Consider the following 136,576-nt stretch of genomic DNA (forward strand, 5'->3'; position numbering starts at 1 on the left):
CATTCCACCGTGGAGGCACACTTGGGTCATGTCCAGCATGGCACCATGATGAGTGAAGCTGGTCTGAACTTTCTTCCATGAGTCTTTCGGTGGGTATCCATTCCTGTTGGCCAGATGCTGGGAACACATCACTCAGTTATTGTGTGTAAGTTCAGCTTTCCTAGGTTTGGCCAAAGAGCTTCCAAAGGGCTCTCCCCGATTTACACGCCCTCCAACTACACATGAAGGTTCTGGTGGTGCCGAGTCCTCGCCAACCCTTGACGTGGTCCAGCTATTTCGTTTTTGTCCCTCCGGTGGTTGCGTCAATTGGAAATCGCTGTCATTTTAATTTGCATTTCCCTGATAACGAAGTTGAGAGCTTTTTCCTATCTTTATGGACTCTTTGGACAGCCTCTTTTGTGAAATGCCTGTTCAAGTTGTTGTCCATTTTCTGGTAGGTTATCTCGTTTCCTCTCATTGATTTGTCACTGAGTCCTCTTTGCAAATATCTTTCCCAGTGTGAGGCTCACCTTTCCTCCACTTATGGCGCTGCAGCCTTTTCTGGACTCTGACATCTCCCAGAGTCGGGTAATGGAAGGGGAAATTCTGTGAGGTGGCTCGGGGCCGAGAAGGTAGCAGATGCTCTCAGTGTGGTAAGGTACAGGATGAAGGCCAGCCGGAGGTTGATCTGGGCAGGTGAAAGGCCTGCAGTCTCTTATGAGCGCCGCTATGGACCAGACCCTGTGAGGGCCTCTGCTCCCCACCCCGCCGAGGACCTGAGGCCCCCCTTCCCCGCCGGGGCAGTTGGAGAACTGGAGAAAGCTGGGAAGGACCAACAGCTCTTGCTGAAGGCTGGATGCTAGAGGAGGCAGGACTTTGGCGGAGAGGAGGAATGAAAAAGAACCAAGATGTGGAGTGGAGGGTGAAGGAAGTGTGCAGTGGGCAGAGGGTCCTAGGAACCGGCTTCCTGCTCCTGTGGATGGAACCAAGTCAACAGACCTCCCTCAACAGACAGGCAACTCGCCAGAGACACTTCCCTCACACTGCCACTGCGCTGGGCCACCAGCGTCTCTTGCTGCATCACTGCACCATCCCTTTAATTGGCCTCCCAGCTTCTGTTCTTGCCACCCCATCCTCAATGACCCATTCTGTGCCAGCAGCCAGAGTATGGAGAGCATTTAAAATGAAAAATAGAATGCATTTCTCTTGTGCTTAAAACCTCCAGTAGCTGGTTGTTGTGCTTAGAATACACTGCCAGCAACTTCCAGGGCCAACCAGGTAAGGCCCATACGATATCTCCCATGACCCTCTGCTCCAGCCACATTGGCCACTTGTTCCTCAGACAACCATGGATTCCGGCCTCAGTGCCTTTGCACCTGCCATCCCCTCCACCTAGAATGACATGCCCCAAGCCCTTTTACAATGGCTTCTTATCATTCAGACCCTATTGCAGTGTTACCTCCCCTGAGGTGTCCTCCCAGAGCCCTCAAATCTGTCCCCTGCCCCTAGTCATTATCCTCTCACTTTGCTTTACTTCTTCATAATGCTGGTCACTCTGAAGTGATCTGCTTTGCTATTAATTGTCTGTAGACTGTGAGACGAGAACTTGTCTGTTAGGTTCCTTGATGGCCCCCAGAGTCCCAGCATGTGCCTGGCACACAGTAGGTACTTGATAATGATCCTCTCCTGAGGACTGTTGGAGTCTGGACTCATGGGAGGTCCTCTGGGGTCCTGGGTGGGCTCCGCCAGCTGAGGGAATGTGTGTTCTGTGGAGGAGGCTAAGAGGCTGATTATTGGGGTTACTACCTGTGTAATTAAAAAATAATTGCGAAAGGAATATTAATTGCCAAAGAGAACTATTGAGCGGGTGAACCATTGGTGTCCTCCACCCTTGCCAACTACGACACGTGCAGGCCCTGAGGGACGGAAGCCCAACTGGCCCCTTGCGAGGGGCGTGGGCTTTAGGCGGGAGCAGGAGGGGGACGGGGCCAATGCATCTTTCAGTTCCAGTCTGAGGCACCCCTCGGGGGCGGAGGGGGGCTTGGGCCAGCCCTGGCTGACTGCCTGCTCAGAGTTGGGGAGCCCGGGGGCCCCAGGAGGAGCGGGAACACTGGCTGCCAGGAGTGGGCCAGGAGGAACAAATATTAGCAAGGTGGTCCCAGGGACAGAGGCAGCCAGAGGGTCTGGCAGGAACGGGAACTCTGTGCCTGGCCCAAGACCATTCACAGTAAAAACAGAACTAAGCAAACACTGAGGCCAGCCTCCGGAGCAGGTATGGAGGGAACCAACGGTGGCCTGATGCTTCGGATGGAAAACCAGAAGATCTGGAGGCGCGGCCTCAGCTGGAAGGGCTCCAAGGTGGAACCTCATTTTGCAGATGGGCAAACTGAGGCCCAGAGTCCTCAGCAGAGCCCAGTGCTCTTTCCTCCAAGCTTTGAATTCTGACAGCCGGTGCTCAAGGGAGGGGATGGTGGAGCTGGAGGGTGGTGTGTGTTGGGGGGGTCTCCATCCCAGCAGGGGAGGTGAGGGGGGCCTGCAGGCCTGCGGGGAGGGGGAGCAGCGGGGGGATGGGTCACCCCCAGCACCGGTCCTGCCAGCGGGGGAGACAACGGAGGGGGCAGGGCCGGGGCATTAGGATTCCAGGCAGCTCCCGACACCCAATTTTCCAGCTGGGCGCCCTAGCCTGCTTTGAGCATCCTGCCAGAGCCGGGTCTAATTGACAGGGAGCGAGAAGGCTGCTGGGGGTGGGGGCGGGGTGAGAGAGGAAAAGGGGAGGAGAGGGACAGAGGAGGAGGAGGAAGAGAGAGGAGGAGGGCGCAGGGAGGTGGGGGGGGAGGGGAGAAGGCTGGGAAGGAGGGGCAGAGGAAGCAGCCGGCCCCACGGGGCAGGCAGGTGGACGGGACACTGGTGGGAGGAGGGTTTGCAGGGTGACACAGCTGGAAGAGGACTGAGAAATACTCCCCCCGATTAAGAGAGGAGGAAACAGGCCCAGAAAGAGGAAGCGACTCATCTGGGCTGCACAGCCAACAGCAGGCAGAGGCGGGATTAGAAGAGTTTCCTGAATCTCAGGCCGTGGGAGGGAGAGAGAATGGGGGTGGGGGTGGGGGTGGGGTGGGGTGGGGGCGGGGGCTTCTTGGCCTCCTCCCAGGGTCCTGGGAAATGCCTGGGCACCTAGAGTGGCGGGAGCAGGGCTCCTAGGCATTCCCGAGGTGGTGGGTAGATGGCTGGGGTGGGCGCCAGAGCCAACCCCCTCCCCCCCCCCAGCCTCCCACGGTGCCAGTGCCTATGGGAGTAATTAGCGCTAATGACAGGACTGGGGACTCTGTTATCATATATACACTCACCTCGCACTGGGGCACAACCGAGGCAGGCCAGGAGGGGGTCGGCAGATGAAGGGCGAGGCCCGAGGTGGGGAGGGCAGAGCAGGGCAGGGAGGGGTGGTGGTCCAGCCCCCTACAGACCCCAAGGGGACCCTGGTCTGCCTCGAAATGCTCCCCAGCCATGTGGGGTCATGTGGGTGGGTGTGGGCTGGACAGCGTCCCCCTGGCAGCGTCCCCCTGGCAGCGTCCCCCTGTCGGGGTGTCATGGGGTCGGTGCTGCCAGGCCCTCTCTGGTGTGGTGTCCTCGGGGCAGCCCTCCCTCTCCCCCGCCCGGGCAGCCCCCACGCCGGGAGTGCCTGAGACTGCCAGGTGCTGCCCCTGGCACCGTGGGGCTCCTCCTGGATCCCAGAATCCTCGGGGGCAGGAGCCCCCAGGCACTTCCCTCTCAACTGCCACTCTCTCCTCCCTCACCCAGAGAGCTTCCTTCTCTCCTCCCACGTCTCAGGAAAGGGGAAACAGGGCTTCCCCAGTGGCCTCGGGGCCCACAGACTGGGCCAGAATTTTCTTCCCGTCAGTGCCGTTCTGACACAAGTTTCAGCTTTTTATTTAGAAACTCAAAACCTGAGCCTTCCCTTCTGTGGGCACAGCCACATCCCGAAGGCAGTGAGCCTGAGCGCTCCGGGCTGGAGAAAGCCGGGAGTGGGAGCTGACCATGAAGTGGGTGTAAGCACAGCCAGGGGGAACACGTGCGCCCTGCAGAGCCCCACATGCGTCGAGCTTCCCCGATGAGGGGGTGAGGATTCTCTAATGAGGAAGGGGAAGGGGCTGAGGGATCTGACACACCCGGGAGGGAGGGGGCTTACCCTCCCTCATGCCTGGCTTACCCTCTGCCAAGCTGGGAGTTGAGTGTGTGCGCCTAGGATGAAGTTGAGGCTGGAGGTGGGGGTGGATGGGGGTGGTTGGGGTCCCTGGGGGCTTCTCAGTAACCTCCAAGCATCCTTGAGTAGAAGTAGGCCGGTCCATCGGCCAAACTGGGGCAGGTGCTGGGAATCCGGGCCGAGGGCCTGCTGGTCCCCAGGGCTGGGCCTCACGTGCTGGCGCCTCTCCACGGCCAGCCTCTGCTGCGGGAGTCCATTGCAGGGCCACCGGGCCACCCACCGGTCAGTCTCTGCCCCTCATGAGCACGCAACTCTTTGCTGACTCCTGGTTCCATCATGAGGAAACTGAGGCCCAAAGAGGCAGAGGAGCCCGGCTCCCACTCCCTGTGGGAGCTGTGGCGGGGCGAGCATCTGCACCCACGTTGCCTTGATGGTGGGCTTGCCCTTTTCCAGGCCATCAAAAGTCTTCGGGGAGCCAGAGACCCAGGACTGCCCATCAGCATCACCAGCCCAGCCCGGGCCAGTGCCTGGCCCACAGCAGGCGCTCCCCGGGCAGCTGCGGACTGACTGACTGCTGTACGCACCCAGCACGTGGTAATACCCAGCTCAACCAGTGAGAAGTGAGCCAGCGGGTGAGCGGGAGAGAGGTGCGGGCAGGTGGCTCCCAGGAGAATGGACACCCCCGGGCAGATCCCCCAGCCATCCAGGCCCACTTCGTACCCCACCTGCTCCAGCCTGAGGGCCAAACACCTCCTACGGAGGCGGGGGTGGGGTGTCTGTGAACTGCCAACCCAAGAAGGTCTGGGAAGTTCCTGCTCTTGGCCAAGGCCTGGAGTGAGGAGGGCACCTCGACTGGTCCTCTGGGGCTGATGGCAACCAGGAGAGGGAGGGCTGGGAGCCCCAGTGGGGAGGCCTGACACCCAGGGTGGGAGAAGCCCAGCGGGCTCAGCATACAGAGGGCCTCCAGCCTTCACAGGAGAGGGGAGTGAGCTCCCCAGCCCTGGAGGTGTGCAAGCACAGCTGAATAGCCACAGGCGGGTACTGCAAAGTGGATTCAAATATCAGAGGGGTCAGACTGGATGGAATTTAGAGTCTGTTCTAGCCCCAGATCCAGGGAATTTGGGGGATTTCTTGCCTTAAAGTATTAGGCATTTTGCTTTTCCCAGGGGCATCTTTTTTTTTTCCCCCTTTTTTTTTTAAATTTTTTTATTGACTTATTGATAGGTTACAATCTTGTGAAATTTCACTTGTACATTATTGTTTGTCAGTCATGTTGTAGGTGCACCACTTCACCCTTTGTGCCCTCCCCCCACCCCACCTTTCCCCTGGTATCCACTAAACTGTTCTTGGTCCATAGTTTTAAATTCCTCATATGAGTGGAGTCATACACAGATTATCTTTCTCTCGCTGGCTTATTTCACTTAACATAATTCTCTCATGGTCCATCCATGTTATTGCAAATGGAATGATTTTGTTCTGTTTTGCAGCTGAGTAGTATTCCATTGTATATATGTACCACATCTTCTTTATCCATTCGGCTGTTGATGGGCACTTAGGTTGCTTCCACGTCTTGGCTATTGTAAACAGTGCTGCAATAAACATTGGGGTGCACAGGACTTTTGGGATTGCTGACTTCAGGCTCTTTGGATAAATACCCAGTAGTGGGATGGCTGGATCGTATGGTAGTTCTACTTTTAGTTTTTTGAGGGATCTCCATACTGTTTTCCATAGTGGCTGCACCAGTTTGCATTGCCACCAGCAGTGTATGAGGGTTCCTTTTTCTCCGCAACCTCTCCAACATTTGTTGCTATTAGTTTTAGATATTTTTGTCATTCTAACGGGTGTAAGGTGATATCTTAGTGTAGTTTTGATTTGCATTTCCCTGATGATCAGTGATGATGAGCATCTTTTCATGTGCCTATTGGCCATCAGTATATCTTCTTTGGAGAAATGTCTGTTCATGTCTCCGGCCCATTTTTTGATTGGGTTGTTTGATGTTTTGTGATTGAGTTGTGAGAGTTCTTTATATATTAAGGATATTAAGCCTTTGTCAGATATATGACTTGCAAATATTTTTTCCCAGTTAGTGGGTTGTTTTTTTGTTTCAATCCTGTTTTCATTTGCCTTGAAGAAGCTCTTTAATCTGATGAAGTCCCATTTGTTTATTCTTTCTATTGTTTCCCTTCTCTGAGAAGGCATGGTGTCCGAAAAGATCCTTTTAATACTGATGTCAAAGAGTGTACTGCCTACGTTTTCTTCCAGAAGCCTTATGGTTTCAGGTCTCACCTTTAGGTCTTTAATCCATTTTGAGTTTATTTTGGTGAATGGTGAAAAAGAATGGTCAATTTTCATTCTTTTACATGTGGCTTTCCAGTTTTCCCAGCACCATTTGTTGAAAAGACTTTCTTTTCTCCATTGTATGCCCTCAGCTCCTTTGTCAAAGATAAGCTGCCCATAGATGTGTGGTTTTATTTCTGGGCTTTCAATTTTGTTCCATTGATCTGTGCACCTGTTTTTGTACCAGTACCATGCTGTTTTGATTACTGTAGCTTTGTAGTATGTTTTGAAGTCAGGGATTGTGATGCCTCCCGTTTTGTTTTTTTTTCTCAGGATTGCTTTAGCAATTCGGGGTCTTTTGTTGCCTCCCAGGGGCATCTTCATCTTCATAGAGAACCCTTGGAAATCTTCCAGATGCGAATGAATGGACTGATAATGGTAGATTGGAGGCCCAGTGACTAGCTTGTGTGTGTGTGTGAACTGCCACCTACCAGCTGTGCAACCTTGGGTGAGTCCCTCCACCTCTCTGAGCTCAGTGTGTTCATCCACGATGTGGAGGCTGCTGTCCCAGGCACAGCTGCAGCAACGGCCGGTGTGTTGGGGCGGCCGGGATATCGAGTGCGGATGAACTTCGGCAGCAGGAGGTGAGGACTGTTACGTCCGTGGTTTTGGTTATGATCCTTGCCCAGCCGGGCAATAGGGAGCCCGTGGAAGTTAACAAACAAGGCAGGGATGTCCGATTATGAATGTCTGCAGCTTCGGGTCTGGAATCGAGCTTCGGAACAGGTGTGGAAGCCGACCCCTCCCAGAAATAGTGAAGGTAAGGTGGGCCTCAGAGCAGGAGGCAGCGGAGCCGGGGGCAGATGCAGCCCCGCCACGCCCCCGTCCTGCACTGCTGAGGGGGCTGCAGGCAGGTGTGGGGATCCCTGAGGAGTGGGGCAGGCCGCTCACCGAGCGGGGGCTGTGTGCGTGTGCACACGTGTGCATGCCCTGTGCGTGTGTGTCTGTTGTGGGTACATGTGAGCACGTGGCACATGTGTGTGTCGGGACCCGTGCCTTCCTGTGCGCCCTTGTTTTCCGCTGTCACAATGAGAGATGCGCACAGGCCTGGCGGTCTCTGGCCCGGGGCAGAGGAATTCTTTATTTCCATGGCCTTCCACGGTGATTAAGTCTCCAAACTTTCCCTTAACCATCATTTCTTCAAAATGAAAAACCAAATTGCATCTCCAAGCAGCTTGGAAATCGATTTCTTTCAAAATGAAGTTTTGGAGAAGCGATTCCAAAGAGAAATAAGAGGAAGAAGGTGGGAGGGTGCTTGGGGTGGGGACAGAGCAGCTGCCAGGGCCTCTGAGGACCGCAGGGGGTGGGGAGGGGCCCCCACTGGGCTGGTGGCTCCTCCAGCCTCAGCCAGGACAATCTCACCCCACCCCCATGCCCGCTGGCCCCTCGGTGACGACCCTTCACGGGCCTGGTGTGGGGACCCAGGAAGGTGCCCAGCTCATGCACCGGCCTGAGCCCTCTTGGGGGAAGCCGGTCTCAGCAACAAGCCCAGGAATGGCGGCCCCGCCCTGTCGAGCTGGGCCTGGCCAGCGCTTTGCCAGCACTATCTCATTTAATTCTCACGTCAGCCCTGGGGTGGCATCGTCAGCCCAGTTTAGTGATGGGAAACCGTGGCCCAGAGAGGTGAGTGTTTCGAGGAGATGAGGGGAGGATTCGGGGAGAACAGAAGTGAGGGGCCAGGGCTGCACCTGGGGTCTCACTGGGTCAGCGGATGACAGGTCCTGGGGGAAGGAGGAGGACGACTCGTGGACACAAACACTGAACGATGACACAAAACACCCTCCGTGCCCGGGGACAGCCACAGCCAGTGTTCCAGGACGAAAGGAAGGACGTGATGGCCCTTCATGAGGAGTGAGTGAGTGTGTGTGTGAGCTCACTCGTGTGGTCGCGGTGGGTGTGGAGTCGGTGCAGCCAGCCCAGTGTGGGAGGGAGTCTGTCACTCAGTGTGTGGAGGGGGCGGTGGGCCCTGTGCCTGGTGAGTGGAGGGGTGGTGGCTGGTGCCTCTGCCATGTGCGAGCTGCATGTGGCTCTCAGAGCCCCTGGGGCTGCCAGGTGGGCGCGTGGATGGGTGGGGAGCCTTGCTCAGCCCCTCGCCCTTCCCCCACTGTGCTGCACCCCCCCCCCCATTTGACAGGCCTAAGGGATCCAGAGGCCTGGGGGACGAGGGCTAGAGGGGATTGGGGCTGGAGGGAGGAGGGGCCGGGAGATCAGCAGGGTCTGGAGGGGGCTGGGGGTGAGAAAGAGGGTGGGGTGCTGGAGGTTGGTGGGGAGGCGAGGCCCGCTGGGGGGCCCTGGATTTCCCAGTGAGATGAAAAGTGCCCGCGAGGCTCTCTCTGCCGCCTCTGCTCCCTCCCTGGTTGGCAGGGCGTTTTGATCATCTTCACGGCCCTGAGCTGCGGGAGGGGCCGACGGGTGAGCAGCGGTGAGGGAGGAGGAGGAGGCGGGAAGCACAGACAGCGGGCGAGAGGCAGACAGACAGAGAGCTCAGACTGCAGGCGGCGCGGGGGAGAGGCAGCCTCGGTCGCACCTGCTCCCTGCCAGGCACGGCCAGCTAGTCCTCACAGCGGACCAAGAAGTGGTGCCCAGTTGCCCTGGGGAAACTGAGGCCCAGGGTGGGCAGGTTGTCCCTCAACCAACCAGTCTGAGCTGGGATTACAGAGCCCATGGTTTTGTGGGGGGAGAGAGAGGGGAAGGGGTGCAGGGGAGGGGACGTGTGGTCTGGACCTTTAGGCTGAAGACGTGCACTGGCCTGCCAGGTCCCCATTCCTGGGGACTCCCAGACAGAGTATGGGGGCTGGCGGGGGGCAGGAGCCCTCAGTTCCAGGCTCTGCCCCTCGAGGCCTCGCTGTGTGTCCTGGGCGAGTCGCTGCTCTCCTGAGGGCGTCAGTCTCCACCTGTGGAAGGGAGGCGGCCCTGGACAGACCATCGGCCCTATTTCTTTCGGCCTTTGTGACTTGAACCCCATGAGACCCACCTCCCCAGCATTAACGGGGTGCTGAGTGGGTGCAGCTAAGCTCCCTGCCCAGGACTGTCCCTCAGCTGCTGTGGCACCTTGGGCAACTCTCTCAAGCTCTCTATGCCTCAGTTTCCTCCTGCTCCAAAGGGGGCTTGAAACAGACCTGTCTGGCCAGGCCTGGCACGGAGTAGCCAGATGAGCGTGGCCCCCCTTCCCCTCCCCACCCACCGCTCCCGCAGCTCTTGAAGCCTCTGCAGGCCCCACGGGCTCTGATGAAAGGTTCATTTTCCTTTCATTGTGCAGGTGACAAATTCTGCCGCCAAGAATCACTTGTGAAAAATCAACAGTGAAGCCCAGCGGCTCCCAGGCCCGCTGGAGAAATCTGAGTGGATTTCTAGAGGAGCAGGGTGGAAAAAAACCCAGGGGTGGCTGTGGGATCTGGAGGCTGGGGACCAGGGCAGGACAACAGTGTGCTGGCCTGGACAGAGCTGGCACCGCAGGGGGAGGGGCCCTGCCCTTCTCATCATGAAGGGGGCTCGCCCAGGCCTGACCCTCCCTCTCCCCACCCCCATAAGGAGATGGGAGGTGGCCCTCCAGGCAGTGGGAATGGCCTGAGTAAACTAAACTGGGACATACGAGGATGCTGGGGAGGCAGGCCTGGCTAGAGGGGAGGATAGAGAACGGGGAGGGATGCGCGAGGAAGAGAGAAGGAGGCTGGTCCTGTTCTGAAGGGCTTGAAGGGCCTGGCAGCCGGGAGGTCTGGCTCCTTTGGAGGGCAGTGAGGAGCCACAGAAGGTTTTGGAGCAGGAGGTGGACTTGAAGCTCTGCTGCACTGTCCTCTCTGGGCCCCTTCAGGAGGGGCCTTCAGGGGAAGACTCAGTCAGCCTCCCAGGACCCAGGCCTGCATCCTCTCTTGGGGTGGGGCTGGGGAGGGCATGGAGCCATGGGGCAGAGGCAGAGATGCCGGGGAGGCATCACCCACCACAGATGCAGTGCCACCCTTGTGCCACGTTACCTCAGGGCCCCCCCAGGGTGACGGAGGCCGAGAGTGCCAGCCTGGCTTGGTCTAGGGCCATCCGACTACAGAACCACAGGAACAGCACTGGGCAGGGAACTATCCGGGTGGGAGTTCCCCTAACGGTCTCATCGGAGCCTCTTCCTCGTTCCCAGGGAGGGCTCTGAGCTCACCGGCCCATTCACAGAGGAAACCGAGGTTCAGAATTGTCAAAGCTTAGAGGTCACCAAAGAGACCAGGATCTCTGGCTGCCGGCCCAGTGCTTGGCACCTAGAAGGTGCTTAACGAGTAGATGCGAGTCAGGATCTGAACCCGCTCTTTAGACTCCAGAATCGGGGCTCTTCAGACGGCACCAAGGAGCTTTCTCTGAGCTGGCACTGCTGTCAGACGGCATAAAAACCCCAGAAATAGAACCATCTGGGAGATGCTCCACCATCTTGGAAACATGGCCGGGAGAGGGAAAGTGACTCGCCCGAGGCCACACTGTGGCAGAGCAGGGACCAAGACCCAGATCTTCAGAAGTCCCCTTCCCCACCCCGGCCGGGCCCAGGTTGGGCAGGAAGCGAGGGCACCACCTGGCTGGGAGGAGCCCGCCCGGGCTCCAAAGCTGGACCACAGGCCCCAGGCTGGGCAGGGAGGGAGGACAGGCGCCAGGGCAACCAGCCACAGGGGTGGGAGGACAGCAGTTGGGGGGGGGGAGGGCAGAGCCCCCTTCAGCTCCTGGGGGGGGCCCCAGCCACAGCCAGAGCCCTCAGAGGCAGGCCCGGCCCACTCCAGGCCTCCACTCCGTCCTCTCCTCGCAGCCCTATCATCCACTCAGCCCCCAAATGCCATTTATATCACTGCCTCCCTGCTATCTGTCGGAGAGGCCGGTGGGTTTCTCTCAGGCTCCTTCACCTCTCTCCCCATGTGTCTCCATCCTCGCCTTGCTCCCTCCCTCTCTCCATCTATTCTTGTTGCGTTCAGATTTTAGCTTCAGACAGATGCGGTGTCAAGGTCCCAGGCACTCCTGTGCTGTGTGACCTTTGTGGAGCCACAGCCATTTGTCCATTGCCTTGGCCGGCCCCCCCTTTTCTCATCTGTGCGACGGGGTTGACACCTGCGGTGCCGGCCTCTTGCGGTTCACCGTGCCTGCCGAGGATCCAGCAGGCGCTTACTCTGTGGTGGCCACCAGACGGTGATGGGGTTTGTGATAGAATCATTGGACTCCCAGTGCCTTGCCGCCCACCTGCCGCCTGCCACCTGCCACCTGCCGGCCGCTCCCATCACTGCGGGGGAGGCCGGGTAGGCTCCCCACCCCCTGCTATTCTCAGAGCCTTCCAGGAGGTTCCGAGCAGCTTCTCACCGGATATTTGGCTTTTTCTTGGAGCTTGCTCTGCCCCTCCTCTGTGAGGATGTTCTCAGGTGGCCAGGGGTGGAGAAGGGAAGGAGGGCAGACTCTCCAGGCGCTTGCTGACAATTAGACAGAGGAGGGGAGTCCGCCGGTCCAGGCAGGACTCGGCCCGGGCGGTGCCTGTGTCCAGCTCCCCGGTGCTGGGCTGGGCTGAAATGCAGCAGAAGAGGCCTGGGAGTGGGTTGTAGTCCCACCTACCGTAGCCGAGGTCATGTGACTGTGGGGGTCTCTGAGCCTTTGTGGCCTCAGTCTCCTCTCCTGGAAAATGGGCCTGATGGTCCACGGTCTGCCTCCCGAGCAAGGGGAAAGCCTGCGGAGCTGCAGACGGAGATGCAGACGAGGCGGCACTGCCGGGTGGCGGGGCTGGCTGGCAGGACCCCCAGGCTCTCTCGAGCTCCTTGCTGGGCCCTGAGTTCCTCCTGTTCTCCACCCACCCTGAGGCCCGGGCAGGCCCCAGACGTGAGGAGAGGGGCGGATCTGGGCAGCCCCTCCACCAGCCTGGCTCAAGGCAGCCCCACAGTGCTCGTCCCCCACCCGTCCCTGTACCAGCCCCTGGCAGCCCTGCCAGGTAGGGGCCGACCACTTTTTTGGTGGTTGTATTTTAAAAAAAATTGTTGTAAAATATACATAACATAAAATTTACCATCTTAACCATTTTTAAGGGTACAGTTCTGTAGCACTAAGCACATTCACAATGTCGCACAACTGTCACCACCATCCATCTCCAGAACTTTTTCATCTTCCCAAACAGAAACTCTGTGCCTGCTCCCCATCCCCCCGCCCCCTCTGGTAACCGCCATCCTACTTTGTCTCTACGAATTTGCCTCATATAAGTGGAATTAAACATCTGTCCTTTTGTGTCTGGCTTATTTCACTTAGCATAATCGGATGACCTCTTTTAACAGATGAGTAAACTGAGGCACAGAGAGACTACAGGACTTGCCCAGGCTGCGTGCCCTCTCTCACATCCTTTCTGCCTCCTCTCTCCTGTTCCCCACTTCCCTGTGAGTGTCCCCATTCGCCTGTCATGCCCCCATTTCACCGAGGAAGAGAGAGAGGAGCCAGGAGCCCGAGGTCCTGAGGGGCTGAAGGACTCTGAGCGTGGTGCTCATACACTCGGGACCACCCTGCTCTGCCGGGAGTGGGGGGCTGGGCCAGTCCCAGGGCTTGATGGGGAACAGGCCAGGGACCGCCACGCCCCTTGCAGGCCCAGTGACTCTTTTCCAAGGCTGACCTGGTGACCAGACCCTGCGGGTTGCCTCAGGCTGCGCTGACATCACCCCTTCCCGGGGCTCTCTGGGTCAGAGAGGGGACAGGCTGGCAGTTAGCAACATGGCCCGAGGGGTCACCCAGGGCAGAGAAGAGCCTGATCCGCCTCCGGGTGACCCACACAGCCCCGTCCCCCTCCCTGGCCTCCCAGGCTCCGAGTGTGCGTGCTTGGAGAGGGCCAAGGTGCCTGGGAAGCTTTTAGGAATGGGGAAAAACATTTATTGCCTCCCTGCGTGAGCTCAGGGACATAAGCAAGTCAGGTGGCAAGATTTCCTCCGGGCGCCACTCATTTTCTTCATCTAACTCTTAAAGCGTTTTGGGATCCAGAGCAGCCCATGTGTCCACCTGCAAACCCTGCTAACCACTGAGCTTTCTATAGATTCATTCATTCATTCATTTGTTCAGCAAGGATTGACTGAGAATGGCTGTGCGCAGGACAAAGGGGCCCCAGTCGCCTGGAGTCCCTGAGCTTGCCGTCCGACAGCCAAGCCCAACATGCATCAAAGACTCAGATGGTGAGCAACCTCAGGCAGCGCCCAGGGCTCTGAGGGAGGAGTCAGGGCCTCGTGGGGACCACGAAGCAAGCGGATTAAGACTGGGAGATGGAGGGCGGCTTCCCTGAGAGGCCGCTGAGCTGAGGGGTACGGACCAGCCAGGCAGAGAACTCCAGGAAGAGCGTCCCCGGCAGAGGAAACAGCACGTGAAATGGCCCAGAGGCGCGAAAGAACTCAGTGAGCATGGGGACCTGGAGGGGCTCAGGGAGCGGCAGCCGCAGTGAGTGGGGGGCTGGGGGCTGGGGCTGGACGCTCAAGACTCAGCAGAGGGGCTGGTTACACAAGGTGACTAGAGGAGTCAGAGGGGACAAGAGAGGGATTCCCCTGGGCCAGGGGACAGAGGGAGGGGGTGGTAATACTGGAGTCCAAGGACCGTGATGGTGGACCCAGGCCGAGCATTTCCAGTGGAAGCTGGAGCCCGGGAGGGGCAGGAGCCAAGCCCAAGGCAGACGGAGGAGAAATGCCCGGCTTCTCCCTTCCTCCCGCCCTCCCGGCTCCCAGCGGAGCCTCCCATTGGCTGAATCCAGCTGGAGCCCAGGAAACACGGGCCTGGCCCGTGTGGCCTTGGACAAGTCTCTGGGTCCCTCTGAGCCTCAGTTTCTTCATCTGTTAAAGGGCCCATCACACCGACTTTGCAGGTCTGTGTAAAGGCTGGAGTTAAAGGCAGTGGCTGTTCTTCTCCTGGGCCCTAGTGGCCCTGGCAGCCCTGAGTGTGGCCTGGACCCTGCTTGACCCTCTTCTGCTCAAAGTTTGACCTGCAGAGCCTGCTGTCTCTGCCCCTTCAGTGGTCACCCTGGCCCAGGGGTCCTGGAGACTCAGAGATGGGCCAGACTCTGGCCTCTACGTCTTCAGCCCGGGGCGGGGCTATGCTCTACAAAAGGCTGCAGGTTAGCACTTTTAGCCCCCAGAATGGAAGGGGGAGGGCGGGTGGGGCAGCGGGGTGGCATTTCAGAAAGGCCTCCTGGGAGGGGAGGCTGTGCCATCTTGAGCAGGGGACGCATACAGCGCATTGCAGGAACAAGGAATAAGCTGGTTTGTGTGGGGACAGGGACCGTGTAGACAGGACTGCAGATGATGTGAGGGAGCCCAGTGGAGGTGGGTCCGAAGGGCCTTGAATGCCAGGCTGAGTGGTTTGACTTGACCTTCAGGGCTGTGGGAGTCACTGATGGTTCTTGAGAGAGGGAGATGTGCACTGGGAAAGCCCTGTTGAGACCCAGCCCGGTGTCAGGCCCTTTCCCCTGCATTGGGGGCAGTGGCCTGGAAGGAGGGGGCTGGAGACAGGGAGAACAGCGAGGAGGTCTTTCTAGGGGGTCCCAAGACCAAGTCCCCTGGGCTCCCCAGCCAGTCCCACTCCTTACACTGGCTTTCTGGGGGTTAGGGTGACCCCTCCCCTCTGCCCTGGAGCCCTGGGAGATGCTGCTATCTAGATTCTGAAAAGGTTCCTAGTTCTGAGCCAGCTCCCTCCCCGCCCCCCGGCCTGCCCTGAGGCCACACTGGCCACACATCAGACTGGCCCGGGCAAGGATCACCTGTTGCCCTCTCTGGGCACATTCTTGCCCAGGCAGGCCATGGAGAGGAGAGCTGGAGGAGGCTGGGGAGGGGAGGGAGGAGCGAGTCAACGAGAAGAGGGAGGGCGAGGGGCCAGGGCTCTGCAGTGGGCGGCGGGACGGTCCTCGTGATGCTGTGACAGATGTGTGTGTACGCTGGGGGTGTATGTCTTGGAAGGGGTCGTACAGGGCACTCTAGTGGTCCACTGGCGGCTGCACCAGCTGTTGGTACTGTCCCTCCCACCCCTTCATCACCCATCAGAGGTTAAACCGGAACTCCGCAAGCTGGCTGAGGGGAAGATCGCTGTGGTCGGGCTGGGAACCCCCTGCTCAGTGGCATCCTGGGGGCTGGCGGAGGCGCAGCTGCCCGGGTCCCTTCCCAGCTCCTCTGAGGCCACTCCACTGTCACAGGTCCTCGCCACGCTGGGAGGCTGGGAGGCGAGAGGCCGGGGCCAGCGGCAGCAGGGGCTTCAGCACGAGGAGGGGCTACGGGGGTGGGCAGGGGTGGGCGAGGAGAAGTGCGGGAGAAAGGGGGACAGAAGTTGAGAGCTGGCAGCGCCGGGCAAAGCAGGACGCTGACTGAAACTTCCCTGTCAGCTTCACCCGATTATCTCGCTTAATCCTCACAGCGCCTCCTGGTACTGGTATTATTTCTAAAGTTTAGTTTTGTAAATATTTGTGTTTTACTTAATCTATTCGGTGGAATTGCTTATGCCTTTATATATTTCAATATTTAAAAAGTAAGTCTCCTTGTCCCTTCCCCCAGGGACCAGGCTCCCCTCTCTGGAGGCAGCCCGCTTCACCTGCAGCTTGGCTTTCCTTCCAGGGTGTCTGCGGAGAGACAAGCCAACATCTGCATCGGAAAGCAAATAGACGCACACGTTTCCCTCCGTTTAACCCATTAAAGGCCGGCATTCCATCACCTGGGTCTTGTGATTTTTTTCCCACTTAAATCTGTTTTATACGGGAGGCCACTACTAAGGCTCAGAGAGGTTAAGACACTCGATTAGGGTCGCACAGCAGGGATGGAGAGGTGGGCAGCGAACGCGGTAAACCAGTAGGGGCGGATGGGGCCGGATGGGGGCCCGGGGGAGAGGCTCACTTTCTGGGAAGCGAGGCGGGAGGAGGAGAGGAGCTTTCCAGGAGGCGGTAGGCGAGCGGAGGCGCGAGGTGGGGGGAAGGGGGACAGCAGAGCCGGGAGGCGCGAGCCGGGCGGCAGGGGGAAGCGGTGGAGACGCTGGGGCGGGCGAGTCTCTGTCTCCTGCCGCCTCCGCTCCGGCGGGTGCGGTCGGTGCGGGGGGTGCGGGCGCCTTCCTGGATGTCCTCCTCCGCCCCCTTTCAAATTCCCCTCCAGCAGCCGGTCCTCGGCCCCCCACCCGCCCCATCCGCAGCCTCTCAATCAGGTCTGGAAACGGGCGGAGAGCAACTCATTCCAGCTCTGCTCGGCCGTCTGACCTCGGACGAGCCCCCTGTAAAATGGGGGTGTAGTGGGGTGGGGCGCGGGAAGGGGACGAGATGAATAAGGACTTTCGCCCTCGGAGCTTCTGGGGCCGCTCTCTGTGTGGACACCGCCCCGCCGCGATTGGGTGTGGTACCCCCTCCTCGCCCTCGCTCGGTGCGCTCGCGCTCCTCCACCCCCCTGACCTGGAGGAGGGGCGGCCCCTAGCGTGGGGCCCTCCCGACGCCGCCGCGCGCTCCCTCTGTGCACTAGGCTCAGGTCGGGCCCGCAGCCCGGAAGGGGTGAGCCGCCTCCGCGAGCCCGAGCTGTAATGCGGCCCCCGCGGCGCCCCGGAGCCTGTGCACCTCCCGGTCCCAGAGCGTGGCCGCCACTGACCGACTCTGGATTCGAATCCCGACAGAGCCGTTCCTCCCTGCGGGGCCCCTGCGAGAGACAGTTGTCCGAGCCTCACTTCGCTCCTCTATAAGGGGAGCAGGGGAGAGACCAAGAGAGCCTGTCTTAGGACGGCTGAGACAGAAAGGAGTAATCCAGGCCGACTGCTCAGCTCAGTGCCTGGACTTAGGGAATGCTCAATAAAGGGCTGCCAGAATGATGATGATGGAGATGATGATGGGGATGATGATGGGGGGATGATGATGGGGATGATGATGATGGGGATGATGATGATGGGCATGATGATGATGGGCATGATGATGGGGGATGATGGTGGGGATGATGATGGGGGATGATGGAGATGATCATGGAGATGATGGGGGGATGATGAGGATGATGATGGGGATGATGATGATGGGGCTGATGATGGGGGGATGATGGGATGATGATGGGGATGATGGGGAGATGATGAGGATGATGATGAGGATGATGATGGGGATGATGATGATGGGGCTGATGATGGGGGAATGATGGGATGATGATGGGGATGATGGGGGATGATGAGGATGATGATGAGGATGATGATGGGGATGATGATGATGGGGATGACAATGATTGGGATGATGATGGGGGATGATGATGGGGATGATGATGGTGGAGATGATGATGGGGATGATGATGAGGATGATGTGGGGATGATGATGGGGATGATGATGAGGATGATGATGGGGATGATGATGGGGGATGATGAGGGGGATGATGATGATTGGGATGATGATTGGGATGATGATGGGGATGATGATGATGGGGATGATGATGATTGGGATGATGATTGGGATGATGATGGGGATGATGATGATTGGGATGATGATGGGGATGATGATGATGGAGATGATGATGATTGGGATGATGATGGGGATGATGATGATGGGGATGATGATGATGGGGATGACGATGATTGGGATGATGATGGGGGGATGATTATGGGGATGATGATTCCAGCTCGCTTGGCTGGAGGATTCTGGAGCCAGAATGGACTTTGGAGAGACGGCATGCAAATCCTCAGTCCCATTTTTTTACATTCAGGGATGGCAGAGTAACTTGCTCAAGGTCTACAACCAAAGTTGGGGAGGGAATGTAGTTCCCAAGTGGAAATTTGAGGGTTCTTGGCTCTGGACCACTCAGCAAGCCTTCCTCTCCTGACAGTGGGTGCCACACCTGAGCCCCCTTCACTCTTTCTCTTTGCCTTTCCATGAAGTGTCTAAACTGGAAGGGCTGTTTGGTCATTGGGCCTAACTCTCTGGCGGGCTGTGTGACCGTGAGCTACACAGCCACCCTCTCTGGGCCCACATTCGCACCTGTCAACTGAGGGGGCTGGACTAGTCTAGCAGTTCCCAAACCCTAGCAGCATCTTAGAGCTGCAATTGTAGAGCTTTTTAAAAAATGCCACCCCTGGACCCCTTGTCAGACGTGGTAAGCCAGCACCTCCAGGATCTGAGCTGGGGAATCCGCAGCTGCTGAGTCCTGGCCCCAGATCCGTGCCTCAAGGCACAGACCGAAGGGGCCTTGAAGCTCATGGCTCTGAGCCCCTCCTCAGCCCTCTCCTCGGGCAGATCCAGAGAGGGGAGGTCATCTGCCCTCCAGTCTCTTCTCTCGCTGGGCCCCCTGCCCAGCCTTCTGCCCATTTTCTGGATTGAGATAAGCATCTAAGGACCAGACCAACCTGGGGGAAGTGGGGGCCGGCAGCTGCAACCCTCGTGCGGCTGACTGCCCTTGTGCCCTTGTCATCTGCCTTGGCCCCAGCGCTGGGGGCCCCACCTCCCTTTCCTGAGCCCACAGTCATGGGAGTCCCTTGGGTGCTCCTTGGACATTTCAAGCACCCGCAGGGTCCCCTGCCCCGGGGGAACCCAGGAAGGCAGGGGTGGCAGTGGGGTGTGTGGAGGAGACAGGCGTGCAAGAAGCAGGCTCAGGAGCGGCTTGTGTTCTGGTCCCGGCTCCTTGCAGGACGGACGGTTTGGGAGAGGAACTGATTGAAATGTATTTTTCATTTCGGGAAATTGAAGTGCTCGACTTGAGAGCATGGCGGCGATTAGTGTTTAATCAGGGGAGGGTAGAGCCCAGGGAACCGTTCCCAGCGCACAGCACGGGAGGGTGCGCTGATTATCAGCCCCGCTTCCTCCTGGGGGGTGGGGGGGCTCATCCCTCCCCCTCCCAGGACAGATTAAAGATGTAATTTGATGAATCAATTTGTTTTCTGGAGGAGGGAAGAAGGAAGCAGAAAGATGATCATAGCTGGAATCAAGTTGTCCCGTCATGTCTGCAGGAGCCATTAGGAAGGGGACAGGGGGAGGACACAGGTCCAGTAGAGGAGGTCCCAGTGTCCTCCTTCAGGTGTCGCCCCGATGCAGTGGCCGCTGAGGTCTCGCAGACCTGAGTTCAAATCCTGGTCCTGGCGTTTATCAGCTGTGTGACCAAGAGAAATCCACTTAACCTCCCTGGGCCTCCACTGCCTCATCTCCAAGAGGGAGACAGCCCAGCAGGGTGGCTGGGCTAACATTTGTAAATGTGCCTCATGCAGTGTCTGGCGCACAGGAGGTGCTCAGTAAAGGTGACCGGAGGGAGAACGCTGGGTTTGGAGCGGGGCTGGCAGGGAGGAGAAGGAAGCTGGAGTCAGGTTGGGTGGGGCTGAGACAGTTGACCCCTGCTGAGCTGGGCTTGGGTGCTGGGCTGGATGGTTCTCTGTGCAGGATCCTTTGGGTCCCAGCAGACAGGATACAGTAATGGGGGACTTCTAGGCAGAGGGCAAAAGTTCCAACTACGGGCAGCAGGACCAGCTGCGTGGTGCCAGGACCCCATCCTGAGGAGCGAAAATACCCTTTTCCTTCCTCCTGGAGGGCTCCCCATCGCCTGAACCAGGTCGGGTCCCCCAGCACATCTCAACAGCCCCCTGACTCCCCGTCTATAGCCCCGTGGGCGCCGATGGGGCTATATGTGGTGGTGGGCGCCTGGTGTGCCAGAAACACAGCAGGTCCTCGGTCGCTGCTGAGCACTGTGGAGGGCTGGGCAGCGTGGCACAGGGTGACAGGGTCTGGCTGCAGCAGAGAGGGCTCAGGCCTCAATCAGACAGACCTGGGTTCGAGGCCTGCCTCTCCCTCACTGCATCGAGGGGCAGGTTGCTCTAAATCTCATCTCAATTTACATTTTCCTGGGCTGGCGTTAGTAACAGTGGCACTTGCCCCTGCCTCCTCCTAGCGAGGGTGCCCTGAAGGAGCCTTAGCTTGGCTCCGAGGGACGGTTTTAGGCACTGTGAGGGGACAACGGGGATAGAGAGAGGCCTCTCTCTGTTTACCAAGGACGAGCCACATGCCAGGCCCTGTGCCGAGGTCTCCACACCCTTCCTTTGACTCCATCACTCCCCTACAAGACAGTGGTAATTATTCCCATTTTCCAGACAGAGACACTGAGGCTCAGAGAGGTTACCTGACTTGCTCAGGCTCACCAGCAAGGAGCCAGCTGTTGAACTTGGGGCTCTCTGACCGAGTCTGGGCTCTGTCCAATCTGGCTGGCACTGTGGGAGGATGGGGGACCACGGGTGGAGGCTGCAGCCTGGTGTGGGTGGGCAGACCCATTGATCTTGGCTAATGGTCCCTGGTGGGCCTGGCACTGGAAGTGTCAGGTGCAGAAGTAGTGGGAAGGCGGGTGCTGGCTGTGGTGGGGCCAAGAGCTCCTCTGCTGCCCTTTCCTGCTCCCACCCCTCTAGCCAGGAAGGAGCGGGTGGGAGGTGACGGCTCAGGGAGGGCGTATGTGCCCAGCTCCCACCGGCTTTCCAGCTGGGTCTCAGCTTTCCCTTCTGCACAGTGGGCTGATGATTGCCACCTCTCAGGTCTGTCCCGAGCACTGAGGGTGGTAACATATGGGGATAAACCTTGTAAAAATTGGGAGGCCAGCTGGAGTGGCCACTCCCCTCCTCCAAGAAAACGCTCTCTTTGGGGATCCCAGGGTCTTGAGAATGCAGGCAGGTGCTCCCAGATTATGCCAGGCCCCCGCTTCTCTCGCCCAGAGCAGTCCTAGGTGAGGGACCTGCCCAGCCTGGCCTGAGTGGGTGGGTGGCAGCGCTGGCTCAGCCAAGAAGTGCCCGCCTCCGATTGGAGGCTGGTTTCCATGGCGACCGATTGATTGCCCGAGCTGCGGAGACTCAAGGGGAATGAGCAACGGGCCTTTCTCCCACGATGGGCAGCTCAGGCTTGGCCTGGAGACAGCAACGACTCCTCTCAGGGCCGAGGGGCCCCCTGGGAACAGGACGGACCTCAGCTTAGCCCAGGAGCCACTGTGGGGCACCTGCTCTGTGGGCCAGTGCGACGGGAGGAGGGGAGCTCTGCCTTTGGGAAGCACCTCCTAGAGGAGAATGAAGCTACTGGGACTCCAGCCTGGCCCAGCAGAGTCCCAAGCTCACGAGCTTAACCATGAGGCTATGAAGCTTCCCCGTGAAGTTTGTGAGGACCAAGCGCATGTCTGGGGACCCAGCATGTACCCTTGCACCACCAGAATGTGACCCCAGTAGCATCCAGCCCTGAGGGTGAGGGAGGGACGGTCACTGCGGAGGGAGGTCGGAGGTCACTGGGTGCTGAGGGCCGGAAGACACGGACTAGGGGTGAGTTGAGGCTGCGAGGATGAAGTGTTTGGCTTGGGAAAGCAAAGGCATCCCTGATGGGGGCACTGGCTTGAGCGAAGGCAGGGCGGTGGGGTGAGCGGGGCGAGTGGCAGGAGTCAGACCCTCCGCTGGGCTGTGGGCCTGAATAAGCTGAAGGGGATGGCGGTGGTCTCCCTGGGTTGTTAGCCCCAGAGGTCTGTGTCGGCCCCTTCTTACTCCCTTCCCACTCCTCCCTCTGGCCTCCTCTGGGTCTGGAGACAGGCTGGCCCTGGCCACTCCCCTCCCCTTCACCTGGGCCTGCGTGAGTCCCGGCACCCTCTCCCCCACACCTGCCAAAGGAGGAGGTTGGCACAGGTGGGGCTGCCCCTAGGACTGAAGTGGCAGTGGCTCCTGGCTCTCCTCTCCTGGCTCACTCTCCCCTCTTGGATTCCTTCTTTCTCTCTGACTCCTTCTCAGAATGTGTCCCTCTCTTCTCTAGCCTGGGACGACCCCTACCTCTCTCACAGTCTCTTTTCCTGCCCCGCTGTGGTGTGGATTTTGTCCTGATCCCTGCACCAGCCCCACCTCCCTTGTGACCCCAACCCCTGCTCCAGCCTTTATGGTTCCTGCGCCAGCCTGGTCCAGCCCCCACCCTGTGTTTCGCCAGCCCCTGCCCTGCCCTGCTCTGCCCTCTCCAGCCCCTACCCCATCTTCATCCAGAACTCCTACCCCAGCCACTGCCCGTCTGCTGCCCCTGCCTCGGGGCTGCCTGCCCCTTCCAGCCCCATCTTCCTTCTGAGCCCCTGCTTCAGCCTCAGGTTCCCAGATGGGCTCGCTTAGGTCCTGGCCTCATTGTCATTCTGTCCACGGCAGCATCAGCATCAGTCGCTGGCTGCAGGCGCTGTCGGGGGTGAGGGAGAGAGTGAGAGGGAGAGGTGGGGCTACAGGGTGCGGGGCACGCTGGGTCTGCTCCCTGAGCCTCCTCTCTGGGTGGGAAGGCTCCCGCCAGGGCTGGGAAGAGCTGCCCTTTATTACACACATCCTGTGTGCCTGATGCTTTAGACAATGACATCTCCAACCTCCCATAGTCCTATGTGGCAGGTGTTATTCTCCATTTTACTCCAAGAGGTGAAGCCACGTGCCCACAGTAGACATTGGCAGGATTCACCCTGGACCCAGGTCCTCCTGGTCAGAGCCCCTGCTCACTGTCTTTTGCTGTGGGATGGGGGAATGCGGGGGTAGTTGGCCCCTGGGGTCAGGTGCCCCAGGTCTCTGAGGTCTCCACGGACGGTCAGGGATCTCATAGGCACAAATGGAGGTGAGTGAGGAAGGTAGACAGGGAGGCGGAACTGCATAAGCTGACGCTTGGAGGCTTGGAGGTGGGGACTGTTGGGAAAGGGGGAGGGGTGCCGTTTGAGACAAGGCTGGGAGGGGGATCAGAGCCACTTCATACAGGACTTGAAGACTTGAGGGCCGGGTGGCTGGCCTCTATAGAGGAGAGCTGGGGAGCCAATGAAAGTTGTTGAGCAAGGGAGGGACAAGCTCCCATCTGTTTTAATTCCTTCCTTCATTGATTCATTATCAAAAATGTACTAAGTGCCTTCTCTGGGCCATGCCTTTGCTGGGACTGGTGATAGCTGTCACTCCTGTCACACCCAGGGGCTCAGGCTCACCAGGAGAGTCTCACGTATCTTCATAATGGCACTGAAGCCCCGCTGGTGCCAGAATAGCTTTGCAAACTGGGGCGGTGGAGGTGGAGGTATCTGGAAAGGTTTCATAGAGTTGGGCCTGAACTGCATCTGGGGGTCGAGTGGAGGATGCCAGGCCCACTGCACTGGAGATAAGGAAGAAGATTCCAGGCAGAGGGAACAGCCTCAGCAGCCATGTGGACTCGAAGAGCTGCTGGCGGCTTGGGTGTTTGGGAAGACTGAAGAAGGGTGGCGGCTCAGCGCCTTGTCTGCTGCGTGGGGAGCATGACTAGAACGGAGAGGGCCCTGAGGAGCCGGGGGCGGAGGGGGGACGTGACATAGGCAGGCCACCCTGTCTGTAGGATGGGAGAGGAAATGGACGGAGCTCACAGGGACAGCGACACCTGGCAGGAGATGACAAAGGTCAAGGCAGAGGGAACGGAGCAAAGGGAAAGACTGCAAATTATTACCCATCCATCCATCTAGAAATGTTTACTGAGCACCGACTGTGTGCCAGGACCGTGCTGGGTGCCGGAGGGGGACCAGCCAGCCTGGGTCACTGACTGGGTGGGGGGCTGGTGGCTCAGCAGGTGAGCATGGAATGAGGACAGGCAGGATTCGGGGGTGGGTGATGGACACTTCCAGTTGGAGTTGGAGGTGCATTCATCCAGGTGGCTGGGGCTGGGGCAGACAGCAAGGGGCGGGGGCTGGGAGAAGGAAAAGGCACTTCAGTCGGGGAGCAGGAGGGAGCCGACTATGAGAGGTGCTGTGACGGTTTTTTCATTTAATCCTCGTTTAGTAGTATTCCCCTTTGTCCAGATGAGGGAACTGAGGCTCAGAGACTCATGCCTTGTCCCATTAATGCAGGGTGGGCAACCTTCTTCTGGAAGGGGCTTGGTAGTAAATATTTTCAGCTTTGCGGGCCATACCTTGGGGTCGAAACTACTCAACTCTGCTGTTGCAGTGGAAAAGCAGCCAAGACTACCCAAAATTAACGAGTGTAGCTGCATTTTAAGAAAACTGTATGTTTGAACATTGAAATGTGAATTTTGTATCATTTTCACATGTCAGGAAATATTCTTCTTCTTTTGATTTTTTTTTTTTAATATTAAAAAATGTAAAAGCTATGCTTGGCTAAAACGGCTGGTGGACAGGATTGGGCCAGGGCTGTGTTTGCCCGCCCCTGGCCGGGAGGTGGTGGAGCTGGGCTTCAGACTCAGTTCTGCAGGCCCACCGACTGACTGCCAGACCAGAGCAGCTCCAAGTGCTGTGCACAAGCTGGGCCTCCCTCCTGCAGCTGGGAGCCGTCTGGCTCCTTGTCTGTCCCCTGTGGTTCTGCCAGTCATCTCCGGATGCACATGCGGCACCCTGCTCCCAGGCCACCTGCCCTGGGGAGGAGGCAGTGGGGTAGGCCATGGACTCTGCATCAGCCCACTCTAAGAGGGTCCTGCCCAGCCGCTCTCTAGCTGGGAAGACCTGAAACCTCCCTGAGCCTCAGTTTCCCCATCTGTACAATGGAGCTTAGCAGAGAACCCACTTTCAGGGGCGCTGTGAGGCCGCGATGAGAAGGCACCCGGAAACGCACCTCCTCCCTCGGCTGCCTCAGTTTCCCTCCTCCGCTGGTCTACCGTGGACGGCGGCCTCTCCCCGCCTCCTCTCTGGGACGCCTCCCTCCTTAATGGCGAAAATGACTGCCTGAGTGTGTCCCAGCTGCCTCCCGCACCGATGGGTTTGCGAAAGCTTTTGAAAATGAGGCTCCCTCCCGGTGGTGGGGGTGGTCGGCCGCTGGAGCTTCCCGCTGGGCAGCAGCCGATCCAGCCTTTTCGGGCGTCCGTGGCTGATTGTTCTGGAAATCAGGCCCCAGCGGCTTCGGCGGGGAGCGGGGCGGGGCGCACGGGCTCCATCTGCGGCCGGGCGGGGGCGGGGTGTCGCAGCCCCCTCCGCGCTCCTGGCTCGAGTGGTCCCGCCGAGCCCGGGGGCGCTGTCCCCGCCGGGGGCTGAGGGGCTGAGCTGCAGCTGGAGGGTCCGGGGTCGCTCGGAAGCCTGGCCGCGCGACAGCTTCGCTGCGCTGAGGTTCATTTCCGCTGAGACCTGGGGACTTGGGGCCCTGGGGGCTGGGGATTTTCAGTCCAAACAGCGGAAAAGGCTGTGGGGCTCACGCCCCTGTGCTGGGAACAGAAGTGGGCATAATGGCAAGTCCCATTTATTGAGCGTGTACTTGGCACCCAGCGCTGTGTTAAGCTCGCTGTGGCTGTTGATCTATTTAACACTTTCCGTTGACGTGAACATTATCGCTCCCATTTTCTAGATGAGAAAATGGAGGCTCAGGGAGGCAAAGCTCTGAGAGGGCAAACACTCGGGAGACCTGCATGGCAGGCTAGCCTGTGACCGGCTCTTACACCCTGGGTCATCCTGTGTCCAGGTGGGGATGGACCACGTGGTCTACTGGTGGCCCCATTCGACCCTGAACTGCCCCATGTGTCTCTAGCGCAGAGCTGAGGGCGAGTGGTGGTGCCGAGCGGCCCCCGGCCTGATGGTCCCCTGTGCCCTGACCAGGGGATTTGGGGTGAGCCAGGAGAGCACCCCCTCCCCCGCCCCACCCTCAAGGTGCGGGAAATCCCATCATTCAAAACCCAATTCCTTCGTATTTTGACGTTCTGGAGAAAGGAGACAATCGCAGCTTAAAAGTGATAGAGGAAATAAAAATGGGAAAGTCCGGTGGGTTTGGTCCCTCCGTGAGCCAGAAAAATGACTCCGGTAGAAAGGCAAGCAGCAACCTTGGAAATGTTTTTGTAGCAAACGAGACGGCAGTGGGGTCTGTTACCTTTGCTCTGTAACGAGCAGAGGACCCGCAGGTAAACGGGCAAAGGGAAGAGGCGCCGAGTCACCCCAGAAAGGGGCACAGGTGCGCAGCCACCGCGTGGAGACAAGCTGGTTCCCGCTCAGAGAGAGAAGAGGCAGAAGTGGAATAGTGCAGCTCCGCCAAAGGAACAAATATTTTAAAACACCAAGTTATTTAATCTACCGATGAATAACCAAAACTATCTTTAACGGAACTCTGTGACCTCCTTTCAGAGCTCGGCAGCTGTCGGCTGCACTAGTGCTCACAACGGCTCCAGTTCACAGATGTGGAAACTGAGGCCGAGGGGTTAATAACGTAATTTACCCGTGGTTACACAGCAGGTGAGCTGCTGATCGGAGTTGCCTGTCAGACTGCAAAGCAGGGGCGTTTAACCACCGGGCCAGTGGCTCTCAAAGCGTGGTCCCAGACCAGGAGCATCAACATTACCTGGGAAGTTGTTAGAAATGCAAATGATGAGGCCTCACCTGAGACCTGCTGACTCAGAAACAGGGATGGAGCCTGGCCATCTGTGTTTTAACAATCTCTCCAGGGAATTCTGATGCTGAGATTTGAGAATTACTGCTCTGGGCTCGGCATGAGCGTTCAGAAGCAGGCGCTTGCTTGTGCTGTAGAAGGCAAGTCATGTTGGCCCAAGCCTTTTGAAATAAGAATGGATAGCAGGTATCCTGAGGCTGAAAAATGGCCAGTAATTGCACTTCTAAGAAGCCATATGGACAAGGTTTTATTCATGAAGATATTTGAGACAATGTATTTATAAAGGTGTAAAACTGGAAACAATCTGAGTCTCCAACAATAGGGGATTAGGGAGGAAAACCGTGACTCATCCAGTAGACACAGACGGTTGTGCGGTTGTCGAGTGAGCTTGCGAAGCATATATAACATGGTACAGGCAGGGTAAGCCACTTGTCTGGTTTGTGCAGGACGTTCTCAGTTTTAGCTCTGACAGTCCTGCATTCCAGGAAACCCATTGGTCCTGACAAGTGGGGACAATCAGTCACCTGAGATATAGGTCGCATTAGTGCTGCCGTCTGAGTATTTCTGTTCTCCCTTCTCAATGCTCAGGTGGTAGGATGGTGCCTCACTGCCCCCTTGAAGTCAGGTGGCCATGTGACTTGCTTTGGCCCAGGAAATGTGAGTGGAAGTGATGTGTCACAACCAGACAACGCTCCTGGCAGCCTGTGTCAGAATGGTGCTTCCTCAGCCTGGGTCCCGCTGAGCAAACAGTGTGAGCAAGGCATACACTCGTGTGCGTGAAGCCACTGAGTTTTGGGGGTTATTTGTTACCACAGCATCACCTAGCCTGTCCTGACTGGTACACACGGGGAAATAGAGATATCAATTTCACGGTGGTAAAGAAGACACACTTTACACACTTGTACATGCAGTAGCATTGCAGAGATGTTCTGCATAAAGCACACAGGTGTGCAGAAGTAATCTGAAATGTTTATAATACTAGGTAGAAGACTTCTTGATCTAAGTTTTTTCTTCCTGATCATTACGTTTTCCAACTTTCTACCACGAGCACGTTTTATTATTTTTTTTAATAGGGAACATTTTATTCAAAACATAATTTCCTTGGGTCAAAGCTGGGTCCTCTCTGGGCTCTTATTTATTAAATGAAAATCCCTGGGGGGAGGGAGGAAGGGAGGAGAGTTAAGCTGCAGCTTCGAAGGATCAAAGGGACTGGAAAGGTCACGGAGTTAATCCTCCACTTCTGCCGGAAACTCCTTGCTGGTTCCCGGGTCCTCCCGGACTCGTCGACTCAGTGGAAACGGGTTGATCAGATGCCCCTTCCTGGCCGTGTGACTCGGGGCGAGTCACAACCTCATTGAGCCACCACTTGCTCGTCCGTTAAATGGGAATAATCCTGTCTACCTTGTGGGCTAGTGGGAGGGTCAGAGGGGATCAAGGACGCTCAGTAAACGTTGGTGTCTTCTGCCTCTGTCTTCCTCACAGGGCCTCCGCGTCAGGTGACCTAGGATATGTCCCTTAACCTCTATGAGCCTCAGTTTCCTCATGAAGGGCGAGGATGGAGCTTCTGGGCTAGCCACTGTTTTCTGAAACTTCTGGAGTCTTGAAGGAGCCCTCGGGGCTCGGGTGGCCAGGGAGGACTTCCTGTAGGAGGAGGGCTTCAGCTGGTCCTGGAAGGGTGCGATGGGCAGCCCCTGGCACCTGTGGTGGTTCTATCCAGGGCCCTTGCTCTCAGCCCTGCAAGGAGACCCCATCAAAAATAGAGTAGTGGCAGCTTACATCTGTGGGGGGCGTATGGTGGTCCAGGCTCGCTGCATTCATGTTCAGTCCACACGACACCCCTTTGGGGCAGGACCTGGGGGAGCTCATAAAGGGAAGTTGGAATTGGGTCGGGGTAGAGGCCTGGTACCCAGTCTACACTGGAGGAAAGAGCTGCCCTTTGCTTCTCCAGGATTAAGCAACCACGGGCACGTCCCTTCCAGTCCACAGGGCCACCTAGGATGTCCCCACTTCCTTGCTGGACTCTTGTAGATGTGTCCAGTCTCGAGGGTGACCGTGTGTCTTGGGGTGCCCGGGGCCGTCCTGGTTTCCTCCTGTTGTCCCAGCATCCCCTCCAATCTGGCTGTCTCAGAGGAGTCCCGTCTGGGATGATGATTCTGGAGCTCCCCTAAATCGATGCAGGTCTGGGGTCAGACGGCCTTGGCTCCAAGCTGGCCCTGGCCCTTCCTGCTGGACCACGTGCCCGTGAGCCTCAGAGCCCTTACCTGTAAAGCGGGGATAATCGTGCCCACGTTGGAGCATGTCGGGAAGTTGGAAGGCAGCCTGTTGGCAGAGGCCCTGGTGCTAGTGAGTGCTCCATGAGCTAGATAATGCTCCATGAGCTAGTTAGGGCTCCAGGCGCTAGTTAGTGCTCCCTGAGCTAGATAGTGCTCCCTGAGCTAGTTAGTGCTCCATGAGCTAGTTAGTGCTCCCTGACTGGCGCCGTGGCCGTGACATGTTGGTGCCAGGCACGGTGGGGGACAGCGTGACCCGGTCCCATCTGGAGCTCTGGGCTTTGTGGGCTGGCTGTGAGAGTCACTTGCAGCTGAGAACTCATAGGAGAATATAAAGGGACACTCTATAAATATTGCCCCTGGGGACAAGGGTGGCAGAGGCCTCAAGCCCTGCCTGGCACCATGGGCCCAGGAGAAGCCAGGTGGGCTTGGGAGTGGCAGGGACTTCTGTGACCCACGGAAGTTTCCTCCTTCTCTGGTGCCGGCCTGAGGTCCGGGTGGCCCCCTGGGCTTCTGGGGTGAGCGTCCAGCTGGGCCTGGCTCTCTCAGGTCATCCCGGAGACTCTGGGATCCATGACTGCTGGAGGGGAGCCCCCAGCCTCCCGCAGTCAGAGTTGCCACCCACAGCTTCGAGTTGGGGAACCCAGGTCCAGAGATAGTGGGGTATCAGGCCCAGAGCCACACAGCCGGCCTTGGGGCAGCCGGGATTCGAACTGAGGTCTGCAGGCAGGCCAGGGCCTGCATGCTGGTAAGTACTGACAGGGGCTACGCCCTTGGCTGGGACTGGATGACCAGGAAGGCGGCGGAGCCCAGGCTCAGGGCACCAGCAAGGCGGGAGAGGGCAGAGGGAGAGGGAAACAGGGTGGGAGGGCAGGGAAGGTCAAGTGGGGGGGGGGGTGAGGAGGAGAGACGAGAGGGTGCAGAAGGGGGACATGGGGAGGGCTTTGTCCTGAGCCCCTGGAGCTCTGACAGGCCCCTGCGACTCAGGGTGACCCCACCACCTGCCCCTCCCCCACACCTTCAAGCCCACCTGCCCTTTGCTGAGAGGTTGGGGGGCTGCGCTCACCCTCCCACGAGCCTCAGCCCTGGGGGCCCCTCCAGCCTCTTCCCTCCTCCTCCCCGTCAGGCCCATCCTGTCCTGTTCCTTACTGGCTTCCTCCAGCCCCCGCCCCCCAACTGTGCCTCCTTAATCCGGGCCACAAGCAGCTGGAGGGCCCACCACGTACAGCCTCCAGCCCTGTCTGTCTCCTGCTGTGAGCCCTTCCCCAGCTCCCGGGTGGTCCAGATAGAGTCTAACCGTGCGCGGGGGCCAGTCTGGTCCCGGTTTCTGTTCAGTAAGTCTTGCTGTTCCAGGCCAGGCCCCCTCCACGCCCACTCCCAGTTCACTCCATGCATTTTGCGGTCCCTCCCATCAGGACGGTCTCCCCCACTGCCTGGCGGCTGTCCCCCCACAGCCCCTCCTCCCAGGCCCCCAGGTCCCCCCTCCCACGCCCCTACCGCAGCCCTCAGCGCTTTGCCCCATGAGGAAGTCATTTCTTCCTCTGTCTGCCCTGCCTCCCTCAGACTCTGATTCATCCCTGTTTCACCAGAGCCCGGCGCCGTCGGCCTGGAACCCGGTGCCGGAAGAGCGTGTTCTCCCCAACGAGGCCCTGTGGAATCTGGCTTTTCTCCTGGAGGGAAGTCGGTGGATTTTAGGCAGAGGAGGCTGTGCTCACAGCTGTCTGGAAGATGCCGAATGAGGTGGGAACCACACCACCAGACAGGGAAGGGGAGAAAGGATCCCCACTCGGCTCGTGGGGTCCATCCTTTCTGGTGAATGTGGGTCCAGAGAGGGTCAGCCACTTGTCCAAGATCACACAGCAATATGGGGCAAGGCCAGGACTTGGGCCCAAATGCATCTCACTCCGAGGCTTCCCTCTTCAGCCATTCAGGGAGGTCTGGCAGGGCCGGGGGTATGCAGGTGGGAGTGGCTGGGTCTCGCTGCCCCTCAGAGGCCAGGCTGTCAGGACACTCCAGGTGGTCCTTTCATCTTGTGGAAGGAGGGGCTCAGGCTGCCGGGTGGGGGCAGGCCTGCCTTTGATTCTTTGATGCTCACACTTTGCGGACCCCTGGGGACGCCTGAGTCATCGCTGAGCCGGCAAACATATTTAGCTCCTTTCACCGTCCCTAATAAATCCATTTCTCCAGGTCTCCACACCTGCCACTCCCCAGCTCCTGCCCCCTGGCGTCTGGGCGCAGGGCCCCCGTGCCGGCTCGGGGTCACCAGGCCAGAAGTGCTCCCACTCCCCAGGCACGGGGTGGGGGGCCCTTTGCCTTCTTAGAGCCCCCTGCCTTCTCCTGCTCCATCCCAGGGCATCGTGCGCCAAGCTTGTCCTCCCCAGTTCTGTGATGGCCTCTGTTCAGTAGCCTTGTTACTGGATCCCAGTCAGAGCGTTGTGACAGGGCATGGCGGCCTGAGAGACTCAAGAGGTTACAGCATTGTGCACGCAGCTCAGCCCCTGCCGGGGCCCAGCCTCCCTCAACCTTGCATCCTCTTGGCCTGCTGGGGCTTGTGTTTGGGGCCTGAGGGAGTCCCTGAAATATCTTGCCTTGTCATGCATCCTTGTCTTGGCTCCTCCGGGGCCCCCTGGCTGGAAGAGCCAGGCCTCCACCGAGCTTATCTTTCATGGGCACCTCTTCCAAGAAGCCTTCCCAGATCTTCACCTCCCCTGCTGTGAATCTTTCCTCCTCCAATGGCCCAGCCTGTTTTATGTCTCTGTGAAAGCACGTATACAGTTCGCCTTGTAATAATCATAAGAGCAGGTAACATGACCTTGACTGGGTGCTCAACACCGTTCTAAGTATTTTGCATATGTTTAATTGTTCCCATTTTATCGATGGGAAATCTGAGGCTCAGAGAGCTGAGGAAACTTGCTTAAGACGCAGGGTAGAGTTGGGCCTTGAACCCAGGCCCTCTCCCTACCGCCCCCTGTGCCTTTCGCAGTAAGTGGCTTTTGTGGCACCTTTTCAGTTGTCACCCACCCTTGCCGCCCACAACATTCTCAGTTCCTCCCAGGGCAGGGGTGAACTGTATCCGTGCTTTCACAGAGACATAAAACAGGCTGGGCCATTGGAGGAGGAAAGATTCACAGCAGGGGAAGTGAAGATCTGGGAAGGCTTCTTGGAAGAGGTGCCCATGAAAGATAAGCTCGGTGGAGGCCTGGCTCTTCCAGCCAGGGGGCCCCAGAGGAGCCAAGACAAGGATGCATGACAAGGCAAAATATTTCAGGGACTCCCTCAGGCCCCAAACACAAGCCCCAGCAGGCCAAGAGGATGCAAGGTTGAGGGAGGCTGGGCCCCGGCAGGGGCTGCGCTGGCCCACGTCCGAGAGCCCCTTGCACAGGCAGGTCCCTGTTAAAGGTCTGCATCAGGGAACTGGCATGCCCAGCCCTTCAGGGTGGGGGAACATGTCCTGGGGAGAAAGCTGCTAGGTCAGGGCCCCACAGCCAGACGGCGAGAGCCGGGTACCCGACTCCAAGGCTGAGCAGGGCGACTGTGCCCACCGTGAGGGGGAGGGGAGGCCGCGCTCGTCTGTGCCCGTGGGCGTCCGTTGGGCTCCTCAAGCCAGCAGGTCCCAGTCGACCAGTGCCTCCCGTTCCAGGACGCCCAGGCCGATGCTCTCCTCTGGGCAGGGGTCTCGTCCCTGCACGGGGCAGCCGGTCAGCTCTCCAGTCTGGCTGCATCGCCGAACTCTCATCCACGCGTGGTGGGAGCCCCCTGCTGGCCGGATCCAGGAGTGGCAGGATGCTGGGAGGGTGGCGGAGGCCGCTGGGGAAACTGCAAGGGGGCCTGGGCCAGCAAGCCCACTGCCCCCCTCGATTGGGATGCGGCCCTGCCCACCTCTTTGGCCGTTCCCCCCCACCCCCAGCAGCACCAGCATTCTCACGGTGCCCTTTGCCCCAAGACATTTGCACCTGCTCATGCTGAGGCCCAGAGGGGCTTCCTCAGTTGACTTCAGTCTAACCAAGAATCAGTGTGCACCAGGCACTGAACAGTGACAGTCTGGCCTGCAAGGAGTTCCCAACGTGTGTGTGGTGGGGGATGAGCTCCCTGCAATATTGAGGGGGGCCCTTTCCCCCAGCTGGCTGCCACACTCGAGCACAGCTCCTCCGAGAAGCCTCCTGGATTGCCCCTCTGCCCAGCCCAGCCGTCTGCTGGCTCCTGTGTCCCTGCTGTGACACAGCACAGGTTGGCCCCACCTGCCACTGCTCCTTGGCACCTGCCTCCCCCGCCAGACCTGGGCTCCTTTGGAGGGCAAGGGCTTTGCCTTGATCGTCTTTGATGGCTGGTTCTGTGCATGGAGCTAGTATATAGTAGGCGCTCAATAAGCGTGGGCTGAAGGAAAGAATGTGTGGGTAAGTCGATCAGCTCAGTGCCTTAAGGTCTTCCAGGAGTGGCTCCAAGGTGGAATTTCAGGCAGGGGGCTGGGTTAGGGTGTGGGGCCCCCCTCAGTGCCCTGCACATCCGGAGGGGTGGCCTAGAATTCAGGTCCACCAGGATGTAAGCCCCCTGCCAGCAGGGATTCTGTCTCATCCCACGGGTGCCTGGAAAAGCGTCTGGAACACCATAGGTACTTAATAAACACGGTGGAAAGCACAAATAAATGAAGGCTGCCGAATTCAAGCCCCTCCGAGACACCCCAAGTGATCCCTGGAACCAGCCTGTGCTTGCATCCCTCCATAGACAGGGAGCTCATTATCTGTCTCCTGAGGCAGCAGCTCTGTCTCTCTTCAGACAGCGCTGCCTACTGGGACGTTCTTTCGTCTTTCCCTGGTCCTGGCAGAACCAGCTCACTCTGCCCCTGCTCAGAGGGACCCTGTCCCACGTCTAGCCGCTGGGCTGAGACACGTCTGTCCAGCATGGCAGCCCCGGTGCCCTGAGGATGAGGCTCCAGGGCCTCTGAGAGCCCACTCTCCCCTGTCTGGCCCTCCTGGCCTCAGCCGAGACGGGGCTGAAGGTGAAGGGCAGGGTGGGGTCGAGGAGGCCAGATGTGGTCACGGAAAGGACAGAGCCCCACGCACGAGGTGAATTATGAGCTTTATTCTCTCTTCCAAAGGATCCCAGAAGAGCCACTCATGCCCAGAGAGTCTGATTGCACCCCCTCCACGATGGGGGAGGAAGCTGAGGACCAGAGAGGGGAAGGGAGTGGACTAAGATCACACAGCCAGCATATGCCAACGGCAGGAGAGGACCTCAGACCTCATGACCCTCAGCCCAGTGCTCCTTCCGTGACCCCTGGCTGCCCCTTCAGGGGCCACATGAGGCAGCAGAGGTGGCATTCAGCTCCCTGGCTGACATGGGGTCTGTGGAAATCCTCAAATGTCCTGCAATGTCTCCTCCTGCAGACACCCCACTCAGACCCTCTTCTGCGCCATATCATTACCAGGCGCTCGCACACCTCCAGAGATGGGGATCTCACCCCTCGCACACAAGGCGGCTGCTCTATCCTGACTCCGTGGAAGGCATGCACATGTGTCTGGGGATGAGGGGCAACCTCTCCTCCCCTGGGGAACCCACCCTGCTCCGGCCCGCCCCCTCAGGCTGGCAGTGGGGCAAAGGCAAGCCCACATCTTGCTTTCCTGCCAGGGAACTTCCTCCAGGGGCTCCCCAGGGCCTGTGTGTGGGGTGAGACGCTTCTGAGAAGAAGCCTGGTGGTGGAATGCTCCTCCGGGCTGAGGCCTCTGTGGGGACCGAGCTGCCTGCCTGTGTGCTGACAAGTCGGCTCAGCTCTTGAGGGTGCTGCTGTGGGGGTCTCAGGATGCTGCGACCCAGCTGGGGCAGCCCTCACCTCCACGGGACCCCTGGCCAGTGGCCTAGCAGGGAACCTGGGGCTGAGACTCTGCCACAAGCTTGTGTGTCACTTATTGGTGTGGCCCCTGCCTCCAGGCAGCCCTCCTGGTAACCAGAGCTCATAAAGCTCTCTTCTTGGCTTTTTGGTTGTACCACTAGTCCTGCTTGAGTACGTCCATCTAGGATGCTCTCTGCCATTTTCTCGAGGAGTCCCACCTGCTGCTCCTCCCAAAGGGACACCCTTGAGGGTGGAGCCCACTCTGCTCTCGGCTCCCCAGCCGCCTTCAGTCCAGAGCCCCCTCCAGCTCAGTAAGTGCATCTCCAGCCAGAAGCTCCTTAGGGAGACCCCGTACGATCCTGTCCTTCTACTGAGAGGAGGGAGGCGGCCAGCTCGCGCACTGCTGGGACCGCAGGGGGCCTGTGCCTGCCTTTGCCGGTGGGGGGCGAGGGGCCGCAGAGCCAGAAGGGGCCTAGACATTTCTATCCAAAACTGCAGTTTTCTAAGCACCAGAGAGGAGTGTGACTCGGCAGAAGGCACACAGCAAGTTGGAGACGGAGCTGGGTCGGAGACTGCGGGGTGTGGACTCCGAGTCCGGTGCTCCTGGCGCCTCCGAGCGGTTCTGTCCACGGGCCTGAGCTCTGTGTGTGTGTCCCTCGGGCAGGGAGGGCCAGGCCCCAGCTGAAGACAGGGAGGGGCTGGCCGAGAAAGGCCCTGAGCAGAAGGAGGAGCGTGGCCATCGCCGGGGCAGGAAGCACTCGGGGACCTGGCCGTCCCCCTGCTTTGAGGGCCGCCAGCACTTCAGAGTGCAAGGAGACATTTAACAGAAGAGGAAACCGAGGCCCAGAGGACAGGGTGCCGGTTCAGGGCTGGCTTCCCTCCGGCCGCTTGCCTCATCCCTGGCTGTGGGGGACCCGGGGCCTCTCCTGGCGGCGGCTGGGTGCCGAGGGCCAGGGGCTCACTGCTGGTTCTGAGGCCTCCGGGGGTCCGCCCACCCTCCTGGGCCCTGCCTCCCCCTCCTGTCAGCCCGAAATGTGGGAGGGGGAGGATGCGTGCGGGCCAGGAAAAGGCGCCCTGGGTGGGAGGTGGGTGTCCAGGTACCACAGGCCATGGCGTTCCCAGGACGCTGGCCCCCGGCACCCCCTCCAGGCAGCTCAGTGCTTGCTGGCTATCTTCTTCTTCCGAGCAGAGACCAGGTCGTAGAAGGGGTCGCGGGTGATGCTGGCTCTGAAAGGAGAGCAGGTGAAAGGATTCCGGGGCTGAGCCGGAGGCCAGGGGGTCTTGTCTCCCGGGGTTCATAACAGGGGCGCACAGGGAAAGGCCAGATGACCCCAACAAGGACCAAGCCTAGGTGAGTCCACCCTCGCTGGCCTAATGCAGGGTCCCAAGGGCAGGGCCAGAGCGGGTGAGACTGAGAGCCTGGAGCCTTGGGAATCCTGCCCCCAAATGTCTCTGGACCCTCTTCAGGCTCCCATCAGACTGTCAGCGGGAGGTGGAAAGAGCCCACGTGGAGCCAGCAGACCTGCTTGCGGTCCCGGCTCTGCCCTTCACTGGCTCTGTGGCCCTGGGCAAGTCCCTCCCCTCTCTGGGCCTCAGGTCCTCCTCTGTAAAATTGAGGTGAGGATGGGTTTGGCTCCACAGCATCCCAGGGCTGCTGCAGGGCCCCAGGGAAAAGACCCTGCAAGTCCCCAGGACACGCCCCCGGCCCCGTGTTGACTCCCATGTCTTCCTCTGGCCGGCAGAACCCGTCCTCACCATGTCTCCTCACTGACTCAGAGTCAAGGTTGTCATCCCGCCCCTCCCCTGGAGGCCCTCCACCTGTTCCCCGATGCCCATCTTGGCCCCTCAGAACCACCCCTGCACTGTGGCCTTTCTCACCTGGCCATTCCTCTTCTCTGTTACCTGCCTGTGGCTCCCCAGTGCCCCCAGGAGAAACCCAAGCTCATTGCCGTGGCGACCAAAGCCTTGCCATCCTCTGCATCCTCACCTCCCTGATGCTGCGTGGTCCCCGCACAGCCAGGCTCACGCTGCCCGGCACCAGCCACCCAGGACTCTGAGGTGCTGTCTGGGGAGGCCACACACTGACTTCACCCGCACTGGTCCTTCCACCCGGAGAGCCCTGCGCCGTCCGCCGCCTCCACTGGTCTTTCTGGGGCCACTTTGGATCCTGATTCTAAAGAGCGCCATTCACGAGCACTTCCCAAGGGCCAGGCGCTGGGCAGAGAGCGCTACCTGGGACATCCCGTGGATCCTCCCAACTTGAAGGTGGGCCTCCCGTCCCTGTGTCCCGGGCCTGGCACCGTGCCGGCACCAAGGGGGCTCATGGAGTGTGGTTGGAAGGGCTTTGCATGCCGTCACGGGGAGAGAGAGTCTTGAGTTATGACCCGACAGACACGGAAGCAAGGCCCTGAGAGAAGCAGGGGCTCCAGAAGGTGACAGGAGGCCCGGCCCCACCCGGCCAGTCCTTACTGTATGGCCTCGATCCACTGGTCGCGCTCCTCAGCGCTGGAGGCCGAGATCCGGTAAGACTCGTGCTTGCCCTCCACCACCTTGCCGTCGCCGTCCGTCTTGCAGGCCTTGATCTTCTGGCCCCGGCAGCTGGGGTTGTAGAGCTCCAGACAGAACTGTGGAGGCGCCAGGTGAGGGCAGGGCAGGGCACGCCGGAGGGGGCGGCCGCGCTGGGCCCCGGGGCACCTCAGACAGGACTGGACCCTTGGGCAAGGCCAGCGCTGGGACGAGCAGCAGGACACACCCGCCCAGGCCTGCTTCCCGTGAGAGGCAAGGGGCACGAGCTCCTCACGAGAGAACTGACTGTGGGCCGGGTTCGCCCTAAATCCCCCGTTCTTCCCCAAATCTGCAGGCTGATGGGGAAGCTGAGGCTCAGAAAGGAGCACCCAGCCAGTGTCAGAGGAAAGCTCTGAATGACCGTGAGGCCGTCCCCGTTTGGGGCCATTGACCTGCCCCCAGGGTCCTCAGCCCCAGGAGGGAAACCGAGACAACGCTGCGCCCCCCCGAAGGTGTGGTGGGCACAGCCGAGCCTCCTGGAGAGCCCAGCCCAGCCGCCCTCCCGTCCACTGTTTCAGAAAGTACCCCCACTCAGGCCTAGGGCCCCTCCCAGCACCTACTGGCTTCTTGGGGTCCTCCACCTTCTGCACCGAGAGGTTCTCGAGGGGGATGATTCCCCGTGGCTCCTTGTCCTGCAGGGGCACCGGAGGGAAGGTCAGGGGCAGCAGGTGGGGCCTTGAGGGCGACGGCAGGCAGTGAACTTGTGGGACTCCCCAGACCCAGAGAGAAGGGTACCCCTCTTCCCAGACTCAGCTCAGCCCTGGAGGGGGTCGGGGGAGGGGCTTGGGAAGAGCCCCGACCGGGGGTCAGGAGCCCCGACTTGAAGCCCAGGCTCTGCCCTGGACCTTGGCCCAGCCCCTTCTCCTCTCCCAAGCTCAGTTTTCCCATCTGTAGGACAGGTGTGGAGGTGGACCGGGATCATCTCCTAGGGGCCCCGAACTCTGTTAGCCGACTGCTCGGTGCGAGACCGGAAGGGCTGGGGGCGGGGGCGGCTGGGGGGATCTGAGGGCTGGGCGGGTCTGGGGGCTGGGCGGGTCTGGGGGCGGGGCGGGTCTGGGGGCGGGGCGGGTCTGGGGGCTGGGGGGCGGGTCTGGGGGCGGGGCGGGTCGGGGGGCTGGGCTGGGGGGCGGGGCTGGGCTGGGCTGGGGGCGGGGCGGGGCGGGGCGGGCTCACAGTGGTGAACTCGAAGTAGTAGAGGCAGTTGTCGGTCAGGATGAACCAGCGCCGTTTCCACGTCTTCACGCGGCCCCCTGCGCGAGGCGGACAGCGTGCTCAGCCCACCTCCCTGGGCCACCTTCCCTCCACGGAAGAGCAGGGCCTCGGACGCTGCCCCGCTCCCAGCCTGCCACACTTTCCTCCAGATCCACCCCTTCCTCGCTCAGCGGCTCCCGTCACCCCCTGAGCTGCCTGGCCCGGCGCTCGAGGCTCTTCTGTGACCAGGCCCCGGGACAGTGGCTGGCCGTTCCCTGCACCTTCCTGCTGCCCTCGCCCCTCGGGCATCCCCTGGCCTGCTCCCTGCCCGGCATGTGCTAATTGGTTCATCTTTCATGTGCCAGGCAATGCTCTAGAGGCTTAAGAAAGAATTCACTTATGCGTCCCCGTGACCACCGATAAGGAAGGGACCACTGTCAACCCCATCTTGCAGGTGAGGGCAGCGAGGCTCAGGGAGGCCGAGTCTTCTGCCCGGGCCTGCTGTGGAGCCGAGATTCGAACCCCAGCGTCCTGGCGCCAGACCTAAGCACTTGGCCATTTTACTACACATTTAACCCTCCCGGTGACTACCATCCCCATCTTGCAGTGGGGAAACTGAGGCTGAGGAGCCTGGACCCCGGCCCTGGGGGGAGGAGCTGGGATCTGTGACTTAGAACCTCCCTGGGGCCAAGGACAGTCAGCTGGGCAAGAAAGGAGGCTGAGCCATCTTAGGGGAAGGACGGCCTGGGACGTGGGCACGGAGAGACAGGGCTGGGATGGCCCCCAGGCCCAGGCCGCTGCTCCAGCACAAGGCGTCTCTGCTCACTCGCCTAGGAAGGCTGCCGCCCCTGCTGGGCTTCCCCTGCCGGAAGGCATCCAGGAGTGTGGGGGGCAGGGGCAGGTGCTGGGCCCAGTGGGTAACCTGCAAGATTCTGCAGCTGCCACCCCCGCCACCGCAGCACCCGCCCAAGGCTCCTCTCTGCAGGCCAGGCCTCCCTGTCCCTCATCATGCTGAGGGGAAGCACCCCGGAGCCACATCCTGTCACACTCCCTCCCCCGCCCTTCAGGGACACTCAACCGTCTGCCCACCAAAATCTGCCGCTTGCTGGCTGTGTGGCCTCAGGCAGGTGCCCTAACCTTGCTGATCCTTGGTTTCCTCAGAAGACCTCTGGGAAGAGACAGAACTGCAGCTGAAGGGTTTGTCTATGGATCCACACGTCAGTCTCTCATTCCCCTTCCTACTTGTCTTTCCCCGCCCCCTGACACCCCGTGCCCTTCGTTCGCAGGACAGACAGACGGACGGATGGGGCAGGCAGACTCCTGCACTTGGAGTCAGGAGACATGGGGCCTCCACCCTTGAGGCTGCATGTCAACGTGTGTGCATGTGTCAGCCGTGTGCCCAAGTATGCATGAGTGTGTGCACGAGTGTGTCAGCCATGTGCGCGAGCGTGCCCAAGCGTGCATCTCACCCAGCTTGAGCAGCCAGCCCTCGCGGTCCGGCTTGAAGAAGGTGTGAGTGAGGTCGTTGCCGTCGTCCTCAGGGATGGAGAAGGGCTCGCTCTTGATGCTGTCAAAGAGGTTCTGTGCGGAGAGAAGGGAGGGGAGGGCCTGGCTGTGACACCCAGGCCTGGCCTGTGTGGCCCCGGGCAGGTCACTGTCCCTCTGGGCAAAGTCCTTCCCCTCCTGTTAGCTCACCGTTGGTCCCTGGCCTTCTTGGTGGAAACCTCCTTGGTTCCCCCACCCCCGCCCCTACGTCATGACCCCCCGCCCCACAGTACTGGAGGCAGGCAAGTGGGGGTCAGCACCCCAGGGAGATGGCGCCCGGCTGCCGCACCGTGGCCCCCACACCGTCGGCATCTCCATGTCAGTTTGCTTGCTGGGGTTGACCTCCCGGAAGAGATGGGGAGCTCCTCCAGGGCAGGCCTGGGTGTCACAAGCCCGGGTCTCACCGGGGGCTCAGCCTACAGCAACTGCTTGCTGACCCAGTGGATGATGGTTCCTACCCCTGCCCCCCGTCGGAAGTCCAGCCAGGGGCATGAAAACGCACGGCGGGACAAGAGCACCGGCTTTGGTGTCAGGCCGCCTGGGTTAAAATCCCAGCTGGGTCACTCAGCGTCTGTGTGACCCTGGGCATGCCCCTCAACCTCTCTGAGCTGCTGTGTGCTCATGGGAAAAATGGACAGAAGACCGCTGAGTGGCCAGGGATCTGGGGGAAGTAAATGGCCTACACAGGGCTGGGAGCCCTGCTTTCCCCCATCCCTGGGAAGGTGACGAGGAGGGCGGAGGACAGCCCCCACCCTCACCTGGGCCACCCAGCACCGCTCCTACGGCTCCGATGAGTGAGCCGGGGACCGTCCCCCCGTGTCTGAGAGTGCTGGAGACAGGACGCTCTGCTGGAACCCGGACACCCCATACATGTTCACCTGTGCGCACGCTTGTGTGTGAGCGTGCACATATATACAGACACACAGACACAGACATGCACACTCTGGGGCACAGCAGCCAAGGTCAGGGCCAGAAAGCAGATTTTAGTTCTCCAAGGACCACTTCCCAGCAGTTAGTGCTGCTGAAATATGGAAGGAGCAAACTTGTAGGGTAATGAGTTCCTTGTCACCAGAGGTATGCAAGCCACTGTGGTGACCTCCCTGTGGGCCAGCTGTGGATGTCGGTGCTGGATCACCCCTGTGTGATTTGAACCCTCTGCCACGGGGCACTGCATTCCACGAACAACCTGCCCAGATTTCCAAGTATTTGGAGAAACATTCTAAACTGTCTCTTTCTGCTCATTCAGACCAGATCCAGGGCTGGGTCTCCACATCTAAGAGCATGAAACCATTTCCTCCTGTTGCGTTTGTGTGCGCTGCTGCTCAGGAGGTGGCTTCGAAATCTTAAATGAAGAATTTCACAAGTACTGTTGGACTCCCCCAAAGTTTTAGAGGCCGTGTTTGCTGGTTTTTAAAGGTCTTTTCTGACCTGAGCTCGGGGGTCTGGGCCGGGTGGGGGCGGGGCTGGTGCAGGCCGGAAGCGGATTTTCCTGGGCTTATGGAGGTGTCTTCCGGCTTCAGACTCCAGAGGCCCTGGGCTCAGCCTGGCTGTGGGGTGGGTGTGGGAAGAGCAGGGACCACGTTCTCTTTTCGGAGCCCCTGCCCCCCAGGCCCCGCCCGGCCCTGGCAATTCCCAAGTGGCACCGGCTGGTGGAACAAGGGTCTGCGGCAGGAAGGCCTTTGTCAGCAAAGCCATCAACACAGACAAATATTTGGGAGGCCCAAGGAGGCGGGAGGGGAGCAGGGGGGGCCTCGGCCGTATCAGCCTGCGTGCTCTGCCCCCACAAGGAAACAGCTCAGTTCACCCACATTTCCTGTATCTTGTAAACAGCGGCCCTCCCGCCCCCCAAGAAACACCCCTGCACCCGGCACCACCAAACCATCCGGCCCTGCCGGCTCCTGGCTGGGGGGACATGATCAGAAAGACAACGGCCACCTTCCGGTGCTTCTGCTGGACTTGCATCCATCCATCCCCACCCCCTGTTCTCCTCTGGGGAGCCCCCCACTTTCTGAGCAGATTGCTCACGGGGTCGACACCCATTGCTCCTCGCCCCCAGGCTCCAGGAGGGGCTGAAGGACTCCCATGGGGCTAATCAGAGCATTCCATCCTGCTGGCCAGTGACTGGTTCAGGGAGGGCCATGTGCCCCCAGCCAGCCAACAAGCCTTAATTCTGGGACTTTGGTTTAAACGGTTAAGCACCATGGCAGTCTGGAACTGCCCGAGGCCATTTCTGCCGCAGCGTGGGGAGGCCCTGTTTAAGTGGGAAGCTGAGGGAGGAGAGGGATGCTGAGAGATGGAGAGACCAGATTGAGCCCTGACCTCACCGGATGCAGCTGAGCCTGAAGCCTGATCTTTTCTGTTACGTGTGTTGAGATTCCTCCAGCCGGGAAGCAACCGGCAGCTGGGAAACACAGCTAAGTTCTCTGTCCCCAAATCTTGCCTCCCGGTCTCCGCAGAGGGGTGGGCTCTGGAGTCAGATAGACGTGGGTTCGAATCTGGACTCCTCCCAAACTACAAGAGCCCTGGCCAGCTCCCTCTCTTGGAGCTCAGTTTCCCTCCCTGTAAACTGGGGATGGCACCTGCTGCCGGAAGTTGTCGGAGGACTGAATGAGACCATAGGGTGCCTGGTGCACGGTCAGTCCTGATGGAGACGCTCAGACAAGGACCCAGGAGGTCCAGGGCTGCCCACAGCAGAAGACACCCTGAACTGGGAGACCGTTCCCCCGCCCGGGCCTCAGTTTCTCCAGAGGCTGGAGAGCCCTCTTCTGGCCCCCTCCTCCTCCCCTCTCCCAGCTCCCTCTGCAGGTGGCTCTTAAGGTGAGTGTTCCCCTCTCAGCATCTCTCGGGTGCCTGCCACGTGCCAGGCACTCACCTGCTTCTCAGGAGAACAACGTGAGGTCAGTGCCGTCAGCCCACTTCGCAGACAGGGCCCCCAAGGCTCCCGCTCAAGGTCACAGCTGCAGAGCTGGGGTTTGACGGCCAGTCCTCCGGGTTCTCACCTGGTGCCTTCGCCCTGAGCCTCTCAGGCACTGCCGGGCCCCATCAGGGTGGCCAGGGCGAGCCCGGCTCAACCCGCCTGTGCCCCGACTGCCACCGCGCGGCTCCTGAGGCCTGTCCCAGCCGCGCACCCTGCGGTCTGCGCACTCTGGAGGGGACCTCTCTCCAGGTGACGTATCTGTGTCAATTTAATTTCGTCAGTCAGGCCACTTAAAAGGGTCATGTGTCCTTGGCAGGGCCCGAGCTGGAGGAGCTTTAGGGAGAAGGCTCGCGCAAAGCGGCAAACTGAATATCTGCATCAGGCGCTTAAGGCGGAGTCCTTGGTTTACCTGTGGGCAAGATGAGGCCCAGAGAGAACTGGAGAAGACCCCCCCCCCCCACCCGGGCCCCCGCCACCGCACCGCTCCACAGCAGCTGCCGTGAAAGCCGTGAACAGCAAGGGCCAGGCCTGTGCGTTCCGTTGATGGTGCCCTGGAAAGCCTCGGGATTAATTAGCCACTCCAATTACACCGGGCACTTCTGCACCTCACATTTCTGCACTCATCCTATGAGCTGGGAGCTCAGAGAGGTCAAGCCACTTACCTAACATCACACAACCAGAAAGCGGGGAAGCCAGGATGTGGCTGTGACTCCAGCGCTCTGTTCTGCCCCTCCCCCCTCGCTCCCTCGCTGAGCGCCTGCCTCTTTCGCTGCCAAAGAGGATGATAAACCCGCCCCAGACCTCCCAGGCAGAGTGTGCAGCTAAACTGAGATAATAGACCCGAAAGCCCTTCGAGAGGAAAGTTATAAGCTCTATACAAACCCAGCGCATTGTTACTAACAAAAGGCTGGAACTGGGGATAATGCCTAAGGAGGGAAACCTGGAGGGGCCGGGGCTGAGGGACGGGATCCTTAACTCCTTCCCTGCCAGACACGCTGTGCGCGCTTCCCGCTGCGAACACCACCAGGAGATGAGGACCTGTGCAAACGCCTTTTCCTTTTCCGTGTCAGGCATTTTCCTCAGTGCTGGGGTTTAAAAATTATTATTAATTATGCTTAATAGTGACATCAACCGCCCCTTAGAGCTTGTGCTATGTACCTGACATAAGCTGTGACCTTTACATTTTTAAAAATTGCTACTCACAGCAGCTCTCTGACGCAGGTGTCATGATCCCGTCCCCCTGGTCCAGGGAATGGTGACGTGGGGAGGGTGAGTCATTACCCAAGGTCACCCCCGGGCTAACGATCTGAGCTCTAGCCAACGAAAGCCCTCATTCTATGTTGTGACCCCCTCCCCATGATGAACTTTCTCCCTGGGGACAAAGGAGGGTTGTGGGCTAAGGGCGGGGCCCTTCTCAAATGCCGAGGGGCGCCAGAATCATCCCAGACCCGGGCTCCCCTGATCCTGCGGGTGGACATGCAAGGTGCCGAGCCGGGAGGGTGGTGTTCACACCCTCTCCTCCTCCTGCTGGGCTCTGGCTGGGAGCGGCCTGACGCTTTCCTGGTAGAAATGAACTGTCAATTCGTTTTTGCTAAGTCAGTCTCTGAATCTCTCACTCCCGTGTTTACAAAACTGCTCCTGTCTCTGAGTTGCCCACAGGACACAGACAAACTCCCGAGGCTGGCATTCACAGACCTGGACATTCCGGCCCCACCTTAGTGCCCATCACTGTACATACATACCCGTGCCCGCCCCCCCGCCCCCCCCAGCCAGTCACTCTGGACGCCCCTCCCTTTCCCAACCAGGCCAGGCCTGGGTTCTGGCCGCTTCCTCTTTTTGGAACACCCCTTCCCTACATTTCCTCTGGGAAAACTCCTATTCAACCTACAAGGCCCAGTTCAAAAGTCACCTCCTCTGTTGAGTCTTCCAGGATGGCACCCTCCCCCTGTCCCCAGGTCGGTGATAGTAGTGTCCTCTGTGTCTTCAAAACTATGTTCCCATGGTCAGCCCGCATGACTCACGCAGGGCTGTGACTCACATGAGTATCTTTTTCCTACCAGATGGACCCTGAACTTGGGCTGGGCAGGCTCATGATTCAACGGCCCTGGGTCCCCGTGCTGGGCACAGGGCCTGGTGCAGTGTGGCAGGGGTGGGGCCGTTTGATGAGGAGACAGAGGCCCGGGTTCTGCCTGGCTCTCGAGCTGACACGAAGCCTCGGGGACACCTCGGTTTCTTTCTCTCTGAAGGGGGAGGGCTTGAGCACAGAGTCTGAGATTTCTGCCTCTGACACACAGAGTCGACGAATTGGGATTCCCAGAAACAGCCCTGGGCTGTGTGAGGCATCCTTTCTGGAAGGTGCATGACCAGAGTCCCCCAGAGCCTGAAGTCTGGGAGGACCTCCCCAGGGCGTCCATCTCTGGACGTCCTCCTTAAGTGGGCGCCATGTGGGCGGGCCCATCTCAGCGCCAGCCTCGTTTGTGGCGGTCCCTCTCGGCAGAGCCTCCTCTTGGAGTGGTCTATCTCGGAGGAGCCCCTCTTGGGCCGTCCACCTAAGGCCAGGTGCCTCCCGGATGCCTGGGGCCCAGGCTGGGTGCGGCCGCGCCCCCCCTTACCCGCAGCTGCTCCTCTGGCAGGTCGCTGCCGCCGTTGATGCCGCGGTTCATGGACACGAAGCGCTCGAAGGGCGGCCTGTCCCGCACGTTGGGGTTGTGCAGGCTGGTGTTGAGCATGATGATGGAGAAGGAAAGGACGTAGCAGGTGTCTGCGGGATGGGACAGCAGGTCAGTCCTGGCCCTGGCCACTCTGCCCTCCTTACCTGACCCCTTCTAGAGCCCAAGGATCACCCGTCTCAAGGTCTCAAAGGTCTCTGCTGATCTCCTGACTTGGCACTCGAGGCCTGGCCTCACTTCCGCTCTTCCTGGACTCCCTTCTCCAAGCAAACGTCAGCCGCCACGTTCCTCGGCCCCGCTGCGCGCTCTGCTCCTGCCAGGTCCCCGCCAGGCCTGTCCCGCCTCCTCTTTTCACCGCTGACACCCTGCTCCTCGCACAGCTCCAGCTCCAGCCTCTCCCTGCCGAGCCCTGCCAGTCCCCTGCCCACTCTGTTCTCTGCCTCCTCGGAGCTCGGAGAACACTCATTGTTGGCAGCAACGACAATACCACGTGCCGCGTGGCAATCTCGCTGGCACCGTGGGGCTCCTGGCCGGGCTCCGCTCCGTTGTTCAGACTGTCATGCGCTCGGGAGTGAGGCTGGGCTGAACCTCTGGGAGGGAGGGGATCGCTACCCTGGGTCCCCTGTGGTGCTTTTAGGATCCAGAGCTGGGGAAGTCCAGCTGCATCCCCAACTCTCCGGTTGACCTTGGGAGAGTACTTGACCTCTGAGCCTCAGCTTCCCCAACTGTGACGTCAGGAGGTTTAACTCTGAGTAGCTTCACGTTCTAGAACATGGATGACCGACCTCTGATCACGGTGGCACCTAATGCTGGCGCTTGCCCCGGGCTAAGCTCTTTACATCCTCATGACAATCCTGTGAAGCAGGTACTGTTACCACCCCATTTGACAGATGGGGAAACTGAGGCACAGGGAGGTTAAGTGACATGCCCGAGGTTACAGAATTAAGTAGTTGGACTATGAGTCAGATTTGGTGCTTTAAAGTTCCTTCCTTCCTACAAATTTTCATTGAGGACCCACTAAGGGCTGCGGGCTGGGATTTACTGAATAAATCTGATCTGGTCCCCGTCCTGTGGGGTGTTTAGACTTGTGGAGCTGACGGGGAATAAACAAGCACACCGCCAATTTATCTTTCACTACAGGGTAGGGCAATGCTCTGTGGGACTTGTCTGTGGACACGCAGCCAAAAAGTGGTGTGTCCGTGGACGAGTCACGCCACCTCTCTGAGTCTGTATTCTCTGCAGGGACTAGGACAGGGCAGAGGTCACGGAGTGGATGGAAGGATGCAATGACTTTGCACGGGGGAGCGCTCTATAGATGGAATTGGTTGCTGTTGTTATTGGAACTTCGGATGCAGAGAAGAGGCCAGGATGAGTCTGCCAGGATGGCTTAGATAAGTGCAGGGGAAGCATGGACGACTGACCTTTGTTGATATCCTTCTATGCCCATTTGCCCCTATGTCCTGCCCAGGCTGTTTCATGCTTCTGGGCCTTTGCTTTAATCAGAACTCATGCCCCAAAGGCCCTTTCTCCCCTTGACTTTCTGGAGAACTCCTATTCATCCTTCAAAACCCCATTCAGACCCCACTGCCTCTGAGAAGCCATCCTGGACAGGCTGACTCCATCCCTGCCCTCAGACAGGGTGCTGCACCCTGTGCCATCATTTCCTGCCTCCTCTCCCAAAGAGCATGCCCTGAGGCAGCTCTGCCCGACGAGCACCCAGCAGAGGACCTGGCATCGAGTTGGTGCTCAGCAAGGGCTCATGAAGGGTCTGGGTGCTTGGGGGAGGGCTGAGGGGACGGGGTGGCAGATCTGTGCCCGCCATGCAGAAGGGGTCCTGGAGGCCTGGTCTCCCCCGCCCTGGTACCTGTGGACTGGAAGACTCCCGGGTTGCAGAGGCAATATCGGGTGGCAAACGTCTCCATCATCCGGTCGATCTTCTGGGCCTCACCCGGCAGCCGGAAGCTCCACAGGAACTGCCTGGGGGTGAACAGGCGTGGGCAGTGGGGAGGGGGTGCTCTCAGGGGGACCCCGGGTCTGTGCCTGGCATCTGGCACGTGGGGTGGGTAGGTGGGCTCTGTACCAGCAAGTGCCACGCACACAGGAGCATGCAAGAAATGCCTCTCGCTTGGAAGCCGGGAGCTGCGTGTGCTCCCCTTCGCCCGCTGGGGCCAGCCCCACCTGCCTGCCCACGCGGGGCCTCCGCCCGCCCCGGTTCTGCGGCTCCCCGTGCCGGCCCAGGGCCTGGGGGTCTGATGGGGGACCCTGGCCAGCACCTGCCTCGGCCGCGCCTCCCTTTCTTGGACCTCAGCTTCAGCTCTGGAGGTTGGTGATTTTCCCAGCTTCAAACTAAGCTGCCTGAGGGTGAGGGCCCCGCCTGCTTCTCTCATGGCTCCTGCGGGCCTCTCACAGGCCATGCACTCAGGAACCACTCCATAAAGACTTGATGGGTGGGTGAATGAATGAAGAAATGAACACACGAATCCTGGGGGCTACCCCTCTCCCTTAAAGAGCCTGGGAGTCCGAGGGGAGGCCGCCTTGCCTGGATGGTGGCGGCTGCTTTCCTTTTTGCCTTGAATACTCCTAAGCATCCTGCAAAGCCCAGATCAAATGCCCCCTCTCAGGAGCCAATTTCCCAGGCATTGAGCAGCAGCACTTCCTATGGGCCAATTCTAAGCATTTCCTCATTTAGTCCTCACAACCCTTTGAGGCGGTTACCAGTATCATCCCCATTTTACAGATGAAGAAACTGAGGCACAGAGAGGTTTCTGTGACTTGCCCAAGGTCACACAGGGGGTGAATGGCAGAGCTGGGATTTGAACTGGGGTATCTGGCTCAGAGTTTGTGCTCCTAACCGATATCCTGTAATGCTTCCTGTAGTTGTAAAAATAAAAGTAGCAACAGTAATATCCTAATTAGAAAATAATAAGTAATAATAAGTGCAATACATACTAAGCTGTATTAATGAAATAAAACAAGCGCTAAGCCAAAAAGCAGTGGGCACGGCCGTAGTAACAGTAATAACGATCACAAGGATTAAAGGTGTTACAACAGAGCTGTGATATAGGAACACTGGCAGGAGCGGGCGCGAGGGGCCTGGCGCTGTCCCGGGCCGTGCATGCCTATCGTCCCATCCAGCCTCGGCTCTGGGAGGCGGGACTGTCATTCGTTGATTTTTGCTCCTGACCCTCTGTTTGTGCTGTTAGTTACGGGGATTACGATGCCCCCCCAAGGCCCGGGCCCCTGACCCCCGGCCCGCTCACCTGAGGGCCTGGACGAGGTTGAGGTTGGCGAACTCGTGGCAGTCCACAAAGGCCTGGAGCACCTGCAGGTTGACGGGGTCCCTGGGGAGGGGGCGGAGGGAGGGCGGGGTGCACTTGAGCTCGCTGCCCCACCTCCTGGAGGGAGAGGAGGGGAGAGACGTCCTCCCTCGGATCCAGCCGCCGTCTGGTCTGCTCTCATCCACCTGACCCCGCCCCCCATGTGCACATGCGTGTCCTCACACTCATGAGCAGACTCCCACACCTCACGGCCCCCTAGCACTGTGGTCACCGGGAGAGGAGCCCTGGCTTTGGAGCGGCCTGCCCCGAGTCAATCCTTCCTCTTCTCTGCCTGTGGGGACCCGCTCAAGCCACTTGACCTCCCCAAGCCCCGTGAGCTCATCTGTAAGGTGGAGCGATTCCTGCCTCCCCGCTCCCTGCTCCTCCCGGATCCTACATCCGGAAGCAAAGCGCATCCTCCGCTCGCTCAGGCGAAGGGACGTGTCCTCCGGGAGCCTGGGAGAAGGGATGCTGGCTCGCTGGCCCAGTTCCCCCCTTGTCCCTTACAGTCCACCCTTGCCCAGCAGCCAGAGGCCCTGTCATCGCTCCTCTGCCCAGCAGCCTCCCATGGGTCCTACCACTTGTCACCTGCTACTTCCCCGCTCCCGCGCTCCCTTCCAGTCTCACAGCCTGCTGTTCCCTGAGCACGCTTCTGCCCCAGAACCTTTGCATATGCTGTTCCCTCTGCCTGCAATGCTCTTCTCCCAGCTGTCTACACCGCTCACCTCCTTTAAGATTCCATCCAGCATCACCTCCAGGGGACCCTTCTGGTCCGCACTGTTTAAAATCACAGCCCGTGACCCGGGGTTCTCAGCACTTCTCACCTCCCCGCCCTGCTTTATTTGTATGCCAAAAAACTTATAGTTTTCTAACATATTTTCCGTATCTTGGGGTCCTTCCCACTAGAACGTACCTCCCTGGGGGCAGGAGCTCTGTCTGCCTCGTTCGCTGGTGTAAACCCAGGGCTTAGACCAGAGTCTGGCACACAGCAGATGCTAAAACACCCATTTGTTGCATAAGTGAGCGAGGAGGCGTTGGCTGAGGATCGGGAAGGGGGTGATCCCTCAGCCCCGCGCGCCAGGAGCCGGGACTTTACTCACATACCTGCACACACGCACACACGCACACACACCTGCGCGCCTCCTCCCCTGCCTCTCCGAGGCCCGGCGCCCGTACCTCTCCCCCAGGTAGGTGCCAATGGCCGTCTTGTTGAGGCCCTCGCCCTTGTACAGGAACTGGGCGATGTCCTGGACGTCGGGGCTCAGCAGCTTGTGCTCAGTGAGGTACTGGATGCCCTGCAGGGGCGCACAGAGCCCTGAGCAGCTGCCACAGCAGCCGGCGGGGGGCGGGGAGCACTGGGGCCCGGCATTCTGACACTGGCACAGCCCGTTCTGGGGAGGTGTCCCTCCTTAATAGAAGCCACCTTTGTAAGGTGGTGAGTTCCCCATCACTGGAGGCGTGCAAAGGGCAGGGGGTTCGTGCAGTGAACCAGGGTCATGCCAGGTGTTCCCCAGGATCCCCTTCAGTCTGACACTCCTTGATTATATGCTTCAGTGATTCTGTGAATTTATTATTTTAAGACTCAATGATTCAGCCATTCCTTTTGTCTCCTTGAAATTCATGCTATTTAAAAATAGTGTTTCATTTTTTCTCGCAAGTAATCTACGTCCATTGTATAAAAATTAGAAAAAACAGCTAAGTCGAAAGGGGAGGCCGACAGTTTCCGTGGCGGTGACTGTCCTTCCCTTTCTGTGTGAAAGCGGGGTGCGCCCCGTCCCCCTCGTGGAAGCCTGGCGTGCTGACTGGCAGCCCGCGAGCATCTCTCCCACGGCCCGCCCCTCGGGGTCTGTCACTCAAATCTGAGGAGCTCGGCGGGCGGGGCTTGGCTTCTGCAATGAGTTCTCTGTGTCCCTGTTCGTTTTGGGGAAGAGGCTGCTGGAGGGGCAGGTTGTGGCAGCTCTGAGTGACAGCAGAGGGCACTGGGGACCCCTCAGTGCGCCCCCCAGCCCCCACGTGAGTTAGTGCTGGTGTGTGTGTGTTTATGTGCGGCACAGTCTGTGCGGATGGGGCAGGGGTCCGGGGCTCTGCAGCTGTGGGAGGTGAATGGGTGTGCGACCCTGTGGGTTGCGATGGGAAGACAGGTGGCCTTTGAAGACCGAGGAGTACATTTCCAGGGACCCCAGCTCGGCAGTCCCTGTTGGCTGCCCTGATGCCATCTCTGTGTGTCAACCTGTGGCTTCCTCCTGTCTCTGTTCCTGCAGGGCGAGGGGTGCTGGGTGCTGGGGCTGCTCTGAGGCCAGTGAGGGTGGAGTGGGGGTGGGACGGGGGGAGAGCAGTGGCTGAGCCCTGAGCCCTCAGTGCTCTGCGCCAGCAGCCCAGGACTGGCTTCCCCCAACTGAGTGTCTGGAAGACACTTCTGGAGAATCTAAGGGCCCCGTTGTCCACGGCCCTGCTCACAGAGGAGGACGCAGAGGCCCAGAGCCAGGGACCCTGAGTCCGTGGACATGATAGACTCCGTCCCATCCCCCGGGCTCCCGCCTCATGACCAGGGGCTGCTGTGCTGTGGGGTGACAGAGCCCCAGCCGTGACAGGCCATAGGGTACTGCACAAGATGCACAGCCCCGTGGGGCCTCAGCTTCCTCATCTGTAAAGTGGGTAATTATCTTGCTTGAGCGGAACGAGAGGACGCTGTGAAGGTGCCCAGTGTGCAGCCCCTCAACCCTGTGACCCGAACCCCCCACAGCTGCCTACCTTCACAGGGTCCATGTTGAACTTCTTGCGCCCGATACACAGCTCCTTCTCCTTCTGGGCCATCCGGCTGTGGATGTGAGGATGTCAGCCTGGACTGCCCAGGACCCCGGGGCCCCCTCCAATCCCCAAGGAGCCTTGGGGACCTTGAGGACCGCCCTCAGCTAGAGCCAATATTCTCTAGGGGCCTCCAAGTGGGGTCCCCAGGCCCTGCAGGAGAATCAGCGGGGAGGGCGTGAGAAATGCCCAGTCTGGGCCCTCCCAGAGTCACCAACCCACACTGTCCCCATGGGCCCAGTGCCAGCACCCTAACCAACGCGGGAGGCACGGCCTCAGGAGCCCAGAGCTGCTTTGGGGAGCACTTGGGGCGCCTGTGCTCGGAACGGGGTCAGGACAGCAGGGCGGCCGGGCCGAGTAGACCCCGCTCCACTGCCCTGGCCGAGCACCGAGGACGAGTCCCTTCCTCTCTCTGAGACTCAGTTTTCTCATCTGTAAAATGGGGGCAACGCCTCCCAACATCATTGGGGGTTAAAACGCTGGCAGGAGGTACTCTGGAAATATTACGTTGTTGCTATTGCTGGGGCTGGAACAGAACCCGGAGGTGCGGGCCTGTGCTCGGTGCATGGTGCGCGTGTGTGCACTGGTGTGTGGGGGCTGGAAAGGTGGAGGTCAGGGGCATCGGGAACTATGGGGTGGCAGGGGCAGGCTGGGGATTTCCTGGGACACCGAACATAGGAGTCAGTGCCTTGGGGCCCTAGGGGATTATGTAGGGACCAACCTTCCCATCGCACAAGTAGGGAAACTGAGGCCCAGAGAGGAGAGAGGACCAGCCCCAGGTCACAGAGGCAGTGGGGTCTTCCCATAGAAGGGGCAGGCGGATGACACCCTGTGGGCGGGGTGAGTGGACCAGCCTCGGCCTCGCGACAGGCCAGGCTCCTGTCCCCGTGCGGCCCTTGGCTTCCTCGTCCTCGTCCTCGGGGCTCAGCTTTCCTTCTCCCCGGCCCCTCCCAGGATGCTCCTGGGCAGTGATCGGTCAGGGCTGGGTCAGGGCCTTCGGGTGGAGGGGCTGTGAGGACGGGGCTGTCTCTCAGGAGAGGGGGCTGTCTGGAAGCCAGGACCAGAGCAGACCACGGGAGGGAGTCTCGGGCGCCCTGTTCCTGCCTCGCCGCCCCTACCTCCTCCTCCAGGGCCGACCCCTGACGTCACCAGGGCCAGGCCCAGGTGTGGGCCCTGCTCATTCACGGTGGGGACATTGGGGTCCCCTGGCCAGACCCCTCACCTCTCCTCTGCTGTCTCGAAGCAGTCAATTTGGGCGAACACATCTGCAATCTCGTCTTTCAGTTTCTGTGGGGCAGGGGCACCACGGGGAGAGAGGGTCAGGGGCAGAGGTCAGACAGGAAGGATTTCACAAACCCCGCGCCTGCTCTCCACCCCCACCGCCCCACCATTCCCACCCTGGGCGTCACTCCCAGACCTCTCTGTCCTGAGCCGCCACTGAGGGACCCCCCCCCAACTGACAGGTCCCTCCCCAGATGCCTCATATCCTCAAGACCCCAAGCCAGACTTATGGCCTCTGTCTGCACCCTTCCTTCTGCCAGCTCCTGTCTTGGGGGAGGCAGTCCCCAAGTCCCCACCCTTGCCCCACTCTATTCCTGCCTTCCCATCTCTCCCCTCTGCAGCTGGGAAGTCTCCTGCCCTCTAGCCAAGCCCACGGACCAGTCCTCCTCCACTGGCTGCCATCTTTCTGAAGCACAGCTTGGCACCTGCCCTTCCCCTGTTCCAACTCCTTCCATGGCTCCCTATTGCCTCCCTAGTCAAGAGGCACAAATTCCCACCCTACGATCAGGCCCCAACTCCTCTCTGGCTTCCCTCCATCCATCCATCTACTCTGTCACTCCACTCGGCTCAGCGCCCACTGTGTGCCCGGTGCTATGGGTTCCCCAGAGCACGAGACTGCACAGACCCTCTTCTCAGGGACTTTGCAGTTCCGGTGGAATTTACAGAAGAGGACACTGAGGCGCAGAGAGATGAAGCAGTGTGTCTAAGGTCCGGCTCCAAGCCTGTGCTCTCCCCGGCTCCCCCAGCCTGTTTCACCTTGACCCTGCAGGGGGCGCCCAGGGGCAGAGGAGACCCCGGGACTCCACCAGCCACCACCACCGGGCAGCCGTGGCAGCTTGGCCAACGTACTCCTGCAGGGCAGCAGCATGAGCACCTGGCCAGAGCCGTCACAGGCACTGCAGCCCTCCCTTACCTCCCCTGAGGTCTGTGGGATGGGGGTGGTCCCGGCGGCTTGTCCTGGGACCCAGGGCCAGCGTGGGGCCTGGAGCCCCTGAGATCTCGGCCGAGTGACTGAGTGGCCTCCCCACAAATAAAATGGGGGCTCACTTGCAAGTATTCATTGAGCACCTGCTGTGCTCTGACTGTTGGGCTGTGGATACAGCCATGGGCGGGACAGACCCGGCTCCACACCACGGAGCTCAGAGTCTAGAGGGGTTGGGCTCATGGTGGTCACAGGGCAAATGAAATGACCGTGCAGCAAATTCCTGGAGCAACGTCATAGAAAGAGCCTGGTGCAAGGTGGGTGCTCAGCAAATACACACTGAGTGAGTGATTTTGTGTCTTCCTCCCTCCCTGGAATCTCAGGGGCACGTGGGTCAGGTGGGGATGGGATCCCGGGCACTGCAGCAGGGCAGTCAGCGCAGCATCCAGGAGGAGGTGGCGCTGGAGCTGAGAACACGCGGATGGGAAGGAGGAGCCATGAGGAGAGCTGGGAGAGTCTCAGGCAGAGGGAATTGCAGTGCAAAGGCCCTGGGGCAGGACGGAGGGCGGCACATCACAGAACAGGCCAGGGCCTGTCTCAGAAGGTTCCTGAGAATCAGAGGAGCTAACGTCTGAGAAGCTGGTGAATGGGCAGATCAGGGCACATTGACTGAGTGGTCTGAGGGGGAAGCTGAGGCCCAGCGCGGGACTGAGACCTGATGGACGCCACACAGGTGGGAGTAGCACCTGCCAAGCGACGTGGGATCTGGAGCCCCAGGTGGGACTGGCACACAGCAAGTGTGCAATCCATTGCCCCTCCCCTTCCCACTCTCCTGGCTCTCTCTGGGTCCTGGTGGATGAGCTGGGAGGGGGACTCCCCTGGGAATGCTGCTCCCCACACTCCTGGGGGCCTGGGCTGAGGCCGGGTGCGGGCTGGGTCTGGCCCCACCCTCGGAGCAGGCTGGGGTCCGGAGCGAGCGGGAGTGTGAGAGCGTGCGCGAGCGTCCGCTTACGGGTGGGCGTGGCTTGTCAGCGTGAACGCGTGTGTGTGAGTGTGTGCGAGCCGGAGCACGTGTCTGTGTCAGTGTGAGCGTGCCCCCACCTGGATGTCCTCCAGAAGCTGCTTCCGGTGCCACTTGATCCGCTGCAGCTCCTCGGCCTCCCCGCTGCTCAGCTCCGTGGGGTCTGGAGAGGGAAGGACCCCTGGTCACGGGCGCCTTCGCCGCCCTCCCCTCCATCGCTGGCTCGGCCACACCGGCCGGCTCTCCCCTCCCCGGCGCCCTCTTCCCTCCAGACACACCGGGGCTCGCTTGCCCTCTTCACTCAGGCTCAGCTCAGAGGCCGCCTCCTCCGAGAGGCCTTCCCGGACCACTCTGTCCAAAGCAGCCCCTCCCCCACCCTCCCCTCCTACCCAGCGCTGTTCCTTCTTCCCTCCGGGCACAGACTCCCTGACTGTTGTTTGCTCGGATGGTTTCTGTCCCTCTCACCATCCTCTCTGCTCCACGAAGGCAGGCACTCCAGCTATTTCGCTCACTGCTGCATCCCCAGCACCTAGAAAGATCCTGAGACCCAGCAGCCCAACAAAATACTTGCCGGAGGCACCTCCCTTCCCGGGAACTTTAATTTACTCCTTCACTGGATCACGTGTCGATCACGCTTACTTACTACTGTGTTTAAAGATTGGCTCTGAGCTAACACCTGTTGCCAATCTTCTTCTTCTCCTTCTCCCAAAGCCCCCCAGTAGACAGTTGTGTATTTTTAGTTGTGGGTCCTTCTAGTTGTGGCATGTGGGATGCCGCCTCAGTGTGGCCTGATGAGCAATGCTAGGTCCTCACCCGGGATCCAAATTATCGAAACCCTGGGCCACCAAAGTGGAGCGCAGGGACTTAACCACTCGGCCCCGGGGCCGCCCCTATTCCCTGACTTATTTGCATAGCCAGGAAGTGGCATATCATTTTGCCTCACGCCTCATTGGCCAGATGTAGTCACACGGCCACATGTAGCTGCAAAGGAGGCTGGGAAATGAGCCTTTAGGACGGTGGTCCTGATATCCTTACTACGTCAGATGGGGAGACTGGATCTGTGGGGACATTTTGTAATTTCTGCCCCCATCACTGAGGCTCTGAGAGGTGGGTGACCTGGCCAGGGTCCCACAGGGATGAGTTGCTGAGCCAGGGTGGGCCCTTGTGTTGGGCGGTTACAAAGTCGGTGCTCTTTGATCTTCCCAGGAAATGAATGAAAGGAGACACGTGTGTGCTGGTGTCCTGTGCAAGGCGCCACAGAGATTGCCACGCCTGGGCCAGCTGGCCTGCCTCCACCTGCCATTGTTCCTGTTCCACCCACAACACTCTCCTGGTCAAAATCTCCACGGAGACTCCCTGTTACTTGGAAGGAAGAGTCCTCGTCCTGGTCCTGGGGCCTCCACAGTCTCCCGGCCTCTCCAGCCAGCCTTCCCCACCATCCAACAAGAGCCCGCCAGTCCAGCCTGCCCGCTCCTCACTGCCCCAAATCGTCTCGCTCTCCGTCTCACTCCCCCACCTTCCCCTGAGTGGTTCCTCCGTGCTGGGGTGTCTCCTCCTGCCTCCTGTCCACACCCTCCCCAACGCTCAAGCCCTAGCTTTGGGAAGCGCCTGGTCATGCTTCTTTTTTTCTTCTTCTCCCCAAAGCCCCCCAGTCCATAGTTGTATATTCTAGTCGTAGGTCCTTCTGGTTGTGCTGTGTGGGACGCCGCCTCAGCATGGCCTGATGAGTGGTGCTAGGTCTGCGCTGTGGATCTGAACCTGAGAAAACTTGGGCCGCCAAAGCAGAATGTGCGAACTTAAGCACTGGACCACGGGGCCAGCCTCTGGTCATGCATTTAAAGGCTTTACAAGGACAGACATTCTCTCTCCCAGAAAGCAGAGAGGAAGCCAAGCCCGCCATTTCCCTCCTCCCCCTCCTGCTGACTGAGGAGCCATCTTAGACTTTGAGATGGAAGCTGGGTGTTGGGGTGTCAGGGCGCCAAGATGGAAGGAACCCGGGTCCCCGGGCAAACGTGTGGAGAGCAGTCATCATATTCCCCTTGACCAGCTACCCACTTGGACTTTCAACGAGAGAGAAATAAGTTTTGAGAATGTCTCAGTCACCATTATCCTGAGTTTTTGTTACAGCAGCCAAACTGAAGGACAATATAGTGTCCTTTTCTGTGAAACATGAACCTAATTCTTACCTGGAGGGTGGTTGTTAGGATTAAAGGAACCGAATTTTGTCAAACACCCAGCAAGTATCTGACATACGGCGAGGGTGCAACACTCGTCTAATGGCTGCTGTGATGTGCCATCCGGCTCTTCAGGGCTGGGGCACCCGTTCTCTCAGCTGCTGGTGGGGGTGTGGGGTAGCCCACTGATGGCTCCCAGCTGGGTCCCTCCCCAGGAACTCGGCTCAGCCAGATGGAGCTGCCTCACCCGAGGACGTGCCCCTCCCAAGGGGCGGCCACTGCTTAAACAGCCAAGACCCTTCGCCTGGGTTCTGGACCTGAGGCAGTGTCAGACTCAGGACCTATTGACTGAAGAAGAGGCCGGGGCCCCAGAAGGAAGGGTCCTGCAACACTGTGGCGAGTACATGCGGTCATGATTCCCCTGGTCAAGCAGCCCAGATGGGTCTGTCTGACCCACCGAGTCACAAAGTCAGGCGAGCCCGATAGCATCCTTTGTAAGCGGTTCACCCAGGAATGGGCATGAGCAGAGCCAGAAGGCTCCAGTGAGCCCCGTGGACAACCCAGACCCCCGTGTCACCCACTGCCGATGCACCAGGTCCCTCAGATCACCCCGTGTCTGCAGGGGTGGGTCCCTTGTAACCTTCTGACAAAGGAGGAAAATGCCTAAACTCAGTTCCAGGATGGGTGGCTCCGTGTTTGGCTACAAATAAAAACCAGACAGCCGTTGAACTACAGTCCTGCTCAGCCGTGTCGCAGAATGACAGTGGTGAAAAGTCCTCCCAGTGGGCAGAGCTTCGCACGGGGCACCTGGTCATCCATTCCATGTGGAAAGAGAAGTAACATGAAGCAAGGATATACACGTGTGTGGGCGGTAGAGAATGGCTTGACTTCTTGGTCCGAGGCTGGAAAGAAGGGAGGCTGGAAGGTCGGGAACAGAGAGGTCTGGGGAAGAGGCAAGCGATGGCCCTTTGGGTGTGGGCACAGAGTGTGAAGATCTTTGTAAAGCCCACTGACATTCCCCAGCAAGCATCCACCACAAGAGAGGCCCTGAGCCACCGAGCAGACAAGATGACTTGGCCAGTGACATCAGCCAGCCTCTGACTGGCCAGCCCAGTGCTGGCGCAAGGCCGCATGAACGAAGTAGCCATGTGGCCTGGATGGACGCCACGCGTGGACCCACTCAACAGGCTTCCCAGGCTACTGCCACCTCAATGCCTGAGCTGCCAGCCACGGGGACTCATGATTTCTTGAGACCAGCCGACAACCCGGGGGCAACTGGATTACATTGGGCTCTTTCTCTTCTGCAAAGGCCGGTGATTCATCTTGACTGGAACCCACATGCGTTCTGAACACGTGGTTTCCTTTCCTGCCCGCAGAGTCTTGGCTAGCACCGCTATCTCAGGGCTTCCCGAGCGTTTCCAGGGTCCTCGCACCGGACGCCGCATAACATCGCATTAGACCACGTACCCCATTCACAGTAACGGAGGTGTGGCAGGAGCGTCTGGCCGTGGGAACCCCTGGTCCTCTCACATTTCACCACCAGAAGACGCCGGCCTGAAGGAGCGATGGAGCCGCCCCCCAAGGGTGCAGCTGAGGTGTCAGTGTGGAGACGATGTCCCGCGTGGGTGGGGCGCCATCCTCCAGGATGCGCTGTACACCCCAAATCCACCACTGTTAGATGGTGCTCTGTCCCCGGAGGTCATCTACACGGATCCAGGGACAAGGAGCGGGAGTGGCTCCATGCACCATCCTCCCAATGAGCCACTTGGGGGTTTTCCTTTCTCTCCCTGCAACTCTGAGCTTTGTGGGTCTGGAGATCCAGGTTTCCAGGGGCGTGGGGGAGGTGGCACTTACATCAGGGGAGAAAGCAAGAGTCTCATTAAACTTTAAGCTCAAAAACACCTACTCCATCCCAGCAGCTCCGTATAAATGATGTCGGTTAATCCTCACAACTCTTCGAAGTGGGTCTTTTTCAGTTTAGAACACTGAGGCTCAAAGAGATGAAGTGACCTCCCCGGGGTCACACAGCCGGCACGTGGCAGCGCTGGGATCAGAACCCTGGTTTGCCGACACCCAGGCCTCTGCCCCAGGACAGGTGGATTCTGCATGCCGTTAGCGACAGGCAGGGATGGAAGGGGTGACAGGCCATCCGCGTGGAGGTGCGAGCAGGGACGAAGCAGGGAGGCAGTGCTGGAGGCTGGACCCGGCCCTCCTCTGTCAGGAGTGGAAGGGAGGCTGAAGGGGGTTGAGCTCCACGGCGGAAAAACCCAGCCACCTCCAGCTGACTTGGGGTGAATGCTCAGCCTTTCTTGTTTGGCTGGTTTGCCGTCTGCCGTTTTCCTGCTGGCTGGGCTGGGTCCTGCAGGCCTGTCTCTGGCCCCGGGCCCCCTCCCGGTGGAGGCTGTGGGCGTCCCAGCGGGCTGCTGGTCACGGAGAAGCCAGGCTGGGCACGAGTGTTTGTGGATAACCCACAATGCGGATGGTCAAGGGTCGAGCTAGGGGGTTCCCCCGGCTGGTCCTAGGCCAACTTCTCCTCTCCCTGTGCGGTCTCCTTAACTCCTGGCTGTCCCGCCTCTTGTGGGCTGAGGACACTCATGTCCTTGGCTCCAGCCCCTTCCTGAGCTTCAGACCCTTCTGTGCCCCTGCATACCGGCCATCATCTCACCTGTCATTGTCATCAGAATGGAACTCCTAGAATTTCCCTGCAACCTGGCCCCCTTCCTGCCATCCCGAGCCCCAGGACCGGCCCCCCCGACACCTCGGCCAGAAGCCCGGGGCCACCTGGATGCTCAGCTCTCTCTCACCCCTCGCGTCTCCTCCATCACCAAGCCCTGTCCATCTTTCTGTTTCTACGGTCCCCACCCTTGCTAAGACCACCGGCTCCTCTGTCTGGATGGACTGCAGGCCCCCCGACGGCTCCCCGCCTCCACTCTGCCCCTGCAATCTGGCCTCCCGTGGCGTCCCATTGTCCTGGGGCTAAAGACCCCAAGTCTTAGCGGGCCCACCCTGTCCTCATCCCACACTGCGCCCACCCCCTGCCCCAGGCTTCAGACCTCCTGGCCGCCCTTCCTTCACTCCCACGTGCTCTCTTTCTCCACGGCCTTTGCACATGCTGTTCCCATGTCTGGAATGCCCTTCCTCCTCCTCTCTGCCCAGTAGCTCCTACTGATCCTCTCGCTCTCCTCTCAGGTGCCCTCCTGTGCTCCGTCCGGGCCCCGTCCTCTCCCTCGCCTCCTTCCCCTCCCCTGCAGCAGTTCTGGGAGCTGCATGGCTCAACAGAAAAACCAGGCCGCTGGCTAGGGGCAGGCGTGCTGGTTGAGCACCTACTATGTGCCAGGTCCTGTGTGCCCCAGGCTCTTCCTGTCCCCGATCTCGTTTGACCCTGACAACAGCTCTGGGAGGAAGGTATTGCTAATCTCATTCTTCAGATGAGGCATCTGAGGCTCAGAGAGGTTAAGCGACCTCCCCAAGGTGACACAGCTGGCAGGTGGTGGAGCTGGGATTCATGCCCAGAGCCATCTGGGGCTCCGAGGCCCCAGCCCTGACTTTGATCTTCTGAAGCCACATGTGGCTATACAAACCATCCAAACCTCAGACGGTCACCCTGGATGTTCTAACGGAAACGCCGACCACGGCTCCGTGTCTGAGGATGAAGACAAGCGGCAGAAGGATGCCCACCGTTAGAGCGCCTCTCCCTGTTTGTGCAGGAAGCACACGACGCCAAGAGCACGGAGCTGGGAAACTGAGGCACAGGCGTGGGTGGGAACAGCTTTCCCAGGGGAGGGGATGCTGGGGGGACTGGGGGCTGTTTGCGTTTCTTTCTCATTGACCTCCTTGCGTAGTTTGACAGGCGTCTCCATGAAGCCCCTCAGTCCACTGTCCCCTTTTGTCAGGTCCTGACCCCAACAGGTGGCAACTGGCCAAATGCATCTGACCCCACGGGGCGGGGCTGATGGCCTGGATGCTGCATCCACGACGGCGCCGCGGTGTACGAGGGCCCTCGACCCTTCACCTATTTGTTAAAAAGGGGGGATGTCTCCCCATTTCAGAGCTGAGGACATTGAGGTTCAGGGAAAGGGGCCAAGGACACAGCCTCAGAGGGGCCACTTCATTGGTGTGGCTCATGGGAGATGGGTCTTTAGTAATAATAATAGTAAAACACAAAAAATAATGAAGTGATAATGACAACTGCCACCACGAGCTGTTTACTCCCGCTTGGCTCTGTGCCGTCCACACCTCGCAAGGCCACGTTCGAGTCAGCGCGTGACTCATGGCCGGCGTGGCTGCCCTCCGCCCCGAGTGCCCAGGCCGCCGCGCTGCCCGGTGCCCACCCCGAACATCTCCCCAGCTCCTCCCCACTTCCCCTTTGTCCTTCCTCTTTCCCATCGTATTTTTAGAAATCTCTCGGCTTGCAGCCCCGCTTCCAGGGCAGCTGGCCTGGCTTCCCCTTTCCAGGGCAGGAGGAGCGCGCTGTCCTGGGGCCCTGCAGGCATAGGCCCCCCAAAGTCGGGGCGAGGGGCACCCGGGCAGGAGGGGCGAATCCGGCCGAGCTGCGCCCCGCCCCGCCCCAGGCCCTGCGGGTGCATCGTGCGGCTTCCTCCGCCCAGCTGAGCTGCCTCTATTTTTAACTGTGCTCATCTTCAGGCGCCAGCCCGGGGTTGTCTTTGGTCACGTCGGAGCGTTGTTGCCTGCACCTCTCATCTTCCCTGCAGGCCTGGGCAGAGGGAGCCTGACCTGCCTCTGGTTGTCACAGACACCCACGCCCGGAGGAGGGGAGGCAGCCCTGGGGTGCTCTTTGCTACCATCCTGTCTGTTGTACAGGTGGAGAAACTGAGACCTACAGAAAGAAGCAGCCCGTCATGACTGCAGCAGGTTGGTGCCGAGCTGGGACCTGAGCCAGATCTGGCTGTCTCTAAGCCCCCACTCATTGCCCACTTCCTCAGGTCAGGCTCGGTGATGGTACCCACAGACACATGATGGATCTGAGCTCAGAGAGGGGAATTCACCAGGCTGTAGAGGAGCTTCTATTAAGATCCAGTCTGGGTAACAGAAGAGTGACCTTCCTTCCCTCCCTCTGCCTCCTCCAGGAAGTCTTCCCACATATCCCCTGCCTGGGCGGAGAGAGTTGCTTCCTCTCGTGCCCTAGGCATGTGTCCATTCGCACGTCTGCCCGGGGGCGTTGTTCTGCAGAATCTGTCTCCTCCTGCCTCGCATCCCGGACTAGCAGCTCCCCCAGGGCTGTCCCCAGCTCGCACAGCACAGGGCCTGCACACCAGAGGACTGTGTATAGAATGAATGAATGAACGAATGAATGAATGAATAGAAGAACCAATCAGTGGAGACGTCAGATCTCCCAGCAGACTGTCTGCATTGACCCCACTGCCTCCACGTCCTCCCAGGGCCAGCCTGAGCAAAGCAGACACTCTGTTTCTGGCCCCCTTGGACCTCGTACTCCTGCCCTCCTACAGCCAGCTGACCCAGGCGCTCTCCTCCCAAGTGCTTGTCCCTATTCTGCCATTTACTGCCCCAGCTCACGTCTCTGAGCCTCGGTGCCCTCATTTGCATCACAGGGGCAACCGCCCCAGTTCCTAAGGACCTACTTATGTGAAGACCCCAGAGAACGAGCTCATCATGGTGGAGGACCGGCAGTGTGGGGGGAGGGTGGGAGATTACTTCTCACTGTCGCATCTCTTCCCCCATCTGCTGAGCAGCCTCGAGCCAGCCACTGCTCCTCGTCGGGTCTTTTGCCTCATAGCTGTCACTTAGGACGTGTTCCCTGAGCCTGAGCAGGCTATGAGCCACCTGCCCCCAAAAGCCTGGAGGAGAAGCAGGGGCTCGGGGAGAGAGCACTGGACGTGGAGTCTGCAGGACTGCTTCGTCTTCTGGCTCCCTTGTTCCCTCTGTCAACAGGGCTGTGGAAATGGATCGGTGGTCCTCTAACTGTGTCCCCAGAGCCTGCGGGGCGAGGGGAGGCCCAGGGCGCTGGCTCAGGCTGCTCTGGGATAGGTGTTGTGTGCAGAAAGGGCGCTGTTGCTAACAGGCCCGACGTCACCTGCGCCTGGGGACCTGGACAGCTCCCGGCAGCCCTTGTCTTCTGGAATTCCAGGCAGTGCCGGAACATTCTGGGATGCAGGGCACAGAGACCTGGCCTGTCGTCCTCTGTCTGCTCACAGAAACTTGTGCTGCCCCGTTCTCTCCTATCCCAACCGTACAGCCCCCTTCCGTCTTCCCTCCACACCCATTGTCCTGCTTCCTGGGGGTGGGGGAGCTCAGCCGTGGTCCCCTGCTGCTCATTCCTGGCCTCCTGTACGGGCTGCAGGCAGTGTCCTCAGCCTCCTCAAAGGCCACCTCACCCCCCCAAAGCCAAACGGGGCTTCAGGGCCCTTGTACCACCCAGACAGACATCCTCGTCACCAACATCATCATCTTCAACACAGGCAACCTTTCTCAGTCCCGCCTCGGGGCCTTTGAGCTGGCTCCTCCTCCTGCTGGAATAGTCTTGCCCCAGAAACCCACATGGACGCCCCCCGGCCCCTTCAGGTCTCTGCTCAAGTGGCGTCTCCTCTTGAGGCCTCTGCCACCCTCCTAATATACTTTACTGCTCATCGCCCTGCTGTCACCAGCAGACACGTCACACCAATAGTTCATGGGCTGTCTCCCCTCTGGAGGGTAAGCTCGTGAGAGCGTGGACGGCGCCTGCTCCGCTCGCTGTACCCCCAGCCCCCGGAACGCAGCGTGGCTCCCGGCCCGAGTTTGTAAACGTTGCTGCATGCTTCTGCATTTCCCACCCATGCACCTCGATTCCTCCCAGGATCCTGCGGGGCAAGCACAGTCATCCCCATTCTACAGAACAGGAAACTGAGCCCCAGAGGGTTTGGCCCAGGTGCTTACCTGGGTGGCACAAGTCCATCCTGAAGCCCCGGGGAAGGGTAGCCCGTGCTCCTGTTGCCCGTTGACCCAGCGGCTGCTCGGCTGGCCAGGCAGGGATGTGTCACCTCGGCTACGACAGGCCCCTTCCCGCTCACCCCGCCCAGCCCTTGTGGGGAGGAAGTCCTGTCTGTCGCCTGGGGCTGTGCGCAGGCCCTTGACACAGCAGTACTTCCTAAAAATCGGCAGTTTCGAGTGGCGGGGACTCTTTGCATTTTGGGTGTGAGCAGGGTGGGGACAGAGGCAAAGAGATGAACAGAGGGATGAGCAGGGGTTAAAAAGGGAAAGACATGAGACAGAGGGAAACACACACACACACACACACACACACGCACACACAGGGGTCACTGGAGGACAGAGCCTTCTCTGGGAAACAGCGGGCATTTACTCAGCCACTGCCCCACGTATAAGCTGAAGGGTCACTCAGCTTGGACAGTCCAGGCTGGGCCCTGTAGAGTCCACCCCACACGCCCTCTTTTATCAACTCTCCTTTAAGAAAAGAAAAATTAATTCGTTGCTAGGAAGTGTTTTGCTTCCCCTCGATGAGACGTCTGTCTTTTTCTTGTCTGGTGACTAATTGGGGAATATGTTCAGTTTCCCTTTTCCCCGAGGCTGCTAGGAAACTCATAGTCAAATCTGAAGCTCCTTGACAGCTGTTCTGTTCTAGCGTATGGACTTTGGGGCCAGACTCAGCTGTGTGAGTCTCAGCTCTGCGACTCTCTGCTCTGCTACTCAGGACTTGTGTGCACGTGGGCAAGTCACTTATCTGCCTCGGTCTGTTTACATTTGAAAGGGAATAATAATCTTTACCTCAGAGTTATGGAAAATGGAGGGAGATACTGTGCAAGACTCTTGGGACATGGTAGGTGCTCAATGAACGCTGTTTTCTTTCCCTTTTTGGTTTTAATTTTCTTCTTTGGTTAGAATTCACAGTTTTATTTCTTGTATTTTTCTGATAGGTTGATTCAAATCCTTTGTGGAAAAAAAGGATGGTGTCAAGAAATAGCTATAAAATAAATGGTCATTCACCCATCTGGAGGCCCCACGAGGACAAGGTCACCACTGTGTCCCCATGTCTGGTAAATTTGGGGGACGTGGAGGATGTTCAAGTGTGCAGCGAATGAATGAATGAATGAAAGGAACACCAGGAAGATAGTGTGTTTGCTGCAAAGGTTGCCTGCAATTTCCACCCCTCCCTGTACCCACACCTCTTTGCACTGTGACAGTCACCCTTCCCACCAGGAGGTGGAGCCTGTCTCTCCTCCTCTTGAATCTGGATGGGGCTGTGTCTTTCTCTCACCACCAGAATGTGGCAGAAGTGACATTACATGACTTTTGAGGCTAGGCCTTAAGAAGCCTTGTGGTCCCCATGAGAAGCAGCCCGGGCTGCCACGCTGGAGGAGGGGAGGCCACGAGGAGAGAGGCCGGTGGTCCCGGCCGCCACCTGGCTGCAGCCTCGTGCGTCTGCCGGGCAACGTCAGAAGGATCGCTAAGCTGAGCCCAACCCAAATCGCTGTCCCACAGAACTGTGAGAAATAATACAAGTTTGTCATTCTAAGCCACCAGCTTTGGGGGCAGTTTGTCACACGGCAAAAGCTCAGTGATCCAGATGAAGTCCCGCATCTTCATTCATTGAAGAGAAACAGGCTCATTTCCGGGACGCGCTTGACTGGGCTGGACCTTGGGTCAGTGACCGGCTCAGGCCCCGAGGCCAGGCCTGCTGCCGGGGTCTCACGCCTCAGGACTCTGGGAACCCGCCCTCGCTTCTTGCATAATTCCAGCTTCTTTTCTAACCACCTCGTTGAAGTGATCTCCATGGTAAACTAGATTTTTCTCAGCAAATCTGAGCCTAAGGCACAAAAAACATTTCCTGGGTCACTTCGAAAAGAGGATGGGAAGAAAAGTGTGATTCCCTGTGCAGACATTATGACAGCAGGTCTGGGACCGCTGTCCTTGGGAGGGCCTGTTTGCAAGCCTGGCCCTCGGCTGGCGCCTGGGGACCCGGATGTCCAGAGGGTTCCTGCTGTCCCCTGATAAGAGCCGCTCACCGTGCCTGAAGCACTGATACAAACAGGGTGGCTTCTGTGGGACACCTGCTCTCCTTCTGGGGTCGGGAACTTTCGTACATGCCAGGCAGAGGTGCCCACGTGACCAGCCCCCAGCAACCCTTGGGCACTGAGTCTCTACTGAGCATCTCTCACCTGTGTTCTCACAATTCGCTGCTGGAGGAATTACGTGCCTCCGTGTGACCCCGCAGGGACAGGACCGCTGGCGGCTCGCGTCTCCCTTCCTCCGGACTCCACTCCGGGAGCTTTGCTGATTGGCTTTGGACCCTTTGCTGTTATAGATCGCAGATGGAGGCTAGACTGTACGCTGAGTTCCGTGACTCCTCCTGGCGAGTCACTGGACCCGGGGGTGGTCTTGGGGACCCCCGGGACATGCCCTCGCGCTGCAGCCAGGCCCAGTGCCGAACCTTGTTCAGGGCCACAGTCTGGCATGGGGTACTTCCCTTTTTGTCTGAAGGGCTGGTTGAATGGTTCCATTATTATTAACCTCTTGTGCCGTCAGAGTCAACTCAAATGCCACCTCCTCTGTGAAGCCTTCAGGGATTACACGTTCCTTCCCTCTGCCCCTACAGCCCTGGTCATGCCAAACAGCTTGTCCGCAGGTGGCCTGGGAGGGAGGGATCCTCTTATTGTGGGTGGCTAAGAGTTTGGTAGAATCAACAACAGGGGAGCCATCGAGACCTGGGTTCTAATCCTGGCTCAGAGCCTGCTAGTTCTGTGAACATCTCCCATCTGAGCCTTGTTTTTTGTCATCTGCAAAATGGGGACAGGTAAGATTAGGTTTGCTTACATGAAACAGAAAACCCAAATAACAATGGTTTAAAGAAATTAGAGGTGTGTTTATCTCTCGTGGGAAAGAACCCCGAGGTGGGTGATACAGGACTGCCTTCCTAGAAGCCTGGTGACCAGCAATCCAGGCTCCTTCTAACTTTCCGTTTCTACCCTCAAGGTCTCCTCATGGTCCAAAGTGGCTGCCTGGTCTCCAGCCATTGTGCCTGAATTTCAGGTAAGAAGAAGGATGAAGATAGGAAGGGCTCCCTTTAAAGGACTCTTCCTGAAGCTCTTTCTGGCCTGAGGTCAGCCTTTCTCCCCGAAATGGGGCTCTGCTTCCTCCATGTGCACTGGGTGGAGGTCCATATTTGGTTACAGGACAACACACAGCAGTCTCCAAACATGGGGTTCTGGGAGGTCCCCAAACGACCACCACTACCATTTATGGGGCGCTCACTATATGCCAGGCCCTGTCCTAAGTGCTTGCACATTATCTCATTTAATCCACTCCACAACCCAACAAAATATATTACAATCCCTGTTTTCTAGATGCAGAAACTGAGTTCAGAGAGGTTAAGTCGCTTGCCTGGGGTCACACAGCCAGGAAGAGGCAAAGCTCAGATTCAAGCCCTGCACTGTCTGACTTCATTGTCTCTCTGAATTTGTGCAAGCATCACTTCAAACATTCAGAAAGAAGTCCACAGTCTACCCACTCCTCAGGGGGGGAGATAGGAAAGGTCTAGAACTTGAATTAAATCATAACGAAGCCACATGGGCAATGCTTTCTGTTTGCCCCAAAGCTTAGAATTCCTCACCTGGACACAGCTGGCTAGAGGGCAAGAGAGCTGAAGGAGTTTTGAGGTGGTCTAATTCAATGACCTGGTTCTACACATGGGGTAATTGAGACCTGGAGAGGGAGGGGTCTCAACAGAGTAAGGGAGAGAACCTGCCCTTGAATCTGGCTGGGCCATGCATTTAGAGTACCTCATCCATCCATCCATCCATCCATCCATCTATCCATCCACCCACCCATCTATCCATGCATCCATTCCTTCATCATCCATCCATCCATCCATATATCTATCCATCCATCCATCTGTCATCCATCCATCCATCCATAGATCCATATATCCACCCATCCATCCGTCCATCTATATACCCATTCATCCATCCATCCATCCATCCATCCATCTATCCATCCATCCATCCATCATCCGTCCATCCCTCCATAGATCCATATATCCATCCATCCATCCATCATCCGTCCATCCATCCATGCATCCATCTATGCATCCATTCATCCATCCATGCATGCATGCATCCATCCATATATCTGTCCACCCACTCATCCATCCATCCATGCATCCATTCATCCATCCATCCACCTATCCATCCATCCATCCATGCATGCATCCATCCATCCATCCATATATCCATCCACCCAGTCATCCATCCATCCATCCATCCATCCACCTATCCATCCATCCATCCATCCATCCATTTATCCAGCCATCCACCTATCCATCCATCCATCCATCCATTCATCCATCCATCCATCCATCCATCCATCCATTCATCCATCCATCTACGCATTCACCCACCCATCCATCCATTCATCCATCTATCCATCCACCCACCCATCCATTCGTCCATCCATCCTTCCATCCCTCCATCCATTCAGTCGTTCAGTCAATGTTTATTGAAGGCCTACTGTGTGCCATGTGCTGTTCTTGGCATTAGCACAAGACTGACAAAAATCCTGGCCTTCCTGTGGCACACGGTTGAGTCGGCTGGGCTGGGTAGGATGTGGTAGTTGGTGGGCAGGGTGTCTGTCTGGGATGAATCATCTCTGAGGCCACTCCCCTCCATAATTTTCTCTGGTTTATCATTTTTTTCTCCTGACTCAGAGCTGGAGACAGCCTCTGTCTGGAAGATGGAGCACCCCTCCTTCTTGGGACTGCTGAGGGTCTGGCCTGTGAGGCTCGAGCTGCAGGCAGGGCATCAGAAGCCCGGGGGCTCTCCAGATGTGTCCAATTTCCCCCAGACCTGTCACTTCTCATCTGGGTTTGGCCACAAGACTTACTGGGAGCCTGTAGCACAGAGGGACAGACGGAAGCTGGATGCAGGGGAGGGGCCGTGACTCAGTAAGCCAGAGGCAGGGACGGGGGTCGAGGGCAGCAGAGCACACTTTGAAGTTCACGTTCAAGTCTAGAAATTGTTCCTAATGAGATAGTTGCACACGTGTGGGGAGGGGGGAGCACACGGGGGCTCCTCCCGGCGTCACTGACAACCGGGGAATTTGGGAAGAGACAAATGCTCGTCAGGGCCTGGATGGTTAATAAATCGTGCTGTGTCCAGACGACGGGCCAGTGCGAGTCATCGAAGAGAGTAACGAGGATGGAGAATTCCGGCATCTTTTGGTTTTAAGTCAACGTAACTCAGTGTAGCTTACACTGGAATTTCCTGGCTCAGTTCCTGGAGCGTCAGTGATGGACTTGGCCTCGGGGATATAGAGACCAGAGGTGCAAAATGCCCTTGTCCCCTCCTTCTCTCATTCTCTCAGTCTGTCTGAGCTGCTTCTGTCTCTGGCTTCAGATGAGTTTTCACGGTAGGGCAGCCTGGCCGCAGACAGCTCTAGGCTCACCTCACATCACCTTTGGCTTCAGAAGGAGGGCCCGCCAAGACAAATTCTCAGGGTAAGACTTCGATTGGCTAGGCCTCGGTCACGTGCTCATCTCTGGACCAATCACTGCAAGAGCATGGGAGGGGCACCGTGACTGGTCAGGCCCAGGTCGCGTGCGCAGCCCAGTGGTCAGAAGGGAGGTGAGAGGGATGGACAGCCCCACCAGAACCACCAGGAGAAGGGCAGTTCCTCAAAGGAAGGAAAACTGGGCGGATAAAAGCAACAGATGTCCAGTCTTGCTATTTTCTGGTAAGTTTTTGTCTTTTCAGTTTCTCTTGTTTTTGTTATATGGAAAATTATCCTCCACATAGAGCTGAGTGTGTGTCTCCTCACATAGAGCGTGGGGTCAGAGGCAGACTCTGGAGTCAACTGCCTGGGTTCGAATCCTGACTTTGCCACTTTCTCACTCTGCCTCTGGGCAGTAGACATAACCTCTTCGAGCCTCAGTTTCCTCATCTGTAAAATGGGCACAATAATAGTGTCTACCTCACATGATTACTGTGAGAATTAAGCCAGATAGCCTGCCTGAATGGTGGTTGGCATGTGGTAGGTTTTTGGTGTTAACTAGAGCAGAGGCTGCCCACAGGGGTCAGGCGGGTAAGTAAACGAGGGAAATGGACCTACTTGGGGGCACAATAGGGAATGGTGGGGACTGTGGCAAGATGGAGATGCTTGTTCCATGTGAAGTGGGCAGCTGGTCCTCGGCTCTAGCCAACCGTTGCCATGAAGAGACAGGAGCCCAGGATGACCAGATCTCTGTTTTCCAAGGATAGCTGGATTTACAAATTTTTGTGTGATATTCATAATCAATTAGTTTTTTAAAAATTGCAGAATGCTTAGCTAGACAACAAGACGAAAGCCAGCAAAATGGGTGGATCTGGCCCCTGGTCCACTTAACTGCTGCCTTGGATGTAAACACACGGTGGAAGAATGTTCACGAAAATCTTAACAGGCATGGTCTCTGTGCCGTGGGATTTAAGGTGATTTGAACTTTCTCTGTATTTTCCGTGTATTGAAATGTTTTATTCCACAACATCAGCCACAGAGGAGACGGCAGGGGCTGCAGGAAAGTGGGTGGAGGGCACAGGGGAGAAAAGGAGAGATGAGTGGGTTTGGGGCAGCCCAGAAAGGCCCTCTCTGCCCGGCTGTGACCCCGAGCAGGGGCTGAGCAGGGAGGTGCCGAGCTGCGTTCTCGACATTGGGGCGCACGCCCGTGAACCCCTCTCTTGCCTGAGGAGCCCGGGACCTGGGCTGAAATCCCAACTCCACCTGTGTGGCCTGGGGCAGGTGACTTTGCTCTGGGAGGCTGCTTCCTGGTCTGTGAAAGGGCGGTAAGAGGGCCCCCTCCTCCCCTGGCGGACAGGGAGGCTGCAGAGGCAAAACGTGTAAACGTGTGGAGGCAGGAGCCCGACCTCAGGACCCCGACCTCAGGACCCCGACCTCAGGAGCCTGACCTCAGGACCCCGACCTCAGGAGCCCGACCTCAGGAGCCCGACCTCAGGAGCCCGACCTCAGGACCCCGACCTCAGGAGCCTGACCTCAGGACCCCGACCTCAGGAGCCCGACCTCAGGACCCCGACCTCAGGACCCCGACCTCAGGACCCCGACCTCAGGAGCCCGACCTCAGGAGCCCGACCTCAGGACCCCGACCTCAGGAGCCCGACCTCAGGAGCCCGACCTCAGGACCCCGACCTCAGGAGCCCGACCTCAGGACCCCGACCTCAGGAGCCCGACCTCAGGAGCCCGACCTCAGGACCCCGACCTCAGGAGCCCGACCTCAGGACCCCGACCTCAGGACCCCGTGCGGGCGGCCTGGCTCGCAGGCGGGGCTGAGGGAGGACGCGGCCCTCCTACGCTGGCCGGATCCCCCGGCGCCTCCACTTGGGCACGGACTCGGGACTCGTCGTGGGATTTCGAGGGAGGGGAGATTTTAGGTGACAGCTGTCATTCCACCAAGAGCTCCCTAGGGCAGCATGCCAGCCCAGTGCTGGGTGCTGGGGAACAGAAACTAAACAGCCACCAGCAGCACTCCGTGGGGGAGGGGCTTTGACCCATTCCGCGAGGGCATCACAGGGCAGCGATGCCAGTCTGGAGTCCTGGGTATTTGGACGAGGAAGGAGAGAATCCTATGGAAGGTGGAGCAGAAGTTTGTGCTTTTTCAGAGAAGGTGAGGGGCCAGTGGTCCAGGTTGAAGGATCAGCAGGAGCAAAGGCTCAGGGGCTTGAGATGGCATGGAGAGTGGGACTTGGGGGGAATCTGGGCCTGGATCTAGTTCTGCCTTGGGCCTTTCCCTTCCCCCTGCCGCTCCCCCTCCTCCCGGGGCCCCACCCCTCACTCAGCTGCCCCCTGACTCCCACTTCCCCTTTCCACCCCAGGCGGCAGGACTGCAGTAGTTTCTGCTGGGGACAGGCATACACACTTGCTCATCACGTGCACACAGGAGGCCGCCCGGCTCTCCCCGCCTCCCGAGCTCTCGGGAGGAGCGCCCTGGAGGAAGCAGAAGGTCTCCAGGGGCCCAGGTGGCTGTGTCTCGGGGTGGAAGGGGGCTGAGGACAAGCCAGAGGCAAGGTCGCCCTGTGTCCCACCTCCCTCTGGTCAGCACCTGGCTGTGGCAGTTCCAGGCAGCTCATGCCTCCCCGACCACGCCCACCGGGGCTCCCCTGGTCCCATTTGGCCAGGGCAGGTCCACGCTACCACCTGGACACATGGGATCCTGGGAAACGGAGCCCCTGGCCTTTGCAGCATCTGTGTGGGAGGTGGGCTCCCTCAGCCAGGGAGGCAGGAAGGAGGGGCGGCTGGTAGGAGCCAAGGCACAGGCCTGTGGGGCCCTGGAGGGAGATGCCACCACAGGGATGGAGGGGGAGCTGGCAGAGAGATGGGAGGAAACCCAGGCGTGGTCAGAGACCCGGAGGTGAGGGCCTTTTAAGAAGCGGTTGGCAGTGTCCCCTTGGGGCGGGAGAGGCGAAGGTCTCTGAGCATCCAGTGTGTCAGCACCGAGTGGCTGGGGTGGGAGGTGGTGCAGCAGGGTGACAGGCCAGGGAGCTGTGAAAGCGGAGGCAGCGAGGTGGGTGGCAAGAAGAAAGCCAGAGACGGAGGTGGCAGCCAAGGGCGGCCAAGGGGCTGCTTCTAAGAAGGGAGCCCCTTTCCTTGAGTCAAGCCACTGGAGACCCCAGCGTTTGTGACTGGACAGGGTCCATGGCAGGAGGAAAGGGGGCCTAGAGTGGGGGACAGCCCAAGGGGCAAGGTCCGAGGACCCCCACCCCCAACCTGAGGGCTCTCAGCCCCCACTTTGCAGACTGGGAGACCAAGGCACAGAGGCTGCTGCCAACCACGGGATTCCGGCCTGGGCTTCTGCCCTCCTCTGCGTTTTTGTGGTTAAGGTTGAGTCATTTTTCTGGGACATCAGTTCTAGTCATTTTGGAGGCCACTCCTCTAGAGTTTTCAGCAGTCAGTCCTTCAAAAGAAATCCGAGACTTGAGCCTTTCAACTTGGGTCCGCTCTGTCTACCGTGCAGTCTCAGGTTTTGCTCAAGTGTAACTACAGAGCTTTAATGAAGTGTTCTCGCGAGTTCCCCTTTCCTGCCATTTCGGTCTCATCTCCTCGGCTCCTGTGTCCACGTTCGGGGGCCCTGCACCGTGTGGGACGGCCGGCGCTGCCCAGCTGCGCGTCCTGGGTTCCAGTCCCAGCCTGTGGGGTTGCTGCTTCGTCCAGAATCAACCCCGCCCCGGGATAGTACCAGGCACCCTGGGACAGTACCGGGCACCCTGGGACCGCCTGCTGGGAAATCAGTTGGTCAGAACCATCCCTGTGGGCTCGGAGGGTGGGGCTGGGTGTTTTAAACTGTCACCTGGGATCCTGGTTTCATTCGGGTACGAGGAGGCCAGCAGAGCAGGAGACGACTGCCATGAAAAGACAGTTTGTTACTCTCAGTGCCCAGGAGGAGGGGCGTGCCAGCCACGCAGGGCCACAGGGGGAGCACCAGGGTCTGGGAGGGGAAAGCACCGTGAGAGCCTTTGTTGTGGTTTTCCAGGAAGAAATGGTGAGGCAGGGTAAGCAGCCCATTGGGCTTCGGATTGGCTCGTTGGAATAATCTGGGGGCTCTGGGCTGTGGGGGTGGTTCCTTGTTGTCTGGTATGTGGCCCTGGGATGATGAGGGCAGAGGACTATTTCCTCTCGGGTTGTAAAACTGGGCAGAGGTGGCAAAGGGGGTTTTGGACTCAGGATTGGTTGGTTTGCATGAAAGGTGTGCCGACCCGCCCGTCATTCACCCTGTCTAGAAGTTAGCTGACCTGGGTGGGGCAGTCCCTCCCCAGCAGAGAGGCCCCCCGATGCCGGAGCATCGAGAATACAGAAACCAAGAAAGTATGGTCCACATATAGTTCCTACACTGGGTCGGCTGGGTTCCCTGCTGCACCCCGGCCCTTAGAGCAGAGTCGGCACACGGCAGGGGTTCAGTGCATCCTTCCTGAAGGGACGACTGGGGCCCTGTCCCCTGCGAGGCTCGGGCTGTGTTTGCAAAGGGCTGGCATGTGTCGCAGCCGGGAGAAGCGGCCTCGTCCCCGCGGCAGCCTGTAGCTCAGGGGGCTCTGACGGGTCACCCCAGCTTCAGGCCTCGGTGCCTCCCCCTTGGAGCCGCGGCACATCCTCCCGGGCCAGCATTCTCATCTGCAGAATGGGGATGCTGTGACGCGTCTCAGTGGCTTGTGAAGATCCACGGGCTCGGGGCTCAGGGGTCTGGGCTGGAGGGGTCCTCAGTGGGGCCGGCACAGATTAGGGACCCCAAACCTGGTGTGCACCCGTATCCCCTGGGAGCCTGTTAAGGTACAAACTCCCAGGCCACCGACTCCTGAGTCAAGCCTCTGGTGGAGGGGCCTGAAAGTATTTTCGACATATTTCAGATGCTTGCAACCCCAGCAAGGGTGGCGTCATCCTCTCCTCTCTGTAAAGATGTCAAAATCCACCCTGGGCTTCAGAGCGCTGGGGTCAGCCTTTAGCAAAGAGGCGATTACAAGAGACAAGGAAACCACTTCTGCGTTTGCCGTTGAAGGCATGACGTCACACCGGGCCCCTTCCATCAAGGGCTCTCTCCAGCGTGGTGTTGGGGAAATCTAACTCACCAAGGAACTGGCACGTTTCCCCTTTTCCAGGAAGGACAACTGAGTAATGTCCCCTATTTCCCTTTTTACCCCAGGTGCCAGGAAGCTCAGACAAACCCAAAGCTCAGCTGCAGCAACCCCTCACTTGGCATATTTGTCTTCTCCTTTTCTCTTTGGTTCTGATTGTCACTTTCATATTCCTAGCTTTTCATATACATAGGTGATGGTTTGGGAGACAAATCTAAAGGGAAGAAAGGCAAAGAGGGAGGGAGAGAGGGAGGAAAAAAATCTCAGGCAAGATAAGAGTGCTGTGGTCAGGGGAGACCACACTTGAAGTCTTGGCCTCCAGCCTGCGGTGTGCCCTTGGGCCACTCACTCACATCTCTGATTCCCTCTGACCTCTGGACCACCTCTCAGTTTCCTTTGCAGGTTCACCCTGTCTGTCCTGAACTATTTGTTCCTTTATTCGTTCAACACACATATTTGAAGTGCCTACCTGTTCTGCTGTGTAACAAACGGCCCCAAACTTCTTAGTGGATCTAAACAATGTTTCGTTTGCTCATGAATCTGCAATTGAGGGAGGGGTCAGTGGGGGCAGCTGTCGCTGCTCCACTCGGTGGCAGGCAGGGTGGCTCAAGGCCGGGCCTGGACTGTCTGATGGCTCCCTTACATGTCTGGTGGCTGGTGTGGGAAGATCTAACAGCAGGGGCCTCCAATGTCTGGAGTCCTCGGGCATCTCCCTTGCTCTGTATGGCCTCTACCCCTGGTCCCTCCAGCATGGCAGCCTCTTTCTTTATCACACGGGGCCCCTGTCCCCACATTGACACCCCCAAGTCCTTGCTTTCCGCCCGGGCTCTCCTCTGACTCCTGACCTACATTTCCAGTTTCCCACTGGAAGCGTCTGAGTGTCTCAGTGGCCCTCAGCTCGTGGGTCCCAAACTGCCTCTCATTTCTCTTCTGGGTCCTTCAGCTGGTGGCCGCGGCTCTCACATAGCCCCGGGGCCACATTGGGAGTAAGTGTCACCACCTCCAAAACGGGTTAGTGGGTGGGGAAGAGACGCCAACTTCTGAGCCACTGGCTGGTCCCGCCCATTTTCCAGTGCTCAGCCCAGGGTCCTCGTCCTCACTCTGAGGTCAGTCGTCCCCGTGCCAGCGTGGCACTTCTGTTAATCAGAACCTTCAGTTATCTGGAAGCCGGGTCCCTTGGCCAGGCTGGGCCGCGTAGTCACGTCCAGGGATGGTGACAGAGACCACCGAGCTGCCAGTCCCTGAATTTGGAGTGTTCTGCTGGAAGGGCCTTCAGCGTGTCTGAGACCTCTCCCCTTATGGTTCCAGAAGAAAAATCCACCCCGGGGGTGGGCGGGGCAGAAGTGGGAGGGGGAGTTCCCCGGGCCCTGAGTCCTGGTTTTCATTCTCTTGTCCTCTGGTCCTTTCTGTTCCCTCAGCTGTGCCTTGGGCCTTGCCCTTCTGCCCACATCAGGCTGTCAGCGTGCCGGGGAGGAGGCCGTGTCTGGTTTCTCTACGTGTCCCCAGGCCCACAGGGCCATGAGACGGCCCCTCACAGATGAGGCATGCGACGGGCCTGAAGTCGGCACCACAGGGTTGGGGACAAAGGCCTCCTGGCTCCCACCTGCCAGAGCTCTCGACCTGTGCCTGACGGGGTCTGCAGGCTGCAGGGCCTCCCAGGTGGGGTCACATGGGAGGGTGCGGCCCAGGACGGTCCAGAAAGCACGGGGCCTGTGCTGGGGCAGACCCAGGCTTGCCCCTGGCTCTGTCCCTCCCAGCTGTGTGCCGGGAGCTAAGGTATCACACGCTGAGCCTTGGTCTCCAACTCTGCAAAATGGGACTGTTGGCTCGTGTATTCCTGAGGCCCGCCCAGGATGTTCCCTGGGAGGCACGGGGCCGCGGAGACAGACCCAGGGCCCAGGGCATCCAGGGAGTGGTTAGCAGACCCTGCCAGGTCCTCCCTCCACCCCCAGCTGCCGCCTGCAGGGACTTCCCCTCTTGGGCCTCAGTTTCCTTTTCTGTAAAAGCAGAAGATGACTGCAGTGCCCACAGGGGAGGGTGTGGGGATTCCAGCTGGCACAGAGCGGCCAGCGTCAGGGCTCAGAACCGGCTGAGTGAGTGGGAGGGATCTGTCTGGGTCTGTGAGCGAGGAGCAGCCACAAGGAGGAGCCAGACAGGGGGAGGCCGGGGCCTCTGGTCCCCCTCCCTCACCCGCTTCCTCCTCCCTGTCCTCGGAGACCAAAACCAGCCCGCGGGCTCCACCCTGTGGTGGCCGAGGGAATGCCACTCAGAGAAGCCACAGCCTGGGGCTCCCCTATCTGCAGGGGGAGCCTCTGAGGGCCCTTCACCCGGACCCCAGGGTCTGTGGGTGGGTGACTGTAGCTGGGGCCAGGGCAGAGTCTCGCAGCTCCCTCTCTGTCTTCCCTTTCGCTCTCCATCGCATCCCTCCCGACTGTCCATTGCTGGCCTCAGGATGGGGATGGCGGTGGTGAGTGGCGGGTTGGGGGCTGTGGGTGGGGGGTAGGGAGGTGCTGGGCTGGTAGGCAGAGCTGGGACCAGGTGAGGCGGATGAGGTTGTGCAAGTGCTAGATCTTTATTTAAATTTAAATAAATAAATTTAACTTTATTTTTGATAATTTGTTCATCATGATGTTTTGCACTGATTTTGATTTGTAAAGCTATCATATAAGGTGTTATTTATCTTGACTGGTGAACTTTTGGCCTCCCCTTAGGTTCTGCACCCAAGATGAGGGCCTCCCTTGCCTCTCCCTGGCTCAGCCCTGTTGGGGGTAGGTGGGGAGTGACTGGGCTGCAGCCAGAGGATGGGGACAACCTCACAAGGAATCTTCCTGACTCCATCTGGTGGTGTTCATTCACCCACCTGCCCATCCTCCCTCCATCTTCCACCGTCCATTCTTCCATCCATCCCTCCATTGCCCATCCATCTGTCCATATGCACAGCGCTTAAGAACTTGCATTCTGCATTTATGGCCTGAGTTTGCATCCTGGCTGCCCATCCTGGTGACCTGTGACGTCCATTCAACACCCACACTTCCCGTTTGATGTATTTTTACACTTAAAAATTATTCATATAATACTTGAATACATTGTTTAAAAATCATCTATTAATCTCTAATCTTCACAGACATTCAGTGAGATAGATGTGATCATCCCCATTTTATAATGAGGAGCTGAGGCCCGGAGGGTAAGGTGTCCTGTCCAAGGTTCCATGGTCTATGAGTGATAGCAACGTGAGACCTGAGAGTCTAGGTCACAAAGCCGGCCACGTCCGTCTTCCCCCGTCACTGCGTCTCCTGAGGGTGGAGCGAGGTCCAGAGGGCCCTGGAGAGCCCGTCGGACGGCAGACAATCCACAGACGATTCTATGCACGTGATGAGTTCTGCGAACAGGTGTGAACAGGTAATGATGGATTCTCGGTGGGGAGAACCCGTGAAGGGGGCACGGAGGAGGGTGTTGTGTGAGTTGGCTTGGAAGAGAGAAGGCCGATGAAGGAAGGGCCTTGAGTGGTGGGAACAGCATGTGCAAACTGCAGCAGTGGAGACTGAGCGGGTGACATCTAGGCACGTCCTGGGCTGGAGCACTTGCTGTTAGGTGAGTGAGTCTGTGTGTGCGGCTTTGGCGAGGGTGGGGGATGAGCCTCAGAAGAGAAGCAGGATCAGACTGGGAGAGGTTTTTGGACGCTGGAACACAGCTGACATTTCTTGTCTCACCTGCCTGTAACAGGGACAGAAAGGAAGCAGCCTTGGCGGGAAATTCCTCTTGTACCGGACGCCACAGAAGGGCATTCACATCCCTTGTCTCAAGGGCGGCTCACCACACCCCTGCCAGGTGGCTGTTGTGATCCCGTTTCAGTGACGAGTGAGGCTGAGCCTCAGAGAGTTTCCATGATACCCCCAGGTCACACAGCCAGACGGCGGGGAGCTGGCAGCCAGCTCCAGCTCTGACGTGCACTTTAGAAAGGTCGCTCTCACTGTCATGTGAAAGAAGGACTTGGTAAGACAGAGAAAAGCAGAGAGACTCAAATGATCTTCACAAGGGGGCCAAGAGCATTCAGTGGGGGAAAGGGCTGTCTTTTCAATGAGTGGTGCTGGGAAAACCGGATCTCCACATGTGAAAGAAGGAAGTTAGTCCCTACCTCACGCCGTACACGAAACTTCACTCAAAATGGATCAGGGACCTAAGTGTAAGGCCTAAAACAGTAAAACTCTTAGAAGAAAACACAGGACCAAAGATTCATGATGCTGGATTTGGTGATGATTCCTTGCATAAGACTCCAAAGGGACAGGTAACAAAAGGAAAAATAGACAAATTGGACTTCATGAAAATTTAAAAATTTTGTGCATTAAAAATTACTGTCAACAGAGTAAAAAGGTAACTCCCAGAATGGGAGAAAATATTTACAAATCATATATCTGATAAGGAATTAATATCCAGAACATACAGAGAAGTAAAACTCAACAACAACAAAAAACCCAAATCAAAAATGGGCAAATGACTTGAATTGACATTTTTCTAAAGAAGACATACAAATGGCCGATAAGCACATGAGAGATGATCAACACCACTGATCATGAGGGAGATGCAAATCAAAACCGCAGTGAGTACCACCTCACACCCATCAGGATGGCTGTTATATTAAAAAGCAAACAAATGGAAAATAAGAAGTGTTGGTGAGGATGTGGACAGACTGGAACCCTCGTGCACCTTTGGTGGGAATGGAAAAAGGTGCAGCTGCTGTGGAAAACCGTGTGGTGGTTCCTCAAAAAGTTAAAAATAGAGTTACTATATGACCCAGAAATTCCACCTCTGGGTATACACCCAGAAGAACGGAAAACAGTCTCGAACAGATATTTGCACACCCATGCGCACAGCAGCATTATTCACAACAGCCAAAATGCGGAAGTAACCCAAGTGCCCGTCAACAGATGAGCGGATAAACAAAATGGGGCACATCCATACCATGGAATATTATTCGGCCCTAAAAAGGAGGGGAATTCTGACACGTGCCACAACACAGATGAGCCCTGAGGACATTAGGCTGAGTGAAGTAAGCCACAAAAGGACAAATAGCGTATGATTCTCTTCATATGAGGTCCCTACAGTAGTCAGACTCATAGAGACAGAAAGTAGGAGGGTGGTTGCCAGGGCCTGGTGGAGGGGGATGCGGAGTGACCGTTTAAGGGGCACAGTTTCAGTTTTACACGATGAAAAGAGCTGTGGGGGGAGGTGCTGGTTGTACAACATGATGACTGTGCTTAATACCACGGAACTATGCACTTAAAAATGGTCAAGGCAGTAAATTTGATGTTCTCTGTACACACAACATAGTGTACACATAGAGACACAACAGAGTGTGATGGATTCACGGATCTGGAGCCCCACAGCAGGATGCAGAAACGTAGCTGGGCGTCATCGACATGCAGGTGACCACAAGGGCACGATCTGCACGAGCTTGCTCATGGAGGCTTTGAGGAGAGAAGAGGACTGAGGTCAGATCCCTCTAGAGCTCAGCGGTATGGGGTCCAAGCTGGAGGAAGGGCCCGGAGATGAGGATGAGGTCAGGGAGGTGGAGGGATGGGAGGAGAGTGTCAGGGAAGGCGAGGGAGGGGTCAGGAGGCACCTGGTCCCCCTCGTTCAGAGAGTCTTTGCTCCCTCCTGGGCCCAGCACCCCTCCACTTTCAGTCCGTGTGATTTGTGGGGCTGACCCACCCCCAGCTCCAGGAAGCGGGGAGAGAAGGCCTGGCCTGGGTCCAGCTAATAATATTCCATCTCCTGGCTCTGGCAATTGGCTCAAGAGTGGGCCTGTGACCAACGTAGGGCCTGGAGATTCAATCATGGGACTTCTGCTGCAACAACTAGGAAGACGAAACTTTCAGGCTTGAGTTCTAGCTGTGAGGATAATGCCGGTCTGGAGCTGCCAGTGCCACATACAGAGCCTGAGCATTAAGCCAAAGCAGAGGAAAGTGAGTGGGGAGATGGAGAGCAAGAGGGATCCAGTCTGGGTGATAGCATATGAGCTTCTGGATCCATCAATGCCTGAAGCCTGCACAACTGGGTCACCCGAGCCAACCAGTTCCCTTTATGGCTGTGGCAAATACTGAAAGCAGGCTCCCTCCATACTCATTCCCAATCTGTCTCCCGCCTGCCTTCCTCTACCACAGAGTCTGAAAAGCTGAGTCATTATTTCCCAGCCTCCTTTTCAGCCAAGGGTGACCATGAGACACTTTCTGGCCAATGAGGAAACCCCTGGGGAGGGTGCCCCTTCCCGAATAAAGGGAAGTTCTCATTAGCAGAACGCCATTTTTGTCCACTTTCTCACTGCTTGGAATGTGGGTGTGAGGCAAGGAGGTGCAGCCGCCATCTTGCAGCTACAAGGCAACAAGCACGAGATGCAGGACAAGCACTAAGGAGGATGGGACCAAAACACAGGCTGAGCCCAGGTTCCTGACGGCACTGTGGGGCTGCGGCTCCAGGCCTGGGCTGCCCCGTCCTGACGTCTTGCAGAGCGAGGCAATGAGCCCCTGCCACTGGGTTTCTGTTTCCCACGTGGAGTGGTGTTGGCTGACACACAGAGCCAGGTGAAGGACCCAAACCAGTGCAAGGCGAGTGTTTAAAAAGCACTTAAAAGGGGAGAGAGTGGCTGCCAGCCACACGATGCGGACAGGCTGGGAGAATGGGGCCCATGATGGAGCCGGGGGCTCCCTCCCCTTCCAGTTACTCTCCCTTCACTGGCTTCCCTGAACCATGGAGCCTGGAAAGCTAGAAAAACTGCTTCTCCTGGATCCCTTGCAGCTAGGGTTCTGGTGAACTCGATTCTGCCGGTTAGATCTGCTCGTGAGGTCGGCAAGGTGGCTGTCCCCTTGCTGCTCTCAGTGGTTGTGAGCATTGAGGGGCAGTTGTATCAGAGGAGGCAGCGGCTGGACTCTGTGACCCAGTGTCCAGGCACTGGCCTCCTGAGGGGTGAGAGATGAGGGCAGCGGTGCTGGTAGCTTCCTGGGCCCTGGCGGCAGCCACAGTGCTGTGTCTGGGGGTGGCCTCCAACTCTTCACCTTCCTGCCTGTGGCCTCGGCAGCAGCTGCCCTCGGTCAGTTCTGCGGTGTTCTGGCGGTTGCTCCTGGAGACCCCCCCACTCAGAGAGCACTTCCTGTAAGCACCGAATTCCCCATGTTCAATCCCTTTCTGCTCCAGATACCTGAGTGGTTTCTAGTCCCTGCACCAAAACACAACTGGTGCAGGATGGAGACGTGACCTTGGGTTTAGGAAACTGGAAGTCACAGGCGACCTTTGAGAGAGTGGTTTCAGTGGAGTGGTGGCGAGTGCAATCATTTTGGAGCCCTGTTTGTGCCTCTAAGAACATGGCCTAATCCACAGAAGGGAGCTGAGTTCCAGAAGGACAGTACCATGGAGGAAACTGAGTTTGTACATTTGGTTCCCAAATGTGTCCTTGGCTCATGGGGGTCCCTGCTCCCCAGCCCTTCTTGGCCCCATAACTGGACCCTCCATTTTTGTGTTTAATGTCTGGGTCTGGTCCCCCTCCAGCCAGACCACAAAGGAAACCAGATTGCAGCAGTGAGGGGTTTCCCAGAAGGCCTAGCGAGGAGACGGTGTGGGCTGGGGGGGGGGGGGGTGGCAGCTGTGAGGACGAGGAGACAAGGCCCCGGGGCTGTTTCTTTGTAAGATGAGAGAGACTCCACGTGGGAAGGAGTGAATGTGAGAAGGAAGTTGAAGACACTGGAGAAAGAGCAGAGCAACATCCTGGAGGAGCGGGAGGAGCAGAAGATGAAAAGGGAAAAGCTGGCCTCGCAGACACAGTGATTGACGCTTCCTGAGTGTCTGTGGCTGGCTGGTCCCTTACACATGTCACCTCGGCCTGTGCTCTGGGCTCTCCAGGGAGCGGTGATGCCGCTTGCTGAGGCCACACAGCCTCTACAGCGGGTGGAGACGGCGGGGGTTGAACCCACAGTGGGAGAGGGAGGAAGCTGGAGGAGGACACGGGCGGTCTCTAGATGGGTTTGGGGCAGTGGAAACTGAGGCCATCTCCTGAGGGAGAGGGCTGGTGGCCCCAGGATGGCGGTGTCGGGGAGGGTGTGTGCGAAAGCGGGCCCTCTAGCCATCAGCAGGGAACGGCTGAGGCTGAGGGGGGAGCTCGCAGGGGTGCGCGGGTGGGTCTGGAGGTCAGGTCCCGGGGTGCGGTTGGAAGGACAAGGAAGGAAGGAGTTAAGGGTGCTTTGGGTGTCGTGCAGGAAGAGGGATCTGGGAATGGGCTGCTGGTTGGGGATGTGGAGAGAGGGAGGGAGGGAGGGAAAGGCAGGCCGGGGTATGTGCCCAAAGCCAGCGCAATGAAGCTGGGTGGGGGCGGGGTGAGCAGGGCCGGGAAAGCCTGGAGGGGGACACAGATCTGGCCCAGGCAGCCCTTAGGAAGGTTTTCCTGTCTCCTGGTCCCCTCCCAGTTCCTCGGTCATGCAGCTCAAGGCAGAGGAGGAGGCCGCTCCGGGGAGGCTGCGGGGCCGGTCTCCGCCCTGCCTGTCTTGAGTCGCCCTCCTTCCCTGGTGACCTCCAGCTGCTGTAAATACGTCTGCATCGGGACAACTCCACGCCGCGTCTCCAGTCTGGATCCTTCCCCTTGCTCCAGCCTCATCCTCCAACTGGATGCCTGACACCTCCCTGTCCAACACGCTTCTCCACCGAAATGTCCAGAACGGAAGCCTTGATTCCTCACCTGCAGACCCTCTCCTCCCACGGTCAGCCCTCTCCTGGGTGAATGGCGCTTCCAGCCGCCAAGTCGCTGAGAATGAAACTGGCACCCTCCTTGACTCCTTTAGCAAATCCTGCAGACTCTACGAAATACATCTTGGGTCCGGTCACTTCTCGCCTCCTCCACCATCACCTCCCTGGTCCAAGCCTCCGCCCCCTCTCGCCTGGACAGGGGAGTGGCCCCGCAGGGTCCCCCGGCTTCGGTCCTGTCCCACGAGGGTCTATTCGTCACACGGCCACCAGAGGGCGCCCTCTAGATTCGGATCTCGCGGTTTCCCACTCACAGCGTCAATGGAAACTCGGTAGCGGCGCCCCCAGGTCCTGCCGCCCCTCTTCCCGGGGTGCTTCCTTCGAGCCCCACAGGCCCTCTGGCTGCCCTGACGCGCCCCGAGCTCCTCCTGCCTTTGCCCTCGGCAGGCGCCCACCTGCATGTTCTTCCCCATCTTTCAGAGCTGGGTCTGCCCTTCCCCTCCCTTCTCCATCCTTCTCTTCTGTCACCCTCCTTTGCTATTTTTTCATGGCACTTTCACCAGTCATCTTAGCGTTATATTCGTTATCTTGTTTATCGTCTGTGTCCCCACTGGGATGTGAGCTCTCTGGGGGCAGGGACGTCGCTCTCCCACTGTCATTTCCCCAGGGCGAGTTGAATGGTGACGAGTGCACAGGGGACTTGCAGGCAGGAGGCCATCGTCCCTCCCCGGGTCTGGGCCCCACGGTAGGTGTCTTCCCCTCCCTGCTCAGCATCAGAAGCCCCGGCCCACACAGCATCGGAGCAGGCAGAGCTGGAGGACTGACTCATGGCCAGAGCACAGGAGGAGGGCGGGAGGAAGGGGCTCCATGGAGGAGGGAGAGTCAAACCCGAGACCCGCCCACTGGAGGAGATGGGGGATCCAGTGGATGGAGTGGAGAGCTGCCCCGAGACTCCAGGCCTCTGTCACGAGAGCAAAGGCGTGTCCGTATCTTGGCTTGTTCTGTGCAGTCCGCGTGTGTGCCTGAGGGCTGGCAGGCCGGCAGAGGCTGGGGTCTCCGCTCCTGCCCTTCCGTGATAGGGTAGGGACTGGGTCAAGGAGTAGGGAGGTGAGTGGTGGGTGCTGGGGGCTCTGGTGAGGGATGCCGGATGCTGAGTCTTGGAGGAGAAATAGGATCTGGTCAGGCAGGAGGGGGCGGACAGGGACTTCCAGGCGGAGGGCACGCAGGTGCAAGGACACACTGAGTGTAGCTTTGAAGACCTTCCAGGGGTCTGGCCTGGTGATGGCAGAGGGAGGCAAGAGCTGTAGTGGGGAGGGTGGGCGAGGACAAGCCTGGAGACTGCCACCTTGAAGGAGAGGGGGCCTCATCTGAGGGAAAATAGGAACACTCTGACACGCGCGCATCTGTGCACTCCTGTGGAGAAAGGCTGGGTTCTAACTACAGCTGCGAGGTGGGCAGTGAGGGAAGGAGCTGGATTTAAGAAATGTTTCCGAAGGAGAAGCCACAGGCCCGAAGGTGCCTGGATGCTGGGACTGAGAGAAGGGAAAGAGCCGAGAATGCTGCCTGGTCCAGAAACAACTTAGAATACATGTGCGGATTTAGTAGGAGATGAAGGTAGCTTTTCAGTCAGTGGGGAGAAAATACACTGTTAGATGTCGGGCAATGCGTAGCCATCTGGCAAAAGATAAACAGGGTCCGTGCCTCCCACTGTCCAACAGGATAAGACAAGATGTCCCAGAGAACCAAATGTGAAAAGTGAAGCTGTAACATAGACGCAACTGGAGAAGAACATTGTAATAACATCATTTCAGGTGACAGAGGCCTTTCTAAGAATCACAAAGATGGGCCGGCCCAGAGGCCGAGTGGTTAAGTTTGCGTGCTCCGCTACGGCGGCCCAGGGTTTCGCTGGTTCGGATCCTGGGCGTGGACATGGCACCACTCGTCAGGCCATGCTGAGGCGGAGTCCCACATGCTACAACTAGAAGGACCCACAACTAAAATATACAACTGTGTGCTGGGGGGATTTAGGGAGGAAAAAAGCAGAAAGAAAAAAAAAAAGAAGATTGACAACAGTTGTTAGCTCAGGTGCCAATGTTTAAAGAAAAAAAAAAAAGAATCACAAAGAACCCAGAAGCCATGAAAGAAAACACTGTTGAACTAAATGACATATTATACGTATAAAGACGTCTGCATGCTCAGGCCACTACTAGTAAAGACAGTGACAGTCTGGGGAACATGGTCGTAACTCATGTAACAAAGAGCTAATTTCTCTAAAATGGAAATCAAGGAAAAAGACCAAACCAAAGAAGAAGATGGGCTGAGGGTCTGAAAACACAGGCCACAGAAAAGGGAAATACCAGGGGCTTTTAACTCTGAAAAAATGCTCACTCAGACTAAAAGAAATGCAAATCAAATCCACTGCTATGGCAATTTTTGCTGACTGGAAGGTCAAGCATAAGAAAGTTGCCTAAAAGAGAAAGCAGGGAAAGGAGTTTTCCAGAGCATTGCTGGTGGGGGGAGGCGAGCGGGTCCAGCCCCTGTGGAGGGCATCTGACACAATGACACGTCCTTTCACCCAGCGCCCCTCCCGCAGGGGGCAGCCTGCAAGCACTCGCCCCCTCACACAGGGCGTGCACACGCTGTATGGGGCCGCGCAGCCGGGGTGGCAGAAGGTGGGGGAACCACGCCGACTTCCGTAGGAACGAATCAGGTTGGTTCTTGCACACCTAGACAGCGGAATTCTGTTCAGCTGCAAAAAAGAATGAGGAAGCTCTTTATGAACAGATGGGAGCCAGGTAAACATTGCCAGGTAAACAGTGGCAATGTGCAGGACACAGGCCTCACGGGCTGCCTTTTGTGTGAGAGAAAGGAAATAATGCATTTTTCTGCTGGAATACCCCTGGAAGGACCCACAAGAAACTGGCCACGGAGGTGGTCTCCTCAGGGTGGACTGGGTGGCTGGGAGACAAGCTGGAAGGCTGACTCATCGTGATAAGCTCTTTTGAACCTTTTGAATTTTGGACCATGCGAATGTATTACTCATTCAAAGGTAATATGAGAATAGTAAAATGTAACAAAAACACTTAAGAAAATGTTTGCTGTCTGGGTCCCAGTTTAGGGAAGAGGGATGGTTGTGTTGTCCTGGGGTGAGACGTGGGGAGGACTGTTGAGTTTGAGGGGCCAGTGGGCGTCAGCGTGGGTGAGGGGCCTCTCCAGCAGGCCTCCGGGACGGCGATGGAAGCCAGTGGGTGGCTGAGATGGCCCGAGGGTGTAAAGAGAAAGGCCAAGACAGCGTCCTGAGGAGCAGGTGTGTGAAGTCGAGGGGCAGGAGGGTGTCCCGGCTCTTGGGGACCAGGAGGAGCAGCTCTCGTCAGTGCATCATTGAAGGGTGGACTGTGGGTCCCAAGGGAGGGCTCCCTGGGCTCCGAAAGGGGGGCAATGGGAGCCTGGCTGTGCTGGGTCTCTGGGTGTGTCTGGGGCACAGAACCTGACCCGAGGACAGAAGGAAAGGCCCTGATAAAGAGAGGGGCCCACAGTCGGCACTCAGGGCTTTATGGGGATCTCCTGGGAGAAAAATCCCCTCCCTGAGCCCTGAATTTGCCCCATGGAGCCTTTGGGCCAGAGTGTGGCTCCTCCAGCAGAAGGAGGGAGGTGACTGGTACCTGAGGGGCCCAAGGTGGTCAGCCCAGGGGGCTGGTTGGGGGTGGGAATAGTCATCAGTGTCTGTCTGACTCGGTCCCCTAGGAATTTGACCTCAGAGTCCAGTCACTCTGGGAGGACCTTGCCAGGCTGCCCTGGGGACTGCCCAGAGCTGGCTCCCCCTCTTCCAACACCTCTCTCGGTTGTGATGCTGAGCATGGGGCTGACCCAAAATGGAGTGGACCTCCACCCAGACGGGTCCCCAGCACTGCCCCCAAGGCGTCTGCCAGAGACACTGAGGGCACCCTCGCCCCTGGGGTTCCTTTCCTTTCTTTCTTTTTTTTTTTTAAACAAAGCTCTTATTTCTATAATAATTTATTAAGTGCCAGATATTAGAATATACTTAGAAAATGTTGGCTACCATTTTAATAATTCTAAAATTGTATGCATTTGATGACATAGCCCAAGGATTTATAAAGCAAAGGTAAGAGTCAAGAACGACAAGGAGAATTGACAAATCCACCATCAAGGTAGGAGAGTTAGCACATCTTTCTCAGTAGCTGATCGATCAAGCAAGACGAGTGAAAGCGATTTGTAATGATATAAAAGATGTGGGGGGCCGGCCCCGTGGCCGAGTGGTTAAGTTCGCACGCTCCGCTGCAGGCGGCCCAGTGTTTCGTTGGTTCGAATCCTGGGCGCGGACATGGCACTGCTCATCAGACCACGCTGAGGCAGCATCCCACATGCCACAACCAGAAGGACCCACAACGAAGAATATACAACTATGTACCGGGGGCTTTGGGGAGAAAAAGGAAAAAAAATAAAATAAATAAATAAGTAAATAAAAGATGTGAGCAGCACAGTTAACATCTTTGATTTATTAGACATCTATGCAACAATGAATATCTACACTTTTATGAAAAAATGAACCTCATACCAGGTCATACATAAAGCAAGTCTCAACAAATTTAAAAGAATCAATATGATACGGTCCATATTCTTTGACCATAAGATCATTAAGAAAACAATAGCAAAAAAAATGGCAATCCTTTTCCTCAGTATTTGAAAATTAATAACACACTTTCAAATAACTCTTTGATTAAAAAGAAAATCATAGTGGGGCTGGCCCCATGGCCGAGTGGTTAAGTCTGTGCGCTCCGCTGCAGGCGGCCCAGTGTTTCGTTGGTTCGAGTCCTGGGCGCGGACATGGCACCACTCATCAAAACCACGCTGAGGCAGCGTCCCACATGCCACAACTAGAAGGACCCACAATGAAGAATACACAACTATGCACTGGGGGCTTTGGGGAGAAAAAGGAAAAGAAAAAAAATTAAAAAAAAACAAAAACAAAACAAAACAAAACAAAAGAAAATCATAGTGACAATCTTAAGATACTTAGGACTAAAATACAATAAGATATTACATATCCAAATTGCAGATGGTGGTAAATTTTATGTTATGTGTGTTTTAGCACAATTTTAAAAAAAAGTTGTAGATTACAGCTAAAGCAGTATTTGAGGAAAATTTATAGCCTTAAGAGCTTGTATTAGGAACAAAACAAGGCTGAAAACTCATGAACTAAGCATTCAAAATTGAGGAGTAAAACAAGAACAATAGAATAAACCCAAAACAAGAGAGAAAGGAAATAATAAGATAAGAAGATAAGAAGAGAATTTAAATAAGTGGAAAAACTTTGAAAAGGGGACTATAATAACAAATTTGGAGAGCAATTACAAACAAAGTTTGGAGGCAAAAATAATCAAAATGGTATGAAAAGGAGGGATATAACAATTAAAAAGAAGAGACTAAAAAGATAATACTATGAATAGCTTTATATCAATGAATTTGAAAACTCAAGCAAAGAAGAAAAATATATAAAATATTCCTAGAAAAATATATAAAAGATGACTCAAGAAGTAATAGAAGGGGCTGGCCCGGTGGTGCAGCGGTTAAGTTCGCATGTTCCACTTCTTGGCGGCCCGGGGTTCGCCGGTTCGGATCCCGGGTGCGGACATGGCACCGCTTGGCACACTGTGCTGTGGCAGGCGTCCCACATATAAAGAAGAGGAAGATGGGCATGGATGTTAGCTCAGGGCCAGTCTTCCTCAGCAAAAAGAGGAGGACTGGCAGTAGTTAGCTCAGGGCTAATCTTCATCAAAAAAAAAAAAAATAGAAATTCAAAATAATCCTATATCCGCTAAAGAAATTGAGTTGGTAGTTTAAAATCTACCATTTCTTCCTCCCACATAATTCCCAAACCAGCACAGATGCTTTATAAATATTCAAGGAAGAGATGACTCAATATTATCCAAACTTCTCTAAAAATAGAATAAGAGATAATATCACCAACGAATTTAATGAAACTAGTATAACCTTGATACCAAAAAAAAAAGACAGGGATAATACGAGAAAGGAAAATTACTGGCCAGTCTTCCCAATGAACACCTCCCTCTTCTTCCGGAATATTGGCCATGTGAAGCCAGAACATATAAAAGACACCATCATGGCTGCCTTCCTTGGAGCAGAGTTTAAGCTGCTATGAAAAGAAGACCCCAAAACACACTGGCCTAAGGAAGACAAAGTGTGTTTCTCTCGCTTCCAGAGGTCAGTGGTCCTGATCTGCCATCCCCCACACATCCAGGATTGGCCAGCTTTTCTGCTTCCTAGAAGGTGGGGAGAGGGAAAAAAAGATGCACGGGACAAATGGTTTCGCCTTCAAGGAGATGATGACTCAGAAGCTGCACACATCACTTCCACTCAGACCCTTTCCCCCCAGACTTAATCCGTGCGGCAGGAGGGGCTGGGAAACGCGGTCTTCAGGCTCGGGAGCAGGGGGCTGGCTACAAGTCTTGGAGCTCTGCTCAGAAGAAGAGGCAGAGAGGGGCTGCTGAGGGGCAGTCAGCCGCCTTTCCCCGAGCGACCCAGTTAGGTCTATGCAGGAGCACACGGGGAAGTGAGCATTAGAACACGTATTAATGTTATTCACAGCGTCTCCATAGATACGAAGAAAACATTCAATAGAATTAAACACGGTAAAAACAAAACTGTTGTTACTAAGAATAGCAGGAAAACTTCTTTAACTGATGACAACATCTGCCAAAAGCCTATATCGTGTTCGATGATGAAACACTAGAGGCATTCTTTTTAAAATCAGAAATAAGACAGAGATGCCCACCGTCACCGACTCTGTCCAATGCTGCAGTCAGGGCTCCAGACAACCCAAGGAGTTAATGATATAGAAATCGGGAAGGAAGAAATAAAAACTGCCATTTCGCACAAATGGTAAGGTGTCTACAAAGACAGTCTTAGACTTGTTAGTAGCAAAGTATCTAGATAAATTATGATAAGAATTTCCACTCAGGTTTTGCCATATATATAAATCCAAGATGCAAAATTTGCCATTTTTCCTACAAATAAGCAGCACACAGAAAATGCAATTTAAAAGGGGATTAGTTACCAGTGGTACTGAGAGTAATAAGGTATCAAGGGATAAATCTTGTAAAAAATAAAGCGTGTGACCTTTTGGGGGGAAATTATAAAACTTTATCGAAAAATATAAGGAAGAAATATAACATGTTAATGGGCAGGAAGATGAATATTATAAAAGTCTCCATTCTCCCCCAATTCCTCTATAAATTGAATAGAATTCGAATCAGAATCCTGACATAGTTTTTCTTGGAACTTGAGAAGCTTACTGTAAAATGTACACGGAAGAACAAATGGTTAGTGATAATTATAATAATTTTGAAAACGTTCAAGAGAGGAGAATTTGCGTGGCTGGTTATAAAGACCTGACATAAAATTAAGGCTGTGTTGGACTGGCTCCAGGATGGACAGACAGACCAGCAGACGGGGAAGCCAGGAGTGGATTCACACACATGCGGACACTCGCCGTGACACGGCCCGGCTGCAGGTCAGGGGGGTAAGGAGCGCAGATCCCCAGGAGGTGGTGTCTCAGCTGTTGCTCACGGAGGCAACGAAATTACATCCGTATCTCACAAAAGTTAAAGAAATTCCCATCTCACCACACCCCAAAATCCATCCCAAGTGTGTAAAGACCCGAATATGAAAGGCGAAACTTTAAAAGCTTTAGAAGAAAGTGTAGGAGACCGTCTTTGTGAAATTGGAGGCAGAGAAGGACTTAGGCAAGACCCCCTCCCAAGGCGCAAGTCATCAGGGAGGACACTGAAATGAGACTACGTTCAAATAAAAATTCTGTTTGTTAAAAGTCTCAGCGGATTAGAAGACAGCTCCAAGACTGGACAAGAGATTTGCAATGCGTATAGCAACTTAAGTCTGGAAATCAGAATATACAAAGAACTCCAAATAAACAGAAGAGAATAGAGAAATGCACAAAAGATATGAAAACACAATTTATGGAACAGGAAACACAAAGGTCTAATAAATACTTGCAAAGATGCTCGACACAACCAGAACTAAGTTAATAGAAATTCAAAGCACAATGAGACGCCAGTTCACACTCAGGAGGCTTGGAAAAGTATTAAAGCTGTACAGGGCCGAACGTGGGGGAGGCTGTGGACCATGAGGGACCCCTGAAAAATGACAGCTCGGTCTATTGAGGTGGAGGATGTCCGTGCCCTCCAGCTCTGCCGTCCCACTTGGAGAGAAACCTCACACACCTGCCCCGGGAGCCCACAAATATTCGTGACAGAGCTGTTTGTACAGCAAGCCTCGAGAATATCCATTAACAGGCGATTGGATACATACATCTTGATTTATTCATATTATGGAATATTCCACACCAGCAAAAATAACTAAACCAGAGCTATAAGTTAGACATTGGGTGGAGATTGTGCCTCCCGAATCCTAATGCCTGTGGAGGGGGAGCAGGGAGCTGACTTCCCTGGGTGGCCCCAGGGTAAGAACTAGGACCTGTGTGGGGACAATCTAGGGTGGTAGATTTGGGCTGAAAAGGAGGAGGGGCTTCCTAACAGTCCTGGCCACCCAAGGCTGGAAAAGACTGTCTCTTAAGGGAATGAGCTCCTCGTCCTCGGAGGTATGTGAGCAGGGGCTGGGGGCTGGTTGGTGGGCAGTGAATACCAGAGAGCGCCAGCATCGGGTACCCATGGTGCGAGGGCCGGTTGGGTAAAGAAGGCCCTTGTGATCCTCTGCACACGCCCGGAAGCCCTGTGGTTCTGTGATTCAGTGAGTTTGCAAAGTGTGGTTAAAAGAGGACAGGACAGAATGAATAATCAAGCTGTGACACGTCCCCGAGATGGAACCCTGCTCACTAATGACAGGGGACAAATCGAGGCACATTCAACAACGTGGATGAATCTTAAAAACACACTGAGTGAAAGAACCCTCGTGTAGGAAGCCACATACATACATATGTGTGAAATTCCATACACGTGAAATTCTAGAAAATGCAAAGTAACCTATAACGATAGAAAGCAGATCAGAGCTCTTGTGTGTCGGGGGAGGGACTGCACAGGGTGCCAGGAAAGTTTCCACGGCGATGGAAATGTTGTGTGTGTTCTGTATCTTGATGGTGGTGGCGGTTTCATGGGTGTATATATCTTGTCAAAGTCAATGGAATTTTACACTTTAAATGGATTTATTTATTGTATGTAAACTATATCTCAACATAGATATTTCAAGAAAAAGAAACGGTGAAGAGTACTGGGCAGGAGGCCAGGGCTGTCCATGTCATCACAACCTTGGTCACGTGGACTGGGGCCTCAGTTTCCCCATCTGTGAAACGAGCATATTGGACAAGGAGACGTCGGTTCATTTCCCGTGTGGCGGCTACAAGTGTGTCATCCTGGGCAAGTCAGTGAGCCTCTTGGTGCCTCGGTTTCCTCATCTGTAAATGGGGGAATGGTGGGAGCCACCGCCTGTCCTGTGCTCAGAGCAGTGGCTGCCGCGCTGGACACGCCCACGATCGCCCTCTCCTTCCAGCACTCGTCCGCCTGGCTGCTGTCGTCCAGGCTACCTTACTCCTCATCTTGTTCCCCTGCCAACGCTGCCTCTCCACACGGGTGACCCCAGGGCCACCTGCAGACCGGGGACCTCCCAAGAGAGTGGCTTCAGGGGCCCCTGTCACTCAGGACAGGTCACAAGTTCTTCAGGGGTGGCTTTCAATTCTTCTGTGCCTCGTACCCACTGCAGTACCAAGCCCAGAGATAGGTGTTCAGGTGGTGCATAATCAATGCGTGCAGGATGAAGGAGGGAGTCAGAGGGCCCTAAATCAGGGAGGATCTTTCTTGGGCTGTCCTGGAGGAGTGGCTTTCTCAGGATGGAGGACAGGTGCAATTTCAGGGCTGCCTTGGCCACGTGTGGTTGGGCAGGTTGTTTACCGTAAGGAAGCTCCACCCCAGGGGGGGAAGGGGAGATAAAACCCAGTTTATGTATCCTTTTCCAAGTCGCGCGGCCATCCTCCTTGGCCGTGTCTTCCCAAAGAGGTGCATGATTCTTTTTTATTTTCTTTTTTTTAAAAACAAATGTTTTATTTTGAATAATTTTAAATTTACAGAAAAATTGCACAGATAGTAAGAGAGTTAAGGAATTCAGTTTAGTATAATACTGTGAACTAGATTTCGGATTTCTTTTGGATTTCACTGCTTTTTCCACCCATGTTCTTTTTCTGTTCCAGGCTGCACTCCAGGATCCCACATTGCATTTAGTACATTGGTTTTTTTTTAAATTAACACAGGGGCTGTCCTGCGGGCTAGCAGTGGCTGGGAAAGAATGTGAACACAGCGAAGTACCCAGAATAAACGCCTTGGGTGCCTGTGCGGGAGGGAGCCCCAGGGAGTCCTGGGGGACACGTGGCCCGCCTGACCCAGGCTGGGGGTCCAGAGGTGCTCTCCACCGGCCCGCCCAGCCTAGGAAAGTGGAGAGAAGGGACATCAGTGTGTCGGCTGGTTTTAATCACCGAGGCTGAGCGTTGGAGCAGGCCCCTGGGGAGGGTGCGTTCCCTGCCTGCAAAAGCCAGTTTTGCCGACCCTGTGGCCTGGTGGTCAGCTCTGGGGAGGACCAGCCTGCAGGTGTCAGGTGGGAATCCTGGGCTCCGCTCCCCAGGGTGGGGAGCAGGCAGGGCTCTGGCTGCCCAGCAGGCCCTGGCAGTCCACATGCTCCTGTGGGTTTCCGGTCTGTCCTGAGTGAGTTCAGGGTGGGTGGCCAGCGGCCCTGCCCATCCCCCCCACTCCTTGGCCCTGGAGCTGGAGAGGTGCTGGGCACGGGGAGCCGTGACAATGAACAGTACGAGCCAGGTGAGCTTGGAGGCCCCTGGGTCCAGTGCTGCTGGGACCCTGAGCCTACCCATGCCCAAGGGGGCACTCTGCCTCCCCACGAGCTGCAGGACTCAGGCTTTGTCCCCAAGATGGCCTCTGGGGTGCCAGAAGAGTTCGGAGTCACCTGACCCTGGGTTTGATTTCAGGTCAGCTGACTTCTCAGACCCTCTGTTTCTTCATCGTTCAAATGGGCCACAGTGCCTAGTTCCAGGGCACCTGGTCGCACAGGGCTGCCCCCAGCACAGGGCCTGCCTGGCGGGGGCACCACCCCTCACTTCCCTCTATTTCCCCATCTCCATCAGCTGACCCCCACCTCCCTTCCTGCCTCATCACCTCCCCCCATCTCCCAGCCTTCCACGCTCAGGGGTTCTCACACCGGCCCCTGCTTGTGGAGCCTCCATGTCTTCCTCGTGCAGACCCCTCTCGGGCTGTCTCTCCGACACCACCTTTCAAACGCCGGCTTGAACACCACCTCGCAGGGCCCAGCTCTCCCTCTGTGTAACTCTGTAACTCCCCTCCCTGTAGATGCCCCACGGCCCCATCACTTCCTGCCTTGTTTCATGGACTCCCGTGATGAAGGCATATCTTCCCAGGGACCAGCCATAGCTCTTGCATCTTGGACTCGCCAGCGCCTGATACTGTGCCTGGCACACAGTGGGCGCTCATTAAATGCTCATTGCTTAGAATTGAGGTGGACTGAATTCTTGGAAGCCTCAAGTTCTTGGAGAACAACTCTGGCCCTGCCCATGGAAGCGAGTCCGCAGTTGAGAGGGTCCCCAGGTCTCCTGCAAGTGCCCCAGAGCAGGGACACCCTGGGGCAGGGGGGTGGCCAGGGCCCAGCCCAGCACCGGAGGGCCCCCTGAGCTGCTCTGCCAGACCGCATGCTCCGCCTTCTGCAAACGGCCATGGGGCAGCGGCTTGGGTAAGTTCCCCTTCCGCTTCCTCCTGCCTCCTGTCCCGCTGCTGCTGCTCCCCTGCTGGTGGCCTCGCCAGGCTCTCCACACCCCTGGTGTCTGCAGAAGTGCTCTACGCCCTGAGCTGTCACCGCCGCTGCCTGCCAGGCCCCGGACACGATGCAGGCCATCAAGTGTGTGGTGGTGGGAGATGGGTAGGTACCTCGCTGAACTTTCTCACAGCCCCCTACCAGGTACACCACCGCCCCCCCCCCCCCCCCCCCCGCCCCCGGCATCCCTGGGGAAGCCCCCGTCCTGCAGATGTAGGAGTCCCTGGGAGGCAGCTGGGATGAGCCGCTCCGTTCTTCTTCCAGGCCCCAGAGGGGGCCCGCGGGTGGGCCGAGGACAGCTTCACTCTCTGCCCACTCCACCCCGGAAGCTGCCTGTGGAGGGTACAGGACTGCAGGTGGGGGTGCCTGGGGCCCCTTGCTTGCACTCCAATAGCTGCAGCAGGTCCCCCATGGGACCTCAGTCTTTAGCCCTCTGGATGCAGGTGGGGGGTGGGGAACAAGAATCTGGCCTTTGTCCCCAGGCTGACCTGGGCTCTACTCACTGGCTTATGCTGCTGTGTGGCCTTGGGCAAGTCGCAGCGCCTCTCTGAACTTCAGCTTCGCCATCCGCAAAGAGGCCTATGCCCCCAGGGTTGTTGTGGAGTCACTTGAGATATTTTGAGTGACTGTCCTTTGCTCAGTAAATGTTAGCCTCCTTCCCTTCCCCTCCCCCCTCCCCCCTCAGCCCGCCTGGCTGGGGAGGATGTGTGGGGGATGTGGGCGAGGAACAGAAGGGGGAGGGGGACGTAAGAGACAGAGTTAGGAAAGGAGGAGGGAAGAAGGAGGGGAGGGTGGCTGGGGCGGGTCATGGGGACAGGCGGGGCTGGGGGGCCTTGGCAGCTGTCAGACCTCAGCGAGCTCCGCTTGTCATGTCCCCCTGTGAGCCTCAGTTTCCTCATTTGTCAAATCACAGGTCTAATATGCCAATCTCTTGTGCCTCCCAGCAACTGTGTCTTAGGGTCCAGCCCACAGGTACATCCTGAGGTTTTGCGTCAGTCCAGTCCGACATACCCCAGCATATTCCAGCTGGGCCGGGCTCTTGTCCGACCCTCCCATTCTGCAGAGGGGCAGCCTGAGGCCTTGAGAGACTGGGATCTTTGCTGGCCCCGGCAGTCAGGGGCGGGTTATCAGGCAGCTCAGCTGACTCTGATGCACAGCTGGCATTATCTGCCCGCCCGCCCAGCCCTGCTCACTTCTGCTTTGTATCTGATCTGAGAGGGAGGGCAAAGCCAGGGGCGACGCTCTGCTCATTCCAAGTTACCTTGGTGGCAGGCCCCGGAGGGCAGCGGGCAGGAGGACAGGGCGGGCGGCCAGCCTCCTGAGAACAGGAAGTGACAAAACCCAATGGGGGAGGCCCGGGACTGCCCCTCTGGCCTCTCAGCTTCCCTCTGAGCTACCTGCGCCCCCCATCTCGCCCCCTCTGTTTTGTCCTCCCTCCGACCCTCCCTCGAGGCCCATTTTGCAGGTGGGGAAACAGAAGCTCAAAGAAGTTAAGCAATTTGCCTGAGACCTCATGGGATTCGAGCCTAGGTCTCTCTGACTCCCACGCTCCGTGCTCTTCACGGCTCTGCCTTCGGGCGAGGTGGGGGGACAGGGCCCCAGGCTTTCCCTGACATCTGCAGGCCGCTCCACTCTGCCAGGCACTGTGCTCGGTTCTTTCGTGGGCTTCATCTAATTTACTTCTCAGCACACTCCTGTGAGGACGAACTCAGCCTGCCCCTAGACGGGGAAACTGAGTCATAGGGAGCTTAAGCGACTTGCCCAAGGCTGTGCCACTGGTGGTGGTGGAGCTGGGATCTGAAGCCCAGGCGTGTGCTGGCAGAGCCCCGATCAGGTCACCCCCCACTCTGAACCCTCTGTCCCCCATGAGCATCACCTGGGGAAACTTGTTAAAAACACAGACTCCCAGTTTCGCCCCACACCCATTCATCCCCGAAGTCTGCACTTTAACAAACACCCCGGATGACTCATACCGCTCTCAGGTTTGAGAACACTGATACGGGGATTCTCAGATGGGGAAACTGAGGCCCAGAGGGGTGGGCCTGGATCTTCCCTGGGGGCTGGGCTGGGGGACCGGCAGGTGCTCAGAAGCTTCCCCGTGTGTGTCCCTTGACGGCTGTCCTCTCGAACCCCCTGTCTTTCAGAGCCGTGGGCAAGACCTGCCTCCTGATCAGCTATACCACCAACGCCTTCCCGGGAGAGTACATCCCCACCGTGTGAGTTCTGCGGGTGCATGGGGCGCACGGCGGCTGGGGAGATACGCATCACCAGCCCAGCCCCTCTGCAGGCACTTCTCTTGTGCCGGGCTGTGTGGGCACTGAGGGTCGGGCAACCGGGGGATGCCCCTGCCGGTCTCTGCCTGGCAGAGCTGCCTGGGGATCCGGCCGGGGAGGCAGTGGCCAACACGGAGGCGAGCTGTGAGGGCGAGTGCCGAGGGCTCCCAGAATGGGGAGACTGAGTCAGGGCGGGGCGGTGGAAGGGGAGCGGGCAGCCTTAAAGCAGGGCCTCTAAGAAGAGGGAGATGGAGGGGCCGGTGAGCAGGGGCAGGGCAGGAAGAGGGGCTGTGTTGGAGAAGTGAAGGGGAGGGTGGGGTGGGTGCGGGAGGAGGGAATCCAGGGCCTTGACACCAGGGAGCAGAGACCCCTGGACACATGTGTGCTGAGGAGAGGGCAGTGCCTTCTGGAGGCCAATCGGGGCCCTGCTGGTGGGGGCTGGGCTGGCAGGTCCCCAGCTCATTGCCTATTGGATGTGGAGGCAGGGCTGTCACTTGACCCGCAGGTAGGAGAGGAGGAGCGTGTGGGTGTCAGACTCAGGAGGCAGAGATGGGGGGAGGCAGCCCCTCCCCCACCAGCCCTCAGCGGCCCCCTTCTCACAGGACAACTTCCCGACTCTGTGGCTTGGCATTCAAGGCTCTATGTAGTCTTCTGTCAACCACACCTTCTGGCTTCACGGCCCCCTGCTTTGCTTCATGTTCCGTTTGCTGCCGACCCCCTCTGTTCACCAGACACTCCCTGGATATTTCCACCCCAGGGCCTTTGCTCTAGCTGTTGCCTCTGCTGGGCTGCCCCTCCTTCCCACGTGCACGGATCTAAGACATCCAGGCGGCTCCAGTGGCCCCTCCTCCCAGACCTTTCTCATCAGGCTTTATCTGACCTTTGACCGTGAGCTATGGAGGGCAGGGAGCAGGTCCGGGTCTTTTGGGGCTGCCCCTTGTCTTAGCACCGCGTCTTATGCACAGTATGATCTACACATCATCTTACACACGGAGACACGCTTTGAGTTGACCTTAATGGAACTTCGTGCAGAGGCCCTGGGAGGACCACTCGTAGCTACCATCTATTGAGGGCCTACTGTGTGCTGGCCCTGGCACGACCTGGCACATGTGACCTCATCTGATTATCACGGGAGCTGGGTATCATCCTACCCAGGATGCCCTGGGGAAGCTGAGGGTCACAGCAGTTGAGGGGCCCGGGCTCCTCTGCTCCCAGGAATATTTCTCCCCAGGACACTGACCCCGGCCCCAGTTGCCTCAGGCGCCCTGGCCCGGGCAGGAGGAAGACAGGCAGCCAGGAGCGGGCAGAGAAACCTGGTCAGGGGGCCTGGAAGGCCGATTTCTGCTCCAGCTTGGTCCCCAGCTCCCCGTGTGGCCTGGTGCCAGTGCCCACCCCGCTCTGCACCTGCCTTTATTTGCTCGTTCACCATCCGTCATCAAACGTTCATCGGCACCTCCTGGTGCCCAGGGAGGGCTGGCTCCAGCCCTGAGCAGGGAGGCGGAATCAGGTCAGGCAGCTCCTGCAGAAGGCCGCTGTCACCAGGAGTGTGCTGGCACTGCCTGTGTTCCTGCCTCTCCCTGTCCAGCTGGGCTGCAGGGCCCAATTGCTGAAGGACCTTAGACCATTCAGTTCTCGCTGAGCCTCAGTTTCCCTTTCTGTAAGAGGTGGGGGCTGGGCTGGGAGGTCCCAAGCTCGTCGCTCGGGTGCCTCCCCTGTGCAGAGAGGTGGAAGGGGCACGGTGGTGGGACTATCCGGGGCCAGTTGCTCTCAGCAACTTGGAGAACCCTGGCCCCTGGTGGGCTCTGTGGCCTCGGGGCACTGCACAACCTTGCAGAAGGACAGACAGAATGGACCAGACAACGGCTACTTTCCCAGCACTGTCTGAGGAGCTGGGTCAGAGCCTCGGGCCGGCTTCACGGCTGTGCCATCAATGCGGCTGCACAGGCCCCGTCCTCAGAAGGGTCCTGCCCTTGGCTTAGTGCTCTGATGTCCCCATCCTGAAATTCTTAATTTTGGAACAAGGGACCTTGCATTTTCATTTCGCACTGGACTCTGCCAAGTGTGTGGCCAGTCCTGCGTGCCCCCGTCCTTGTCTTCGGTACAGAGCTACTCAGCTCTGGTCAAGCCCCCAGAGGGGCTCCCACTGCAGTGCCGGCGCCCTGCAAGGGGGGGAAATCAGTCACAGCGAGCTTGTGACATTGGAGGGTGGGGGGAGCGGGGAGGGCGGAGGTGGGGAAACCAGGCCGCCGAGACCTCTGGCACAGAGATAAAGATTTGGGGATCTTCTGGGGCTGAGGAGGGGAGGGCCTGCCGGGGGACGAGGCGCAAGATCAGATAAGTGGGGGAGCTGAGCCCCGCTTGCTGCTGGCGGCCAGGGATTAGCAGCTCAGGGTCAAACCCCATTTCTCAGATGGGGAGATGGAAGCCTGCTCTGTGGATGGTCCCGTGCTGGGTGTTGGGGGTACAAGGTCATGGGGGCCTGCCCTCGGGGACCTGTGACATAGGGCTTCCATCTCATCTCCTTATAACCATTCTCAAACAGAAGCCCGGGAGAGCTTTCAAAAGTGAGAATTAGATGGAGCCATACCCTGGCCTGAGCCCCCCCAAGGCCTCCTTCACACTTAAAACCCATCTCCTATCCTGGCGTTCAAACCCTGAAGGATGCTCCCCGCCTGCCCCCCATCCCAGACATGCCAGCCCCCACCTCCACCCCAGCCTGGGTGCTCCGCATCCCCATCACTCAGCTCCCTGCCCAGGTGTCACCTCCCTGACCCCCTGTCTAAGGCGGCCATTCCCTTTCGCGCCCCCCCCCAACCTTCTTCAGAGCCGCTGCCGCGATGGAAGTTCCCCGAGGACAGGGTCCTGGTCTGTCTAGTTCAGTGCTGTGGCACCAGCTTCTAGAACAGAGCCGAGCACAGCGCTGGTGCTCCGTGGTGACCGGACCCCTCTGGCAGGCAGGCAGGGCAGCTCGGGCGTGCCCTGAGAAGGTGCCGAGACTCGGCCACCAGCGGGGGCTCAGCTCTGTGGTCTTCTCTCAGGGAAGGAAGAACACCGGCCGTTCATGCAGGTCAGGTGGCCAGGACTCCATATTCACCCCCATTTGGGAACTGGCAGGTGGAGCCTGGGGTGTCCACAGACGGGACGGCACCAGCTTCCTCTCTGGACCACCCTGCCCAGCTCTCCGACCGGCCCCTCCGCTGCCCCTCCGCCATGCTCCCACTGCTGGCCGTGCTCTTCCTCACCGTGCCCAGCTGGCTTCGGTCTCCCCACTTGCTCATGCAGCCCCTCTGTCCCCTCGCACCCCACCTGGGCCCCCTCGCTGCTTCTCCATCTCCTCCAGCCTCTCTCCTCTCTCACCACTGGCTCTGTAATGCCTCCCATGGTCTCCCAGCCTCCCCTCTGACCTTGTCCAAACTTCTCCACCCAGCGGCCAAGCGGGGCCTTTTCTAAGTGCAAATCTGATCACGGCATCCCTTGCCTGGTGAACCCCTCGCTGGCTGCCCATTGCCCTGAGGACCAAGACCTCAATCCTAACAGTGGTCCACATCCCGCCTGACCTGCCCAATCCTCCCTGGCCCCAGGTCACCAGCTCTGCCCGCTCCCTGGTCTCTGGGTTCCTTGAATGCCTCATCCTCCCTCCTGAGGGGTAGCCTTGGGTGGTGGTTAGGTGACACCTGGTGCTGGGCCCCCTTTCACCTGCCCCCATCCCCCTCCTCCACTGCGTCCCAGGATCAGGGCTGGGCCTGCAGGGAGTACAGAAAGAGGCTGCACAGACTGGGTGAAAACACCCCAGCTGTGTGACCTTGGGCAGGTCACTCCCAGTCTCTGGGCCTCAGATTCCTCATGTGTAAAATGGGGGCAATGAGAGAATCCATTTCCTGGGCCCACTGAAATGAGCTCTGAATAAAGGGCCAGGAACAAGCCCTGGGTGTGCAGCAGATGTGAGCTCGCGGCCCCCCGCAGCTCGGGGTCAGCCCCATGCCCTACCCCAGCCCACTGAGCACCCAGCCATGAGATAGCGCGGAGCTTCCCACATGGACTCTCCTGAATTGGGGAACAGGATTGAGTCCTGGCTCGGCCACCAACTGACCATGCGATCTTGGGCAGGTCCCTTCCCGTGTGCGAGCCTCAGTTTCCTCTTCCAGAAAATGGGAGTGCAGACTTCCCACAGTGCTGGGGGAGGTTCCTCTGGTCCCAGACGCCTGTGGGTCTCAAGTAGGGGGCCCCCCGGGAGTTGGGGATCACTGACATGTCTCTGCAGCAAGCCTTGGGCTCTGGCAGCTGGTCATCTGGGGAGGGGCCAGTGAGGGCTGTGTGGGACGTCAACGTCCGATTGCTCAGCTTCTGAGCATCCCCCATGAGGGGGCTTGAACGTCCTTTGTCTTTTTGTATCATCATTGCACTGAGACTGGGCTTTTTTTCACAGTGAGGAAAGTGAGGCTCAGAGAAGCCAGTTTACTCACCCAGGGTCACACAGCCAGGACAAGGCTTCACAAGGAATTCTCTGTTCCCTCCCAACCCTGGGTGGCTGTCCCCTGGCGGCTGTCCCCTGGCAAATCAACCCTCTTGCAGTGCACCTGTCCACTCACTCGCTCACAAATGGGAGTCACAGAAGGAGTAGGACGCAAATCCTGGCTCCTGTGATGAGCTGGCTGCCTTGGAAAAGTTACTTGGCCTCTTGGGGCCTCAGTTTCCTCATCTGTCTGATGGGAGTGACTCGATGTCCTTTGTCTTGGGTCCCATGGGGCTTCCAGACCTAAGGCACGGAGGACCCTGGCCCGCTGCCTGGCCTAAGCGGATGCTCGGTGCTGCAGGTCCCAGAACCCGCTCTTGGCCCAGCACCATGGCCCCGAGACCCAGGGGTGGCTCAGAGAAGACAGGTGCTCTCGCTCAAGGAATCTTGGGAGGCTTTTGGTCCCCAGGATTTCAGCCTGGACACTGGAGGAGAGAGCGTCCCTGCCTCTGAACTCGTTCAGAGGAGTGTTTCCGGCTGAAGCCAAAGGCAGCCCGGCGTCTCTTTCTGTCCCTGGCCGGCACCTTCTTCCCGAAACCCCGCGGGGCCCAAAGCACCCACTATGCGCTAGAGGCTGGAGCCTGCCTCTTGGGGTACGCGTTCAGCACAGATTGCTGGGGCGGGGTGGGCCCCATCTGGCTGGGGGTCAGGAAGGGCTTCCTGGAGGAGGTGACATGGACCTGGGGCTGGAGGAGGCACACTGGGAGGAAGAGGAGTGGCAATCAGGGGAGGGGGGCGCTCAGGAGGCAGGAGGGAGCAGGGCCATCTGAGGGACAGAGAGGGGACTGGAACACGCCCCAGGGCTGAACAAGCACAGCGGGTTAGAAACGTCAGGCTGCCCACGTTTTTGTGTGTGCGTGTGTGCGTGCATGCGTGTGTGTGAGTGCGTGTGTGTGTGTGAGTGCATGTGTGTGTGTGTGGGCTCTTTCCCAGGAAAGCCGGCTTTGGAGTTACTCTGAAGCCTTAGGGCAGCCTGTCCCTAGCAGCATCCTGCGAGGGCTTCATGGAGGAGGTGGCATCCCCAGGGCTTCCCTTCGGTTTGGTTTAATCCTGTTCCACGTGCACTCACTGGGGGCCGGGCCTGGGGCCGTGGAGCTGAAGCAGGCACGGCCCACTGACAGGGAGCCCACAGCCCGTGTGGAGACAGAGACGCACTGCTCGTCCGGTCCGCTCATGGTCACGGCAAAGCAGTCATCTGTGGGAGGGAACGAAGAGCTCTTCCCACGTGGGGACAGGGAAGAGGTGGCCCGGAGCTTTTCCCGCAGAGGAAGGACAGCCTGGGCAGGGTTTTGAAGCATGAATAGGAGACAACGGTGAAAAGGAAATGGAAGGGTATTCCAGAGAGAGGCCTGGACCGGAGCGAAGGCCAGGAGAGTGGACGAGCACAAGGTCAGGGTGGGTGGGATATTTGGACAAGGAGAGGTGGGGACGGGCATGCCGGGTGGGAGGCAAAGCGTGAACAAGTGCAGGGAGGCTTGGCTGGTGTGTGAAGGGAGGAGAAGGAGGAGAAGCTGGAAGAGCCTGAGGTCTCAGTGGGCCTGGTCAGGGGACAAGGAGCAGGGCCTGTGTGCTGACTTTGATGAGGAGAGACAAGGGGGTGGTCCCCAGCCCTCCGGGGCAGGCAGTGGGGCCATCTGTGGATGCACAGCCGTAGCACGGGTCAGTGAGCACTGGATACGGAATCTGACAGGACTGGCTTCTCACCTAGTTCGGTCACTCACTGTCTGTGTGGCCTTGGGCAAGTCATTATACCTCTCTGATCCCTGTTTTCTCTTCCACAGCATGAGGAGCCAGCACCTTCCTTGCAGGGGTGTGCCTATGCAGAAATACCGTGGGGTTGAATTAAAAGATCTGGAATCTTGTTTGATTGCCCGGAGGCCTCTCTGGTGCTGGCAGGAAGATTTTAGCAGTCACTGTCAGTGCCCCATCCTATCCCGTGGGCATGTGTCTTTCCAGCGTGTGCCCCATTTCCCGAAGGTGCCTGTGACCGGCGGCTTTCGGTGGGCAGTCTGGGGTGGGTTGAAAGACCAGGATTTTAACCCCTTGGGCTGTGCCTCTGCCAGTGGAGGATGGGGATGGTGGATAAATACCCTGGCTTCCTGCCCCCGGGGGTGGCCCTGAGCACCGTCCACGCTGTCTCCCAGGTGGCCCCAGCATGGCGCAGCAGCTCACTAGGGCACCCTGTATCGGCTGCCGTCCCTTCCTCGTCTCTTCCCCACTCCCTGCTATGGGTGCCAGGGCTCACCCCCCAAATAAACCACTTGTACCACCTCCTCATCTCAGGGTTCGCTTCTGGGGGGCCTCACCTACGATGGAGATGGACATTCATTCAACAACGGTCAAATATTCAAACACTGGGCGACCAACTTCAGTGTCCAGCACGGGAGGCGGTACAGTTTATTCTGATCAAGCCTCAGTGGGAATGTTAGGCAGCTTCAAAAAATCACCTCTCCAAAGTGGGCAAGGGCGGAAGAATGGTGGACACAGTGTTTTCCTCCTTATGCTTACCTGCATTAAAAATCCTAATGTAACGAATCAGTAATGAGAAAAAAAGTAAATGAAAACCAAGCTGCATGGTGCTGTGTGACTTCAGTCCTGTCTCAGCCCCTCTCTGGGCCTTGGCCTCGGCCGTGGAACCAGGGATGGGAGGTGCTCAGGCTCTGGGCTGGAGACTGACCCTTCCGTCTTGCCTGCTCCCCACAGGTTCGACAACTACTCGGCCAACGTGATGGTGGACAGCAAGCCGGTGAACCTGGGGCTGTGGGACACGGCCGGGCAGGAAGACTACGACCGCCTGCGGCCGCTCTCCTACCCGCAGACGGTGCGCTGCCCCACCCCTGCACCGGCCTCCGCTCTCCCGGTTCCCTCCTGCGGGATGCCTGTGGCCCGCTTGGCCTGGGGGACTCTGACCCTTCTCCTTGGCCCCCCCCCCCGGGGGGAGCCAGGGACTCCTCCCCCAGCGCCCCCATTCCCCATCGGTCCCTGTCATCACTGTGCCCATCTTCCCAGCCTCTCTGCCTCATGGGCTCTGGCACCACCTGGCTCCCCATGGGTGGGGCGGGCGACCCTGGATGGGGCCCCAGTAGGGAGCCCAGGACGGTGAGCCCCGGGGGTGCTGGGGAGAGGAGGAGAGACAGGGCCCCCTGCAGGTGGCTCTGTGGCTGGTGGGCCCGGGGTCCTCAGGGCGGGGGCTGTAAGCAGACAGTGGGGTAGCGAGTGCCCGGTTGGGGTATGGATTCTGGTTCCAGGCAGCAAATGTCGGCAGCCTCGCTGCCCCAACTGTAGGTGGGTTGGAGCAGCACTGACTGCAGAGTGCTGACCGCTTAGAGAACTGACCGCTAGGACAGCCCGCCCTCTGGGAGCTCTTCTGCACGTAGACGGACAGCAGCCTGGAGGAGAGGCGGGAAGGGCACCCCCGCTCTGCCCAGACCCGACACCCCAGGGTCCCCTGGCTCCCCTGTCAGTGGCTGCGCGGTGTGCTCGGAGCCCAGGGGGGACACCTCCGGGTCCCTCGCAGGGGCAGGTAACCCTGGCCTTCTCTGTCCCCAGGACGTCTTCCTCATCTGCTTCTCCCTCGTCAGCCCCGCCTCCTATGAGAATGTCCGAGCCAAGGTGAGCTGGACAGAGCAGGGCCCTGGGGCAGGTGGACCCGAGGGAGGGAGGGAGGGAGGGATGGGCAACTTTAGGCCTGGTCCTGGGGCAGCAGAGGGCCCGGGCGAGGAGGGTCCCTAGGGACAACCAGGGCTGGGGGGACTCAGAGGGTGAGACTCGGAGGGGGTCTGGGAGGGGGCCGGGACGGTTAGCTTTACTCTCTGTCCTCTGAACCCTGTCCCCTGCCCACTCGCCCAGTGGTACCCCGAGGTGCGGCACCACTGCCCCAGCACACCCATCATCCTGGTGGGCACCAAGCTGGACCTGCGGGATGACAAGGACACCATCGAGAAGCTGAAAGAGAAGAAGCTGGCGCCTATCACCTACCCGCAGGGCCTGGCTCTGGCCAAGGAGATCGGTATGGGGCTCGGGCTCAGAGAGCGGGGCTGGAGGCTGGGAGCCCTGAATCAGCCCCATGGAGACTGCAGACATGGGCTCCAGGGCCGTGCTGTGTACTGGCTGTGTGACCCTGGATGAGTCACTTAGCCTCTCTGTGCCTGTCTCCTCATCAGCAAAACAGGGCAATAGTAAGAGTTCCGGGCAGTTGGGAGAATTAAGTGAATTAACACCCATGAAGCTACAGCAGTCCCCCCACGTGGGAAGTACTCTGTGTTAGTCATTATTATTAGTAGTAAAATCCATCAGCAGATGTTGAAATAAGTGCATTTTGAGCAGGCAGAAGCAGGGATGGAGTGGGTGTGCTGTGGTTACTTGAGGACGGGCAGACAAGTCAAACATGCCTCTTCTGGGAAGGCTTCCTGGAGGAGGTGCTTCTGTCTTGGGTGACACCTTCCTCTCTGCTTCCTTCTCACCTCCCTGTCCCCATCCCCCTGGCTTCTCAGCCCCATCCTTCTTTCTAATTTCTTCTAATCACTGGGCCAGAGAAGTAAAGTGACTTCTCAAGGTCACACAGCGAGTAGGTGGCAAAACTGGGATTTGAAGGCGAGACAGCAAGTTGCTGGCTTGGGGGCCTCCTCCTGGTGACTCAGGGCTGCCTGCCCAGGGCAATGATGACAGGTCTGGCCTCTGCCTGGCATCGAGGCCTTTCGTCCTCTATCAGGCCTTGACCTGCCTGCAGCCCGGGGATGGGCCCTCGCCCAAGAGCCAGGACCACTAACTGGGTCTGGCCACTGTGAGCAGGGACCCAGCTGCCCCGGGTGCTCGCCCTCCCCACGGGGTCCTGCAGGTCCAGGGTTTGGCCTCCGAAGAGGTGGGGCCTCCCCACCCGTCCTGGCCTCAGCCCTGCCCCTCTTCCTTCCACCGGAACAGGGAGGGGGCACAGAGATGTGGGGACTCACATCTCTTCACAGAAAGAGAAACCGCAGCCACCTCCCCCACTTCCTGTGACTTCCCAAGCGACATGGCCATCTTCCTGCCAGGGGCCTCAGGTGGCCTCTTAGACCCTGGGTCCCGCGCCCCATCCAGGCTCTGGTTCCCAGGCCCGCTGGGCTTTACAAATGTCAAGGATTGCACTCCTGCCTTCTCTCCTTTCTGGCCAGCCTGTCCCCTCGCCCGGACTCCCTCCGCCCATGAGCGACTCTCCAGTCCGCACCGGCCCTCTCCCTTTGAAACACGTGCTTTGGGATAAGGAGCAGGGGGCCTGGATTCTGGTCCCGGCTCCGGCACCGACTGTCTGTGTGACCTCGGGCCAGGGGCTCCCCCTCTCTGGACCTCAGTCTCCTCATCTGCACAAGCTGACCTGGACAGTCCCCAAAGGTCCTTTCTCCTCTACAAGGAGATGACTCGGGGATTCGGCCTTGGCCTCCAGCCAGTGCCTCCTGGAGCTGACACCCCGTGTGGGTGGGGCAGGGCCCCCCCTGACCAGCCCAGGCTGAGGGGGAGCCTGGGGACCTGCAGGAGGAGGCAGACAGCAGCTGCCTCTGCCCCCTCGGCCGCTCCCCAGCCCGGGGGTGATGGGGTGTGGGGGCAGCTCTGACCCAGCTGACGGTCATGCTGATGTGGACTGAGCTCGTCCTGGGGGCTGGGCCCCTGCGTTGTCTTCCTTCATTCCCCCAAGCAAGCACGAAGAGGGGACTCTCACCACTCCCACTTTACCAAGGAGGAAACTGGGGCTCAGGGAGGAGAAGTCACTGGTGCGAGGCCACCCTGGTGGGGCGTGGCAGAGCCCAGATTTGGGCACGGGCTGCCTGGCTCCCTCCGTCCTGAGGATCAGGGTTGCCTGTGCCCCCAAGCCCTCTCCGCAGTGACCCTGCCCCTGCCTCAGCGCAACAAGTTATCATCTGTCAACCTGTCCCGACAGGTGGAAGACGGAGGCGCAGAGGGGACACTGGCCGAAGGCTAGACTGGTCAGAGGCAGGGCTGCAGGGAGCCCAGGCCTCCAGCTCAGGCGCCGGTTCTGGATGCCACTGAGCCAAAAAAAGCCAGGGGGGCACCCAGGAGGAGGCAGTTGGTGGCCATGGAAGAGTGGACACTGGCTCCGGTCCCTTGCAGAGAAACAGTGGCCAAACGCCCAGTGACCGCTTTCTAGGGACAGATGGTTCTGATGGTGAGACTGCGGACAGAACTCAGGGGTCTCTGTTCCTGTCCACCAAACCCCCGCACCACTGCCCACGCTCCCTGGTGGTGTGCTCCCACGTGGACGGGAAACATCCAGCGTGTGACTTTGGACAAGTGACGCCCTCTCTGAGCCTCGCTTTCCTGGTCCCTGCCCCACCTTTCTTTCTCCCCAATCCGGGGCGTCGGTGGGCTTCCCCTTTCCAGGAGCTGCCCCTCCTGAGATCCTGCTCGCCCTCCCTGCTGGGCATCTCTGGGCCCGTGGCTTCCCCTCTCTGGGCCTGATTCCTCACCTGGGAAGTGGGGAATCACAGGATTTCTTCACAGCATTTTTCCGGAAGCGTCTGGTTCGGGGCCGGGCGGGAGCAGGGGCCCATCAGCGTCATGTGCTCCTTCCCCCAGGAGAGGGGGCTCCCGGGACGGGGCAGGGTCCCCTTCCCGCCCCTCTCCTTCCTCTTGTTTCTGAAATTGGTCCCAGGCCTCTCGAAGAAGGGGCCTTGCGGTTCCTCACTTCAGGGAAACGGGGTTGTAGTGGACTCGCAAGGTCCCTTCCAGGAGGTCATGGAACTCTGCCCCGGGAGGGGGGCTCTGCCTGCCCTTCTTGCTGTCTGTGCCCCAGGCTCCAGCCCCGAGTGGTCCCCTCGTGGGGCAAAGGAGGAGCTCTCCAACTCCCCTTCCCCTGGCTGAGGGCCCCCATCTGCCCCGAGGTGCAGGAGAGATGTCCAGCACGTGATTGTGGACAAGCGACTTCTCCTCTGGGAGCCTCAGTTTCCTCATCTGTACACTGGGCTGATGCTCAGCCACGGTCAGATGACGTTTGGAGGGTCCTGGGCTGGGAGTGGGCTGTAAGGATCCCCAGGCCTCCCGGGGAAGCCTGGAGGTGGGCATGTGGCTGTTTTCTAGAAGAAACGGAGACGCAGAGAGGTTTGGTCACCGTGTACGAGCCCTTCCCTCCCAAGGAAAGCGCAAAATTCCCGCCCGCCTTCCGCAAGCTCAGGGCTTGTGTCCCAGAAATACAGACCTGCTCTCAGGGGTCTCAACCATGTCCACTGAGCACAAGCTCCCGACTTCAGGCACCGGGGGGCCTGGGAGGGGCTTCTGCCCAGCACCCTCCCCTGACCTGGGCCTCCGCCCTCTCCCTGCCCCTCCCCAGACTCCGTGAAATACCTGGAGTGCTCGGCCCTCACCCAGCGAGGCCTGAAAACCGTCTTTGATGAGGCGATCCGGGCCGTGCTGTGCCCCCAGCCCACGCGGACGCAGAAGCGCCCCTGCAGCATCCTCTAGGGGTAAGAGCCCGTCCCCTGTGCCTCATCCTCCCCCATAGTCCCCCCCACGCGGCAGGCTCCTGCTGGGAGGGGGCAGGAGGAGAGGGAAGGGCCAAGCCTCACACCTGCCCCCGGGAGAGCCCAGTCCTGCGGGGAGACCTGACCCACACATGCAGGGCTGGAGGCAGACTGACTCTCGGGGCAGTGGAACGGGGAGGACTTCCTGTGGCGGCCGAGTGGGAGGGCCGTCCTGCAGCAGGAGCTGGGAGCCAGGAAGGAGCTGCAGAGCCATGAGCAGGCCGTAGAGTCCGCTTGTCCCAGATTCTCACCCCTGCCTGTCTCCCTTCCAGGTGGCGCCCAGCCCTCCCAGCCAGATGGTTGTGACTCTCCAGGAGCCCCACCCAAAGCCCGATGGCACCCCAGCTGGCCACACTGTCCCCTCCCTGTGGCGTTTCCTAGCAGATGGCTGCAGAGCTTGGCTGATTGCCTTCTCCATGCTGGAGGCCCCCTGGGCCCGCAGGGTATGAATCTGCAGGTGCCGCGTCCTGCTCCCCTCCCACTCCTGCCTTCCCGGGGGCCAGAAGGGAGCCCCGGGACCCAATGTCACTCCTGTGCCACCGCGGTCAGTGCTGGCTGCTGCGTGTGGCAGCATGTACCTGTTTACCCCACTCCCAGCCAATGCCTGAATCCCTTCTGGAAACTTCCGGCCAGACGATCACTGGCCACCACTTGTATACCTTCAGGGACGGGTCTCTCCCTCCCTCCGGGGGCAGCCTACTTCAGTACTGATGGTCCTGCTTGTCTGAGAGTTCTACTGAGCTAAATGAGTGTCAGAACTTTGCTTCTCTGGTCTTAGTGCTCCTTTTTGGGACAATGTAAACAAATTAGGTTTTTTACATCTCTGTGGGCATCTGCCCAGCCCGTCAAAGGCCTGGGTCCAGCTCACTCTTGCCACCTCTCAGGTCTTTCTGCTCCACTCACAGGATCCTGAGCTGCATTTACCTGTGAGAGTCTTAAAACTTCCAGACCTCAGTCAAGACTTTGGCTATTGCAAACAGAAAACCCAATTCAACCTGCTTAAGCAGAAAATAAATTTATTGATTCAAATTTGAAAATATCATGACTTCAGGTGCAGCTTGATCAAGGGGGCTCAAATCATGTTATCAGGGCTCACGTTCCTGTACCTCTTTGCTCTGCCTTCTGCTGTCTGGTTCATTCACAGGCAAGTGACTCTCAGGGCTTCATCCTCCCAGGTTCAAGTTCAGCAAAAAAGGGCAAGTGTTTGCCCCAGGCAAAGTTCTAATTAAGATTTACTCTGATTGGACCAGCTTAGGTCCTGGGTCCCCTTTCAGCCAATCCTATTTGTCAGGGAGATGCTGTGCTCTGATTGGCCAGGCCTGGACCATGGGACGCATAGAGCAAGGAGCAGAGGCCACCCTCCTAACACCACACGCCAGGGTGGAGAGATTGGTTCCCAAACGGAGACTGGAGACTGAGGGCCTTGCTGGGATTTCGGAATATGGGTGTGGGCAGCCAGAGACCCCCAACCTCCACCGTCGGAGGTCACGGGAAAGCATCCCGACGGTGCAAGAAAGCAATGGCAGTCCCAGCAGGCACGAAGCAAAGGCGAGTGTCTTTAAAAGAGAGATGGGGGCTGGCCCGGCGGGCAGTGACTAAGTTCACCTGCTCTGCTTCAGTGGCCTGGGGTTCGCGAGTCTGGATCTCAGGTGCAGACCTACACACTGCTCATCAAGCCACCCTGTGGCGTTTCCCACATACAAAATAGAGGAAGACTGGCACAGATGTTAGCTCAGGGATAATCTTCTTCACCAAAAAAAAAAAAAAAAAAAGACAGAGAGATGAAGCTGTCGTAAGGATCTAAAAAGTTCATCCATAAAGCACAGCGGCACCCGCATGGAGTCGGTCCCACCTCAGTGTCTGTGATGTACAAATGCCAGACTTTCTCCTCCTGGGACAAGTGCCCTTCTCTACCTAACCTCATCCCTTCATTCATTCATTCATTCATTCATTCATTCAACGCGTATCCACTGAGCACCCACTCTGCGCCAGGTACCGTTCCAGGGGCACAGAGGGTGGGGGAGAGGGGGTCCAAGTGTGGGGACCCCACAGGGCGCACACGAGTTCCTGCCCTCGTGGCCTGACGCTCTGGAGAGGCCAAAATAAAGGAAAGAAGAAGAGACACAGGACTCCGACCCTGACAACACAGAGGCCCCCAGGTCCCCTGGATGAAATGCTTCGGGTCCCCATTTTCCGCTCTTCCAGAGCTCGGCCCCACCGCCCCCCCCCACATCCCGAGGGTCCCAGGCAGGACCCTCCTGAGGGAGCCCCGGCGCAGGGGGATACCCCATGGCCCATCTGAGCTGTGGCTCAGACAAGGTGGTTGAGTTTGTAAAGTTACCTCTCCTCTGAAACCAAACCAGAACCCGGTTAAACGGGCCATTCTTACTGGGGCCCCGGGATAAACTGGGGCCCTCCCGGGGCCTGGCCACGCCCCTGCCCTCGCTCCTCCCCTGCTCACTCCTCAGCCATCGGCTGAGCCCCGTTCCTCAAAGCCGGTTCAGGCTTCTTCACCCCAGGCCTCTGCCCTCGCTGGTCCGGTTTCCCTGCTTCGAATAATTCCCTCCGCTCCTCGAGCTCCCCTGCCTGCGAGCATGGCTTTGCCCCCAAACCTCACCCAGGGGACGCGTACTTGCTTTATATCAAGAACACCGTCCATACGTAACCTGCGCTCTCACCTGTGAGCGCTCACCTGGCGCTTATTTCCTCACTGGCTCCTCTTCTAGCTTCCCAGGGTGGGCACCAGCAGCTCGGCTTTGCAGAGAAGGAAACAGAGGCACAGGGGGGCACAGACTTGGAGCTCCATTCACGAAGGCAGCCACTCCCCTCTTCCACCTCCTACCTCTGTGCCCATCCTCCTTGCTAACAGAATCCTAGTTTTGTGCAGAGTAGCAATATACCTAGCCTCAGACAAAAATACTTGCTTTCCCAGGCTGCTTTGCAGCTGGGGTCCCAAGGTTGCACAGTTCTGGCCCACAAGACACAAGTGTTAGTCAGCTGGAGAGGTGGCTTCTGTGAAAGTTTTTGTTTTCTTCCATAAAAAAAAAATGATAGACCCAGCCAACACTGCTCTTTGTCCCATCGCCTTCCCTGATGAATACTGATGAGATGTCTGGAGCTGCAGCAGCCATCTTATGAACATGAAGCCACAAGTGTGATGATACAGGCTAACATGCTAAGGATGGGAGAGGAGAAAGAGAAAAAGAGCCTGGATCCTTGACAACTTTGTTTGGCAGCTGAACCAATGCCAATGGCTGCCTTGTTACAGGAAGAAAATGAAAATGAAACCACCTATTTGTTTACTTTATGGTTGGTCAAGCCTGCTATTGTTAGCTGTAGCTGACGGCACTTGTAACTTGGGTCTTAGGACTTCTAACCCTGTGCTCTTTCTACTGAGTCATCTGCCCAGCAGCCACCAGACATGGGGTGAGTCACTCGTTTCTGCTCTGCAAAGTGGTGGAGGACCAGCAGCCCTTCAGATCGGAAAGATAGACCTTGAGGCAAGTCAGCGAGGAGGCTGTTTAGAAACACGAAGAACTGTTGGTTGTGGGCAGGAGCTGACAACACGGGGAGGCTCCCTCATTCTGTTACCAAAACCAAAGTGGGTTGGTTCCCTCCTGGCGAGTTAAATCAGACTCGCCACCAGAAGCAGGTGTCTCACAAAGTCAAGTCTATTTGCGGTAAATAGGAGACCACGAGAACCATTTCCAGAGTCATGGCTTCCTGAACAAAGGGAAGCAGGGACTTTTATTTCGGACGAGGACTGAATATTCAAAAGGGAGAGGCGGGTATTCGCTTGTACAGGCTCAGCTGGAAAACACACTTCCACATACACTGCAGGCCATGGTAATGAGGCCTGAGCTCCTCCTGGAGAGACCTTCGCAAAGGTCACAGGCATAGCTCTCTCGCGGTGAGGCTTGGTCTGATTCAGGCTGGTTGTTGACTGCCTCTCCTCAACATAACCAAAGGAGAAAAACCCAATTTGGAACAACAGTTAAATGCCTCCAAACCCACCCTTGAGTTCCTCGGGGCAAACAGTCAGTGACAAGTGACTCCTGAGCACCCAGCAGCACCAGGCCTGGGCTGGGTATGGGGCTCTGCATCAGACTTGGTCCTGGTGATGAAATCATCGCCCGGGGCACGGAAAGCACCTGCCAGCACGACCACTGCATGCTGGGCTCTCGTCTCAGCGCCGGGCTGCTCCTGTTCCTGCCTCCAAAGCAGAGGCCCTAGGTGCCCCTGGCTGCTCCCATCCCCCCTCCCAGCATCCACTGCTCACCAGGCCTGGAGACTTCGGCCTTCCAGTACATGTCAAACCACCCCCTGATTAGCCCACTGCCACTCCCTGCCCCAGCCCTTGCGTCTCTACCCTGGACAGTAGCCGTGGCGTCCTCACTGGCCTCCATTCTCTCTGCCTCTAGTGACCTCCACCAGGAAGCTGGGAGGATCGTCCTCCTTTGCAAACAATGGTGCCGCTCAGGAGACGCTCCTACTGCCTTCAAAACTGCCGAGACAACCACTGATTCATTCAGTCACCTAATCATTCAGCAAACAGTTGTGGAGACGGTGTGCCAGACCCTGGGTGTGAGGGTGTGTCAAGTGTGGGCCTGCGTTCAGGAGCCGACCTCCCGGCGTGGGGCGCCCAGAGAGCCCAGGGAAAAGGTCCCTCTGCCTGGATGCTCCCCACGACCGTGGCCGGTACCCCGCACCTAGGGCATGTTGGACAAGGGTTTGTTGTTTGTATAAATGGATAAGCAGGTGGAAGATGGACTTTCATGGAGAGAGAGACCCGACCTTCCAGGACCCAGCTGAGCTCAGCATTCCGACCACTGATGCCAACGCGCCAGTCCTGTATGCTGGCCTTGGAGGTGCCGGCCCAGCTGAGTCCCCAGATGACAGCAGCCTCGGCCAACATCACGTGGGGCACAAGGACCACCGGCCTGAGCCCGGCCAGCTTGCGGAATCCTAAGAGAGGGTAAAATGACACCCCGAGACAGTGACTTTCTGGGCCCGGAGTCCCGTTCTCTCTCCCTTCGATCTCTTACTTCTCCTCCTTACCATCTTTACTCCCCTCGCCGCCCAAGAAATCTTCACCTCTGGGGACATCGGACCCTCCAGGCCTCATGGGATGTGGGAGGCAGGGCAGGGCTGGCTCTGGGGAGGGGCTGGAGATCTAGGAAGGTTCTGGAAGACTTCTGAAGGCCTCAAGGGAGGTGACACGGTGAGCTATCGTCCACCTAACCTGAAGTGCAGTTCAATTCAGTCCTGCTTGCTAACCGCGTGTTCCACGCCAAGCTGTGCCGGCAGTTGGAGGCGCCGAGACGGGCGAGACCTGCCCTCCGCTCCCCACGGGCTCAGAGGCCGGGGGAGAGACAGACGTGAACCTCGACACCTGCCATTCGACTTGTTCCACACGCCGCAGGAGTGTACGCAAAACAAAAAGGAAGAGACTCTCGTCTCGGGCCAGAGCTGGGGGCAGAGAGGCCCCCGCCCCAGCACCCCCCCCCGCCCCCACCTCCTCACCGTAAAGCAGCCACGACAGGAGGGAGAACATGAAACAGAAACTCAGGCTCTCATCTTCAGAGAAACCCGGAGACACCTGCACACGATGGCGGAGAGCGGATGGCGGGTGGCCAATGGTTTAATGGTTTCACAGAGCCCACAACAGGCAAGCTAAGTGTCTGTTTGGTGGCAGGGCAGGCCAGGGGTTGGAGACAGAAGAGATGCCGACCAACTGGCCTTGCAGAACTCCAGCGGGCTCCGAGGCAGGGGACTCAGACACCACGGAGGGCAAGGCAGGAGGCTGAAAACGGGGGGTCGATTGGAAGTCTCTTCAAGGACTGTTAGACCCCCGGTCTGCCTCCTGCACCGTGCAGCCAGGTGGCCACTCCTCCCTAACCCGGGCAGGGAAATCAACCAGAGAGTTCCGGACCCAGGGACACCAGCTACGGTGTGAGGGGGAGTGAGGCCCCAGACTGCTGACTGAAGAGGTTGACTCCATTCTGCGTAGAAGATACTCGCTCCCTCCAGCCCCGCGGCCAGGGAAGGACTACTCCCCACTCCTCGGAAGCTGGCCTCCGTCCTGTGACTTGTTTTGGCCGCTGGGATGTTAGCATGCGCATCACAAGGAGGCACCTGGGCTCTCCTGTGCTGACAGAAGATCACGCCCTGGTAAGCCTGCTGGTTCCAAGCATGTAAAAGAAACACGGAGCAGAGGTGTTCAGCTGACCCGCGGCCCTGCAGCCCAGCCTAGACCACCCACCCCGGCTGGCCTGCAGGCGTGCAGGGAAATGTATGCTTGCTGTCATGTGACACGGAGATTTCTGGGGCTGTTTGTCACCGAGCGACAGCTGACTCAACAGGGGGATTCGGCAGAAGTCTGAATACTGAACAGGGTGAGCTCAGCCCCTTCCTGGGCCCCGCTCGGGGATGCTGGCACCCGGGCAGACACTCGGCCCCGACAGAGAGCTGGACGGGATCTGACCACCCCAGAGAAAGTCTTACAGACACTGACATCTGGTGACATCTGGGTGTCCTTGACCAAAGATCCCGCTGTGCCTGCAGAGATATTCACTATTTTGCAAACTCTACCTTTCTACCTGGAGCTTCTAGTCTGATTTTTAATGCTTCGTTCTGAAAAATGAATAGATCATTAAAGATGACTAGACAATCTGGGAAAGCTCTAACGTGAACGAGACCCATCAGACAGGCAGAAAAAAGGAACTAGCAAGAAATAGAGACACGGCAGCGACCAGAAGAAAACTGTAAAGAAAGAATCATTGTTATCCTTGGAGAGAGAGGGAAAATACACCACAAATGAATGCAGAGAACAGGAGAGCGCTTGGAAATTAAAAATACGTTGATTAAAAACTTAAAAAAATAGAAGCAATGGAAGATAAAATACAGTAAAAAACCCCACAAAACCCAGAACACACACACACACACGCACACACAAGAAACAAGAAATTAAAGGATTAATCCAGGAGGCCAATAGTCAAATAATAGGAATTTCAGAAAAAAATAATAGAAAAATCTTTCCTACAACTTAAGTACACAAATCTTCAGATTAAAACCGTTCACTGAATGCCCCGGACACTCCGTGCTGCAGGCGACATGAGCCATGTGTCATGAAATTACAGAAATTTAGGGATAAAGCAAAGATCCTAGAAGCTTCCAGAATGAAGAAAAAAGCCACCCAGTGTTACTCACAGTGGATTGAGAATATGAATAGTGCCAAATATGGACAGATGCCTCCCACTGAGTCAAAGCGGTCCTCAACCTAGGATCCTCTACCCGCCCAGGCTGTCACAAGTATGAGGCGAGAATTAACTATTTTCAAGCAGGTGTACTTTCTCAGGAAGTTACCAACAAAATAAGGGAGTGAACCGTTAAAGAGGAAGACACGGGATGAAGAAACAGGACCCACTGTGGGGAGAAGCTGAAGGGGGTCCTTATGTGGCGGCGGAGAGAGAACCCAGCTGCACACAGGCAGGAGGACGCGTGGACAGATGGCAGGTCAGGCGTCTCCAAGAGAAAATCGCCACTGAGCTTAGACCTGGGGAGTCCACCGTGCGGTTTTTATGAAGCTGTAGGAGCGTGTGGAAATACTCAGTGCAAGAAAACGAAGATGTCGTAAAAAACGAAGCAAATGAAAGAAATGAGGCAATTATTAGCTCCTGGCGGAGCAAGAAATAATATTTACATTACATTAATAGTGGAAACACTGCGCATTTACCAGAAAATTACGTTATGCTGAGAGGAGGAGGGGAAGGGAAGAGAGTGTGTGAGAAATCTAAAATCCTCATCCACATCACAGGGAGTCAGTAGATGGCGTGCAACTGGGAATCGAGAGAGAAAAGTCAACCGGATATTTAGCAAGATGGAGATCAGTACAAGGAGAAATAGCTAAGAGGGTGGAATTGCCTCCCCCGAGGAAGGACGGAAGGACCGTCAGAGAATGGGAAGGCTTCACGGCAGGTGATGCCTAAAGCTGTTGAAGGATGAGGAGAGGGATGGGGGAACAGCCTGTGCAAAGGGCTTGGGGCACGTGTGAGGCTCAGCCTGAAGCCCACGGTGCGTCAGAGAGAGAGGAAGGGGCCAGTGGGAAGAGGGGTGTCAGAGGCGGCTCCATGGGGCGCTCAGGCCACAGCAGGAATTGTAGATTTCATTCTCCAGCAGCAGGTGGCCGCAGGACGGGCTAAAGGAGGAAGCAACTGGGGTGACTTGTATTTGTAACAGACTCACTCTCCCTGCTGAGTTGAGAGCGAGGGCAGAAGCAGGGAGACCAACAAGAGGTGACGGTGGCTTGGACCGGAAGGAAGTTCAGGGTTGGAGAACTGCGGACCGGTTAGAAAGATGAGAGCTCGAGGCAGAAGCAATAAGGCTTGATTCTGGGGGTGACCAGCCGACAAGCATTTGCTTCATCTGACCTGCGCAGGAAGGCGGCCCGTTCTACCGAAGCAGAAAGTGCGGCGGGGTTTCACCAAGTCACGCAGCTTGACTGGGGCTCAGCATCGCCTGCCCAGGCTCCCAGCCCCTCTCACCAACCGCAGGAGACGGCGGCGAGGTGAGAGGACCATGCTAATATGCAGCTCCTTGGTGTCCCTGGGAACTGCTGTTGTGAAAAGGGCTTGACTAACTCTACCTCACAGCAACCTAGGCAGCAGGTGTTGAAGATGAGGACTGAGGCTCAGAGAGGTTAAGTCACACATCTAAAGTCACACAGCCAGTAAGTGGCAAAGCTGAGATTCAACCGCAGCAGGAGCCAGATGAACTGGAGGACACCCTTGATGGGGACTCCAGTGACAAAGCCCCGGGGGTCTGGGCTGGGAAGGCATTTTGGCTCATCTCATCTTATTTGAGAAGACAGACCTCAGCATCAGTAGCTGAGGATCCCAGTCTGCACTGTGGTCGGCTCTGTCCTGGCTCTCAGGGACGAGAGGAGCCTCGGCCGGGCTCCTGGAAAACCACCTGTCTGATGGTGGAGGCACAGTCGTCGTCTAGGGGAGCCCTCCAGTCTGAGGGTGGAGACGTGGCCCCAGTTTGAGGAGGCCAGGGTCTGGTGGGGGGATGCAGCGTTGTCCTGTCTCAGGGAGGCAGGCCGAGCAGCCCACCCAGGATGCCGGCGGGCAGGACAGCACTGAGGTGCCAGGTCCAGGCCTCAGCTTAGAGGACCTCAGGGCCAGGCAGGGTGGGGCCGCCCCTTGGTCCCAGATGCCCAGCAGCCCGCTCTCCAGAGCTCACAGGTGTGGAGGGCACTTCCTCTTTCTGCCCCGCCGCCCCCAGGAGGCGGGGCCGGTCAGGGGCCCCAGGGCCACCTCCGCTGGGGAAGGCCCCTGAGTGGGTTGGTGTCTGACTCAGGACACAGCTGCCCGCAGCCTGGTGCCCAGGGTCGCAGCCTCCCCAGGCTTGGGCAGACGCTCAGCCCAGCACAGTCTCCCCTTCTCCCCGCCCTGCTGCTGACTGTCCATCCATCCTCTTCTCATTAAACCCGCAGCAAACGCCTCCTGCGGGCGAGGCTGGGGCCGGGCCTGGGGACACGGTGCAGACCCCCACAGAGTCTGTCTTTCTGACGCTCCCAGCCCAGCCCAGCGCAGTCTCGATGAGCTCTGATGAGAGGCCGTATGGGGCTGGGGGCTCTGGGATGTCTAGGGAGGGGTCTGCATCCAGAGCAGGGAGGGCTCCAGGAGGGGCCACCTGAAGGAAGACTTCGTCTCATACACGGGGGTGGGGTGGCGTGAGACAGCGTCCGGGGCTGGCGGCACAGCCTGTGCAAAGGCCCTGAAGAGAACCAACACTCTCGCTGGTTCCTGATTGCTGAGCCTTTGCAAAACACAGGTCAGGTCCCACAGCTCCTCTGCTTGCACCCTGCAAAGCTCCCAGCCCTCCCGACTGAGACAGCAAGGCCCCACGGGTTCCAGCCTGAGCGGCTCCCCCTGGCCTGCCTCCTCTCCAGCCACGCTGGTCCCTTCCTGGTCCTCAAACACAAGCTCGTGGCCACCTCACCTCTGCCTCTGCCTGGGTGCTGTTCCCTAGATGTCTGCTCTGTCTCTCTCACCTCCTCAGAGAGGCCTTCCCAGCTTGCCCATGGAATGAACAAATGAATGATGCAATGAATGAATGAATGAATGAATGAGGCAGGGTACCTGGAGCACAGGTGGGTGAAAGAAGTCAGCAGATAAGGAGGCAGAGCGGGGTGGGGACCGAGGCTGGGATGCTGTAAAGCCTGGTGGGCTTTATTCTGAGGGCCACGAGAAGCCACGGGACAGCCTTGGGCAGGGGAGGAACAGTCCCTCACTCCCAGGAGATGCCTCTGAGCCCACCTCCCCCTCATGAACTTGTCCAGACAGAGGACTGAGGCCTGGAGCAGGGCCCCGGGCCCACAGCCAGTGGAGGGACAGTCAAGAGGCAGGGGGTCCAGGCGGAAGTGGTGTGTCCTTAGTTCTGCTGTGTGCCGCAGCGGCCAGAGCCGCGCCTCTGGAAGCACTGGATTCCGGCTCTCTGAGGGCCCACTACACATAGCCTTGGGGACCCAGTGACGAAGCAGGTCCAGCCCCGGGCCTGAGGAACGGCCCGCTACGGAAAGGGGCCTGGATGGTACCTGGCACATAGTAGGTGCTCAACAAAGACTCATTTCCTTCTTCCTGCCCCTCCCTGACTGTCACCCATGTTGCCCTTAATAAAGAACAGCTGCCCATAGGCCTTTATGATGCTCATACTGAAAGAGGAGCTGAGGAAGGATCTAGGCCAACCCCCTCATGATCCAGATGAGGAAACTGAGGCCCAGAGAGGGGACGACTCACCCAGGGTCACACAGCCGGCCAGCACAAGCTGGGACACAGCCTCCAGGGGCAGCCAGGCCTGGCCCCAGGGCAGAGCGTCTCAGACCAAAGGTCGGTGAATGTGGCCCGGGGCCAAGTCCCGCACGCCGCCTGTTTTCGTACAGCCTGCCAGCAAAGACCGGATTTTACAGACGACCATTTGCAACTGATTTGATGACAGGAAATACTAACTTTGAACTCCAATTAAGCAAAATGTGATTCCCCCCAAAAGAATTCCATTCTTCTCCGTAGTAGACCTGGATTATAAAAACTGGTCCTCAATTGTTATTGTATTCTGAATTTTGTCAATTTGCAAATCGCGGACATTGGTTTTCTCTTGCATAATATCTTTGACTTTGCCTCTTGGCCCCCAAAGCCTGAAATATTTATTCTTTCCCCTGTCCTTCCTCCCTCTCCCTGCCCGGGGTTCCCGGGACTCTGCCAGGCTCACGACTCATGACCCCCACCTGCCCTTCCTCTGTGGCTGGTGTCCAGCTGTGGCCAGTGAGCCCAGACTGCAGGACTGTGGACTCCTAGCCCAGTGCTCGCCCCGTGCTCCCAGCCCTCCTCGTGGCACTGCCCAACCCCACACCCGCCCGGCCTCGGGGGGCCCCAGTTGTCTCCCTGGAGGACATGTGCCGTGGTGGCGTGGGGGGCGTCTGGCTGCTGGCTCTCAGCCCCCAGCTCCCCTGAGCACCACACTCTCCCCTCCCACCCCCTGCAGGAGCCAAGGCCAGCGTGGGCGGCTGGAATCTCCCCGGTAACAGGGTCTGCCCCACCAGCCTCCTCCCCAACCTGCCGCCCCTCCTCCCTCACCCCGGCACCTGCTCCGGCCCCTCGGCCCCTCCTCCTGGCCCCTCCTGCGCCCCCACCCCTGCCGCCTCCTTCTCTGGCTCTCCATGTCACCATCTGTGGACAATCCCTCTCTGTCACTCTCCCTGCCACCCCTCCTTCTCCTTCCTCCTTCCTCGCTCTGCTCTCTCTGCCTCTCTCCTCTCTCTGCATCTCTCCCTCTGCCCCTTCTCCTGCTCCCTCTCCTCCTCCTTCCCATCTCCCTGTCACGCATTTCTCATCACCCCCCTCATTCTGGCTTTCCACCCACTCGCTGGCTTCTCTCTCTCTCTCTCTCTCTCCACCTCCGACCGACCCCCCTTCCCTCTGTTCCTATTGGCTCCTCACAGTCCACTCTTCCCCTTTTCCTTCTCTTCGTGGGGAGGCTTCTGCTGCAGACCCCCCATCTGTGCCCCTACCCTGCCCCCCCAGGACGTGTCCTGGAGATGGGGGGTGACGCACTCGGTGTCGGTGGGAAGTCGGGGCCGGAGACCAGATGGGAGCGGCCCCGTGGGCAGACGTGGCCGCCGCGGGGCTGAGAGGGGCCGCCGGCCTGCGAGCGGTCTAGAAGTGGGCACTGTGTGGGGACCCTGGCGAAGGGGTGCTCTGGAGTCCCTGGGGACCAGGCAGGGAGAGGGGCCAGCAGGATGATAACCGGCCTGGCAGCAAGGAGGGGAGCCCTCACCCCATGGGCAGGTAAGGAGGCTGGGGCCAGGGTGGGGTTCCGGGGGCGGGTGCTGAGCCCACCCTCTGCCCAGGATGAACTTGGGAGGCTGGGGCTGGGGGCTGGGAGAGGGTGGGAAGCCCCAGGGAGGAAGGAGGCCTTCCTGTGGCCTCTTGGTGGGCTGCGTGGGGTGGGGGACATTAATCACAGTACTTCATGCCATGATTCTAGAATCTTGGAATCACAGAACAGCAGAATATCGGAGCTGGAAGAAACCAGATGCATCACGGCGTTGGCCTCCTCGGCTCACGTGCCAGCTTGCCTGAGCTCCCTCTGTGCTGGGCACTCTGCTCGGCACACTCCCATTAATCCTTTGAACAGCCCTGGGAGGTGGGTATGCTTGTCTTCATTTTAATAGGAGGAAACTGAGGTTCAGAGGTGGGAAGTGACTTGCCAAAGGTCACACAGCAATTTGGCATCATCAATCTGTGGCAGAACCTAAGCCCCCAGCCCAGGGCTTGTGGAGTATGTTCCTGGGGGTCAGACTCCAGGCCTGTGGGTCAGTGGCCCTGACTAGCACAGTCTAGCCCTCTTAGGGGAAGGCCCAGGGGAGCAGAGGGCAAGCAGAATGCAGAGTTGGCCAGGGGCCATCAGCCTGCCTCGTCGGGGGCTTGGCCAGTCCTTGTGTCCTCTCAGCCTGAGGCCTTCAGGGAAGCCAGCAGGACCAGGAGGTACTGATGGTTTAGGAGTGGACAGTACCGGGTTGGAATCCTGACTCGCACTCACAGCTGGGTGACCTTGTGCAACTTACCGAACCTCTCTGGGCCTCAGCTTCCTCCTCTCTAAAAACCGTCCCTCGTGGGCTTTGTGAAGATTTCCTAATGTGAGTTTGAGGCCTCTGCCCAGGAGCCGTGTCCCACCTTGGAGCTCTAATCACTGAACTGCTTGGTCGGCTCACATTTCCCGGATGTTCTGGGTACTGTGCTAGATGCTGGGGTTAAAGAAATAAATAGCTCCTGCACCCAAGAGCCGGCACTCTACAGGGGAAGAGAGTGGGGGACATACAGATGGAGAGTCACTGGGGTGTCTGACCTCTCTGAGAGGCCATCCTGAATTGCTGTGGGGCTCAGGGTAGCCACTCACCCTCTCCGGGCCTCTGTCCCCTCCCGAGCAGTCCTCTGAGGAGTCCGCCCCCAGCTTTCAGGCAAGCTCATGCCAAAGATAAACCAGACAGGGAAGAAAAGTCCCTCCTCCCCAAGGATGGACCAGATCACACACAGGATTCCAGCTCCTTAAAGAGAAGGCAGTACCTAAATTGCAGGTCTGGCTTACGCGCGCGGAAGGCTGTAATTTCCCTGCCTCTGACACCCCTGGGCCCGGATGAGGGTGGAGGCAGGGAGTCTTCCAGGGGGCCAGGGGCACCGGGAGGGGCTAATTCATCCCCATCCGCCCCAACCCCCCATACAAAGGGAGGGCCTGGCTGGGTTCCCGCCACGCCGTGTGTTTAGCGCGTGTGCTCGCGCGTGTGGGCGCACATGTGCGTGCCTGGGCGGGAGGCGGCCGTGCTGAGAGCTCGCCCCCAGGCTCCCCTCGGGCATTCGTCCTTGCAGCCTGGAAATTAGGTTTTCCGGGCTCTCGGCGTCTCTCAGGAGCCTGGCGCTCGCCTCCCTCCTCCAGCTCTGGTTGCAATTGGCCGCCCAGCGGGGATGCTATAAAGAGGATTTGCGCACAGAGAGGCAAGGTGGACCGATGGGTGACGCAGGGTCCCCAGGCCAAGGCAGGTCCCAGATTCCACAATTCCAGGTCTAAGAAGGGCTGATTCCGGCACTCCGGGTGCTGACATTCTCGGATTCAAGGACACGGAGTCTAAAGATCTATGACTACAACTCAGTTCTAAGAATCTAAAATTCTATTTTTAGGCTTCAAAGAGTCTAAGGATTTGGGTCCATGATCCTAATAGTTCAGGAGCCCGAGGAGCAGTGAGGAGAGGTGGGTGCCAGCTGGGCACCCTGACCAGCAGGGACCCTTCGGCCAGTGCCTTCTCCAGGCCCGGCCTCCGTCTGCCGGCCTGTGGAATAGAGGTGGGAGGACGATGGTTTCACGGTCCTCCAGCTCTGCCCTTTCCTGGCTGTGTGACCAGAGCATGTGGCCTCCCCCTTGTTCCCTGCCTGTTCAGTGGCAATGACACTAGTGTCTCCCTTGTAATACCCCACAGGGTGCAGTACGTCACTGGCTTAGCCTGGAACCTGAGTGACAAGAAGCTGGCAGCACCGTTAGGATCCTAAAGCCCACTGCCCCGAGAGCCCCTCCCTTCGTGCCGCTGTCCCGGGCTTGGAGAGCTGCTGAGGACCGAGGGGGAGGGGAAGTTGGAGGTCAGATTGGGAGTCTCTCCCCGGCTTGGAGCAGCAGCGAGGGGTGCTCTGAGCCCCAGGCTGGGGTATGGTTCTCAGCCTTGTCCTGCCTGGTGCTCAGAGCCCTTGACGGCCCAGGTCACCAGGCAGGGGTCATTGGGCAGGGGCACCCAGATGGACTCACCCACCCAGAGGCATTTGCTCGAGTTGGGGGTGCCTCCCCTTCCAGAAGCTTTGCACCTTAAAAGCAGTGTCCGGATAGGGTCTTGCTGGAGGCGGTTCAGGCCCAGGGTGAGTGGGCCGCGGGTGTTGGAGGAAAGGCTTGTCCTCTGAGGGACTTCTTTCTCCCTCGGGGTTTCTGGAGGAGAGTCAGGGGACAGCCCAGAGCCAAGGGACGGGGTGAGGGTGTCACTAAGACAAAAGAGTAGGGGGAGGTCTGGGTCTCAGAGGAGGCCCTGCTTTCAGCCTTGGCCCCTAACTGGGCCTCCTGTGAGCCGGGAAGCTCTGCCGAGGGCGGCTGCCAAATCCTGGGGCAGCGCCTCTCCCGGGGGCCTCAGTCTCTACCAGCAGCAGTTCACCCCTGCTTTGCACTAAGAATCGTCCACTCTGGGTTCCTCTGATTCATTCGATGCCTCACACACTGACACGGAGCTGGTGTTGAGGGAAAGAGTCAAAGCTGAGTGGGAGCGTCTCCAACCTAGGGAACATCAAGTCTGGCAGGGGAGCCTGGCAGAGTCCCACCTCCTTAGGATACGCCAGAGGTATGATGAGAAAGGTACTAACGAAGTAAGTGGGGAGGCTGGGTCCCACTGTGCCCTTGGGCAAGCTCTTACTCGTGCTTCAAGACCCATGCAGAACGCCCTCTTCTCAGGGAAGCCTGAGGCACTGATGCGGGAGGAGGTAGCTGTCCGTGTACCTACCGCCAGCACGTTGTGAATTTCTCCAGCACAAGTCGGCCCTGGGGGAGAAGGGGGCCCGGCCACCAGCACCCAGGTTCACAGCCAACCGGCCCGGGCAAGGCCTTTTTGGAGGCACAGTGGGCTAGGCTGGGCTGCAGGGGTCCCCAACAGCAACTCTCAGGGGAAGGGACATTCCTGAGCCTGGGGTTCTTAACTCCATTCGGAATCTGATGAAAGCTCTGGGCCTGCCCAGAAAAGACGTGGATGCATTACTTTTCACCGGAATGTTACAGGCTCACAGATCCTCTGAGGTTCATCTAGAGACTCAGGTTCAAGGTCAAGGACCTGTGATTTGCAGTAGTGTCTGTCAAATGTGAGAGTGAGACCCGTTGGCGGCTGCCTCAGTCCGTTCGGGCCGCTGTAACAGGATACCATTCTGGGTTGCGTATAAACCACGGCGATGTATTGCTCACGGTTCTAGGGGCTGGAAGCCCAACATCAAGGTGCTGGCAGATTGGGTGTCTGGTGAGGGTCTGCTTCCTGGTTCACAGACAGCCATCTCCTTGCTGTGTCCTCACATGGCAGAAGGGCCAAGGGAGCTCCCTGGGGTCTCCTTCCTATGGGCACTATTCCCATTCATGAGGGCTCCACACATATGACCTAATCACCTCCCAAAGGCCCCCCCAATACCATCACACTGGGGGGTAGGGTTTCAGCGCATGAATTAAGGGGGGCACATTCAGTCTGCAGCAGCGGGCCAGGCACTCCGGGCTCTGACAGCTGAGGCCGTCATGTGGAGGAGGGGCAACTATTGTGTTATGAAACCATTCAATGGGTTGCAATGTAAAAGGCGTTGGTGTCAAAAATGTTTGAAAAGCGCTCATTCAGAGGAAAAGACTTATGTTGTCATCAGCCAATTGAATGATCCACTCATTCCTTTATTGGACGTTTGTGGAGCACCCACCGTGTGCACAGGCAAAGGGACACAGTGGCGCACAGGCCAGCGCTGGTCCCTGCCCTTTGGAGGGAGGCAAGCCCGTGTCCCACACCACACCCTAGCTGTGTGATACACGGTGGTCACTTCCCCTCTCTGAGACTCAGTTTGCTCATCTGAGAAGTGGGGATACCCTGCCAGCCTACCTTGCCCTGCTGTGCAGAGTGAATGGGCTGGTACATGCCAAACTCTGGCCGGGCACACAGTCAGTCTTCAAGTTCAGTGTGATGGGGGAGGGGCAGTGGAGAGAAAGCCATCCTCTGCCATGACCGGGCTGTGTCCTCCGTCCTCCAGGCCAGTAGCTGACTGCTGACCGCCCTCCTCTCAGCCATGGACACCCCCAGTTATCCTCCATCGGTGCCCATGACCTCGGAACCTGGGAACACCTCCTCAGCCTGGCCCCTGGATGTCACCCTGGGAAATGTGTCCTCGGACCCGAGCACGACAGGGCTCGCCATCAGCGGTGTTCTGATCCCACTGGTCTACCTGGTGGTGTGTGTGGTGGGCCTGCTGGGCAACTCACTGGTCATCTACGTGGTCCTGCGGCATACGGCCAGCCCCTCGGTCACTAACGTCTATATCCTCAACCTGGCGCTGGCTGACGAGCTCTTCATGCTGGGGCTGCCTTTCCTGGCTGCCCAGAATGCCCTGTCCTACTGGCCCTTCGGCTCCCTCATGTGCCGCCTGGTCATGGCCGTGGACGGCATCAACCAGTTCACCAGCATCTTCTGCCTCACCGTCATGAGCGTGGACCGCTACCTGGCGGTGGTGCATCCCACTCGCTCGGCCCGCTGGCGCACGGCGCCCGTGGCCCGCACAGTCAGTGTGGCCGTCTGGGTGGCCTCAGCCGTGGTGGTGCTGCCCGTGGTGGTCTTCTCGGGTGTGCCCCGTGGCATGAGCACCTGCCACATGCAATGGCCGGAGCCGGCGGCGGCCTGGCGAGCTGGCTTCATCATCTACACGGCTGCGCTGGGCTTCTTCGGGCCGCTGCTGGTCATCTGCCTCTGCTACCTGCTCATCGTGGTCAAAGTGCGCTCGGCGGGGCGGCGGGTGCGGGCGCCCTCGTGCCAGCGGCGGTGCTCCGAGCGCAGGGTCACACGCATGGTGGTGGCCGTGGTGGCGCTCTTCGTCCTCTGCTGGATGCCCTTCTACGTGCTCAACATCATCAACGTGGTGTGCCCGCTGCCCGAGGAGCCAGCCTTCTTCGGCCTCTACTTCCTGGTGGTGGCGCTGCCCTATGCCAACAGCTGCGCCAACCCCATTCTCTACGGCTTCCTCTCCTACCGCTTCAAGCAGGGCTTCCGCAGGGTCCTGCTGCGGCCCTCCCGCCGTGTGCGCAGCCAGGAGCCCCCGGAGGGGCCTCCGGAGAAGACGGAGGAGGAGGAAGAGGATGGGCAGAAGGACGGGGAGGAGGGGGCAGGGAAGCAAGGTCAGAGGAAAGAGAAGGACCGGGTCAGCCGGATCACACAGCCGGGCACCAGCGGGCAGGAGCGGCCGCCCAGCAGCACGGCCGGCAAGGAGCAGCTGTTCCTACCCCAAGAGCCCTCAGCTGGAGAGAAGTCAGGCACACTGCACATCAGCTATCTGTAGGGGCCTGCAAGCACCAGGGCGGCCTGAGCACCGGGTGGAGGCTGTGGGTGCGCCTAGGGCCTGCCGCCTGAGGTGCCAGGGGCCCGTGATGGGATGTCCGGATGCCTGGGCTCTGATCCCAGTGCTGCTGGGACTCGCTGTGTGACCTTGGATGGGTCAGCGTCCCCTCTCTGGGCCTCGTGTTGTCCTCTGTGACTCAGGGATGGGAGTATTCAGCCTGGATGAGCTCTGTCAGATGGGAAGTCTGGAGGGACGTCAGTGTGGGGCTGATCCTCCTGAGCCAGGCCCAGGTGGAGGGGACAGGTGCAGACTGGCCTTTTGCTCAGAGACAGAGCATCCTGGGGCAGCAGCCTGGGTCTTGGCCCAGAGGGATAAGCCAAGGCCTAGATTTCCTGGGCTGAGTCAGGTTCCCAGAAGAGGGACGGGGGCCCCAGGTTCACAGGCAGCTGGACTGGGGCCCCAAAGAGAAGTCCTACCTAGTAGGAGGAGGGTTTGAGACTGCCCAGGGCCTGTGTCGGCTCTCCCTACGTGCTGCAAGGGCTCTCCCCTCGGGACCTCAGGCCTCACCCGCTGAACAACCCAATGACCTCCAGGCCCTCCGGCCCAGACAGTCGGTGCCAGGGCTCCTGTGCGCCTGGACACGAGGAGACAGGCAGATTATCCGGGAAGCTAATTAAGTCCAGCTTCAGGGTCCCCTACTGCTCGGGCCCTTCTGAGGTCCTGCATCTAATCTTGTACTTGTAATTTTAAGAGGGACCCCAAATTGCATAAGCTTAGGCCCCACAAAACCTAGCTTAACCTCTGTTGAGGGCAGCTGACCAATCCCCAGACCAGCTCACTTTGTGTCCTGTGGCTGTAGGAGGGCATCTCAGGATCTCTGAGACCTCCAGGAGCCCCCTCATAGGAGGAAGCATCCTTGTTCCTCCCCTCCCAGTGTCCAAGGCATGGACCCAGCCCAGGCAGACGGGCCTGGAAAGACAGAGTGTCTGAACGGTGCTGAGAGCAGAAGGATGGGGGTGGGGAGAGGGCAGGAGGAAAGAGGAAGAGGACGGAGGAGTAGGAGGAGGGTGGAGGACACATCTGCTCCATGACCTTGGAGCTGTCCTTGGCCCCTCTGGGCTGAGCCCTGTTGCAGCATCGATGACACTGGGTTGCTGACGCCTGGCCTGATCAATCTCAAGGGAGGATGTCATCAGGGTGGAACAGCAAATGCTCTGAAAGGCCCAGGGCTGGGACCTGGTTGGTGCTGGGAAGAAGGCAGGGCCTTGAGGGAAGCCTGGGGGTGGAGCCCAGAAGCGGGGCCTGGCTCCCAGGGAGGGTGGGAGGAATGGTGCGCCCCCCACAGGTCAGGGAGCAGAACTCCCCATCCTCTATATTCCCTGGGGCTACAGTTCCGGGAAGCCCAGGGGAAACAAGAGGAGGCTGGAGCGGGACCACAGAAGAGGCCACTGTCCAAGACTGGCCATGGACCAGCCTGCACTCCTCCCCAGAGACGACCCCTTAGAGCCACAGTGAGACTGGCCCTGGGGAGGGAGGGACCTCGGGCTAAATCTGCCAGCCCGCCACCCTGCAGAGGGTGGGGCATCCTCAGGGACAGCATGAGAACCACAAATTGGGAGCCCTAGATCTTCAGTGCACCTCAGGATCCTGGTTAGCCTTGACTTCTCTGGGCCTCAGTTTCCCCATCATAAAATGGAGGTGGTTGTCCCAGCTTGCCTGCCTCCTGGGGTGTAGGAGGAAAATGAGTCCTGCTGGGTGAACTGACTGGTGCACTGCAATGGGTGGGGGTGGGGCGTATCAGATTATAAAATGGAGGCGGCCCCCTGCCAGGCTCGGCCTACACCCCCTTCTCCTCCACCAAGCGGCCTCCATGTCTCCAGCCTTTGGGACTGAAAACACTGCAGGACATGACCAAAGGGGAGTTGGGGCCAAGGAGCAGGGAGGTGGGGCTTAGGGGAGAGATGGGCCCCCTCAGGGGGAAGGAAGTTCACAAAACCAGACCTTATGTGGAGGTTGGAGGCTGGAGGCCCAGCTCTCAGTCTGGGGTTCCCCTGAGGACGATCTGGGGTCCGAGGGAAGAGGGCCCCCTAGCATTCCAGCATCCCTGCTGGCCCTGCCTTCCCACCCGATTCCTGGGGCAGGCGACCGCGTTCTGCAGGGTGGCTGGGAGGCCCCCAGGGAAATCTGTTGCTGCTTCTGCCCCTAGCTCTTGTCAATAAAGACGGTGACACATGACAACAGCTGTGGCCTGGGCCATTTCCTCTGCCAGATGCTGTGTGTCTAGATGGGTGTGTGTGGATGGGCATGTGCAAGGGTTCGACCTCTATCAGGATGCTCCCTCTATCCATCTTCCAGCTCTGTGTGGCCAGGTCTCTTGGCGTGTGGCCTCCCAGAGTCCCAGTCCTCCAGGGGACATGGAAGACGCCCCAACAAGCCTCAGCCTACATCCTTACAGATCTTATCCAAAAGCAGTAGATAGACTCTTCCTGCATCCAAATATCAAATCTCATGGAAGAAAGCTGATTGGCTCCAACTGGGTCACAAGATGGTGCCTTGGGCCAATCACCAAAGACAAAGTGATAGAGTGCCATGATTGGCCAGGTATGGGTCATGTGCCCATTTTTCCTGCCAGAGAGAAGGTGGGAATACTGTGATGGACAGTTTGGCCTGACCAATGAGGTAGGGGATGGGTCAGGGACAGAGTACCAGGCAAGGGGAGGCCGGCCAGGCAGCAATAACAGCAGACTGGAGGTGTGTGTGTGAGCCCAGTGCCGGGCGCATAGTAGGTGCTCAGGGCATCTCAGCCATATCCATGAGTGAACGAGTATGGGAACTTAACCCCAAGGACCTGCTGTGTGTGGGGGACAGGTGTGCATAGGGTGGGAGCAGAGGGACTCTGGGGGCCAAGAGTTGTGTGGGATGAGCGCCTGGGCCACGGTCCCCCTCTGGATCCCACACCCCCAGGCCTTCCCCCCGACACTGTGTGTCACTGCCTGTGCACGCTTATGTGCTTGTGGGCATGTGGGTGTCCTGCTTGCCTTGTCCCTCCAGAGGTGGGGCTGTGCTGGGAGCCGGCCCCTCTAGCCTCCTTTGGATCTGTGCAACATGGGGACCCTGAATGAACAGAGGGAGGAGCAGGGGGGAACGGGAGGAGCTTGCCCGGGGGTTTGGTGGCTGGAAACTGTGGGTTATGGGAACTGCAGGGGTGTAGGTGGGGGCGCCTTCTGGAGTTGTGAGCTTGAGCAGGCAGGAAGGGGTGGTGATGACCCTCTCTGCCTGACTCCTCCTCTCCAGACATCCAAGTTGCTCAGACCCAGGGCCTTACCTTGAACTTGTCTCTCAGAGGCGGTTGCCAGGCAACAGCCCATGGTCACCAGGCTCTGGACCAGGACTTCATGCATCAGCATCAGCATCAGCATCAGCGGTGAGGAGCTGGGAGGCCGCAGGGCCTGGGGTAGGGGGAGCTGAGGCCCCAGGGCTTCAGGCGCTCCTCACTTACAAGGGGGGGGGGGGGACAGGCCACTGTCCCATGGGAAGGTGACAGCCTGGGCTCCACAGGACTCCAGATACAGAAGAAAAGGCTCTAAAAGCAGCAAGAACCCCAGGCTGTAATGTGAGGGGCGCTCCATGGAGTTGTGCAAGGCCACGTCCTGCCAACGCCCTCAGGGTCCTCTGCTGTCACTGGCAGGCCCTGGTGAGATGCTGGGTGGGACCACTGGAAGGCTATGGGGGAAATGCAGCCCCTAAAAGCCATGGGACCCAAAGTCAGGAGGCGTGGACCTTAGGCTCACTCTGCCACAAACCTACTGTGTGGCCTTGGGCCATTCACTTCACCTCTCTGGGCACAGTTCATTAAGTCAAAGATTTTCTGAGCACCGATGGTATGCACGGCCCTGACCCTGGGTGGTGTACGGTGGAGGGCAACAGAGGCGGCACTGGTGCTGTTGGGGCTCATGGGCAGCCATATGAGTGACTGTGTCACTCTCCAGTGGGGAGGGAAGTGCAGGGTGCTCTAGGGGCACGGTTGGGGGGAGGCGTCAGTGGGAGGCTGCATTGAGAGCAGAGGGCTGCTTGCGCGTGTGCCAGGCAGGGGCCCTGTGTGCACTGAGGCCTTGAGGCTGGAGGAGTGCAGTGGACGAAGGGGAGAGAGGCCGAGGGGAGCCTAAGTCAGGGGTAGACGTGCGTCAGGCAGGACATCCTGGGGGCTTCATTCCTGTTGTCAGCTGAATTGCATCCCCCCTCGAATTCCTCTGCTGAGGTCCCAACCTCCAGGATCTCCAGATGGGACCTGATTTGGAAACAGGGTCCTTTCAGATGTAAGTAGTTAAGAGGAGGTCCTACTGGAGCGGAGTGGGCCCCTAACCCAGTATGACTGTTGTCCTTCAGAAAAGAGAAGATCTGAACACAGACAAGCGCACAAAGAAGATGCTTCTACAAGCCAAGGACCAGCAAGGATGGCCAGCAAGCCCGCAGAAGCCAGGAGTGAGGCCCGGAGCAGCTCCTTCCTCTCAGCCTCAGGAGCAAGCAGCCCGCCCCGACTCCCGGATCTTCCGGCTCCAGAACCAGAAGAAGATAACGTTCTGTTGTCTCAGCCACGTAGCTTGTGGTACTTTGTCATGGCAGCCGGAGCCGAAGGGTACAGTTCCCCACCTGCAAAACCGAGATAAGGGCCCTGCTCTCCGGGCCTCCCGGCGACTAACTCATTCATGCCTTCATTCAACGTGTTCGCTGGGTGGCTGCCAACTGCCAAAGGCTGAGGGCAGAGAAGGACGAGGCCTGTCTCTTAGGGGTGAAGGAAGTCGCAGCGAAGATAAGAGATAAAGAGGCAGTTTGGAAGTCCCCGGACTCTGGAACTGCCTGGGTTTGAATTCCAGCTCATCCATCCACCAGCTGTCTGACCTTGAGCCAGCTGATTAACCTTTCTGTGCCTCAGTTTCCTGCTCTCTGAGATGAGGATGAGAGCAGATGCATGTACTGTTAGGAGGTTTAAATGAGTGAATATTTATCAACAGCTTGGAAGAATGCCTGGTGCATTGTGGGTCTATGTGTTGAATAAATGTGAGAAGGGCTTTAGGAGAGCAAGAATCCATCCCAGTGGGGGTGGAAGTCTCCGCCGGACGGGGTGTAAGGAGGAAACTGGGGTTTGTGTCCCGGGAGGGAGGCCTGGGAGCCAGCCAAGTACTAAGAGCAGGTTTGATCTGCATTTTACGGCTGAAGACAGTGAGGCCGGGGATGGTCCTGTGACTTGCCCAGGGTCACTGCACGAGAGGCAGGACCAAGAACCCTGTTTTCCCAGCCCCCAGGCCAGTGTCTGTAGTTTTTACAAACTACAAGAATGAGGGCCAGGGTGACAGCAGTGACATTGGGGGTGCAGAGAGCTCTGAGGCCGCTGGTGCCAGCTCCCCAGTGGCCACTGGACAGGGGCAGATGATGCCCTTGGCAAGACACATTAGGCATGAGGGGCAGCCCAGATCTCATGGGGACCTCGGTAGCCTCCTAGAGGCCCAGCCACCCTGCAGCCACCCCTGCAGCCCCGCACAGGCCGCCTGGCAGGCTAAGGTGGTGTGGACACGGGGTTGAGCGACAGGCACACCCTCCCGCACATGTGTGCATGCAGGGCAAGGCTGCCTTCGCTTTTTCACGGGCTGGAAGAAGGTGCCCGGGCCACCCTCTGCTGGGGTCCCACCCTCCAGGGCCCCAGACACCCGGGGACACAGCCACGTCCTCTGCAGCGTCTCGTTGCGGGTGGGGGCCAGGGAGGCCGCCGTCCTCCGGCCCCGCTGTCGCTTCGTGGCCAGGCGCTGGGTCACCATCTGCACGCGGGGCCGCTGGCCCTGCCTGCTCCGCTCCTCCGTCGGAAAGAGGAGGCCCGGGCCTCACGCCCGCTCGTCGGACAGGGATCCTCCTCCTCTCTGGCCCTAGTAAATGGCCTCAATTATGGGAGTGCAAAGCCCACGGGCGGCAGCGGCGGGTGAGCAGTCGGCCACGAAATTCGGTTCAAACCCAGCGCCACCACCTCCCAGCTCTGCCTGCCCAGGGGCCAGCCTCGGAGGCTCAGTTTCCCCATCCATAAAACGGGCTCCCTGCCCGCACTGTCGCAGCACCGGGAGGCGGCAGATTGGCTCCGGCCGAGCCAGCGCTGCGCTCTGTGTCCGGCAGGGGGCCCCCGCGGGACTGTCCCCTAGCCGCCGGCTCCGCTCGGCCAGACTCGGCCCCACTCGGCTCCACTCGGCCGGACTCGGCCAGACTCGGCTATGTTCTGCGGGGCAGGCTGGGTTCGGCTAGACTCGGCTGTGCTCGCCTGTCGTCGGCAGCACTCGGCCGGACTCGGCTCTGCTCGGCCAAGCTCGTCCTTGTTCGGGTCTGCTCGGCTCCTCTGGGCGCTGCACTCGCCAAGGCCCCTCCCCAGCGCCGCCGCGGCGCGGCCCTGCGGCTTCCGGGATGTCGGGACTGGCCCGGAGCGGCGCGGTTTCCTGGTGCCTCGCGCGGGGGATTTCCCTAACCGGGGTCCGGCCTGCCTGAGCTCTTGGCCGTGCCCGGCGTGGCCGCACTCTTCCCAGTGCCTACGGCCGGAGCCGGTGGGGACGGAGGGGCTCCGGGCCTGGGGTGGGGGCGTCGCTGCTCTGATTCAGCCGAGAGCAGGGGCTTGGCGCTGGCCTCCCTCCCACGCGCCTGGGCGACCCCAGCGTCCTGGCTGGTCGGCCGTGAGGAGGGCGCCGGTTGCAGCCCCTGTTTCCCTGAGCCTCAGTTTCCCCGTCTGTAACAATTAGCGGGGTCCTCGTCAGGGTCCAGAGGGCCTGGGACGGCGCCGGCTCTTCCCTTCTCTGGGTCTCTTGGGGACTCAGTTTCCCCTTCCGTAAAATGGGATTAAACTCGCCCAACTCGGACTGACGCCCCTATCAGACATGGGTTGCTGAAAGCCCAGGCCGGAGAAACTGAGTCCAGAGAGCGAAGGTCCCCCGGGCCACCCCGCTAGTCAAAGGAGGGCTCCGTGGACCCGGGGAGCCCAGCGAGCGGCTCTCCGCCCGTTGCGGGGGGTGGGCTCGCAGGAGGCAGCTGCATCTTCCCGCTCCCTCCCGCTTCGCCGCCTAGATGGGGACGGGACGGGGGCATCGCCCTGCGTCTTGCCCCTCCTTCCCGCTTCGCCACCTAGACCCCCGGACGGGGGCATCGCGGGCTCGCATGATGCTGGTGGGACGGCGAGCGTCGCAGCCGCCGCGCGGGTCTGTCCCCAGCAGGTGGCGCTCACGGTCCCCTTCGTTTGGTTTCTTAGTTGGTGGCTGTTCTTGAACAGTCAGATCGGTGACTTGCCGTTGACAATTTGCGTAGCTGACTCCAGGAACCATCGTGTTTTCTGTTCTCTCGCTTTTTGACAGGCACACGTTTTGTTTTTTGAATACAGGCAGGGTTCCCGCGCTTTGTAAGCACTAAATGTCACCACCTGTAGACCTCCCAGCCCTGGGCTGGACGGTGGGTGTGGCTGGAGCTTGGTCCTGAGCGGCGGTGAGCCGGTGCCTTATTTCCCTCATCTCTGCGCAGGAGGAGAGGAGAACGGGTCCTGCCCTCACCGTGCTCGGGGTTTAGCCAGGCACTTGTGGGTGGCCGGTCTGCAGTTCCCCCTGGGGGGGTCCCACAGGCTGCTCAGATGGTCTTGGCCTCCTCATGTCCCTCTAGCCCAGGGACACCGAGGCTCAGAGGTGGGGGACATGCCCGAGGTGACACGGCTAGAAGCAGGGGGCACTTGGACAGAACCGGGTGTGTGTGCCCCAGGGCGAGGGGTCTGCTACGGGATCCTTGAGACGGCAGGGAGACCAGGGATGGTAAACGAAGGGAGGGGTTTGAGGCATGGTGGAAAAATATTACAGTGTACTATTCCTGAGTCCTGCTCTCTTGTCTGCCCTGTCCCCAGCCAGCATCCTGGACCAAGGGGGACAAGGGGCCTTTTCTGGGGTGTCCACGTGGCTGGGAGCCAAAGGGGCTGGCCCAGGAGCCTGGCCTCGAGTGTGTGCCTCTTCAGGCCTCGACCCCTCACCTGTTCAGGAGGATGAGCAGCCCTCCCTGCAGAGGGGCCGTTGAGGGTGGCATGGAGCCCAGTGCCAGGCACACAATAGGCCCTGGACAAAGCCATGCCTGTGTCCCCAACCTGCTGCTCCCCATCCCCCACCCGTCTCCCCTTCCCTTCCCCCTTTCCTCAGTTGCTGGGCTTTCTAAGCCAGAGAGCGAGCACACACACAGCCAGGAGCAGTTTCCCGCTCCGGTGCCGCTGACTCAGCCCTTTTGCCTGGTGGCAGCAGTGTTGGGGGGTGGCTCCCCTGGGCTCCCGCCCTCTGCAGCCCTGGCCCTGTGCCCTGGGAATGCTGCCTGGGGCAGGGCCACGTGGAGTGCACGGCCACGTGGAGTGTGGACCTGGCAGTGTTCCCAGCCGTCAGAGTCGTCCATCTGCTTTCCTTTGGACCCCTTCGACCCCTAAACAGGCCTGGGAGGCTGCCTGCGGGCTCGGGACGGGGAAGCACGCCAGGCTAGAGGTTGGGAGAGTCTGGCTCTGGTCCCAGCTTGGACTCCAGGTGGCTGTGTGACCTTGAGCCAAAGACTTGCCCTCCTTGGGTCACAGTGTCCCTGCTGGACAGCTGAAGGAATTGGATTAGATCATCTCTAAAGATCTTTCCAGGCCTGATATTTTCTGTTTGCTTTCCCCAAAATGAA

The 136,576-nt window shown here is 58.4% G+C and overlaps 4 protein-coding genes and 3 long non-coding RNA genes across 15 annotated transcripts; 5 read left to right on the forward strand and 2 right to left on the reverse strand.

Moving 5' to 3' along the window:
* Window positions 1-3,954: 3,954 nt before the first annotated feature.
* On the forward strand, window positions 3,955-8,692 carry LOC123283213 (uncharacterized). The gene is made up of 3 exons (XR_006523809.2): window positions 3,955-4,092; window positions 4,631-4,809; window positions 6,788-8,692. It is a non-coding gene; the product is annotated as an uncharacterized lncRNA (long non-coding RNA).
* A 1,738-nt stretch (window positions 8,693-10,430) lies between these two features.
* On the forward strand, window positions 10,431-16,160 carry LOC106837638 (uncharacterized). Its single transcript, XM_070508504.1, has 3 exons — window positions 10,431-10,592; window positions 10,897-13,878; window positions 16,015-16,160. Exons 1-2 carry the CDS (start codon window positions 10,431-10,433, stop codon window positions 11,875-11,877), a joined length of 1,143 nt encoding a protein of 380 aa, XP_070364605.1. The 3' UTR covers window positions 11,878-13,878; window positions 16,015-16,160.
* Window positions 16,161-34,067: 17,907 nt separating this feature from the next.
* Window positions 34,068-64,300, reverse strand: CYTH4 (cytohesin 4). 5 transcript variants are annotated; one of them, XM_044780110.2, is made up of 14 exons: window positions 64,130-64,291; window positions 55,145-55,227; window positions 53,063-53,127; window positions 51,787-51,853; window positions 50,212-50,330; window positions 48,979-49,059; window positions 47,583-47,695; window positions 45,662-45,810; window positions 40,057-40,168; window positions 38,570-38,646; window positions 37,957-38,028; window positions 37,301-37,455; window positions 36,819-37,004; window positions 34,068-36,058 (listed from the first exon to the last, which is right to left on the reverse strand). In XM_044780110.2, exons 1-13 carry the CDS (start codon window positions 64,146-64,148, stop codon window positions 36,854-36,856), a joined length of 1,263 nt encoding a protein of 420 aa, XP_044636045.1. In that variant the 5' UTR covers window positions 64,149-64,291; the 3' UTR covers window positions 34,068-36,058; window positions 36,819-36,853. The 5 variants fall into 5 exon arrangements, with proteins under 5 accessions (XP_044636045.1, XP_044636043.1, XP_014706714.1 ...); XM_044780108.2 differs by having other exon boundaries at window positions 48,979-49,113; XM_014851228.3 differs by lacking the exon at window positions 36,819-37,004 and having other exon boundaries at window positions 64,130-64,300.
* A 4,903-nt stretch (window positions 64,301-69,203) lies between these two features.
* Window positions 69,204-81,042, forward strand: LOC123289852 (uncharacterized). 2 transcript variants are annotated; one of them, XR_006534097.2, is made up of 3 exons: window positions 69,204-69,934; window positions 77,933-78,207; window positions 78,532-81,042. It is a non-coding gene; the product is annotated as an uncharacterized lncRNA (long non-coding RNA). The 2 variants fall into 2 exon arrangements; XR_011503039.1 differs by lacking the exon at window positions 69,204-69,934 and adding an exon at window positions 71,342-71,852.
* Window positions 81,043-94,631: 13,589 nt separating this feature from the next.
* RAC2 (Rac family small GTPase 2) lies at window positions 94,632-110,761 on the forward strand. 2 transcript variants are annotated; one of them, XM_044780133.2, is made up of 7 exons: window positions 94,632-95,535; window positions 97,575-97,646; window positions 104,920-105,037; window positions 105,766-105,828; window positions 106,066-106,225; window positions 109,535-109,667; window positions 109,997-110,761. In XM_044780133.2, the coding sequence occupies exons 1-6, from the start codon at window positions 95,501-95,503 to the stop codon at window positions 109,663-109,665; spliced, it is 579 nt and encodes a 192-aa protein (XP_044636068.1). In that variant the 5' UTR covers window positions 94,632-95,500; the 3' UTR covers window positions 109,666-109,667; window positions 109,997-110,761. The 2 variants fall into 2 exon arrangements, with proteins under 2 accessions (XP_044636068.1, XP_044636070.1); XM_044780135.2 differs by lacking the exon at window positions 109,997-110,761 and having other exon boundaries at window positions 94,995-95,535; window positions 106,066-106,232; window positions 109,535-109,610.
* Window positions 110,196-114,228, reverse strand: LOC139045039 (uncharacterized). The gene is made up of 2 exons (XR_011502601.1): window positions 114,094-114,228; window positions 110,196-113,676 (listed from the first exon to the last, which is right to left on the reverse strand). It is a non-coding gene; the product is annotated as an uncharacterized lncRNA (long non-coding RNA).
* A 7,382-nt stretch (window positions 114,229-121,610) lies between these two features.
* Window positions 121,611-131,132, forward strand: SSTR3 (somatostatin receptor 3). 3 transcript variants are annotated; one of them, XM_014851225.3, is made up of 3 exons: window positions 121,615-122,071; window positions 122,271-122,429; window positions 126,578-131,131. In XM_014851225.3, exon 3 carries the CDS (start codon window positions 126,614-126,616, stop codon window positions 127,871-127,873), a length of 1,260 nt encoding a protein of 419 aa, XP_014706711.1. In that variant the 5' UTR covers window positions 121,615-122,071; window positions 122,271-122,429; window positions 126,578-126,613; the 3' UTR covers window positions 127,874-131,131. The 3 variants fall into 3 exon arrangements, with proteins under 3 accessions (XP_044636077.1, XP_014706711.1, XP_044636073.1); XM_044780138.2 differs by having other exon boundaries at window positions 122,287-122,429; XM_044780142.2 differs by lacking the exon at window positions 122,271-122,429 and having other exon boundaries at window positions 121,611-122,071; window positions 126,578-131,132.
* The last annotated feature ends 5,444 nt before the right edge of the window (window positions 131,133-136,576 follow it).

The sequence above is a fragment of the Equus asinus genome, chromosome 4, assembly GCF_041296235.1.
Source record: "Equus asinus isolate D_3611 breed Donkey chromosome 4, EquAss-T2T_v2, whole genome shotgun sequence".
In the NCBI taxonomy this organism is placed as follows: Eukaryota; Metazoa; Chordata; class Mammalia; order Perissodactyla; family Equidae; genus Equus; species Equus asinus.

Excerpts from the sequence above, each read along its gene's own strand:
- RAC2 (XM_044780133.2), top strand. The coding sequence starts at position 95,501 with ATGCAGGCCATCAAGTGTGTGGTGGTGGGAGATGG. Across the intron at positions 105,829-106,065 it reads ATGAGAATGTCCGAGCCAAG|TGGTACCCCGAGGTGCGGCA; the intron begins GTGAGCTGGACA and ends CCACTCGCCCAG. Across the intron at positions 106,226-109,534 it reads GGCTCTGGCCAAGGAGATCG|ACTCCGTGAAATACCTGGAG; the intron begins GTATGGGGCTCG and ends GCCCCTCCCCAG.
- CYTH4 (XM_044780108.2), bottom strand. Across the intron at positions 47,696-48,978 it reads AACCTCGTCCAGGCCCTCAG|GCAGTTCCTGTGGAGCTTCC; the intron begins GTGAGCGGGCCG and ends GTTCACCCCCAG. Across the intron at positions 37,456-37,956 it reads TGGAGGACCCCAAGAAGCCA|TTCTGTCTGGAGCTCTACAA; the intron begins GTAGGTGCTGGG and ends GCGCCTCCACAG.
- LOC106837638 (XM_070508504.1), top strand. The coding sequence starts at position 10,431 with ATGCCGGGGAGGCATCACCCACCACAGATGCAGTGCCACCCTTGTGCC. Across the intron at positions 10,593-10,896 it reads CTGGGCAGGGAACTATCCGG|AACCATCTGGGAGATGCTCC; the intron begins GTGGGAGTTCCC and ends CCCCAGAAATAG.
- SSTR3 (XM_044780142.2), top strand. The coding sequence starts at position 126,614 with ATGGACACCCCCAGTTATCCTCCATCGGTGCCCATGACCTCGGAACCT.